This window comes from Rhinoderma darwinii, chromosome 6 (genome assembly GCF_050947455.1).
Source record: "Rhinoderma darwinii isolate aRhiDar2 chromosome 6, aRhiDar2.hap1, whole genome shotgun sequence".
Classification (NCBI taxonomy): Eukaryota; Metazoa; Chordata; class Amphibia; order Anura; family Rhinodermatidae; genus Rhinoderma; species Rhinoderma darwinii.
The window spans coordinates 17850196-17994374 of record NC_134692.1 but is presented as its reverse complement, the minus strand read 5'-3'; the positions used below and the strand labels follow the sequence as shown (position 1 = coordinate 17994374).

The 144179-nt window shown below is 41.7% G+C and overlaps 1 protein-coding gene across 3 annotated transcripts; it reads right to left on the bottom strand.

The window, feature by feature from the left end:
* Window positions 1-29451: 29451 nt before the first annotated feature.
* Window positions 29452-112138, bottom strand: KYNU (kynureninase). Of its 3 annotated transcripts, none has more exons than XM_075829242.1 (14): window positions 112034-112138; window positions 102092-102285; window positions 98277-98418; window positions 91041-91123; window positions 83013-83074; window positions 80711-80782; window positions 76016-76090; window positions 70573-70719; window positions 55392-55490; window positions 54665-54738; window positions 51256-51308; window positions 41831-41916; window positions 31992-32222; window positions 29452-29703 (listed from the first exon to the last, which is right to left on the bottom strand). In XM_075829242.1, exons 2-14 carry the CDS (start codon window positions 102258-102260, stop codon window positions 29557-29559), a joined length of 1440 nt encoding a protein of 479 aa, XP_075685357.1. In that variant the 5' UTR covers window positions 102261-102285; window positions 112034-112138; the 3' UTR covers window positions 29452-29556. The 3 variants fall into 3 exon arrangements, with proteins under 3 accessions (XP_075685357.1, XP_075685358.1, XP_075685359.1); XM_075829243.1 differs by having other exon boundaries at window positions 98277-98397; XM_075829244.1 differs by having other exon boundaries at window positions 98277-98394.
* Between the last annotated feature and the right edge of the window lie 32041 nt (window positions 112139-144179).

Genomic DNA, 144179 nt, shown 5'->3' with positions numbered 1-144179 from the left:
CCATGATAGGAGTTGTACTTCTTTCACAGCTGGAGAGCCACGGGTTGAGACCACTGGCTTATATGATATCGTAAAGTTGGTAAGTTTCTGGCCATGCTTAGGCTCAGCTGGCCTTTTTTCTCGCATATCAAGCAAGCCTTAGGGTATGTTCACACAGCAACGCCAAATACGTCTGAAATTACGGAGCTGTTTTCAGGCGAAAACAGTTCCTGAATTTCAGACGGAATTGCATGTACTCACGTTTTTCGTGGAGTCTTTTACGGCCGTAATTGGAGCTGGTTTTCATTGGAGTCAATGAAAAACGACTCCAATTACGTCCCAAGAAGTGTCCTGCACTTCTTTAACGCGGCCGTAATTTTACACGCCGTCTTTTGACAGCGACGTGTAAAATGACAGCTCGTCTGCACAGAACATCGTAAGACCCATTGCAAGCAATGGGCAGATGTTTGCCAACGTATTGGAGCCGTCTTTTCAGGCGTAATTCGAGGCGTAAAACGCCTCCATTACTTCTGAAAAGAGGTCATGTGCACATACCCTTACAAGCAATACAAACTTTTGTAATTGCACCTCAAAAATCGTGGGATCAATTGTCTAAACCAGGGGTCAGCAACCTACAGCACTCCGGCTGTTGAGAAACTACAACTCCCAGCATGCCCTGACAGCCAAATGCTTAATTATTCCACCCAAATTATGTCTGGGCATGCTGGGAATTGTAGTTTTACAACAGCTGGAGTGCGGAAGATTGCGGACTCTGAGCTAAAATGTCCTCCGTGCTCTTTTTGAATCAGAAGTAATTTTGATAAACTTTTTGTCTACAAAAACAAAATTATGGCTTTCAACCAATCAAACGGTGTTCCATTGGTTAAGAAAGTTACCAGACATTTAGAAAAACATATCTCAAAGATTATCTATATTTGTGGAATTATACTTGTAGCAGGATAAAGAGGATAAAGCTTCAGAATAGATAAAAATGTCCCATCAGCATTGATTAGACCCTTAGTGGGAGTTCCTGATGTTCGTTAATATATAATTGATCACTAATGGCATCCGATTGATTCTTTCATGTGCTCCAAGAAGAAATGCATTGAACTTCAATGCTTTATTAACATTAAGGCATACGTAGTTTTTAATGAAGAACATAAGGAAGCCACCATTACGGATATCAATAGACCCTTACAGAATTTATCCGAGTTCATCCAATCATTGATTTGTAGGCTATTTCTATAAATGAATCTGTACAATATTACCACCATGACCGCAGTATAGTAGAGCATAGCCACACAACTTCAACCAAGGCAATCTAGACGTACCCTAAATCATATGCACAATAGAGCCGCAGCTTCTAATGAGTCCATGGACGGTGAGAGCTTTTAGGAACCCACGGACACTGCAAAGTTATCAGATAGGGATAGCGAAACCTGCCCCATGTAAAAGGTATAGGGAGGGAGGCTGGGTGATGTGAATAGATACCATGAGGGCGAATTTCACTGTTGCAACTTTAAAATAGTTTTAATAAAAAAATAAAAAATAAAGAATCCAAGGTTTTTTGTCTACAGCTCCTATGCTGACCTATGTGTCTCCATGGCTACAGACTATAAACAAATCCCTTGTAGTCTGATCCTGCGGTAACCTACTTCTTACTAACATACATTCGGTAGGTTATAATGGTTGTCAAAAAGCAATCAGCCCCTGACGTCAACCATCAGCTCGGGTAAGAGTTTGAGTGGATTTTCAGTGATTAGAGTAAAAAGAAATAAAATGTGTTTTAAGGACTCTTGTTTTAGGCTGCAGACAAAGTAACAGGAAATAACTAGGTGGAGCCCTGCCAGAACCTTTCTCCTCAATTACATTACCATAGAACTACAATTTCCTGCATTTCTTAGTGCGGGGGCAAGACTATGACTGGAAAGTGTGTACACAATAAGACACAGAAGGGATGAGACAATGGGAGGGCACTAAAAGAATGACAAGGACAGAAGAGGTGGGAAAAGGGTGGAGTCCAGGGAACATGCCGATGTATTGAAACATGTTTCTAATTTGAGAAAGCAAACTGGGCTGCAGCTAATTGTAATATTAAAGAGGACCTATCAGCCCTTCCTTTTATAGAACTCTGGTTTCTGATGTTCCTCTGTTACTCCTCCTAGAAATGTATGAATTAATTGACAACTCGGCGTTACCATGCCTCCTGCCAATAGGATGTGTCCCTACACAATCTGACACTATCCACTCAATGCTGACAGTGTCAGGGTAAGGCCACGGGGAGTGGCCCTGACATGGTCGCGACGCGGCCAACAACTGCGCTGGCACTATGTTAGGCGCGGCTGTCAAATACCTTGTTAAGGGGTATTCTGGTTACAACAAGTTACCCCCTATCCGTAGGGTAAGGGGTAACATGCAGATCGGTAGGTGTCTGACAGCTCGGACCTCCACCGTTTACGAGAACGGGGAGCCCAAAGTTGCCCAAACCCCAAGTTTGAACCGAGCGGCAGGTCGATCATGCACACTGCCGCTCCATTCATTCTCTATGTCAGCGCCAGAAAAAGCCGAACACTGCAATCGGCTATCTTCGGCACTCCAATAGAGAATGAATGGAGCGGCAGTGCGCATTATCGACCTGCCGCTCGGTTCAAACTTGAGATTCGAGCAACTTCAGGCTCCCTGTTTTTGTAAACAGTGGGGGTCCGAGCTGTTGGACACCCACCGATCAGCAAGATACCCCTTACGCTACGGATAGGGGGTAACTTGTTGTAACCTGAAAAATCGTGCGGCCGTAAGGGTGTATTAATTCATGGCCGCACGATTTTGCAAATAAAGGGACGTTTTACCCGCATTAATGAGAACCTTTCACCTCCCCATACATGTGTAGCTGAGTGCAGCATGTAATGGGGAGGGCTGCACAAACCCTGGGGCACTTTACATTTTTTTCTACCTCCCTTCGTTAATTAGATATTGGTGCCGTTATATTTGGCGCCCGATATTTAAATAACCCCCTGAACTATCAATGGGCGTGTACTGGCAAGGGGGCATGTTACTATGGCTGTGACACTATCCAATCAGATATGGACAGTGTTACAGCAAGAGTGAGGATAGAGGAGAGAGTGTGCGCGAGCGCGCGCGCACACTCTCACTCACTCTTCAGCTTTCAAAATCAGTCTTCTGCCAAACTGGCAAGGGAGCGTGTCACTGCTACGGACTGCTTTAAGTTTTGACACACTTTCTGCTTCTTGAACAGATAGACATTGCCAAGTCTGGAGGAAAAATATCTAAACTTTAGAGAAAATTCCTGCACATACTTTATACATATTTGGACATGTGAAACTTTTTTTGTGATGAAGGGACATTTTTTTGTAAGCTGCTGCCGGACACCTCTTGTGTGAGACAATAAGGTCAGAGGGAAATCCAACCTTTCGAGTTTATGTTGGGGGACAATCCAAATAGACATTAGATGTCATTGGATGCAGGCAAAGTTATTTTGACTAGTTAAATTTCAAACTCTATGTTGAAATTTTTTTAAATGCTACCACCATTGTTGCCATTCTCGTCTTCCAGATTTTTTTTAAGGTTTTTATTTATACATTCCAAGAGCTCTAACTTTGTTATTTTTCCGTAGACAAAGCTCTGAGGTCTTGTTTTTTTTTTTTAGATAAGTTGGAGTTTTTATTGGTACCATTTTAGGGTACATATTATTTATTGCTTAACTTTTATTAGTCTATTTTTAGGGAAATGGAAAAAACAGCAATTTCACAATTTTTTTGCATTTATTTTTTTACGTCAACAAGTTAACTTTATTCTATGAGTCAATACGATTATGGTGATACCAAGTTTAGTTTTTTGTTCTGTTTTACTACTTTTGCTAAATAAAACCATGTTTTATGGAAAAAATGTTTTTGGGGTGCCACTTTCTACGACCTATAACGTTAAAATTTTTCTATCAACGTAGCAGTATGGGATGGGGACTGTCTTTGTGGGACGAGTTTTTTTTTTGTTTCTTTTGCTACCATTTTGGGGTACATACAGTTCATTGTTTGATTTTTATAATTATTTTTTCGAGGAATGGGGAAAAAACAACAATTACACCATTTCTATGGTGTTTTTTGTGTGGTTTAAGTAATAGCTTTACTTTTATATATAGATCGTTACGATTGTCATGACACTATATATATACATTTTTTTAAACTAAAATTTTTAAAAGTAAAATATAATTTTTTTTGGGGGGGGGGATTTATTTATTAAATCTTATTGCACTTAATTTTTATTTTATTTATTTTTTACATTTGTCCCACTAGGGAATTAGAAGCTTCGATCAATTGATCGATTACATAACGCTTTGGAATACTTAGTAATTCAAAGCATTATTGCCTGTCAGTGTAAAACGTACAGGCAAACATCACCTTATAGGCGTATGCCTCTGGCAGAACTGGGATCCTTTATCAGGCCCCATTAAAAGTCATCGGTACCCCGCGATCATGTTGCTTGGTGCCGATAGACTGACAGTGGGAGCCCTCTACCCTTGTCAAACTAGTTAGATGCCACGGTCGCTATTGACCACATCATCTAAGGGGTTAACCGAGCCGATCGGTTAGGCCCACCCTGCCCACTACCCACCGCTGAGTTCTTGCGGTGGAGAGTGAGCGGGGTTAGCCCTATAACCGCTTCCTGTGGGGGCACCAACAGACGCCGATGCACGTCCTTATGGAAAGTGGTACTTTCCATAGGACGTGAAAAGGCCTTGCTATGACGGGATGCAGTTAAATTCATTTGGCAGATCAGGCGGTACACATGCCGAGGCAACCATACAACAGCCAAATCCACTCCGGCATAGGTCACCAGCAAAGTCGCAAGTACTTTTTAACTGTGATTCTAATGACATTTTCTATTCCAGATTTTAGGCTTATCCTTTTTTTGAACTTTGATTACTTAAACCCCCCCCCCCCCCAAAAAAAACAAAAAATAAATTGTGTGAATGAGCTTTGTCAAATTGAACCCTGTTTAGTGATGTATCTCCTCTATGCCGCAATGCAGAAAATGGCTCTTATAAATAATTATGACAGCAATCCTAATACTCATTTAGAATTACTATATGACATTTATGCCATACTGTTGACGGCCATAAACTGTCCTAGTCCTGTTCTCCGTAATGGCTGTGACAGCTCTGCCAACACCAGGGGGTTCTCCTAAAACCGGAGCAGCCGCCCATCAATCCTTGATCTATGCTAGGAATCAGCATGGCATCATATTAATGCTTGTTGCTGCAAACCACCTCAGACTATTTGTATAGAAAAATACATTGCGCATTTGCCAAAAATAATTAAACAGTGTATGCATTACATCTGCCATCCAATATAGCAATATCATGTCAAGTTTCCTTCCTAATAGAATATTCAGCTCTTGCAATGCAACTGGCAGAACTCCATAGCCGTCCCATCTCCTATAATGTCGCAGGTATCGCGGGTCCGCAGACAACCTTTTTGCCCTACTCCTTAGTTGCAAATAACTTTTTTTGTAGCCCAAAACTCATTTGTCGCTAATTGTCCTGAATATTTTGCCAAAACAACCTGAACTTATATAACAAGGTAATGTCAACAATGAAAAACTGCATGATAAAATCCTATCCAAAAGTGAAAAATGCTAATTTTGTCTCATTTAGCAGCTGGATACAGAAATGCTCATTAGTTTTAAGAGGGTTAATCTTTTTAACTTTTGCATATTGATATGCCAATTATGCCTAATTGTACAAGAGGCATCCGTCAAGGTAATAGTGCAGAAACACATGAAAGTTATTAAGTATATCCCAACATGTAATAAAGTAGGTGTTAATTGGTAGCTGAGTTCTGCAGGCTATTGAGGTGGATAATTCATTGCGAAATGGATCACTTGTAATTTCTCGACATAATTCCTTTTGCAGTCTCACGCTGTGATGTTTTCATGCTTGTCAAAAAACAACTGCAGCCGGGTGCCTTTTGTTAAACACAGGCAATAAAATATGTTTGGCTTCATTAAATATACTTAACTTTTAAACTTTTTTTTTTATAAAGGTATTTGTCCTGGACAACTAATGCTGTCAATAGACGACCTTCCACCAATGAGATGGTTACGCAGACTTAGGCCTCATTTACACGAGCGTATTATACGCGCGTGCGACGCGCGTGCTTTTCACGCGTGTCGTACGCACCTATAATAGTCTATGGGGCTGTTTAGACGATGCGTGAATTTTGCGCTGCGTGAGTGCGTTGCGTAAAACTCACGACATGTTCTATATTCTTGCGTTTTTCACGCAACACGCACCCATTGACTTCAATGGGTGCGTGAAAACAACGCATGCCACACTGACGGTCCTGCGTTGCATGCGCGAAAATCACGCAAGAGCTGTCAAACTCCTGAATGTAAACAGAAAAGCACCACGTGCTTTTCTGGTTACAAACATCCAAACGGAGTGTCAAATTCGAGATGAGCGCACCGAACTTCACCGGGTTCGGCCAAACTCGTTTTGACCGAAACCGGTAAAAAATGTTCGGGTACGCGACGTCAGGAGACAGTCACTGTCCACGGTGCTGAAAGCGTTAAACTGGTTCAGCACCATGGACAGTGACTTCCGCTCCGAAAATCCATGAACCTGTAAAAAAAAAAAAAAGTTCTGACTTACCGATAACTCCGGTCCGACCTCCCGGGATGACAGTTAAGTCCAAGTGACACCGCAGAAGAAATGCCTCCCGATCTGTCACCCTTAGACTTTTATCTTTGGGGTCATCTGAAGGCAATTGTCTATGCTGTGAAGATACGAGATGTGCAGCAACTGAAACTACGGATACTGGAAGCCTGTGCTAGCATTTCTTCTGCGGTGTTGCTATCAGTGTGTGAAGAGTGGGAGAAGAGGGTTGCATTGACAATCCAACACAATGGGCAGCACTTTGAACACATTTTATAAGTGGTCAGAAGCTTCTAAATAACTCATGAAAGAATAAAGTAACGTTAAAACCAAGCGCACCATTGTTTTTCTTGTGAAATTCTCGATAAGTTTGATGTGTCACATGACCCTCTTCCCATTGAAAAAACTAAAGTTGGATACAAAATGGCCGACTTCAAAATGGCCGCCATGTATCAACACCCAGCTTGAAAAGTTTCCCCCCTCCCATATACTAATGTGCCACAAACAGGAAGTTAATATCACCAACCATTCCCATTTTATTTAGGTGTATCCATATAAATGGCCCAACCTGTATATCTTCCATTTTTATTACCATTGATTTCAATGGTAATGCTTCCATTTCAGTGTGTTTCCGTTCCTGACATTTCCGTTTATTTCACGGAAACAAAAAGTACTTTCAAATGGATTTTTTTTGTTTTGTTAATAAATCAGTGTGTTTTGAGTTTTTACTTTTTACGATACATCTTCTATGTATGTTGTATACATAGAAGCGGTATCATTTTCTCTTAGCTAATTCCGTCAGTTCCACTGAACTGACAGCTCGGCTGAGAGTGGGTGCTTTGTGTCTATAACACACAGGATCCAGCTAATATCAATCACATCTAAGTTCATAACTTTGATGTGATCGGTATTAGCTGGATCCTGTGTGTCAGAGACACGCAGGATCCGCTCTCAGCCGAGTTGTCAGTTCAGCTGAACTGACGGAATCGGCAGGGAGAAAACGATACAGCTTCTACTGTATGTATACAGCATACATATCGTAAAAAGTTACATTTATTTTAAAAAAAACAACTATTAGAAAAGTGATTAAAAGCACAAAACACATTGATTTAATGAAAAAAAAAATTCCATTCAAAGGTCGGACATTAATATTTTTCTGGATAGCCAATAAAGATATTAAGATCACATAGATGAGTCATAGGGATTACATGTGAGTCCTTGAGGTGCTGCTGAATAGATAAAAGAGGTCATTAAGGTAATAAAAGTGCTGCATAGGAAAAAGGGGGCCTAACTATAGGAGTGCAGAGGTTGTGGTTGCAGCTGGACTCTAGAGTCTGCCACAACAGGAACTATGGCCACCAGTAGCCATTGAGAAGCTGAATTTACAGTGTAATTACGGTAAGCAAATCCATGAATATGATAAGAACTACTATAGGGCGGGCCCTCAGAATAATTTCCTGTGTTGGGCCCAAGGTGCTAAGCCCAAGACAGTAAATATCAAATAAATAGAGATGAGCGAATCGGTTCTACACTAATCAAATTTGCTACGAGTTTCCCAAAAGTTTCGGTTGTTAGCAAATCCCAAACTTTTGGGATTAGTCCTGGACAAATTATTCATAATTAGGGCTGCAATTTTACAGCTCAGAAGAAGACAAGAAAACAAAGAAAAAGGATCACATGATCTCAGTCAATGGCCGACGGCTTCCCCATAAAAGTCTTGCAGGAAGCCCTCCCTCTAGCACAGCCAATAATGAGGTGTATAGGTGTGGGTCCCTGATGACTCAGTGGATAACAGTCATGTGATTTATAGACTATAAACACCCCAACCAGGAAATGCTGCTGCTTTGTGGGGATACAGAGAGGAGAGAGAGGATGTCAGACAGAGAGTGAGAGACAGAAAAAAACAGAATACAGATAGATAGTGGATTAGTGTCCGGGAGTGTGTTTCATAGTGAACTGAAGAGAAGAGATAGTTTGATTTGCAATAATTTTATAGAGACAGAGATTTTAGAGAGAGATAGGAGTCAGTCAGTGTCAGTGTGTTAGTTAGGCAGGCACAGGCAGCCATTGCTGTGAGTAAGTGCTGCTGCAGCTATACAATTCTTACAATAATTTATGAATCACCAATCTTTATTACATCAGTCACAAATCTTCTTCAATAATATAATAAGAGGTTGAAAATTTTTGGACACAGACCTAGAAGACCTCAGAGTGTCATACACGACTTTTAAGGGCAATCGGGCACTTTCAATCAATAAAAACTACATTTGATCACTTACCGGCTTTGTCGCTTCAGTAGGATCAATAATGATCATAGATTTGCTCTGGCTCAGTCGATCATGTTGTAAATTAGTACTTTTGATCCTCATCTGTACAGCACCTGACTTTTGTATAGTTGGTGACTTTTCTTGAGGAGACTGGGGTGGTGCCTTGAGACAAAAAACACATTGGATACAGTGATAGCAAACATATGCGGTACTCCAACTCTCTCATATCAATAATTGCAATATATTTGGCTTATTACAGCAAGCTAATGCACATATAATGTAATGAGGGTTTGAGGGACGACTGCTGGTGGGGGTAATTGTGTGGTGGTAGAGTGATGGAAAATGTCCTGATACTACCTGAAGGACTTCCAAAAAGTACATACCGGTGGACTCAGCGTGACTATATATTACATGGTCGTCCATTTTTTGCTGCAAAGAAGGGAATACGCTTTAAAGGGGTTATCTCAAGAATACAATTCTGCCCAAATCCCTTATTAGGGCATGTGGACATCAAAAAGTGGGTCCCCTTCTTGGGAAAACCCTCTATGAGCCAGATATAAGAGTATCTCCTACTCTGGGGGACTGGAGCAGTCATGGATGACCTTTCATCTGAATGGCCACCATGTAATACTACATTGTTTGGCTGATCGCGTCTTCTCCCGACAAAATTGGTTGGTTGCCGGCTGATTGCATAAATAGCAATGTAGCAGACTGTGTTTCTTAATATAGTATAGATGACTTTAGCAAATGTCACACGCATGATGTTTTCACTGGGCTGCAAGTAAACCAACACTGATTTTCAACTGATAGAGATGTAGCAGAGCTGAATATGTCATTTAACTGTTTTGTGCATAATGGTAACTTAATGAGTCAAGAAGTTTTATCTTCATTCCTATGTACAACCACAGAGAACACATTTTGATATTACCATAGGTTATGCCACATGACAAATTCAGTTCTGCTATATCATTGCATATTTAAATATATAGCTTATTTCCCAAAAATCATTACATCTATCTCTTGATAATGTATTAAGGTCACAGAAGCTTTATTTTGTTATTTTATCTTGCTCTTCAAACTTCAGCAAGACTCATTTTGGTGGTTTAGGGTGGAGTTACCTTTATATCTGCCTCACTGCATGCAGAGTTTCACTTTTCGTCACAATACCTTTCACACCACAAATACCTTTAGATCTGTATTACTGCATTAATAGTTTCACTTTCTGTCATTAAACCATTTATGTCTCATATTTGATCTTGTCTTCTTTCTCTTATTATGGAACCAAATTAACGGCGACTTCAGTGAGAGTTCACGGTAAATTCCCATTTACTTCAACACACAACCCAAATTTGTATCAATAGGATTTGCTAGACAATAGAGTCATGGACTGCCACCTATGGCTTCCGGCTGTTGCTAAATTATGCTGAGTTGTTATTTTGCAACAGCTAGAAACGCACAGGGTAACTGCTACGTACCAGTTTGAAAGAGATTTATATATATATATGTGTGTGTGTGTGTGTGTGTGTGTGTGTGTGTGTGTGTGTGTGTGTGTGTGTGTGTGTGTGTAATGGTCAATTAGTGTGATTGGTGCAACTTTATGAATAGTTTTTATTAAAAATTATTTTTACTTTTTGAGATACAGCTGTTCTGTATTCTGCATACAGAGCAGCTGTATCGTTCGCTAAATCCTGTTTCCAGATCCACCTGTTATACATTACATCTAAGTTCACAACTTAGATGTGATAGATAACAGGTGGGACCCACTGATACTGAACCCGTCAAATCCGCGCGACTGACGGATTCAGGTCTTAGCGAAAGATACAGCTGCTCTGTATAAAGAATACAAAGCAGCTGTATCTCAAAAAGTAAAAATATTTTTTTAATAAAAACTAATTATAAAGTTTCACCAAACACACCGATTGACATTTTTATATAAAGAAAATTATTTTCAAAGTTTTACATAGCCTTTAAAGAGCACTGCTTTAGAATGTAGGGCAAATATGGCAATATGGTAAAAACAATATGGGATCATTAATTAATCGGGAAGGGGGGCAAGGAATGCAATGCAAAAGTTAGTACACTTTATGGCAACTTTGTCTGGCATTGTTCCATGTTCACTGTTTTGTGGCTGGCACTGATCTGAAAACACTATAGCTGGCATTGTAACAGAGACACTGGTCCTGTGGTACTGTTGCTAGCACTCTTCTGGGTTTACTGTGGCTGGTATTTCAATGTAGTAAACTGTGGCTTTCCCTGTTATGGGCGCTCTTCAGACTGGTACTTTAATAAGGGCTCTTAGGCTGGCTTAGTAGCGGCGGCATAGCACAATGGCTGGCTCTGTAAAGCCAATAGTTCTGGTAAAGACCTGTGTTATCAAACTTGGCACAGGGGCTTTGACTGAGACTTGTGCCTTTGCTTTCCTCATATTGAGCTTCTGCTAGAGCAGGAGAGAATTTGTAGACAAAAGAGGTAGCAATGATTGGCTGTTGTGGGGGCACTGTGGGTGGCACTAATCTCGGAGCGCTTTTAAGGGGTCGTCCCATGTGGACAACTGCTTCTCTAAGTGTCTAGTAGATGAAACCCTGGCAATGAGCTGCTACCAAAGGGGGGAAGCTGCAGGTAGCTGCACAAATGTGATATTACTTGGCACTCATCCAACAGGCGTTGCACTTTGCATCAATTCTCCGCTCTGGATAATATTGATGAGCGCTCCCTCCATGGTGTCCATAATAGGGCATAATATAGTAAGAATTTTTTTTTTCGGGCTTCTCCATGGTAAAAATGTTGGGAATCATGGACTAATAAGTTCCATTGTTACAACAATAAGTTAAAGGCTATGTAAACCTGTGAAGACGTTTTTTTTTTAATTTATTTTTTTATTTACTAAAACAATATTATAGTGTTTACTGTAACTTTGTAATTGTTTTTTTATTTATCTTTTACTTTTTGAGATAGAGTTCCCATGTATCCTGAATGCATAGAATCTGTATCTTGCGCTGAAACCCGAATCCATCATGTCAGCGGGACTGACGGCTTCAGTGACTGCGGGATGAACTTAGATATGATCGATTACAGGTGGATCCTGCGTGTCAGAGACATGCAGGACCTGCTATCACCGAAGCCGTCAGTCCCACTGACCTAATGGATTTGGGTTTCAGTGCAAGATACAACATCTATGTATCCAGGATAAATACAAGCTGCATCTGAAAAAGCACATTTTAAAAAAAATAAAAAACAATTATAAAGTTAGAGTGAACACTATAATACATGGTTTTAGTTAAAAAAAAAAAAAAAAGTCTTCAAAGGTTTACATAGCCTCTAACTTATTGATGTAAAGATGCAACTTATTATTCCGTGATTCCCAACCTTTTTACCATGGAGAAGCACTTTTTTTTCCTTACTATATTATGCCCTATTATGGATGCTATGGAGGGAGGGCTCCTGCTTGGTACTCATCTATATTATCCAAAATTAGTTTTGGGTTATATGCAATCAAATCGGCCATCCGACTTAATTCAGTGCCCCGATTGCCCTGAAAACTTGTGTGTTACTCCCTTATGTATTCTAGGACTATATCCAACCCCTTTCAAGCTCTTTAAAGCCCCATGTACACGGGCGTAAAAAATTTCCGTATTTGCGGACCGTAATACGGTCCGCAATTATGGACCCGCCCGTTTCTATTGGCCGTGGGCACCTTTCGGTATCCCTATGGCACGGTGTCCGTGTCCGTTCCGTAGAACCGTGACGGGAATTATGGATCATGTCCTACTTTTCATTTTTTACGGCCCGTGCTCCCATACTTTCTATGGCAGCAAGGCCCGAAAATGCGGACGTCGGCGGACGGCCGTGCCCGCAATAGCGGGCCTTGATTACAGGCATGGCCGTGTGCATGAGGCCTAACACCAAGCCAGCATTAGTAATGTCTAAGTGACAGAAACAAATATGGGTAGAGAGAGGGATAACCGCAGTGAATTATGGGGAAGCCCGCCCAAGGGGATATGATCCTTTTTCTAATCTGTAAAAAGGTGGCCAACGCTCGCTGGCGGCCGTCATTTTGCTGCAGATTGAACCGAAACGTTTAGAATTTTGCTGAGCCTACAACTTTTGGAAAATTCAGACCCAATTTGATTTGTGTAGAATCCTTTTGCTCAACTCTATTGCGATGCATGTTACTATGATGGGAATATTTATACTACAGTGCAAATGCCAACAGCAGCATTGCCCATATCAACCAATTTGTATGTGTTTATATAACCCGATGGAATTATATTGTATAATAGACCAGTACATGGAATAATGTTTGTGAGTTGCTAAAAAAATTGTCCCTCGTATCTCATAGCCCAAATTTTGTGTTTCCCCCCCCCCCCAAAAATAGAAATATTATTCTGGGGCTGCCTGGCATATTTACACAGCTCCATCTGTTCACATAACAATGCGATTACAAAACCCAACATACCCTGCTGAACATACTTCCTTACATGCATGAGTAAACTTTGTTAATTTTCTTCCTGAATTATTAATAAGTGTCATTCTGCCTTGTAGCATTCAGAGTGAGATACAAAAAAGTATCACTCAGGGTCACTGAGCCCAGATGCCAAGCAGTTCCCAAGCCCATAATGCAGCGGTGCCATCTGCAGAAGTGCCAACTTTTTATGTAAACACTATTTATGCAACATATTAATGTATTATTAGACATCTATAGACTTTATATTTTTTAAACCCATAAATCATTATTACTTAATGTTAGAAAATTTACTGAGGGTTGAAAATGATGGAGGTGACAACCTGGGGGATTTAAAGGGGTTGTCTAATATAGAGCTATTAAAAAACCTGCTGTATATATTGGGACCCTCAACTATTAGCCAGAGCAAAGATCGGCTACATGGAGGGTCTGTTGCTTTGGAGGACCTGCATGGACAGCCCATTGATTTCAATGAGAACTGTGTAATTCTTCATTTGTCCTGTGGTGGTGCTGCAGGGAAATTGAACACTTGCTCAGCAGAGAGCGATCCTGTGATTAGCTTATTGTCAGAAGACGGATTACCATTAATATAATATCCAACTGCATAAGGGAGCGGTCGTACCCTCTATGAAATAAACATGTGTACTTTAAATATTCTTTAGGTACTTTAGATACTCAAGATATTGCTGGGGGTCACCTCTTTATTCGCCATGGAGGAAATAAGATTTCTCAAATCGTTCCTGCTGTTACAAAGTCCCTTACTCCCTGTCCTGGCAGCAGAGGCACAAATTGAAATGCGTTGTTTTTACAGGTATAAGAAAAAGTATTGAAGATATTTAATTTTGGGATACTTGGAGGATGCCTGGCAGGAGCTGATCTCCAGACACTAAGCCATAAATGGTAGTTGTGCCAGTTTTTTGTTGTATTAAAGTGTAATTTATGGTGGTGCCCTATGAAGCGCTATTTTGTGGGTATTTTTAGGCAATTCTGTTACTTTTATATATTTTGTAACTGGATTTTATCTGCAATGTTCATTCATTGCTAACCAGGAGAATCTATTATATTAAAGGGTTGTTCCCATTATAGACATTTATGGCATATCCATGGAATATGCCATAAATGTCTTTTGGATGCGGGTCCCAGTTCTGTCACCTGACTCCCCTCCTGCCTGATGAGATCGGCCACTGGCCGCCAAATTCGAGTGCAGAAGGAACAGAAAGGTGTGTGGACATCTTTCCATGCATTGTCTGCCTGGATTCGCCCGGTAGGGTGACCCCTGCTCTAGAGATAGGTGACATCTGTCAGACATTAATTGCATATCCCGTGGAATATGCCATAAATGTCTAAGATGAGTATCGGTAAGACTGAGAGCCTTTTGTGGCAAGTGATGACAGTAAGCCCACGTGATGACAACAGTCCTTTTACTGAAAGGTCGCATACAGAAACATCCACAAAGGGGGGATCCACTTCTCACAGATGAGAGGCACAGTCTCCTGGAACGTTACATAATATAATGGTAGCAATGGTGTCTCACCCCTACTTCCGAACAGAGCTATCAACTCCTCCCTGACACAGGGGTAGCGTCCTCTTTATATCCAGGCCATTTCTCTGACCCTTTTCTCTCTCTTGCTGGCAGGCTCCCTGGCAACTCCACCCGCGATTACTGGACCCACTCTATCTCCAGGGTCTTCCTTTCGTCACGTACCAGTCATCACTACAACACCCTACTGCTCTCATGGCTGTAACCTGTGCACTGAACCCGATTGGCGGGATCCACTGCCTTTCTTTACCTTTAGATGCTGATCGTGGCATATTAGTGGCTTTAGAGGGCAGGGGGTTCCCCTCTATCAACCCATCTCCCCCCCTCCCACAACATTACTATTCCTTTATTATCCCAGTACCTTGGCGTCAGTCTTCAGTGGGATTGACCTTGGGGGCTTCCAAGATTTCTCCTTGCTAATGATATTCACAAAAAATTTTCTTCCAGATATGTCTTCATATACTTCCCACTGGTCCAGAACCTGGACTGGGGGGCTCGTGGGACTCGGAGGCTCCAGGATGGTGTCTTTTAGCTTTTTCTTAAATATTCAGTTAGTCTATGAACTCTGTAAAACAAATATTGAATCTTAAATTTCATGTCTCGACCAAGCGTGAAGGCTATTGTGCGACAATTGTGAGAACTACAACATGTGCGGATTAACACATGTTGCCGACGACTTCTTCCTGATAGAGAAACATTGTATTTATGCACAAGTCATTGCAATCATTTTTTTTACCCCAATTGCGGGGTCACTTTGAGTTGCTGTGGAGCCCTAGCCTAACAGTTTGATGCGAAATTCAAATTTACTGCATGTATAGAGCTGCAGAAGACACTGATCCTCGAAATATTAATATTTCTATAGGACGTCGTTTTAATATGACACTTTTTATACGGTAAATGTATCAAATGAAGGTTTTGGTGATAATATCAGAGACCTCGAGAGTGACTCTATCAGAGTGTCTCAGGAACCTTGTAACATGCTTGAAGCATTCGAATTAATTTATACTTATTCAGTGTCGTCGGTATGAGATTGTAGTTATGCTTAACCAAAATTAGAAAATAACATACTAAAAACATAGTTACATAGTTACTAAGGTTGGAAAAAGACACAGGTCCATCAAGTCCAACCTATAATCCTACTGTGTTGATTCAGAGGAAGGCAAACAACCCCAATGAGGTTGATGCCAATTGCCTCATTAGGGGAGAAATTCCTCCCTAACTCCAAGCATGGCAATCAGAATAAATGCCTGGATCAAGGTCCCATCTCCAGAATGTAGTACTTATAAATTGTAATATTATATTTTTCTAGAAAGGCATCAAGGCCCTTCTTGAACTTGTTAAAAAAATCAACCATCACTACATCCTGTGGCAGAGTTCACAGTCTCACTGCTCTTACAGTAAAGAATATCCATCTGTGACGATGGTGAAACCTTCTTCTCTCTAGACGTGGAGGATGCCCTCTTGTCCTTGTTACAGGCCAAGGTTTAAAAAGATCATTAGAAAGATCTCTGTACTGACCAATTATGTATCTGTACCGCCCCTAAGCCGTCTTTTTTCTAAATTGAATAGCCCCAAAATTTGATAACCTTTCTTGATACTGCAATTCGTCCATTTTCCTAATTACCTTGGTCGCCCTCATTGCCCGTTCTAGTTCAGCCATGTCCTTCTTATACCCAGGTGCCCAAAATTGTACAAAATATTCCATGTGTGGTCTGACTAGTGATTTGTATAGAGGCAAAACTATGTTATAAGCATCTATGCCTCTTTTGATGAAAAAAAACACCCCATGAAAAATAAATGGAATATGATAATTATGTTTAATGAGAAATGGCAATCAAAATTTGGCAATATAACCTGGAGTTCACCACTATATTCTATAAAGAGTGATATCGTAATAGGATTTACTATAGGCACTATACTTACTGGTCCGCAAGAGAACAAGGGACCCAAGCAGAGGTGTACCGGCCCACCAGAGTATCGGAGGATCCTCCGGTGAGCCCAGACTCTGACACAATAAATGGCCCTAAAGGTCCAGCAGAAGACAACCCCATTTGGAGGTGACTTTGGAACCAATCACTTGCCACTAGGGCCTATTTCTTACGGGATTATCAGATTAGACCTTATGTATGATACGTCCTGTGTGTACAATGACAATAACAAAGATTACAATACAATAAAAAGATGACGTGCACATGTTCTGTATAGAACGAGGGTGGTCCTCAGAATCATTTCCTCTGGTGGGCCCAAGGAACCCAAGTCTGATATTGACGACAGCAATGAGGGTCTCATGATTGTCTCTTACCATAGAGTGCTTCCGATCAATGAGATGTTCATGACTGTGGGCACATCTGAGCTCAGGACCAGGTATGAGGGGATATATTAGAGTCTATGGCCCAGCGTACAGCATCAGGGACCAAGGGGCAGGTCTTACCCCCTTGGTTAAATACTAGTCTACATAACTATTTATTAACCGCAGGCATTAATAATAATATAAAATGTTGAGTCTAAGAACCAGTTGCTAATAGCGGAGATCTTCTGATCAGAATTACAGGAGCAAATGGCGCAATGAAGCTCTGAATAACTTATACAGGAAACATATACATATGAAATGTTTCACAATATTGTCAATAAAGTTCATAGCATGACTTTCCAAATGCAGCAGAGCTGAGTTTGTTATTTCACAGCTCCTCAGGCTATCACAATGCACGATCTGTCGATTTACATTGGACTGCAAGTATTCCTTATGACCTCGTTACTCAGGGATTAAGCAGCGGCAAATGTCCATGACTAATTCAACTCTGCTACATTTATACATAAAAGGAATTTCTAGAATCCACAGAGGTAGCAGTGGTTAATTTGTTATGAATTGTTTCTTTTGTACACGATGATAACTCAACAAGTTAAGATGATACAGTATGTAGGTCTACCTGCAGTCCTATGTAAAACGTTACATAATACATCACGAGTGCAGCAGGAGTAGAAGCAAATGAAAAACTCAGCACTGCTGCACTGACAAATTCAGCTCCACTACATGAGAAGTATTTCACAAAATAGTTTGTTGACCTAAAAGCCCTGTTGCTTCCCTTTTATAAAGAATTCTCCATATTCTGGGCAATATACAATACAATATTATACAACTCGCTGGCTGCTTATCTACTTACCCCGAGACGCTGATCAACGTAAAATATGTCCGTGAGTGAAAAATGAGCGGTTTTTAAGTGACTGAGGAAATTACACTCATCACATGTACAAAACAATCAAGAGGAATCTCTAACTGTTACTGATTGTAACGAACGCTTCTACTGTAACAGGGCGACATGCAAACACAACCACTTCCTGCTCTCTGTACTTTACGTATTTCACTTCCACTTTATCTTCTTTGGAAGATTAACAAATTTTACTCTGTGCTGCTGGTTGTAATATAAGGCCCTGTTCACACCTTCCAGATTTCATGTGCAGATTCTGCACTGAAATCCACAAACATCCCGCCTCCCATTGACTTCAATGGGAAATCTGCATCTCTGTGCAGACCATCTAGATTTAAAATCCACGTCCACATGTCATTTACTAACGCGGATTCCGTACAGAAAAGCCGGCAGATTTTCACATGTGGAGAGGCCCCGTAGAATGCGGCTCATCCTCCTGCGGAACTGCTGCACATCAAGCTGCTTATCTGTGGAAGAAATCTTTGATTAGCCTTGGATTTCTGCCGCGGATCCTGCAGTAAATACATGTCGGATCTGAGCCGTGTAAACACGGCCTTAGGGTTAGCTGACATTTTATACATTATGTTCACATTGCATAGGGTGTCATCATGTGCTCTGTGTGTTTCATGGGATATAATGACTTCAGACCCTTCATGTGAGCCATATTCTGATTGCTTTGGAAGAATGATGGATAGTTTATGCGGTGGCTGAAACACCTAGTAATAACCTATCATATCATACAGCATCGGACTGGGGTCCCTTGGGCCCACCAGAGGGAATGATATGGAGGGCCCATCCACCTTCTCTACAGAATATGTGCACATCCACTTGTTATCATTGTACACACATATCGTCAAGAAGGTCTAATAGGTTATCTGTGAATCACTCATAAGGCTATGTTCACACTCAGAAGTAAAAACTGTTGAAAATTACGGAGCTGTTTTCAAGGGCAAACAGACTCTGATTTTCTGCAGTTTTGAGGCTTTTTTTTTTTAGACATTTTTGGAGCTGTTTTTCAATTGACCCTATGAAAAACAGCTCCAAAAACAGCTTAGGAAGTGACATGCTTCTTTTTACGCAGCATTTTTTTACGCTCCGTTTTTTAAAACAGCGGCGTTAAAAAAACACCCGCTTTTTCCCATTGATTTCAATGGGAAGGTGTTTGTCGGCGTTTCAGTACCGATTTTCATGGTGTATTTAGAGGCATTTACGGCCCGAAATAGGCCTGAAAATACTGCGTGCGAACATATCCTAAGAAATAGACCCTAGTGGCAAGTGCTTGGCTCCAAAGTCAGCTCCAAGTGGGGTTGTCTTGACCTTTTGGGACTCATTATTGGGTCAGAGTCTGGGCCCACTGACGGATCGTCTGGTACTCTGGTGGGCCAGACCGACCCGATGAAAAAAAATTCTTAAAAAAATAAATAAAAATATGTGTATATATATATATAATCTATGCTATCCAAGAGCTCTAACTTTTTAATTTTTCCGTTGATAAAGCTATATGAGGGCTTGTTTTCTGTGGGACGAGTTGTAGTAGTTATTTGAACCATATTTGGGGTACATAAACTTTATTGATCAATTTTTATACATTTTGTTTTGGGGGGAATAGAAAGACAACTGCTATTCTGCCACTGTTATTCTATGTGTCAGTATGATTACGGTGATAGCAAATATGTATAGTTTTTTTTATGTATTAATACTTTTGCTGAATAAAAGCATGTTTTATGGGGAAAAAAAAGTTGCTGCATTCCAAGACCCATAAATTGACATTTTTTTTCTTCGACTTGTTGTTTGCGGGACAGGCTTTTGTTTTTTTGAAGGTTTTTTTTGCACCTTTTTGAGGTGCATAGAATTTATTGTTTGACTTGGATTTTTTTTCTTTGACCCCATACAGTAATAATAGCCACTTTGTGCCTCGCCATAGTAGTAAAACCCCTCTGTGCTTAAAAAGTAATAAGCCCCCTTTCTGCCCCATACAAGGTAATAATGAACACTTCAGGATAATTGTGCCCGCCAAAGCATGGACCCCCCCATCATGGACTTCTAAATCCGACCCCAAATGAGACATAAAGCATTGTATCACCTCCTTGGCTTCTTTTGCTCACACCAGGCAAGGTCTGTGGTGGGGCACCTAGAAGGTCCTGACTCTAGGGAACGTTAGCATGTCGTATGTGATGCCGCACACACCTTGCCTGATGTGGCAGCCTTTGGGGTTATGGGCCTGGTTTCACCACCTGTAACCGCAATGGAGCCCTCTAAGTGGCGTTATAGTAACACCACTGAGTGGGCCCCGCCATGACCTCAGTGGGCCTGAGGTCATCGTCCCCCCTGCTCCCCCTAACGCAAACGCTCGATCATCTGCTGATCGTATAGTTTTAAAAAAGTAAAATATTATCATTGTGTAAACAGGGAGATGTGCTGCCGACATGATGATAATGTATGGGGACGAGCGATCGGAGTAGCGACCACTCGTCCACATCCATAGCTCTGTGTGACAGGAGCAAATGAGTGCCGATCAACGATCTCGTTGATCGGCGCTCGGCTGCACCAGCCACTTATCGGCATAAAAGGCCCTTTACTGCTGTGTGGCCAGCTAACAAAAAGGTAAAGAGATTATAATGAACACTGAGATGTCATCTCTGAGAACTTTTTGCGTTCCTAGATAATATCTCAGTACAGTGAGATAATAAGACATATGTACAGTATATTATCATTTTAGATTCTTGTTATTTAAAATAAAAAATAACCGAACAAATTATTTACTAGTCGGTCCCACAATTCTTCCTTGTTTTTGGGATAATTTTATACATTTTCCAGATTTACAGTACTATTCAAAAAATTTTCTTTTTTCTACATGACTTTTTGGGGCTTCCACTTGATATATTAGTCCACGACAAAGGGGTTGTCCACAACCGGACAACGGATGACGTATCTACAGGATAGGTCATTAGTATATGATTGGTCGGGGTCCAACACACGGACCTCTCACTGATTAGCTGCTCCGGCTGCCTCTGGGCAGCAGATGTCTATGCCGGAAGCAGCTGGCTCCGGTCACGGAATAGCGGCCGAGCTGCAGTACTGCAGCATTCAAGTGAATAGGACCATCCGCTGTACAGTGTACGGAGCCATCTATTTCCGGCGCTATCTACGCTGGTTTATAGGCTAGCAGTAGTGGTCAGCACATATCGCCTAGCCCTCGTGATAAAGTGAGACATCACCTGCCTGTATACAACCAGATAACCAGAGAGAGATACTGGCCACCATAGTAGTTGTCAGCCAAACTAGTGCAGACATTTTTGCTTGTTTATTTGTATGCAGAAATTCTGGGAAGAAAGCCATGTCCCATTAGCCACACAAACCAGAAAAAAACACACCCACATAAGTCACATCCACCACATAAGCTACACCCTAAGGGTATGTGCACACACACTAATTACGTCCGTAATTGACGGACGTATTTCGGCGGCAAGTCCCGGACCGAACACAGTGCAGGGAGCCGGGCTCCTAGCATCATACTTATGTACGATGCTAGGAGTCTCTGCCTCGCTGCAGGACAACTGTCCCGTACTGTAATCATGTTTTCAGTTCGGGACAGTAGTTCCACGGAGAGGCAGGGACTCCTAGCGTCGTACATAACTATGATGCTAGGAGCCCGGCTCCCTGCACTGTGTTCGGTCCGGGACTTGCGGCCGAAATACGTCCGTCAATTACGGACGTAATTAGTGTGTGTGCACATACCCTAAGTGTCCCTGGGAAAAAAAATAAATGTTGGCAACTATGCGCTGGTAAGGAAAACTTTATATATATATAGTGGATATACAAATTCCACACACCCCTGTTAAAATGCCAGTTTTTATCATGCTACAAAGTCAGTACAATATGAATAATTTCTAACTTTTTCCACCTTTAATGTGACCCATAATCTGTACAATTCCATAATGTGGTTGCATAAGTGTGAACACCCTCTTATAATTGGGGATGTTGTTGTGTTCAGAATTAGCCAATCACATTTAAACACATGTTAAATAGTAGTCAGTACACAGCTGCCAATTTTTAAAGTGACTCTGAGTAACACCATATAAAGTTCAGCTGTTCTATTAGGATTTTCCTAACATTTTCTTTGTTGCATGTGACAGGAAAAGCCATGGTCCGTAAAGAGCTTACAACACGTCAAAGGGATCTGATTGTTGAAAGGCATCAGTCAGGAGAAGGGTACCAAAGAATTTCCAAGGCATTAGATATACCATGGAACACAGTGAAGACGGACATCAAAAAGTGGATTCAATTTGGCACAACAGTGAACATTACCAAGCACCGGAGGTCCCTAAAAACTTGGGGAAAAGACAAGACAAAAATTGGTCCGGGAGCCTACCAAGAGGCCTACAGTAACATTAAAGGAGCTGCAGGACTTTCCGGCGGGTACTGGTTGTGTAGAGCATGTGACAACAATCTCCCGTATACTTCATATGTCTGGGCTGTGGGGTAGGGTGGCAAGACAGAAGCCTTCTCTAACAAAGAAAAACATCCAAGCCCGGCTATGTTTTGCAAAGACCTACATCAAGTCTGCCAAAAGCATGTGGGAAAACGTGTTATGGTCTGATGAGACGGAGGTTGAACTTTTTGGCCATAATTCCAAAAGGTATGTTTGGCACAGAGCCAACACTGCACATCACCAAAAGAACCCCATACCCACAGTGAAGCATGGTGGGGGCAGCATTATGGCATTACGGCATACAGCCCCCTCTGTAGAGAACGCCATACAGTCCCCCCTGTAGATAACGCCATACAGCCCCCCTGTAGATAACGCCATACAGCCCCCCCTGTAGATAACGCCATACAGCCCCCCCTGTAGATAGCGCCATACATCCCTACTGTAGATAACGCCATACAGCCCCCCTGTAGATAACGCCATACATTCCCCCCTGTAGATAACGCCATACAGTCCCCCCTGTAGGTAACGCCATACAGCCCCCTCTGTAGATAACGCCATACAGCCCCCCTGTAGATAACGCCATACAGACCCCCTGTAGATAACGCCATACAGACCTCCCTGTAGGTAACGCCATACAGACCCCCCTGTAGATAACGGCATACAGACCCCCCTGTAGATAACGCCATACAGTCCCCCTTGTAGAAAACGCCATACAGCCCCCCCTCTAGATAACGCCATACAGCCCTCCCTGTAGATAACGCCATACAGTCCCCCTGTAGATAACGCCATACAGTCCCCCTGTAGATAACGCCATACAGCCCCCCTGTAGATAACGCTATACAGCCAACCTGTAGATAACGCCATACAGTCCCCCCTGTAGGTAATGCCATACAGCCCCCTCTGTAGATAACGCCATACAGTCCCCCCTGTAGATAACACCATACAGCCCCCTCTGTAGATAATGCCATACAGTTCCCACTGTAGATAACGCCATACAGCCCCCCCTGTAGATAACACCATACAGCCCCCTCTGTAGATAACGCAATACAGTCCCCCCAGTAGATAACGCCATACAGTCCCCCCTGTAGATAGCGCCATACAGTCCCCCCTGTAGATAACGCCATACAGCCCCCTCTGTAGATAACGCCATACAGTCCCCCCTGTAGATAACGCCATATTCCCCCCTGTAGATAACGCCATACAGCCCCCTCTGTAGATATCTACAAAGGGGGCTGTATGGCGCTATATACAGAGGGGGCTGTATGGCGTTATCTACAAGGGGGATGTATGGTGCTATCTACAGGGGGGCTGTATGGCGTTATCTACAGGGGGGGCTGTATGGCGTTATCTACAGGGGGTCTGTATGGCGTTATCTACAGGGGGCTGTATGGCGTTATCTACAGGGGGGGCTGTAAAAAAGGCACTATCTACAAGGGGGGGTTGTGTGACTCCCAGGGGAGGGGGGGCCCCAGTCAAAAGTATGCTATGGGGCCCAGTCTTTCCTAGTTACGCCCCTGCATTACGGAGCATGGTGGAGGCAGCATTATCGAGCATGGTGGAGGCTGCATTATGGAGCATGGTGGAGGCAGCATTATGGCATTATGGAGCATGGTGGGGGCGGCATTATGAAGCATGGTGGAGGCAGCATTATGGCATTATGAAGCATGGTGGAGGCAGCATTATGGAGCATGGTGGGGGCAGCATTATGGAGCACGGTGGAGGCAGCATTATGGAAAACGGTGGAGGCAGCATTATGGAGCATGGTGGAGGCAGCATTATGCTTTGGGGCTGTTTTTCTGCAGCTGGAACTGGGGCTTTAGTCAAGGTGGAGAGTATTATGAACGGTTCCAAATATCAGTCAATATTAGCACAAAACCTCTAAGTTACTGCTAAAAAGCTGAAGATGAAGAGGAATTTCACCTTTCAGCACGACAACGACCAAAAAGCAAAACCTCCGAATCAACAAAAGAATGGCTTCACCGGAAGAAGATCAACATTTTGGAATGGCCCAGCCAGAGCCCAGACCTGAATACCATTGACAATCTGTGGGGTGACCTGGAGGGGGCTGTACACAGGAGATGCCCTCGTAATCTGACAGATTTTGAGCTTTTGCAAGGAAGAGTGGACAACAATTGCCAAGTCAAGATGTGCCATGCTGATAGTCTTCTACCCAAAAAGACTGAATTCGATCATAAAGTCAAAGGGTAATTCAACAAAGTATTAGTTTAAGGGTGTGCAGATTAATGCAACCACAATATTTTTGTTTTTTATTTTTATTTTTCCATCCTAAAAGATTTCAGTTTGTTTTTCAATGGAATTGTACAGATTATAGGTGACAATAAAGGTCGAAAAAGTTCTGAAATTATTCATCTTGGACTGACTTTGTTACATGACAAAAACCTGGCATTTTAACATGGGTGTGCTGAAGTTTTATAAACACACACACACACACACACACACACACACACACGCGCGCACGCGCACACACACACACACACACACACACACACACACTCACTCTTTGGGGGGCAAAGCATATGTATTGGGGCAATTGTCCCTGACGTTTTAAGTCCTTAGCAATGCCCTTGGCAGAGAAGTTGGGGGGACCCAAGAAGGACTTTTGCACCGGGGGCCCTGAATCTGAGGAAAGTCGTTTTTTTAAAATTTTTACTTAGTTTAAGAAGCAATGTAATCTAATAACCATTTCACCATGAAAAAAACATAATTGACGCTTTTGCTACTCAATTGATTTAAAAAAATTAAATTTAATAATTTAACTAAGCTAGTTGAATTTAGCCAAATTTAGTGGCTAGTGTTACTAAACTTTTAAAACACTTTTGACATGTCATAGTGACATGTCAGAACTTTTGATCAGTGGGGGTCCGAGCACTAAGACCCCTACCGATCACTAAAATGAAGCATCAGAAGTGCTCGGGTAAGCGCTATGCTGCTCTGTTTTTGACCGGCTTTCCTTAGAAAGCCGAGCGAGCGGTGAACAGACTCATAGACTTTCTATTGAGCCCATACACCGCTCTGAGGAAAGCCGATCAGAAACAAAGCAGAACAGCGCTCACCCGAGCAATTCTGATGCTTAATATTAGCGATTGGTGGAGGTCTCAATGCTCGGACCCCCACCGATCAAAACTTCTCACATGTCACTATGACATGTCCTTTCATTTCAGACAAGCTTGATCTCAGCTGGTCATATTACCTCTAAGGCCTTATGCACACCGCTGTATTAAAACCCTGCTTTGTACCCACAAGGCTATGTTCACACCCACAATTAAAAGTGGCAGAAAATTACAGAGCTGTTTTTAAGGGAAAACAGCCTCTGATTTTAAAAAGTTTTTGAAGCAGAAAAAGTTTTTGGACATTACAAAAATGGCACAGGATGTGACCTACTCCTTCTTTTTACGCACCGTTTTTTAAATCAGCGGCGTAAAAAAGTACCCCGTCTGAACTAAACACCAGTTTTCCACTTGGTTTCAATGGGAAGCTGTTTGTGGGCATTTCACCAGTGTTTTTCATGCGTATGTTGAAGTGTTTGCGCCCCAAAATACGCCTGAAAACACTGCGTTTGAACATACCCTTAGTGTGAACAAGGCCTTTACTGATACCATGCAAGCCGACAAAAATTAATTATGGCACGTCGAATCAGGTGACATATGCACAGAGCTTTACTGTGCTAAAAGTGTCGCTTCTAGATGGAATAGCTACTTTTATATGGCACCTGATAAAACATTGTACGGCAACAAACAAAATCCGTGAGGGTCTGAAGAACGGAGCTGACTGAGAGTCCATGTGCCACTGTACAGCCTCATGCCATGTCTGTGGCATTAATTTCACCCAGGAGAGAAGTAGTCACCACAAAGTTTGTACAAGAACACTGTGTTACCATCGGAAAAAAAAATCCTGAAGAGATAGATTACCTTTCTCTACGGTACTGGACACCATAGAATAACAGTGGGAGTCATTATCTTGTAATAGTCAAGACTAGAAACAGTGGTTACTCTTCGCAGGTCTCCCAAAATGTCTCCAATGGCTCAGCAACAACTTATCCAAAAGTTCATAACTCAGAAGAGCGGTCAAAGAAGCCCATGAACATATGGGAAAACCCCTGAGTTAAGAGAACGTGAACTGTGCTTTGTCCTAAAACACGATTCGGGGGAAACAAAGAAAATTTGCAAAACCTCAAAATAGGATTGCCCATTATATGATTGATGATGCTTTTTCTTTCTAGTTTCCGTGATTAAAATGAAATTATTGTTTTATAAAATGTATATTGTATTCAAGTAACTTTAGCAAAATGAAGGGGGATAGTGTAAGAGTACGCTGGATACGCTTCAAACCCAATATAGTCTCAACTAAACAGCTGAAGATTTTTTGCAACTTTTCTCTTCTTCCTTGTTTTATTTTTATTCCATCCCCTTTAGAGCTTCATTGTATTTTGAGTATCAAGTTTAGCATAGAAGCCTTCCTCTCAGTGTGATTCCTCCTACATGGTTATGTCTGTAAGGAAGTTGTTCAATAAATGTAAAGTCACTGTGAGGGCACAAATGCAATAAAGAACCAGCGACATCTGTCAGATTGTATCATGTAAACAGTTGTTCCTGGCACTGTATGTGGCAACTGCCGTATATATATATATATATATATATATATATATATATATATATATATATATATATATATATATATATATATATATATATATATATATATATATATATATATATATATATATATATATGTCCATCAGTGTGTTTGGTGCAAGTTTCTATTTACATTGTATTAAAAATTATTTTTACTTTTTGAGATAAAGCTGCTTTGCATCCTGTATAAAGAGCAACTGTAATTAGCGTTGAAACCTGTATCTGTCAGGTCAGCGGACCTGACGGGTTTAGTGACAGCGGGTCCTGCATGTCTCTGACACGCGGGATCGAGCTGTTACCGATCACGAGTTCATATCTTTGATGTGGATCCTGCCTGTGACCCGCTGACGTTGAACCCGTTAGTCCCACGGATCTGACGGATTCAGTTCTTAGCGCATGATAAAACTGCTCTGTATAAACAGGATACAAAGCAGCTGTATAAAAGAAAGTAGAAATAATTTTTAATAAAAAGTAATTCGAAAGTTGCACGGAACACACTGATAGACATTTTTATTTTAAAAATTTATCACTTTTGAAGGTGAAGCCTTTTAAGATTACATGGCACTCACAACTACATATTTGCATATTGCGCTCCCATTTGGCGCTCACATATTATATGTAAACTAGTTGTATAACTTAAATACTGTCAAGGTGTTCGAAATTATGTAAGATCCACATTTACATAGAATTTTTACATGAAGTTTTCCTTTCACAGTCATATTTTAATACATTTGTTTCTTCCTGCAAACATCACTGGGGGAGCATAGGAGCTGAAGTAATTGTATTATTTAAAGAGATATTACAACCATCATCATTTATTAACTATCCACAGAATCTCTGACCATCTGAATGTTGTGCCCCTCACTAATCACTAGAATGGGGATCCCAGTTTCCTTTCATTCCTCACCAGCACAGGACTGGTAGGTAGGACTTATATGAAGTTGATGATCGAACTTATCTGCTACCACTTCATGTAACTCTATGGGAGGTACTGTACAGAATGTTAAAACTATTTAAAATAAACAAACAGTGGTAAATGGATGAAATGAATGAGTGGTAAATGAAAGTGAATGTCTACTTTTTTACAACATGTAATTTTAAGGTCCAACATTCTGCACAACTACCACTAGGGGGAGCTTAGGAGCTCTCTGCATACTTATTTATTGTTGAGTTCAATGCATTAAAAGTATGCAGTAAGCTCCAAAGCTCCCTCTAGTGGGGGCTGTCAGAAGCCAGACATATAATTTACTCCTAGAAATATGCAGTAAATGAAATGGGAAATAGTTGCTTCATGTAAATGGTTTTTATGGTGGAAAACCTCTGAGTACTTCTATAGTACAAATATGCAATTATTGCATTTACCGGTTGTATTATGCCTGTGTATTGCTAGCCTCAACCAGATCAATTGATTATTCATCAGTCCAAAATATTGAATTTTCAGTGTTCAGTCCCTTGTGTCGGGTAGTTTTGTACTCTAGTACTTGGTGTACAATTGTTTTTCATTGCTTACTACTGGTTTAGAGTCAGTCCCAGTTAATGGTGTTCATTGTGTTTGAGACTCTATTGATTAGTGGTTTAATTTTCCGTTTTGGAACATACAGTGGTTTTATTTAATAGTTTTTCATTTCAGATCATGCAAAAATAATGTCTTTCATGTAAAGTAACATTTAAGTATATTTTTGGTAGTATGTTGGAAAGATACAGTACCCTTGATAGATTTATGATACTGATTGACCATTGGGTATGGGCCATTTATGTTTTTTATACTTTCTAGTCAACCAGACACATTTAAGGAAAGGATAGCCAGAGGCATATATGGCATGGAGACAGGCAGAGCTCAATGAATGATTGGTGGGAACCCTAACCCCATCTAACCCAGTATCGAGGAGATAGTGGCCAGGCATGCATTTGTCCTTCTACATTGAGGTCTATAGTACTTATAGACTTAAGAGAGAACCATGTGAATGTGTGACCACCTCTCTACAGGGTGAATGATGGGGGCACTAAGAGAGCCCCTGGGTACATGCACCATGTGCCTTCCCTATAGTTCAGCCCTGGGGACATGTGGCACAACTATGGGATGGGGGGCTAATACCACTTAGACTTGACTCCTGACTTGGGGCAAGGAGGGGCATGCTTGTATGTATTGGGTGACGGCTTGCATGAATAGTAAGTTGTATTTCATTTTTACTTTTAGTGTCACCCTGAGTAGTACAATATAAAAAAAACATGACGTAAAATAAGGACACATATGAAAAACATGATTTTTTTTCTCTTTTTTTACACCATATATTAAAAAATCTGAAATGAATATGTAAAACAACGGACAGTAAGTGAACGGCTCCTGATCTTTACTCCTCTGTCCCCTCTCTTTTAGTTGTGTTTCTAACAGAGGCCAATGCTTCTTCCAAAACTTTAATAAATTTGAAAACATCGTGGAAAGTATTGTAGAGAGGTATTGGTGCGATTCGTAGACTATTGGGCTCACGCAAATCACACTGCAAGAGAAAACAAATTACATGGATTTTAGATTGATCTCGAAGGGTTAAGTTGAATCGTATAACTATTGGGATTGAGTCCTGACACCTTCTAGGCTCTAATTTATTAGTCTTAAAAAAAAACTGTACAACCACACGAAGGCCCATAACTAGTCTATACAACCACACCAAGACCCATAACTAGTCTATACAACCACACCAAGATCCATAACAAGTCTACACAACCACACCGAGTCCCATAACTAGTCTATACAGCCACACCAAGACCCATAACTAGTCTATGCAACCACACCAAGACCCATAACTAGTCTATACAACCACACCAAGACCCATAACTAGTCTATGCAACCACACCGAGACCCATAACTAGTCTATACAACCACACCGAGACCCATAACTAGTCTATACAACCACACCGAGACCCATAACTAGTCTATGCAACCACACAGAGACCCATAACTAGTCTATACAGCCACACCAAAACCCATAACTAGTCTATACAACCACACGATGACCCATAACTAGTTTATACAACCACACCATGACCCATAACTAGTTTATACTTTTTTTTTTTTTTTTTTTACTTTTATGGCCAGATGTTACAGTGTAAGGAGTGAAAATGTAACATTTTAAAACATTAATTATTAATAAAATATATATTTTTAAATATGTTGATTGCTTATTTAACATATTACAACATTTATTATTTTTCAATATGAGGGCACTTCAGAGGGTTTTCCTAATCTCTTAATGAGCTAAATAATTTTGAAGAAGAAATTAAATTGCCATTGACTTCCTTGAAGGCTCATTGGCAGAAGCAGGCTATTTTATGTCAGACTGTGTATGGCTGCTGTCCTGCTGAATGTAGACTGCAGCGTGAGTTGAGCTGATTGATTTGGGAGGGCTGACACTAGTAAAAATAAATGTCCCATGTAATGTGAGGAATTCACAATAATAAATAGGATGCTTAGAAATTGCTGATACACAATTCTCTAATATATTAGCGTAGATCTACCGAACCCCAAACTACAGTTTTAAGGATATATATATATATATATATATATAAAAAAAATTACATGTTAAAAACATTATTTCTAATAGTCCAATTTTTACACTGACCACTACAGCAGTCACAATAGGCTGACATTTCCTGTTTTCTGCAGCTTTTTAGCTTTGCTGTTTAGACTGGCACAGAATCAGAAGAGTCATCTCATTATGATAAGGTTTCGGTGGATTTAGCTGGATAGCAACATTATACGCTATATACATAGATAAGGATCTGTATGCAGCTTCCAAGCCACCCTATAACCTCTAGGGGCACGGCTGTAGTCCATCTCTTTCTGGAGAGTGTATTTTTCTCTCTATTAACTTCCATTTATTCAGCTATCATAAAGCACGGACACCCTGCTGCACGATCCATATAGATAACGCAGAAAAGAGGTGTGTATGTCTCCAATTTAGCCACCACAGGGATGTTTAAAAAAAAAATTACAAATTGTTACAACATAAAAAAAATACATTATTTCTTTTCCACAGTCTTAGGCTCTGTTGACATCTGCGTTGGGGTCCCATTCTGACGTTCCATCTGAGGTTTCTGTCAGAAAGGGACCCCGAGCAGACACAAACTGACACCGACAGAAACCAGAGGGTTCCGTCTCCATCACCATTGATTTCAATAGTGCCGGACCTGATGCCCCTGGTTTCCGTTTGCCTCTTTTGTACACCAGATCCGTCGTTTTGCAGGAAGCAATAGCGAAGTCGACTACGCTATTGCTTCCGGCAAAACTACTGATCCGGTGCACAAAAGAGACAAACTGAAACCACAGGCACCGGCTCGGTCACCATTGAAATCAATAGTGATGGAGACGGAACCATCTGGTTTCCGTCGGTGTCAGTGTGTGTCTGCTCGGGGTCCCGTTCTGACGGAAACCTCAGACGGAATGTCAGAACGGGAACCCAACGCAGATGTGAACAGAGCCTTACATCTAATGAATAAAACAAAAAAATACATCAGACATTCCCTTTAAATATATGAAACATTCCCTTTAAGGAATGCTGTTTTTAAAAAAGAAACAATATTAATTTCTTTGAAAGTGAAAAATTCAGACAAAGCAATGACATCCTACAAAAAAAAGAACAAGGGAGTCAACACTCATGAAGTGGAATGATGGGTAAACTTTGTAATATCTTAATGTGATTACTGGGACAAGTGCAATTTTATTAAATAAAACGCTTGTTGACATTGTTAATTTGCAATCCCGTCTATGACAAAGGACAATATCACGCACCGCAACGCCTCTCTTTTCAAGTTCTTTGTAAACAGCTTTTATGGGCAGAGAAAAAGCCACGGAGAGCTGACATCCCCGGTCTTCAAAGTGGGAGGGCGTGATTATTTTTGCATAAGGTTTCTTGGGTTCAGCCACATTTTCACTGTAATAATGATTAATTAAATACTCCAAATAGCCAGTCAGTAAAATCGACTTTTTCCGTAAAGCCTTCATGCTAGTTTGATTGAAAACCTGTGAAGAAAAAAATGAGACATTTAAAATGTAAATGTATAAACAGAATAATCACCTAGAAAAGCTCCAATTACAGTTTATAGATTTGCGAATAATAGAACAACACAAAGGACAGCAATGTAAGGCCAGGTAGGTGAGAGATATCATCCTGTCTAATAATAATAATAATAATATATTTACATTATTTTAAAATGTAGCAGAGATGAGTTTGTCAGTTTGCTCTTAAAATATGTTTTACATAAGACTGTAGTCAATCTTTGTGCATTATATTTACACACTAAGTTATCATGATTCACAAAATTTATAGTTAAATGATCAATACAGCTCTGCTACATCTTTAACATTCATGAACAAAACGTTAATCAAACTAATATAGCAAAGAGAAATTTGTCCTTTAAAGGGGTATTCCCATAGCTACAGGATATGCCACTCGAACCCTCACCTATCGGGGGAACGTGTTACTCCCTTGTTTGCCAATTCACATTATCAACTATCCCATAGACCTCAATGGAGAGGGTCATGTAAAAGTGCATCCACCTTCCAATTGAATTCTGTGGGGACAGCGGTCAGAAGTCATAGTGCGCTCATTCTCTCAATAGAAGAGGGTCCTAGAGGTGGGATCCACACCTATCCCGCATTTATGGCATACCCTGTGGATATGCCATATATGTTTAAGATGAGACTATCCCTCTAACCCCTTGTACATGAACTGTGAACAGTCTGTGAGCAAATACAATGTGGTAGGTTAAAATTCCAAACCAGCTCTGCTACATCAGTACAAATAACTTTCCTTAGTAACCATGAATGCTTTTTAGTGGAAAAAAAAACATAGATGCAGAAATATGTTTCTATTCTTATTTACTTTGAATCTGTATTTATATTATAAAATAACGTTTCATTTTCTGTACTTTATATAGGAGCCGTTTCCCATCATACATATACAAGAGATTAAAGGTTAACTCTCAGTGTACTTAAATCTGCTCAGCACAAGTGCCCCAATTTTCCAATACTTTCTATATAGTCTCAATGTACATTTGGTCCCAGAGTGTTGATCTTTGTGACCTCAATTACTGAAAGGGGGCAAACTTGATGGTGAGGGGTCGAAGTACCCAGAAACCCTGCATCCACAGCCATGGTAAAATTCTGTCTGCTTCCATCACTAGGGGGAGCTCTAGCTAATATTAAGTTAAATAAAAGCTGTACAAATCCATCTTCAGTAACCGCCCCCTAGTGGTGATTGCAGGGATCCAGGATTTTATCATTTAACTCTATGGTTGTACGTATGTAATCATTAGAAAGATATATAATAAAATTAATTAGCAATGACTGTTAGACTCAAATAGAATACAATTATATGTACACTTTAACCCTTTACTGTTCTGGACCATGGCAGATAATACCATTAACTCTTTCATCATTGGATATTAGGCAATAAGCCCTGAACCACTCTATGTAAAAATATGTGATGTAGTTCAGTACAAGTAGAAAGTTGGCAAACTGAATATTTTTTGGGGAGGGGGTATTTTGCCTTTTTTACGGTGAGCACCAATTAATTTGGAACCCCCCCTAAAAATATTCTGCCCTTGCTCTTGGTATATGGCCAGCATAATTAGAATTGATTTTAATGGAGAGCACTACGGCATTTTTTTTTTCAGCCCCCCTACCCTGGTTGCATATTTGATGTAGTGCAATGTAGTGATGTATATCGGTTTACCTGGTGCGGTATTTCACCGGCAGGCGCTCATGCCGGCCACGCCGTTGGGTCACATGCTCTTCAGGCTCGCCCTGTATCCTACAGCGTCTACTGTAAGGACCGGAATTCAGTGAGTCTCATAGACTTGTATTGAGAGACTGACCTCCGGTTTCTGGTTTCTACAGTAGACGCTGTAGGTGTGAGGGAGTTAGACTGAAGATCATGTGACCCAACAGCGGCCTGGACGTTTTCTTAGGTTAAATTCTCATGTTGCGTTTTCGTTTAAACGTGAACTTATTTTTCATGTAGCCAATTCATTGATACATTCTACATAGATGGTAATATAACGAAAGGACATTTTATTATCACAATATACTTGGGTAAAAACTGTGATAAAGTTATTTTATATTAAATGATTCTTTATAAAAGACACTGAGTTCCAATACATTAGATGTTTCAATCTTGAACTATATGAACATTCAACATCTTTTATATCATATCCTCTAGAATTAAATGTAGTTTACTATCCTATAAAAAAAATGTTACAGTCAGGCTTTGTTCACATCTGCGTCAGGGCTCTGTTCTGCCGTTCCGTCGGAACGGGACCCTGACTGAAACAAACGGAACCCATAGGTTTCCGTTTTCATCACCGTTGATTTCAATGGTGACGGATCCAGTGCAAATCGTTTACCTTTGTCCCCGTTGTGCAAGGGTTCCGTCATTTTGACGTAATGAATAGCGCAGTCGACTTTGGTATTGATTACGTCAAAACGACGGAACCCTTAAACAACAATGACAAATGGAAACCTTTGGCACCGGATCCGTCACCATTCAAATCAATGGTGATGCAAACAGGGTCCCGTTCTGACGGGAAGCTGCGACAGAACCAATGAACGACGCAGATGTGAACGAAGCCTTACATGTTTCATTGAGACCTGTTGGACTAATACTGGTCAGTGTGAATATCCGATATACTCTCTTTGGAGCAATTTAGTTCTAATGTGTTCTTCATCGTTCCCCTCTATTTCTTTAAGAACGCGCCATTTCAAGTCGTAGACTTTTGTTTTATTTCAAAGAAATGTTTGGCTACAGTAGTTTGGCCATGTTTTCTTTGTGGCTTCTCAGTTATCGTTATTGTTTGATCCTTAATTTTTTGTTCAAGTTTTAATTACTGATCGATGTTCGTTTATACGCGTCTTCACAAGAATGTAGAATGTATCAATGAATTGGCTAAACGAAAAAGAAGTTCGCGTTTAAACGAAAACACAACATGAGAATTTAGAATAAAAAAACTATAATATTTCGACATTTCTGATACATTTCCACCTCTCTCTAAGTCTGTTTTTATCGTTTTGAATTTTTATATGTGTTAAAAAGTAGTTTATTAATACTCACATTTTCTATTGAAGTCACTTGTATTACGTAAAACTATTTAAGCTGGTGTCGGGTGTAACCACGCATGCTTGAGGAAGGGGGCAGACCCCCTGAAACATCGCACCAGGCGGAGCCGACGCCGATTGAGCCTCCACGTGTAGTCTTACGATAGTCCAAGAGAGAAGTAACCCGGGAAAAAAAAAATCTCACCGGATCCTCAAACAGACTCCAGCACATCAGGTCATATACTCTATTTTTTATATGCACATAATCAAGAAATTGGGGTGTTTGATAAAAATCTTTTCTCAAATGTCATTCGTGCTTTGCCATACATTGTGTTTATCAGAGACATAGGAAGCGTCTCTCATAGCACGCTACACCCATGTGCTAGTCTGAACAAGGTCTATAAACTATTTAGCTTCTACATTGCACTACATCACAGGGGGGGGGGGGAATAAAATGGACTGAGTGCTTCTTTATTAGAGGGCACACACACAAAAAATAAAAATAATAGTAATACAAAAATAGAGCGGACTGCGTGGACTTTTTGTTGCCTTTTTCTGCAGTCTCCGGTTTATGTTTGACCTATATCTATGGTCACATTGATGCTTGCTGCTTGGACTGATTCATTCTCAGAAATATGGGGGCCCCCACAATCAGACTTTTTTGACCTGTCATTTAAAATACCCTGCTAGAGAAATTTGAATTGATAAATTGGGGCTCCCCAATTAAAGACCCTCATCTATTATCCAGAGAGGACAGCGACTACGAAGGTCCTCTCTTTCTAGACGACCTGGCATGTCCACGCTTTACACGGACAGCTGTAGGTATAACCACAGCACATTGATTTCAATGGCCACTGTGTGATACTTCATTCCACCTGTGGAGGTGCTGCAGGAAAATTGAACACTTGCTGTCAGCGTCCCCCATAGATTACACCTGATTTCTCTAGGACCCAGCAGCGGGACAACCTGTGATTACATCATCATCCAGGCATTTAAAGGGTTTGTCCATAGTGGGTATGCACTTTTTGGGACAACCCTTAAACTGTTGAATAATGTCCATCAGCAAGTAGGGATTGATTTTAATGTAATTTACACATGAAATAATTCCTGCAATAAATAAACAATAAGGGTATGTTCACACGGCCTATTTTCGGCCGTTTTCCGAAAAATCGGAAGCAGAACACCTCCAAACATCTGCCCATTGATTGCAATGGGAAAACCGGCGTTCTGTTCCGATGGCCCGTTTTTTACGCGGCCGTTTTGAAAAACGGCTGCGTAAAACAACTGCTGCGAAAAGGTAGTGCAGGTATGTTTTTGGAGCCGTTTTTCATAGACTCTATAGAAAATAGCTCCAAAAACGGCCGTAAAAAAACACAGCGAAAAAGTGGATTAAAAAACTTCTGAAAATCAGGAGCTGTTTTCCCTTGAAAACAGCTCCGTATTTTCAGACGTTTTTGACTCAGCGTGTGAACATACCCTAGTGAGAACAACATATTTTCACCTCAAATTCCTAAAAATACAGGTTAGCGAGTCTGTTCTGAAATCTTGAATATTTATTCTCACAGCATTAAAACATTGTAGATCCATTTCCTTGATTGCACCGGGAGCTGGGACTGAACTAGTAACGGTTACATCCATTTTGCTGCGGTTCTACAGCAGCAATTAGCATTCAGAAAGCCTAAGTCACCGTGCCAAAAAGGGTAAAATCAGCCATAAAAAGGAGAATCACTGAGCGCTCGACTCATTGCTGGAGACTCCCTGCAGCGGATGTAATGACATAGACACATAGCAGCTACGTGGTGACATAAGTTCATAAATGAAAAACCCTGTGGTCTCACATTGATGAACTAAAACCCCCCAAAAAAGGGAAATATGATTTTTATAGAGTCTTTACAGTGAGGTACTTTGTGCAAATGAGCCCCCGGTGTGAAATCTTCTATCTGTACTCAGATTCCCAGGTCAAATTTGCCTAATTTAGCAGCGAAAATTCATGCAAAAAGCTTTCAGGATTTGGCTTAACAGCTTCTGTTGTTACAGATGAAGCATTAAGTTACGATGTCGAAAATGATACAAACAATCAGCGTTCAGGAACGTTATAAATGACTCCGCTCTAAAACCATTTTACACTCAGCTCGTGGAGTACAGAAAGTTCATTTGTTTCACTCGTGTCCTTGAAATTTTTTAATGTGCCTCTGCCGGGACGTCCGTCTTAGAAATCACGGAGCAAATCCACGAGCTGCAGATCGGCAACTGTTCTATTAAATGTATAGGAACAGCAGACTTATCTTTTTTTTTAGGCTTATGTGCTATGTACATTTTTTGAAATCTAGTTGTTCTTTTAAAAAATATGTTTGGTGCAACTTTCTAAATACTTTTTATTAAAAAATGTTTTTGCTTTTTGAGATACAGCTGCTTTGTATCCTGTAGACAGAACAGCTAGATCTAGCGCTGAAACGTCTATCCGTCAGCTCTGTGGTACTGACGGGTTCAGTGTCAACGGGTCCTACTGACGGGTTCAGTGTCAACGGGTCCTACTGACAGGTTCAGTGTCAACGGGTCCTACTGATGGGTTCAGTGTCAGCGGGTCCTACTGACGGGTTCAGTGTCAACGGGTCCTACTGACGGGTTCAGTGTCAACGGGTCCTACTGAAGGGTTTAGTGTCAGCGGGTTCTGCATGTCTCTGACACATGAGGATCGAGCTGTTATAAACCTAGATGTGATCGATAACAGGTGGATGCCCGCTGTCACTGAACCAGACAGTGCTTATATTTGTAAACTTGCCTGAAGGAGCCAGTGTGGACTAGTTTGTCTATCGCCACCTGTTGACCACAGGTGGAATAGCGGGCGTCATATTACAATATTTATGGTATTATGTACCTTCTACTGTAAATGATAAAAATATTACATGTTATCGGGAAGTTCTGTGACCATATAAAACCCAAGGCCACTTTATTGAAAGTTATGGAATTACAATGTCAATTCTAGTTAATAATCGATGGTAGATTGACCCTTTCCTGCTTAAAATACCAATGACTGAAACGCAGCTTACCCTTTCTCTGCAAGAAGAGGTTCTGCAGCAGCTGAGTAGTTTTACAAGGTTCTGTGGCAGATTGGAGATAATACTGTACAAAACTTAGTCCAACAAAGAGTTTAATGTCAGTTAATAGGGTGGTCTGCCCCTGCGGCGATTGGCTGATTTCTGCGCTGACTTTCGGTCTCGATGGGACAAACCCTTTGGTCAGTGATCAATATGAAAATTCCTCTCCAATGAAAAAAACAAGTTCCTCCTGACTCCCAATGTTTTGTTTAAAATGAAATATATTGGAAAAACTAAATGCCCAAAATGTTTGAGAACTAATGGCGACTTCATTCCTCTTTTGTAGCGTTGTCGGAAACGTTATAGATTCTGTGATCAAGTAATCCGCCGCATCAACTTAGATTTTAACCTCGATCTTTTCCCTGAAATTATATTGTGTATTTTGGGAATCTCTGATATCTTTAATCTTCCTCAAATTGTCTTCTCCCTGTTCAGAAGATGCGCAAAATCATTGCAGGGAAATGGTCGACAAAATCTCCTCCCACACGAAACGAATGGAATAATTTTAAAAGTCAACATTTTTCTATATATAAAAATGTACTATGTAAGAATTGGTAAATCATCGCTATTTGGAAATGTGGATCAACACCTTAAAATGGGTGGAAAAAAATATTTATGTTTAGAAATTAAGAAATCCTTTTTTTTTTCTTCTCTCTCCTTCCCCAGATGTGATGGGGGATGGAATTGAGGGGGGTATAATGTAAAGATGTATGGATGAGAACAAAAAAAAAAAAATTGATTATTCTGCATCTGGGTTTGTATAACGCAAAGGCTATACGGAAACTTTGGGCATGACTGTGTTGCGATGCAGTAATGTAGGATGCCGCTACTGCCAAACCTCAGTCGAAAGAAGTCCAGTAGATTTGGATTTCTTTCAACTGTGGAGCCGTAGTCGTGGCAATTTGTGGGTTAGAAAGCGACCACATTGATTTATTACATGCCATGCAGACAGGGCAACAACAGCGATCTTTGGTCGTGTGACCTGTGTTGCAGCTGTGTAGCCCTAATATTATATAGCCCTTATACAGTGCCAAGTCCAAGTTCCTACTGGAAAAGCGGTGAAGAATTTTTTTTCCATGCTGTCATAGTGTCTCATTACAGTGCCCCATAACAGTGCTAACCATAGTGCCCCATATCAGTGGTCCCATACCAGTGCCAACCATAGTGCCCCATAACAGTGGTCCCATACCAGTGGCAACCATAGTGCTCCCACAAATGTATTATCAAGTGTCCTCTAACAATGCCAACAATTGTGCCCCCATTTAGATTTCCCAGTCAGCTCCATCCACAGCGTCCCCCAGTTACAGACACAATACCCTCATGATAAAAATACCTACCTCCCCCTCACTCCCTCTAGTAGTTATAGAGGTTGTGTGGGATCAGAAAAAAAGGACCTACTTTATTTTTTGTTTCTATCAGAAACAGCACCACTTTTGTCTATGGGCTATGTCTGGAATCACAGCTCAGATCCATTCAAGTGCATTGGCTTGAGCTGCAATACCAGACATAGCCCATCGAAAAGAGTGGCGCTGTTTCTTGGGGAAGAAAAATCAGATATTGTCTCCCTATTCCCGTACATCCCCTTTAAATTTGAGCGGCCAGTCCTCTTACTGTACCCCAAGTCATCTTAGGAGGAGAAACTTCCTCCAGAAATGCCCTGTGACATTGCTGGGATGGTTCCTATACCAAGTATTATGCAGATAAATCCTCTTCACTTAGATCAGGGGTCTCAAGCACGCGGCCCGCGGGCCGCATGTGGCCGCTGGGGCTGTCATCTGCGGCCTGAGGGACACAGAGCCGTTTGTACAGGCTCTGCTCTGGGACTTTGTGGAATTCCCTGACATCGCTGTCCATAGATGGACAGTTTTGTCAGGGTCTTCCCCAGAGCGGAGTCCCGGGCAGAGCGCTAGTATCGGCTCTGCTCCGGGACTCTGTGGAATTCCCTGACATCGCTGTCCACATACAGATAGTGTTGTCAGGGGCTTCCCCAGACCTGGAGTCCCGTGCAGAGCGCTAGTATAGGCTCTGCTCTGGGACTCTGGAATTCCCTGACATCGCTGTCCATATATGGACAGTGTTGTCAGGGTCCTCCCCAGAGCGGAGTCCCAGGCAGAGCGCTAGTATAGGCTCTGCTCCGGGACTCTGTGGAATCCCCTGACATCGCTGTCCATACATCGACAGTGATGTCAGGGGCTTCCCCAGAGCAGGAGTCCCAGTGATGTCAGGAGCACAGCTGGAGTCCCAGGAAGAGCCTACTAGCGCTCTGCCCGGGACTCCAGCTCTGGGGTTGCCCCTGACATCATGTCCATATATGGACAGTGATGTCAGGAGCAGAGTTGGAATCCCAGGCAGAGTGCTAGAAGCGGCTCTGCTCCAGGACTCCAGCTCTGGGCATGCCCCTGACATCAATGTCCATATATGGACACTGATTATCAGTGGCTTCTCCAAAGTTACGGCGCAGAGCCTATACTAGTGCTCTGCTCCGGGACACCGACTCTGGGGTTGCCCCTGACATTCCGGTCCAGGAGGATCCCCTGACGTCACTGTGTATGGACAGTGACGTCAGGGGCTCCGTCAGCAGAGTAGTCCCCAGCCAAAGTATCGGCAACGCTCTGGCTGGGGATTCCACTCCGAGAGGGAGCCCCAATGGAGCTATCTACAGAGGACTCCGCGGAATCATCTACAGAGGACTCCGCGGCATCATCTACAGAGGACTCCGCGGCATCATCTACAGAGGACTCCGCGGCATCATCTACAGAGGACTCCGCGGCATCATCTACAGAGGACTCCGCGGCATCATCTACAGAGGACTCCGCGGCATCATCTACAGAGGACTCCGCGGCATCATCTACAGAGGACTCCGCGGCATCATCTACAGAGGACTCCGCGGCATTATCTACAGAGGACTCCGCGGCATTATCTACAGAGGACTCCGCGGCATTATCTACAGAGGACTCCGCGGCATTATCTACAGAGGACTCCGCGGCATTATCTACAGAGGACTCTGCGGCATTATCTACAGAGGACTCTGTTGAACTATCTAAAAAGGAGCTGCCCAATCTTGACATGTGTGTCTGCCAAACGTTGCCAACTGCGTTTAGCGACACTTAAACTGGATTGTTGAAATAAGCACGTGGAGAATTCTCTCAAATTTTAAACCTAGCGCTATTATTATAGTAATGTAGTATTGTTATAGTAATATAGTATTATAGTAATATAGTGTTATAGTAGTTCAAATAACTAATTGACTAACAATAATTTTGTATTGTATCAAATTTGAGAGTAATGCGGCTCGTCAATTTCCCATTTTTTCTATATGCGGCCCACTTACCCGGTCGAGTTTGAGACCCCTGACTTAGATGCAGGTACCTGCGGTCATTATCACAAGATGTAGGGTCACATAAAAAACAATAATGTACATTTCACTTTGACATTTACCTCCAAACTTGCATGCAGGGAACACACCAATAAAATAGGGGGATTAGACAGACGGAAGCCGCTGACACCTTGGCTCAATTTCAATTCTGGGTAAAGAAAGGGAAAAGTATGATGTAAGTATTACAGTGTATATAGCTTTGTGCACCCAACCAATCTGTATTTTGGATTGTATACACATACATATCAGAGAACATTGAAGAGTTGCATTTATATTTTTTCCCGCTACTTATATAGCACCAACATATCCCGCAGCGCTGTACATAGATTGTCATCGCTCACATCCACGGGCAGACTGACAATGATCTGGGCTCCCGGGCATTAAAGATCATGGGCCCCTTAACAACTGCTGTAGCCATGATACACTTGTTTTGGGTTAATACATTAATTTTGAGGAGTACTTCCTTTTTGAAGTCCCTGCACCTAAACTTTAAAGGGATTGTCATACAGCCCATTAGGGAATTCTTAGTTAATAGAGAGGGGTCCTCTGTTCAGCATCCTCATGTCTTGGCTAGTGTGGAGTCGAGAGTGATTACAAAGAGCGTCTCTCCCTCTCTGGAGGACCTGTCCTGTATTACCCAGAGAACACATTGATGTGAATGGGCACTGTGTAATGCTTAGTTTCCCCTGTGGCGGCGCTGCAGGCAAATTGTAGAAACCTGGAAGTGTTCAAAGGTTACAGCTGATTGTTGGGGTCTCAGAAGAGGGAAGCTTTGTGATCACTTTACTTTCAAGGGACCTTCTAAATAGGGATTGTCCAAAGTGGAGAAGTTCATATGTATTGTTATAAATGAGTAAGGGGCCATTCTGGGCCTGGGCACTTGTATAGAAAAAGATAATGTCCAGCACTTGGTCCAATAAAATCCAAACCTTTTAATTTATCACTTTAAAACAAAGTAAAAACATTCCTGTGAATGTTTTGGTTCGAAACGCGTAATGGTGTGCGGATCAGCATTTTTCTTTTTTTCAACTGCCTTAAAATACCTAAATAGTCTGATCTCAGCTCACATCAGTCCCTGTCCCCAGCATGGCGGTCTGAGATCATAGACTTCACCAAATGTGATCTTAATTTATGGACTGTAAATATGGGTTGTTGAAGTCCTGGATGATTAAAGGGGTTATCTGGGAAACAAAAAGTATCAGCAGTGTAGTGACTGCAGTATCTGAGTACACTCGCTAATATACATTCCGGTACCCCGTCATGCTGGTTCTGAGATTTTCATCGATTTTTCTAGCACTTCCGGGGGATCGGAAGTCTAGTTGAACAGCTTTCATAGATGACAATACGACTCATCGTCATGTTACTGGCCCCACTGTAATCTATGTAATCGGTATACTACTGCTACTGCTTGTACATAGATTACAGCGGAGTCGTCACATGACGAAGAGTCGTATCGTCATCAAAGAAGGCTGTGCAACTAGACCTCCGATCCACTGGCAGTACTATAAAAATCTATTCAAATCTCATAATCATTGCGACCGGGGACCGGAATGTACCGTATTTATCAGATTGTAAGACGCACCTGACTATAAGGCGCACCCAGGTTTTAGACAACCGAAAATAGGAAAAAATGTCATATTTTACTACTTTAACAAAGAAAAAACTATTTATTAAAAAAAATAATTGTTCTGTTTCACCACATTCTGAGAGCCATAACTTTTATATTTTTTAATTGTTTGAGCAGCGCGAGGGCTTATTTTTTGTGGGACGAGCTGTCGTTTTTATTGGAACCATTTTTAAGGTACGTACGATTTTTTTTATCACTTTTTATTTCATACTTTTTAGCGCTAAGGTGACCAAAAAACCACGATTCTGAGGTTCTAATTTTTTTTGTTACACCGTTCACCATGCGAGTCAACTAGTACTATATTGTAATGTAAACCAATTTTTTTTTATTATTATTTCTTTTTTACATTGTGCTTGGGGAAAAATGGGAAAAGGTATTTTTTTAAAATTTGTAATATTTTTTTACCCTCCTGAAAATCGAACCTTTTTTTTTACCCATTTTAGCAGTTCCCCTAGGGGACTTGATGAACCAGCGATCGTTAGATGGATATTTACGGAAACAGCGTAATTCGCTGAGCTACGCTGTTTCCCTAACTCCCATAGTAGTGAATGGCAGTTACAGAAGCAGCATAGCATGCGAGCTACGCTGTTTCCGTAACTCCGCTCCAAGGATCATCCCCTCCCCGCTCCATGATGTGCCAGCACATCATGGAGCGGGAAGGGGTTAAGTAAGAAGCGTTCAGGGGGCCCGAAAAAGTACCAAAAAGTAAAACCACACAAAGCAACTAAATAAAATTGTATAACTGCTTCTAATAACCAGCATAATTAAATTAGGGAGATTTTACTTAAACCCCTTCTTTCATCTAAACCAAAGTTTACCTACCGCAGGGCACCTACCCTCAGAAACATCCTAGCACCAAGTCATGCCAAACACTGGGATAGCAAAAAAAAAACAAAAAACCTGTATTTTTTTACAATTAGGCAGCTTTTAAAACTTTGAGTCAGATTTTTTTTTGCCTGCAAAATACTATGTGTGAACAGGGCCTTGCACTGTAGTCTCAAAAAGGACCGTTCAAATGGGAATAAAAAAGTAATGGTACATATCATCTCAAGACACTGCACCTTAGAGCATGGCGGCAATTTTAGGTGCTGCACAATCATTCCCATTGACCACAACTCTATAGAGCAGACTAAGGGCTTATTGGCATGAACGGGTGCAAACTCGGACGTGAAAAAAGGCAGACTTGAGTCTATCAAGGGATCCGTTAAAAATGGAAGGAAATAGGAAATTTTCTATTTTTTAACGGAGCCTTCACACGGTCCGATAAAACAATGACCGTGTGAACGACCCCATTGAAATACATGCGTCCGTGTGAATAAGCCATAATAGATACGAAGTACTCTGCCGCAGAGAAGTCTATTGGAGTTACAGACTTAATACCTTGGTATTCAGATCACCGAAGCCATCATTTAACTGATATTTCTTCCCCCCTACCTACATGGTGCTTTGGCAGACACATCTCCACCTCCAAACTACCAATACATTACGGGGACACTCCACCCATCCCTAACTTCTATATCCCCCCCCCCCATATATATTATTTGCTATATATATATATATATATATAAATATATATATATATATATATATACACTACCGTATAAAAGTTTAGGGTCACTTAGAAATTTCCTTTTTGCAAGAAAAGCACAGTTTTTTTCAATGAAGATAACATTAAATTAATCAGAAATGCACTCTATACATTGTTAGGCTATGTTCACATGGGGTATTTTGCCGAGTTTTTTGACGCGGAAACCGCGTCGCAAAACTCGGCAGAAACGGCCCGAGAACGCCTCCCATTGATTTCAATGGGAGGCGTCGGCGTCTTTTTCCGCGAGCAGTAAAACTGCCTCGCGGGAAAAAGAAGCGACATGCCCTATCTTCGGACGCTTCCGCCTCCGACCTCCCATTGACATCAATGGGAGGCAGGAGAAAGCGTATATCTCGCTGTTTTATGCCCGCGGCGCTCAATGGCCGCGGGCGAAAAACGGCGCGATAATTGCCGCGAAAATTGGCGTGCAGGGAGAGGAATATCTGCCTCAAAGTTCCAAACGGAATTTTGAGGCAGATATTCCTCCCCCAAAATACTCTGTGTGAACATAGCCTTAATGTGCTAAATGACTGTTCTAGCTGCAAACGTCTGGTTTTTAATGCAATATCTACATAGGTGTATAGAGGCCCATTTCCAGCAACCATCACTCCAGTGTTCTAATGGTAAATTTTTTGCTAACTGTGTTAGAAGGCTAATGGATGATTAGAAAACACTTGAAAACCCTTGTGCAATTATGTTAGCACCGCTGTAAACAGTTTTGATGGTTAAGAGGAGCTATAAAACTGACCTTCCTTTGAGCTAGTTGAGAATCTGGAGCATTACATTTGTGGGTTCGATTAAACTCTCAAAATGGCTAGAAAAAGAGAGCTTTCATGTGAAGCTCGACAGTCTATTCTTGTTCTTAGAAATGAAGGCTATTCCATGCGAGAAATTGCCAAGAAACTGAAGATTTCCTACAACGGTGTGTACTACTCCCTTCAGAGGACAGCACAAACAGGCTCTAACCAGAGTAGAAAGAGAAGTGGGAGGCCCCGCTGCACAACTGAGCAACAAGACAAGTACATTAGAGTCTCTAGTTTGAGAAATAGACGACTCACAGGTCCTCAACTGGCAGCTTCATTAAATAGTACCCGCAAAACGCCAGTGTCAACGTCTACAGTGAAGAGGCGACTCCGGGATGCTGGCCTTCAGGGCAGAGTGGCAAAGAAAAAGCCATATCTGAGACTGGCTAATAAAAGGAAAAGATTAATATGGGCAAAAGCACACAGACATTGGACAGAGGAAGATTGGAAAAAAGTGTTATGGACAGACGAATCGAAGTTTGAGGTGTTTGGATCACACAGAAGAACATTTGTGAGACGCAGAACAACTGAAAAGATGCTGGAAGAGTGCCTGACGCAATCTGTCAAGCATGGTGGAGGTAATGTGATGGTCTGGGGTTGCTTTGGTGCTGGTAAAGTGGGAGATTTGTACAAGGTAAAAGGGATTTTGAATAAGGAAGGCTATCACTCCATTTTGCAACGCCATGCCATACCCTGTGGACAACGCTTGATTGGAGCCAATTTCATCCTACAACAGGACAATGACCCAAAGCACACCTCCAAATTATGCAAGAACTATTTAGGGAAGAAGCCGGCAGCTGGTATTCTATCTGTAATGGAGTGGCCAGCGCAGTCACCAGATCTCAACCCCATAGAGCTGTTGTGGGAGCAGCTTGACCGTATGGTACGCAAGAAGTGCCCATCAAGCCAACCCAACTTGTGGGAGGGGCTTCTGGAAGCATGGGGTGAAATTTCTCCCGATTACCTCAGCAAATTAACAGCTAGAATGCCAAAGGTCTGCAATGCTGGAATTGCTGCAAATGGAGCATTCCAAGACGAAAGCAAAGTTTGAAGGAGAAAATTATTATTTCAAATAAAAAATCATTATTTCTAACCTTGTCAATGTCTTGACTATATTTTCTAGTCATTTTGCAACTCATTTGATAAATATAAGTGTGAGTTTTCATGGAAAACACGAAGTACAGTAAAAAATAGTGTAGTACCGTGTTAGCCAGAGACAATATGAAATGTTAAATACTTTTGTGTCAAAAAAGACAAAAGTATAATAGGTATGATACCTTTATTGGCTAACCATAAAAGTTCTATATGCGGCTTTCAGAGCACAGAGGCTCCTTCTTCAGGCAGTTTACAAATGAATGACTTAGAAAAAAGCACAACATTTAGATGTTACACAAAGACAATTAGTACATGAGGTGATACATCATTAAGATAAGCCGGGGCAATAAAACTGAGGTTATAGGGGTGATGACTTAGGAGTTAAGGCATCTGGAGTCAGTCTGATGGGGGACGTGACGTGTGTCCATGTAGTGGCTCATAAATCCTGGTGTTAGGGGAGATTCACACGAGCGTTGCGTTTTTGCGCGCGCAAACAACGCGGCGTTTTGCGAGCGCAAAAACCATTTGACAGCTGCGTGTGTCATGCGTGTCTGATGCGCGGCTGCGTGATTTTCGCGCAGCCGGCATCATAGAGATGAGGCTTGTCGACGCCCGTCACTGTCCAAGGTGCTGAAAGAGCTAACTCTTTCAGCACCCTCGACAGTGAATGCCGAACACAACAGCGAAAAACCTGTAAAAAAAAAAGATAAAGTTCCTACTTACCGAGAACTTCCCGGCCGTTGCCTTGGTGACGCGTCCTTGGTGACGCGCCTCTCTTGACATCGGGCCCCACCTCCCTGGATGACGCGGCAGTCCAAGTGACCGCTGCAGCCTGTGATTGGCTGCAGCCTGTGCTTGGCCTGTGATTGGCTGGAGCTGTCACTTGAACTGAAGTGTCATCCCGGGAGGTCGGACTGCAGGAAGGAGACAGGAGTAATCGGTAAGTTAGAACTTCGTTTTTTTTTACAGGTTCATGTATTTTGGGATCGCAAGTCACTGTCCATGGTGCTGAAACTGTTTAACTCTTTCAGCACCATGCACAGTGAATCTCTCCCGACGTCGCGGACCGGAAATTTTTTTGCCGGGTTCGGCCAAAACGAGTTTGGCCGAACCCGGTGAAGTTTGCCTCGGTTGTCGGGGTTCGCTCCTCGCAAAGACACTCCGTTTGGATGCTTGGAAACAGAAAAGCACGTGGTGCTTTTCTGTTTTCATTCATCCTTTTCACTGCTGTTGCGCGAATCACGCTCGTCCCACGGAAGTGCTTCCGTGTGGTGCGCGTGATTTTCACGCACCCATTGACTTCAATGGGTGCGTGATGCGCGAAATACGCAGAGTTATTGAACCTGTCGCGCTTTTTGCGCAGCAGACAAACGCTGCGCAAAAAGCACGGACTGTCTGTACTGCCCCATAGACTTGTATTAGTCCATGCGTGCCGCGTGAAAACCACGCGGCCCGCACGGACCGAATACACGCTCGTGTGAATCCCCCCTTAGATTGAGGCCTTGTGTCAATGACTGTAATTTTATCATCATCTTGAATTCCCAAATTTTTCTTTCTCTGTTGTTTTTAAAATGACCCTTCAGAATGAGTACCTTTAGATCTGCCAAACTGTGGTCTGGTCCAGAGAAGTGTTTTCCCACCTGTGTATCCACCTCCTGTTTTATTGTATGTCTGTGAAGATTCATCCTGGTTTGTAGTTTTTGTATTGTTTCTCCAATGTAGATTCCTTTATTGATGCACCTCCAATGTAGTGTACATGATCCTGTGTACAAGGTGCATCAATAAAGGAATCTACATTGGAGAAACAATACAAAAACTACAAACCAGGATGAATCTTCACAGACATACAATAAAACAGGAGGTGGATACACCCGTGGGAAAACACTTCTCTGGACCAGACCACAGTTTGGCAGATCTAAAGGTACTCATTCTGAAGGGTCATTTTAAAAACAACAGAGAAAGAAAAATTTGGGAATTCAAGATGATGATAAAATTCCGGTCATTGACACAAGGCCTCAATCTAACACCAGGATTTATGAGCCACTACATGGACACACGTCACGTCCCCCATCAGACTGACTCCAGATGCCTTAACTCCTAAGTCATCACCCCATAACCTCAGTTTTATTGCCCCGGCTTATCTTAATGATGTATCACCTCATGTACTAATTGTCTTTGTGTAACATCTAAATGTTGTGCTTTTTTCTAAGTCATTCATTTGTAAACTGCCTGAAGAAGGGGCCTCTGTGCTCTGAAAGCCGCATATAGAACTTTTATGGTTAGCCAATAAAGGTATCATACCTATTATACTTTTGTCTTTTTTGACACAAAAGTATTTAACATTTCACATGGAAAACACAAAATTGTCTGGGTGACCCCAAACTTTTGAACGGTAGTGTATTTTTACAATTTAGATGGTTTTATATAGTGAATCGGCAGTTTTTATTTATTTATTCTTCAACATATATATATATATATTTTATTATTTTTTTTCTATTTATTATTATTTTCATTTTTTCTTATGTGCAACTATAGTAAATCCCCGAGCTTTCTAATTAGGATTCCACTAGTGACGTAACAGTTTCTACAGTAGCCACTATTGTGACCACTACTAGTTTTATGCAGCCAAATTGATAGAGATTCGCTACAAATACTCAGCATCAAAGTTATTTTTGTTGTTTTTTTTGTTATTTTTGGACAGCTGGTCACAATTGACCCCTGACTTTTGTAATCACTGCTTTCCCGTTTTTTTTATGCTTGTATAAGGCCATAGTGGCCACTGCTTTTGTATTATGTAAATCTGCCTGATGAAGAAGCCGGTCCGGCTTTGAAACGCGTCGCATGTTATGATATTGATAAAAGGTTAACATTTGCAGGACTCCAGAGGATCTTCCTTAATACCGCAAAGGGAACAGCACCTTCGTAAAGGGTCATTTTTTGCCGTCTTGCATTTAGAATTTCCCAGTGCGTCTCAGCACATACTGCAGTGAGTTCACCGCTAATAATTTTCGGTCCCCACAAAACCCCTTTAATTCTGTTTCCCATGTTCGCACTGGTCCACTACAGAACCAAATGACTCTCCAGTGGGCCCTGGCAAGATAAAATGGCCCAGCTACAAAAAGACTTCTAAATATCAGCGGCGGACAACCCCATCACACAGTGGAGAGGATCCAATTGTATAACTGTAAGGCCTGATTCACGCAAACGAGTGCAAACTCGGTCGTAAAAAACGGCCATTTTTCACATCCGAGTTGCCCCCTTGCGGGTCCCGTTTTCACAGAACCCCATAGACTTGAGTCTATCGAGGGATCCGTGAAAACGGAAGAAAATGGGACATGTTCTATTTTTCAACTGACCCTTCACACGGCCCATTGAAAAAACGGCCTTGTGAACAGCCCTATTGAAATACATGCGGCCTAAGTGGTGCAAAGTTTGCATTTGCACCTGTGTCCTGACGCCTGAAGGGGGCGCTATGACCCTCCTGACACGTAAGAAGCGGGCAGTAATATAAATGGCACATGATGGCTGGAGGGATTTGCATAGATATTGAAGAATCTTCAGTGTGTGGCTCTGAGCGGATCTCTTGTTGCTGAGATTTCATCTTGCATTAATGATATGACCCTAAAAATAATGTCCTCTGATGTGCCCAAGGTTCTCCAGCGTTTACTTTAACTTTAATACCCTATGTAGCAGAGCTGAATTTGTCATTTAACTGTTTGTTTTCTGCACTATGGTAAATCATTAAAGGGGTCATCCAGGATTCAAAAACATGGGTGCTCTCTTTCAAAAACAGTGCCACACCTGCGAATGGGCTGTGTCTGGTACTGCAGCTCGGTTGAATTTAATTGAATGGGGCTGAGCTGCAATATCACTCACAACCTATTGACAGGCATGTCGCTATTTTTAGAAGAAAATAGCCATGTTTTTATAGTCATGAAAAACGCTTTCAAAATACTGGCATAGGTCTACCTGCCTCGCAATGAATAGCAACACCGCACATCGTAATAGCAAAAAGACTTATGAGACATGACAAACTCATCTCTGCTACATCTGTACATGTAGGACTCAATTTGACACTTCTGCCCGGATTTATGTTAGTCTTAGAGGCCTTGAACTAGACAAATCTGTGTCTGAGGTCTTAATAACGGCGATGTTTCTTCTATACTGGAATGACAGGTCCATTTAAAGATCAAGGAGGAAAACATAACTGTAAAGTCTGCGCTGCTCGTCCGGGACATCATGAAAGATTAGTTGAGTGCCCGTCTTTCTCGCCCTCGCTGTGCGCTGAATGAAATGATCTGCCGAGCGCGTTGTTTTATGGAGACGCTGCCACATGAAAGGCAATGGATGTTTTATCACAACACAAGTACGTACCGTTATCCATGTCGAATCTGGATTTGAACTCGTGACCCCACCAGCCGACCAACCTGGAAAGAAAAGGAAATAAAAATCATTATAGTCAATTACAGCAGCCGCGAAATGAGCTCATTCCAGGCAAACACAAAGTACTGTATGTAGAAAACAGCTCGACAGCCCAGCAGGCGACACACGCAATGTTCTGACACTGCAGCTACGATATAGCAGAGCTCAGATCACACATCACAGTGGGAGATATTTGGGCACGTGAATTTACAATTGCTGACCAGAGGGATGGGAAATATATTATAGTGAAGGTCGCGATCTTGTGTATTTTGGCCAAAATATCAACTTATAATAATACTTTGTGTTTCTCATGGATATTTTTGCAGGATACAGCCGGGCCCTGTGATGTTGGGGAAGAATGGGGGGTCTGCGCTTGGTGTGGTCCACCTAGAAGGTGCTGGGCAGCCCATCTGATCTAATAGTATGGGCATAAGTAATAGGCTGTATGCCAGCGTGGTGCGCTACAGGTAATCGTGTGACTGGCACCTAATGGAAGCCTTAGGGTATGTTCACACGCAGTGAGCAAAAACGTCTGAAAATACGGAGCTGTTTTCAGGCGAAAACAGCTCCTGATTTTCAGACGTTTTTTTAACAACTCGCGTTTTTGCTGCGTTTTTTGGAGCTGTTTTTCAATGGAGTCAATGAAAAATGCCTCCAAAAACGTCCCAAGAAGTGTCCTGCACTTCGTTTGACGAGCCGTCATTTTACGCGTCGTATTTTGACAGCGACGCGTTAAATAAAGGCTCGTGGGAACAGGACATCGTAATTCCCATTGAAAGCAATGGGCAGATGTTTGCAGGCGTATTAGGGGCGTTTTTTCAGGCGTAAAACGCCAAAATTACGTCTGAAAACACTGCGTGTGAACATACCCTTATGTGTGTGCAATGATAATACTAAGCAGCCCCCTCCTCATAAATGATAGGTGTGGTAGTGGCTGTTCAACAGTATTTTGCACCTGTGTAATCTCCCTCTATGTAGCATTGCGGCTTGTCTGCACCCTGCTGGGAACTGGTGATTGAACCTGCACTTGTATCAGTAAGGCCAGATTCACACGAGCGCAGGGAAACTCGGACCGGAAAAACGTGAAGTTTTTCACGTCCGAGGTGCCCCTGTGCAAGTCCCGTTTTCATGGATCCCCATAGAATTGAGCCTATGGAGGGATCTGTGAAAACGGAAGATAATTGGACATGTTCAATTTTTCAATGAACACTTCACACGGTCCGTTGAAACAACGGCCATGTGAACAGTCCCATTGAAAAACATGCGTTCGTGTGAATAAGGTCTATGTATGGAGTTTTTCAGTGATTTTTTTAAGTAAATATAATTCCTTTTTCTTTGAGTTGTTACAGTGAAGGTCGGCAGGAGGGGGGCCAACACAGAATTTGTGAACTACGCAGCAATAATAGAGGACGTATCTCAACTGGGCCCGACACCTTGAGAGCCCACAGGCTGCCCAGCCACATAAGGAGGTGGGATTATAAGGCCGGGTTCCCACGTAGCGTAAAGGCTGTAGAATTTCCACAACGGAATTCTGTGTGGAAATTCCGCAGCATTTACATTAGCAGCAAAGTGGATGAGATTTAGTAAATCTCATGCCCACGCTGCAGAAAAAATCGCAGCGTAAACGTTAATAAATTGACCTGCGGTGCAGAATTTAATTCTGCACCATGTCAATTTACACTGCGTTTTCATTGATTTTACGTTGCGGGATTTCCCCATTGAATTCAATGGGGATGCAAAACCCACAACAGAAGGCCAAGTGTTGCGACTTTTGCACAACAGATACCGCCGGTTGCCGACGGCACCCATTGACTTTAATGGGTTCCTTCGGCTTTCCGTCGGATCGTCTGTGACTTCACCGTACACAATAGCACAGCATGCTGCCCTATTGTCTCCGGTAAACTCTAGCAAAACCTGCCGGAACTGCGACAGAGGCCCCTAATGAAGCCTCCGACATAGATGTGAATATAGCCTAAGCCAAAAACTGCATCAAACCTGTGTGTGATCCTGGCCTTAAGGTATGGCAATGCCGCAATGATTCCTGAATGCACGATAATATAAGGCTGGATTCACACGAGCATGTTACGTCCGTAAAGGACCGAACACACTGCAGGGAGCCGGGCTCCTAGCATCATAGTTATGTACGATGCTAGGAGTCCCTGCCTCGCTGTCGGAAAAGGGTCCCGTACTGTAATCATGTTTTCAGTACGGGACAGTAGTTCCACAGAGAGGCAGGGACTCCTAGCGTCGTACATAACTATGATGCTAGGAGCCCGGCGCCCTGCAGTGTGTTCGGTCCGGAACTTGCGGCCGAAATATGTTCCGTCCATTACGGACCGAACCTGCTTGTGTGAATCCAGCCTAATTCTGTTCGATGGAGATATCCCGCTATAGAACATGCTCTCCTGCGCACGCCACAGCAATGTTATGCAATTTTTTATTTATAAGTTCTTGACAGTTCACCACTAAACTTCCCTTACTAGTGTGTGGCAGACCCAGATGCCCCCATAAGTGCTTACTCAGCCTAAGGGAACATTTTGAGTTCTTGCCACAGTGATGCCCCCAATGGAAAACGGCTCCAATTACGTCTGAAGAAGTGACATGCACTTCTTTGACGCGGGCGTCTTTTTTACGCGCCGCCTTTTGACAGCGGCGCGTAAAAAAAATGACCGTCGGCACAGAACATCGTAAGACCCATTCAAATGAATGGACAGCTGTTTGCCAACGCTATCGAGGCGCATTTTCGGATGTAAATCGAGGCGTAAAACGCCTGAATTACGTCCGTAAATAAGCCATGTGAACATACCCTAAGGGTATGTTCACTATGTTCACACGGCAGCGTCCATTACGGCTGAAATTGCGGTGCTGTTTTCAGGAGAAAACAGCTCCGTAATTTCAGCCGTAATGGCATGTGCAGGCGTCTTTCGCTGCGTCCATTACGGACGTAATTGGAGCTGTTTTTCTATGGAGTCCATGGAAAACGGCTCCATTTACGTCGGAAGTAGTGACAGGCACTTCTTTGACGCGGGCGTCTTTTTTACGCGCCTCCTTTTGACAGCGGCGCGTAAAAAAAATGACCGTCGGCACAGAACATCGTAAGACACATTCAAATGAATGGGCAGATGTGTGCCGACGCTTTTGAGCCACATTTTCGGACGTAATTCGGGGCTAAAACGCCCGGATTACGTCCGTAAATAGTGTGTGTGAACCCAGCCTGAAGCTCCTGCAGAGAAGACATTGAATCCTGGGCCAGTTGAATGTGACCCAGCGGCATGGATCAGGTCAATGCCACATAAAACAATTCACCTCATATCCAAATGTAAAACACTAATGAACACTGAAAAAAGAGAATGTTACGTACGAAGGTTTAATGGTGCGGGAATGTTTCTCATGGATGAAAGCGCCAGCTAATCCCCCAGCCCCGGAGTTCAGATACTGGAATCAAATGGAAGAATTGCATTTATTACTAAAACAGAATAAGTAAAGGTCCAGATCTCAGGTTACGCATTGTCTAATGGGAATCTGAGGTAGTCTGAATACCCCACCTGTCTCCTCAGAGGCTCAGTCTGCTGTACTATTCCTCCACCATGCTTTACACTGCATCTCTGTTTGTTCAGATTGGCTGCTGTCTATAAGCCTAAACTAATCAAGGCAGTGCAGTGCATGGAGGACTGATTTATCCATGGATGATTATAAACTACAAGTAAAAATGGAGAAAGAATATTATCATGAGCGGGAACGCATTCCTATTGGGGCGAATGTCACATAAATGCAAAAATAATGCGATGTCTGACATCCCGGCGGGTCTAAGCGCCGCTTTAATGTACGAATTATAAAAATGTTTACTCCACTTATATTATTTATATAAGAATATGTTACAATGTTTCACTTTATTTGGTTAAATTAGGATAGGGCTCAACGTCATCAGAGCTCTTTGCGGTAAAACTGCGACGACTCACGTGTAAATGTGAGTCGTGGGGTCTTATAGCAGCAGGACCCCCACAATCAGATTCACTATGTCCTCTAATGTACCCTAAACAGGAGACCTCCGTTAACTAAGTAAAAATACAGTTAATAAGAACAGTCACCTTATAGGAACACCAGCAGGCGAAGTCCACCCCCCAGTCATGTAAGAGAAGTTCAACGTTACCGACCGCATGGGCCAAATCAAATCCAACATAGCAACCCTAGAAGAAAAATAAATATTGATCATTGATAAGAGTTAAATAATTTGAATAAATCAGTCGACGCTTTGATTACAGAAAGTTTACACTTTTTCTGATAGCGCAGTTCTAAAAAGTAACACAAGAGGGCAGTAGTGACATGAATGTAACTTTTCTGAATGAAGGAGAACACAAGAATGCGGAATCCTGTTTTCATCTTTGTTTTTTTGGCTTTTCGGTTTCTTTTATTCTATAGGTCCTGCAATGTTCTCATTTTTGTATTGTTCAGATAAGTACAAAATAATTGGCGTATATGAAAATATATCTGGACATAAAATGTGTACCATATACTTCTAAGGCACACTGTACCCTACGGAGAATGTTGGCGCTATATAAAGATTATTATTAATTAAAGATAATTTTGAGGTCACTGTCCCTTTTACTGCTATGGTTTTCTGGCATTTATAAAGAGTTAATTAAGCCTTAACCCATGTTGTGCTGGTAGAGAAAGAAGTCTATTTCCCGTTTCTACCATGTCCCTGGCATCTTGCGTTACAACATCAGATCCTCTCAGGAAATCATCCAGTAATGTGTCGATTTGTTACGCATTGGGGGAGATTTATCAACAGGGGCGTAAGATTCATGCATCTAGGAGCGAAAACGGCGCAAATTACGCCAAATGTATCAAAATGGCAAACGCGGCGTTATAAGTTTGGTGCCACTTGCTAGGAATGTCAAACTTTTTCTTAAAGCGCCTCATGGCTCGCATACAGATACACCAGTATACCGCGCCAAAAAAAGGTGCATGCCTTTAATAAATTTGGCCATATTACGTCTCCTCTAAGCCACGCCACTTTACTAAACATTCGTGAAAACTGTTCAGGTCCTACCACGCATAATATTTGGCACACTGCATGCACTTCACTGTTTTGGCGCAATTGGCAACAGAATTCTAGCGCGTTTCGCTTAGTAAATCTCCGATATCGGATCTTGATTTATGGTCCGTCAGAACCGCTTATCCTCCTTGTAACACAGGACACCCATGGCGGGTACGGTCTCGTGCACATGGTCGTATTATAGGTCCGTGCATACTTACCATCATTTAAATACCAAATTGTAGGACATTTAGGTCCCACCCCTGACCAGTCCAGGACCGCACCAAAAACGATCATCACAAACGCTTCCTTTCGCAGCAATTGATCACAAACCCCACCTTTTTTGTTTATTAATTCTGCGTCGTACTGATCTGAAATACGGCGCCCATAACAAACTATGATATCTCCAAATTTTATTCTGTACTACAACCCGCAGGGACCCCGTACACCACTGTACAGGACCGTGCACACTACTGAAATCTTGTAAGAAAATTGCAAGCTCTTGCAATGAGGGTTGCGATACAGGGAGGCACAGGGCAGGGATGGGTACGTGAGAGGGCATTGGGGAGAAAGTAAATGAAATAACTGAATATTAATGTTATTATTTTCCCTAAAGCAACACTCCGGGCAACAGCTTGAAAAAAAAAAATGCCTCAGGGACTCCGTGTGCCGCTGCACAGGCTCCATGTACTGGGTTCTGCCATTAAAGGAACAGTCCAGGCATACAATGTGTTATACCTAGTGCAGGGCCTGGTGTTCTTCGAAGCTTGGTGTCATGCCCCGCCCCCTCAGGCCCGCTAAACATAATGTATCAGTTATACCTGGAGTTCTCCTTTAAGCATCAATATATTGTAAAGTGTCTCCCCTGCCATAAAAATTACCCAGAAAATGTCGCCCTCTTCTGTCATGTTTAGCCGTCTCTTACAAATATTGTTTTCTTGGAGAGCTGGATGATAATATGGATGATATCACAGCTTTTCCAGACTCTGTAATGGCAATATACCTAGTACTGCAGTGATACATTCTCTGTCACGCTGTATAACTAGGCTGGTTCACCGTTCAGGAGTCTGGGAAAGCTGGGAGAGAAATACTGTGGAAGCTGAAGAGAAGACAGAGGCGAGATTGGAGAAAAAACGGAGTTGGAGTAAGATGCAGCAAAGTTATTTCGATGCCACGCTTCCCAATAAATGTGTCGCATCTTCTGACTGTGTGACGCTAATGAAATCTACGCCCACCCCCCAGGAGCCACAGATTTCCGCTATCATTTCTGCCAGTTTCTGGTAACTTTTTCCACTTTTAGGCCATTTGCAACATTTCTACACCAGAACTCGGGCATAGAATCATTTTGTTACATTTCCCCCATTTACACTCTTTCACTTTTGCTTATCACAGATTTGTAAAATAAATTTCTGAATATAATTTATTGTAACACAACAAGACAATTTAAAGGTGATTCTCACTATACACATGGATGTCCTATATTGAGTGGATCTGTTATGATCAGTCCCGTAAGATCATTAGGGTCAGTTCACACATAGTGTAAATACTGCAGATTTTCCGCAACTAATTTTGTTGCGGATAACCCGCAGCATTATGCAGTAGCAGTGGATGAGATCAAAGAAATGTCATCCACACGCCGCATAAATGATAAGTGGGAAAAAACGCTCAGGAATTGACCTGTGGTGCAGCATTACAACTGAATTTGCGTAATCGCTGCTTATTTGTTGCAGGTTTTCACCATTAAATTTATTGGGGAGGAATAACCCGCAACAAATAGCAGATGTTGCCACATTTGCGGCGGAAAAGCTGCGATTCCGCTGCAAAAATCTAAACTAAAAAATAAATAATCTTACCCAGAATTCTGTGTTTCTTCCTCCAGGGTGGCCTGTTGGGATGACGTTTCATCCCATGTGACCGCTGCAGCCAATCACAGGCTACAGCGGTCACATGGGCTGAAACGTCATCCCAGGAGGCCGGTCTGCAGGACACATCTCCATGGCTACGTATGAAACGTTTTTTTTTTTTTTCATGTGCAGTTTTCCGCAGGAGACATTCCAGCCGAAAAACGGCATCACAATTTGGTGCGGTTTTTCAGTCGGAATTCCATGCGGCGGCCAGCGCGGATACGCTGTGTACTTTTACGCAGCGTATCCGCCCCGTGTGAACATAGACTAAGAGTAATCACATTATCAGTCATACTTGACTTAAAGGCGTTGAACAGGATGAATATCATGTCTGCTTTCTGCCCTAAATAACTATGAATCATTGGGGTCCTATATCGAAAATTCAAGTGACCCTCTACTCTTGAGCATCATTTTTTTTTTATCCAATTAAGTACAACATTCTGTTCTGATATTCTTCATATACCTTTATACAGTAGCAGCTGGAGCTCTCTTTTTCCGATACAGAGCGACAAATCCTTAAAAAACTAAATGTTGACTTCCTGCAGCCACCACTAGGAGGAGCCTAGGAGCTTACGACTACTCTTTTAAAGGCTGTGTACACCTTTATAAACATTTTTCTTCTTAAGGCTGGGTTCACAAGACCATGTTACGTCCGTAATGTACGGAACGTATTTCGGCCGCAAGTCCCGGACCGAACACACTGCAGGGGGCCGGGCTCCTAGCATCATAGTTATGTACGATGCTAGGAGTCCCTGCCTCGCTGCAGGACAACTGTCCCGTGCTGTAATCATGATTACAGTACGGGACAATAGTTCCACGCAGAGGCAGGGACTCCTAGCATCGTACATAACTATGATGCTAGGAGCCCGGCCCCCTGCAGTGTGTTCGGTCCGGGTCTTCCGGCCGAAATACGTTCCGTACATTACGGACGTAACATGGTCGTGTGAACCCAGCCTTACTAAGAAAATCAGTGTGATTGGTGAAACTTTGTAATTGCTTTTTATTAAAAATTTTACTTTTTGAGATACAGCTACTTTGTATTCTGTATATATAGAGCAGCTGTATCTAGCACTGAAACCTGTATCCTACTTACATGTGATTGATTACAAGTGGATCCTGCGTGTCGACCCACTGTCACTGAACCCGTCAGTCCCGCTGACCTGACGGATTCAGGTCTCAGCACTAGATACATCTGCTCTGTCTACAGGATACAAAGCAGATGTATCTCAAAAAGTTAAAATAATTTTTAATAAAAAGTAATTACAAAGTTGAACCAATCACACTGATAGACATTTTTATTAAAACATTTTTTTTTTCATAGCCTTTAACCCCTTCCCACATTTTCACATGTACGTGGGGGAATACAGACTGTTTGCGCATTCCCACGTGCATGTACGTGTTGGTGATCACGTTGGCACAGAAGCTGTCCCCGCACGATCACCGCTGGAGTCCGACTGTGACTGACAGCCGGGCTCCCGCTGCAACGGCTGAGCTTGAAGAGACCTTCAATCTCAGCTGTTTAACCCATTAAACAGTCACGGTCAATAGCGAACGCGACATTTAAATCTTTTGACAGAGGGAGGGAGCTCCCTCTGTCATTCATCGTCTAATTGCGTGTTTTACACTGACAGGCACTAATGCTTAGGTATACTAAGTATAACAAAGCATTATATCTGCGATCAGAAGATTGCGTGGTGAAGTCCCCTAGTGGGAGAAGAAAAAAAATTAAAAACAGCGAAATAAAGTTTTAAAAAATAAAAAAAATGCGAACAGTAAAAATAAAATGAAACCATTTTTTTTTCCATAAAAAGAGGTTTTGTTTTGTTTGATAAAAGTGTAAAAAACCCATGAGAAGTACACATATATGGTATCGCCATGATCGTAACGACACAAAGAATAAAGTCAACACATAATTCAACTGTATCGTGAATGCCGTACAAAAAAACGCAAAACATAATGACAAAATCTCTTTGTTCCTTATTCCCCCACCAAAAAAATCTAAAAGTTAATCAATAAGTGCCAAGCAACTCAAAATAGCAGCGATGAAAACTACACCTTGTCCCACAAAAAAAAACCCTCGTATGGCGATATCAACGGAAAAATAATAAAGCTACGGCTCTTGCGGTTATGCAAAAATTTATTATTTTTGTTTAAAAGGTTTCTTATTGTGCAAACGCAGTAAAACATAAAAAAACGAGGCTACAGATGATTCTGCAGCAGCATCGGCGTTTGCAGGTAAGTAGCTACATCGACTTACCTGCAAACGCCGATGCTGCTGCAGAATCATCTGTAGCCTCTGGTGCCGACACGATGCAGGACCTGTGAGTGACGTCACAGTGCTGCACTGCCAGAAGCTGGGCGTTGTGAAGAGAAGTGGATGACACTTCTATACACAACGCCCAGCTAGTAAAAGTAGTAAACACGCCCCGATGTACGCACATAATACACGCCCAGTTGTACTTTTACTTTTCAACACGCCCAGTTGTACTTTTGCAAGCCTCATTTGCATAAATACGAAAATGGTCATAACTTGGCCAAAAATGCTCGTTTTTTAAAAATAAAAACGTTACTGTAATCTACATTGCAGCGCCGATCACAGGCAATAGCAGATAGGGGTTGCAAAATCTGGTGACAGAGCCTCTTTAAGGCTAAAATAGGCCTGGTCGTTAAGGGGTTAAGTTTAATGTATAAATCGTATGAAGGAAGCTACTTAGCTCCCCCTAGTGGTGGCTGCAGGCAGTCAAAATTATTTTATCTAAGGCCCCTTTGGCATATAAGCAGACACTAGTATTATAATAGTATATGGTAGGTGGGGGGCCTGTTACAGATTTTACTGGGGCCCAAAATATTAAATTTACGCCTCTGTGTTCTATTAAGCGTTCGGACTTTTGCTGATTGGAAATTGACGCCATATCATATTGACATTTCATACTTATTTGCGCTCAGACAACCCCTTTAACATAACTACAGTAATTATATTCTACTTCTATTTTCGGTGGTGTGTGCACTCGCCATAACCTTGCATTGAATGCCTTGAAATAATAAATTGAGATTATGGCCACTAGATGGCAGTATCCTTCCAAGAAATAGATTTCCAATCCGGAGACCGATTACTGCTTTTAAAAGCAAAATAATGACTAATTTCTTAAGGGCCAAACATACTGTTCTTTTCTGAGACATTGTACGTAGCAGCAAATTAATATATCAGACAAAGTAGAATCATTTAGAGATACCGGCAGTCAAAAACCTGGGAAATAATGACAAACTGCCTTGGATTCTGCTTAACTGCTGATTCATACGTCCTGAGTGCCTAATGTTAGATTTATACTATTTATCCAGCAGCAGATTATGGGGGCGAATATTCGGTATTATCGGCAATTATTTCTATTTACAGCAATTTATTCCATTTTAGTAACCGAATTGCAGTAAAATTCCTTTAATCCAGAATTAAGAGACCGGACAGGTGCCGGATTATCAGACGTACGGAATGGGCATGGAAAAGCATCATTGGTTATCTCTACTCAGTCTTCTAAATTTTAGTTCTAGATTCACTTCCTGCAGTTCTGTTTCAGAAGCACTTTCCGGATTATTGGAATTTCTGCAAAAATCTGATTCCTGATTTCAGGAATTTTAATTTGCATATTTTTCTGTTTTTTTTAATTACATTTTTTAGCAGCTTTTGATTATAATGACATAATATCATGATATGCTCTAAACTTCCACTTCTCATTGACACTACCTTCCCTGACATAAAGTAAAAGGGGCAGGTCTTTCAATTAGGGGGTGGAGCCACACTATTGCCCCTCCCCTTCTTTTATAACTTGAGATCTACAGATGCATCAGCGCTGAGTTTGTTTCGTTTGGCCCCTAATATCCCAGTGATTTGCCATACTGCTATTCCAGGGGTGCAGACACAACATTCGCCATCGGACCCTGATGCCTTAGTATGCCCAAATGCTATTTTCTGCAGTCCTATGTAAAACTACAGATCATTGTGATATAAATGTTTCGGAACTTTGACAAACTCAGCACTGCTACATCGAGCTGTAGGGATTTAACCCTTTGATGTCTGACAGTAATTAGATACAGACTCATACCTGCAATGCAAAGAGTTACAAGTTCCTCATACATTTCTACCGTCGTGGCCGCCATCCAGGCTTCTTACCCCCGCGCACGGACCGATTCGTAGTTAAACTCAGAGCAGCGGGGAAATAAGCATTCCTCCTTATACATTAGCATCAAGATCTCTCTTCGGAATGAAATATAGACTTGCAAAATAAGGCAAACAACTTGAATGTCTGCCATTTATGATAATTCCGATTTTTCCATAAATTACACTCTGTAAAATGTCAGGAGCTTTATATTTACTACCCAGACCCCTGTCCCCCCAGGAGGGTTTGATAAAGCACAGAGTGAACTCACAGCAATGACTATTTTTTCATGTAAGGGCTCGTCCACACGTAACAGAATTGATGCAGAAAATTTCTGCAGCAATTCCGTTGAAAGTATTAGACCTTCTGCTGCGGCAAAAACGCGCTTTTCACTGCAGAAAATGGTGCGGATTTTGCTGCGTTTTTCTCAATGTTGGGAGATGGTGACGTCTCCTCTGAAAAAAGCAGCAATTCAGTCCACTTTCCACAGCAGGAATTGACACGCTGCGGTACGAAAAATACTCACCGCAGGACAATTTCTGATCGGAATATTTATGCAGCGTGTGGAGATTTAGGCTGAGTTCACACGTCGCAGATTTGACGCAGATTTTCAGCGCAGATTTTACACTTTGCAATGCAAAAGGGTGAGATCTGCGTCAAAACCGCAACAAAATCTGCGACAAATCCGCAACGTGTGACCTCAGCCTTATTAGATCTCACCCACTTTGCTGCTACTGTATTCAGCTGCGTATTTCCCGTCCGAAATTCCGCTACGTGTGGACGAAGCCTAAAGCAGTAAGAGCGGCACAAAACATCATCAGGAATTGTTAGGGTATGTGCACACGACAAACAGCCGAAAAATCTGAGCCAGAACGCCTCCAAACATCTGTCCATTCATTTCAATGGGAAATACGCCATTCTGTTCCGACCGGGCGTTTTTTACGGTTCGTTTTCCAAAAACGGCACGTAAAAAGATGCTTGCGAAAAAGAAGTGCATGGCACTTCTTGGGACGTTTTTGGAGCCGTTTTTCATTGACTCTATAGAAAAACAGCTCCAAAAACGGCAGTAAAAAACGCTGCAAAAACGCTTGATACTTAAAAAACGGCTGAAAATCAGCTGTATTTTCCGCCGTTTTTTGTTAGCCCGTGTGAACATCGCCTTACAATCTATCCTGGTCATACGACGATCACACAGATGCACGGCAGGCAAAGATCTTGAAAATGGTGAGGAATTTAATAGCAAAGTACAGTAGAAAGTTGCAGCAGTTTTTCCTATAAAAAAAATTAAAGTTTTATTTATATTAAACAGAATAAAAAAACACATTTCCATTCATTGCCATTCTTTACCGCTGACGTTTTCCGTCATTTTTAAGTTCTGTTTACATCTGTGTCCCGGTGTATAATGGAAGCCACAACGCAGCGCCAGAACCATCGAATCCTAATGGCATCCGACAGACCCCATCGACTTGCAATGTTCCATGGTGGTGTCCGTCATTTAGATGGCAAGAGAAGTGCTGCATGCTGCGGTTTTTCTGCAGTCAATTGCGATAAAACTGCAAATAGAGATTCCGATAGGAACCTCTGATAACAGTGTGAACGCAGCCTTAGTGATGTGGTTTTGGAAGTCGCCTCGTGCTGTAGTTCTGCCTTTTTTATGCCTCTTTCACACCCACTTTTATTCAGTGTTTTATAACTTATTTAAAAAAAAACGTCATGAGTTTCAAGTGTTTTTTTATGGCATTTTTTTGTGCCTTTTTTTATTAGGGTATGTTCACACGGCCTATTTACGGACGTAAATCGGGCGTTTTTGCCCCGAATTACGGCCGAAAATAGCGCCTCAATAGCGCTGACAAACATCTGCCCATTGAAAGCAATGGGCAGACGTTTGTCTGTTCACACGAGGCGTATATTTACGCGCCGCTGTCAAATGACGGCGCGTAAATAGACGCCCGCGTCAAAGAAGTGACCTGTCACTTCTTTGGCCGTAATTGGAGCCGCTATTCATTGACTCCAATGAATAGCAGCGCTAATTACGGCCGTAATTGACGCGGCGTTCAAGAGCCTGCACATGCCGGTACGGCTGAAATTACGGGGATGTTTTCAGGCTGAAACATCCCCGTAATTTCAGCCGTTACGGACCCCCGCCGTGTGAACATACCCTTACTGTCATTTTGGACAGAGAAGATAATAGAAAAAAACACCCAAAAAACACCACAACTAGAACTTGCTGCGTTAGGCTGGGTTCACACGTGGCGGAATTTCACTTGAATTTCGCTGCGGACACTCCGCAGTGTTAATCCGCAGCGGAGCCGTTTCTCCATTGACTTCCACTTCTATTTAGAAGTGTTCGTTTAGACGATGCGTAAAATTCCGCTGCGGAGCATAGGCTGCGGTGCGGAATTTGGTGTCCGCAGCATGCTAGGGCTGTTGCGGAGTTGTGGCGGACTGGTTGCGGACTCATGGCGGAATTTCTCCATTGACTTCAATGGAGATTCTAAATTCCGCAATGAAGTCTGCAGCTGTCATGCACATGTTATGTGTGCTGCGGATGCGTCTTGCTTTTTTGACATGACATTTCTTCATTCTGGCTGGACCTATGTATTTCTAGGTCTACAGCCAGACTGAGGAAGTCAATGGGGCTCCCGTAATTACGGGTGACTACGTGTGTGCACCCGTAATTACGGGAGCGTTGCTAGGAGACGTCAGTAAATAGTCACTGTCCAGGGTGCTGAAAGAGTTAAGCGATCGGCAGTAACTGTTTCTGCACCCTGGACAGTGACTACCGATCCCAATATACAGCAACCTGTCAAAAAATAGAAGTTCATACTTACCGAGAACTCCCTGCTTCTGTCTCCAGTCCGGCCTCCCAGGATGACGTTTCAGTCTAAGTGACGGCTGCAGCCAATCACAGGCCAATCACAGGCTGCAGCGGTCACATGGACTGCCGCGTCATCCAGGGAGGTCGGGCTGGATGCCGAAAGAGGGACGCGTCACCAAGACAACGGCCGGTAAGTATGAAATTCGTTTACTTTCACTAGGGAAAGTGCTGTCCCTTCTCTCTATCCTGCACTGATAGGGAGAAGGGAAGCACTTTTCCCGCAGTCCGCAGCAGCTAGTCTGCATCAATTTACTGCACATTTTGGGCAGATCCGCAGCCGTAATCCGCAACGCAGATTCTGTGCGGCATTGATGCGGACAGTTGCGGAGGAAATCCGCCACGTGTGGCCATGCCCTTAAAAAAAAAAAAGCCACTGACCCCCAAAACGTTACAAATATGCCACAAACCAAAACGTTCTTTATGTAAGCTCTCATAGTTCACTATAGGCGTTAAATTAACATCTGACCACAGCAGGATTCTTTTTGTGTTTTTTTTTTTTGTGGGGGCAGGAAGCTGTAAAAAATATTGCCCCATGTATTTAAAAGGAAAAATGCGCCATTGTGAAGACCAAATTAAAATGCTGCCCTATAGGGGTGGGCTCATGAAGAAAACCCCTTTCTTTTAAACAGAAGTCCCCCGTTGATAAGCTGAATGCCGCAGGTCCGGCTTCTCTAGCCCCCCAGTGTTTGGCCGTTAACAGGTCTAGAAAACATTACATAAAATTGCAACTCGGGCATCACAGCAAAAATAGAATATACACCATTGCAGGTAGAGCTGCACCGGTATCACTACTTCAGCGTAACTCCAGCCCTATACAATGCAAACCCTTGTGCCGAATTCAGAAGACCGTAGTATGAGTCTATGTGACGGCAGTTAAAACAACGGCCGGCGCACGGACGCATGTATGTCAATGCGGCCGTTCACGCGGCCGTTGTTTTATTGGAGCATGTGAAGGGTCCGTTGAAAAATAGAACGTGTCCTATTTTCTTCCGTTTTCACGGATCCCTCGATAGACTCAAGTCTATGGGGATCCGTGAAAACGGGTCCCGCTCAGGTGCAAATTGGACGTGAAAAACGGCTCTTTTTCACATCTGATTTTGCACTCGTTCGTGTGAATCTGGCCTCACTCTATGTTTTATGTTGCAGCAAAAAGAGCCGGCATTCTACCTAGAAAATAATTTTTTGTGGCTTAGCCCATAACCGTCTTATCTTGTCTACGGGAGGAGGACTCTTGAAGCGCATTTGTAATTAACCTTGTAAAATCCACCCTGATAATCCGTTAATCACTCAGATCATGTTGAGAGTTTGTAAGAAAATGTACCGTGACTTTAATCCATTGATAAGGCCCAGCTGCAGCTTCATCTGCTGTAACAAAAAACTCAATTTATTCCTAGCAAAGAAAACATAAAAAAAAATGTCTAAAGCATTAAGAAAATGTCCTTACATGGAGACATTTAACTCTCTGTATTTCTCATGTAGCACATATACAAAAGAGGAGCAGTTTAACTAGAATATTAGGGAATTGCATTGTAAGCAGTTCCCTAATGGACATCCAGTGGCATATGCAGGATTTAGTTAAGCAAGGGTGAGGGTTTCACTACGGTATGAAAACATACAAATAGATGCCCACACACTTGATAGACAGTCAGTGCCATCATTATGAGGTGAATCAATAAAGTCACTATTCAATGTATCAGGATAATGTTCCCATATTGTACACAAAATGAATGCCCCATACTGTATACGTATATAACATTGTGAAATAACTAATGCCACCATACAGTACACATGAAAAACGCTGCTATACTGTAATGACGGGGTAGGGAGACAGACAGGTGAGTCCTAATCTACCCGCCACTCAGTCCCTGCCTACTTGCAACGACCCGTCCTAAGCGATGGGGTACAACTGGCGACGGTCCCTACACTCAGTAAGTGCAAGACAGACAAAACAGACAGGGGTACACAGAAGCTAGGGAAACGGGGCAGCTGCCCACGGAACACCGTGAGCAACAAGAGTGGTGAACGAGCCGAGTCAAACCAGGAGAGACCGAAGTACAAAACGCTGAGCAGGAGAGTGGTCAGAAAGCCAAGGTCAATAACAAGCAGAGGATCAGTAGTACAAGCAGCAGCAGCAAACCAGGAAACAAGCATAGAAGAATCACAGGCAAAGGAGGAACAGGAAAGGCAGGTATAAATAGACAGTGGGCGGGAACTAGCTCCGTCTGGCCAGGCTGTGATAGGCTCTCCCACTCCTAAGCCTGCCATCCTGAGTGGTGGAAGATGGAGTCAGTCTCACAGACATAGGAGCAGGTGCAGACTGATTGCCCACGGGCGTCGACACAGAACCTGTGTCTGGCAAATCCTTTACATATACCATATGTAAAACTAATGCCATCATACTTTACAAATAAATAAATAACATTGTCATACTGTACATGTAACTAATGAAACCAAGCTGTACATATAAATAATGCTGCCATAGTAAATACACAACTAATGCCACCATAAAGTACACATACATAGCATTGTTATACTGTACATATAACTAATGCTGCCATACAGTACACATAAATAATGCTGCCATACTAAATATTCAACTAATACCACCATACAGTACACATAAATAACATTGTCATACTGTACATATAACTAATGCTATACATTACACAAAATAATTCTGTCCCTCTGTGCACATAACTAATGCCACCATACAGTACACATAAATAACATTATTTTCACAGAATTAATGCCACGATACAGTGCATATAAATACTGCCATACTTTACACATAACTACTGTAGTACCACCATAGATAATGCATAAATAGCAATGCCATACTATAAACATGGTTAATGCCACCATACGGTAAGCATAAATAACATTCTATACACAGAATAATGCCATCATACAGTGCACGTAATTAACAATGCCATACTGTACACAAACAATACCACTATACAATATACATTATTTTTGCTGCCATACTGTACACATAACTAATGCCACCAGACAGAACTAATCAATAATGCTGCATAGCATATACATAACTAATACCACCGTACAGTACTAATCAACAATACTGAATAGCGTATACATAACTAATACCACCATACAGTACATGCCAATGATGCTGCCAAAGTGAATACACAACTAATACCACCATACACTACACAAAATACCATTGTCATACTGTACATATAACTAATGCATTTATACAACACATAATATTGTTGCCATAAGTACGCATCACTAATACCACCATACAGTACACATCAATAATGCTGCATATACATAACTAATGTCACCATAGAGTATACATAATATACATAAATAACATTACCATACTGTACATATAACTAAAGCTGTCATACAATACATAATAATATTGCTGCCATACAGTACACATCACTAATACCACCATACAGTACACATCAATGCTTCTGCATAACCTATACATAACTAATACCACCATACAGTACACATCAATAATGCTGCATATACATAACTAATGTCACCATAGAGTATACATAATATACATAAATAACATTACCATACTGTACATATAACTAAAGCTGTCATACAATACATAATAATATTGCTGCCATACAGTACACATCACTAATACCACCATACAGTACACATCAATGCTTCTGCATAACCTATACATAACTAATACCACCATACAGTACACATCAATAATGCTGCATATACATAACTAATGCCACCATACAGTACACATCAGAGTATACATAATATACATAATATACATAATATACATAATATACATAAATAACATTACCATACTGTACATATAACTAATGCTGTCATACAATACATAATAATATTGCTGCCATACTGTACACACAACTAATACCACCATACAGTACACATCAATAATGCTGCAGTACACATCAGAGTATACATAATATACATAATATACATAATATACATAAATAACATTACCATACTGTACATATAACTAATGCTGTCATACAATACATAATAATATTGCTGCCATACAGCACACATCACTAATACCACCATACTGTACACACAACTAATACCACCATACAGTATACATCAATAATGCTGCATAGCGTATACAGAACTAATGCCACCATAAGTACACATAAATAACATTGCCATAATGTACACCTTACTAATACCACCATACAGTACACATCAACAATGCTTCCATACTGTATACATAACTAATAGATCAACAGAGATTTCAAACCAGATGTAGCAGAGCTGAGTTTGGTAAAGCAGGACTACTGATTTTGCCTTTTGCCAACATCACATTCAGTCATCGTCTCTGATTTTACATGGGACTGCAATCAGACCTACCGCTTAAGTTATGTCAGTCCAGAAAATAAACTGTTTAATGACAAACTCATCTTTGCTGCAAACAGAATATCTGCTTGTTTCCCACTTTTTATTCTCCTATTAAATATAAGGATCTAATATAATACAATAAGAACACTTTTTTTTGTTTACTTTTGTTGCTCATCCCTATAACCAACATAGATTTATAAACATATGTAGCAGGCCTGAATATGGCAGAGCAGCACTGCTGCGGATAGGACTGCAGATAAACCTGCTGCACTGGTTATGATGACGATCGAGAAAAGAAACAGTTTAATGTCAAATTCAGCTCTGCTTCATTTGATCAAATATTTGCTGGGGAATATCACTGTGCTACTATTTTCTGATTGAGACAATATGGCACAGAATCCCGAAATACAATCTATCCTTAAAATCTTTTTAGTTGTATTGCTTATCCCTTTAAATCGACATAGGTTTACAATCAGATGTAGCAGAGCTAACTTTATCAGTTGGCACAACTCTTGGCAAAATGACCATGGATCAACACTAGTTTAAAATAAGACTGCCGGCTGCACAAGTTATGACAATTCATAAAAGAAACAGTTAACTGACCTATTCAGCTCTGCTACATATAACTGCTAGCGCTCACTGTTCTTCAAAAGAACTTTTTTTTTTCTTCTATTTCAATCCAGGTCAATAAACTGTAGTTATCTTCAGCTCTAGAGCATTGAGGTCAAGTCACCAAAGGCTAATCATAAGAAGTAAGTCAGAATTTTTGTAGAGACATAGTCTAGTGCAGGTTGATTAGCTGAGAAAACCTAGTGTCAGCACCGCAGGGATCTACCTGCTGACTGACAAAAAAGTGTCAGTGGAAGCGGCCGACTTCACCCGGTGCAGGTTATTACAGTATGTCATAGAAAATACATATGGTCTCCGCTCCAATTCCCTGATATGTGGCTGTACATCGCTTACCGTTCTGTGCCCCGCTTCTGTTATTTTGGGGATGTCAAATAATTGTCCTGTGTAATATTGTACTCCGCTAAATAAGACGACCGCTATAGAATCTCCTTCTCTGTCAATAACTGATAAAATATCTTCAGTCCTCAGAGTGTCTTCACCCTGTTTGTAAAGTAGAAAAAATAAAAATATAATAAAAAGATTGAGAGATAAATATGATAGATCAATATGAGATAGATAGATAGATAGATAGATAGATAGATAGATAGATAGATAGATAGATAGATAGATAGATAGATGATAGATAGAGAGATAGAGAGAGAGAGATAGATAGATAGAGAGAGAGAGAGAGAGAGAGAGATAGATAGATAGATAGATAGATAGATAGATAGATAGATAGATAGATAGATAGATAGATAGATAGATAGATCAATATGAGATAGATAGATAGATAGATAGATAGATAGATAGATAGATAGAAGCACTTGGTGGCCAGATCAAATAAACACAGCTATTAATTCCAATCAAGCTTGTATTTTCTACCACCATTGTCATGATAACAATAGAGTTGACACAAAACATAGGCACGTTAGTAAGGGTATGTTCACACGCAGTGACAAAAAACGTCTGAAAATACGGAGCTGTTTTCAGGCGAAAACAGCTCCTGATTTTCAGACGTTTTTGTAGCAACTCGCGTTTTTCGCTGCGTTTTTTACGGCCGTTTTTGGTGATTTTCAATGTAGTCAATGAAAAACGCCTCCAAACGCCTTGGTCACTGCGTGTGAACATACTATAACTTTGAGCCCTGATAACACTGATAGAAAGTAAACTATGGAAATACTAGAGAGAACGTCTCCAATAAGGCAATCAGGGTATGTGCACATGACTTCTTTTCAGATGTAATTTGGGAGTTTTACGCCTCAACTTACGCCTGAAAAGACGGCTCCAATACGTCGGCAAACATCTGCCCATTGCTTGCAATGGGTCTTTCGATGTTCTGTGTAGACGAGCTGTCATTTTACAAAAGATGGCACGTAAAATTACGGCCGCGTCAAAGAAGTGCAGGACACTTCTTGGGTCGTTTTTGGAGCCGTTTTTCATTGACTCCAATGAAAACCAGCTCCAATTACGTCCATAAAAGACGCCGCGAAAAACTCGTGCACTTGTAAAAACGTCTGAAATTCAGGAGCTGTTTTCTCCTGAAAACAACTCTGGAATTTCAGACGTATTTGGCGTTGTCGTGTGAACATACCCTCATAGTTACACTTGCAGTACCACTTTTCACCACTGCTCCCAGCAAATAGACACCAATGCATTAGCGCCCCCAGCAATAATTTACAACAACATAAAGCGACAGATTTCAGCGAAAAATACTAATGTTTAAAAATCAATAACAAAGTACTCCACAGAAATGTAAGACAAATTGTTCTAATAATCAAGAATAGTCTAGAACATTCATATCCTCTAAAAATAATTCTTATATCCCCTTTAAATGTGAAGACTATGTTTTTTTAATGTTAAAATGTAATAAGGGTCATTCACACTTCACTCACTGTGACTTCAAGTGAGTCCAGAGGCTTCAACTTCCAGCTATCTTGACCACTGGCCCCCTCTACAGACCCATATAATGAGGGGGAGGGGAGCAAACTGTGTTCATACAGAGTAATGCACTGACCAAGGGATTTCCACTTATTTGATACTGCGGCGTCGTCTGCTAAAATTTGCTCCTAGAGGATCTGTGCTCTTTACCTGAGATACACTGCAGGGTTTCATTTGCTTAAAAATAGTAAATCTGCTTTAATCAGAAAGAGAGTAAAATGTTTATGTGCCGGGAGACTAATTAGCCGGTCTGTATATGGTTATTTATACTAGTTTAATGCAATCGTTAAAGGTTTACGGAACGTAGCCTTTAAAGAAATGTAGAAGCATAAAATGGCACGGATCCTGCCGTATGTTCTGGCAAGTATTTTGTAACCTTCTCAAATGTTAATGAGGACGCCAATGAGAAATTGTTGCTTTTTATTAGAAAAATGTTCCTACAAAGCTTCTATGTGAGAATCCTCGACTATGCTTCTTTTTTAATCTGATTTAAAGAAGACCTTTCCACTCTTCTTACATGTCTGTTGCGGGAGTATTTTTTTATTTTATTTATTTTTTTTAATTCTGCATTGTGTCGTTCCTCTGTTATTCCTCCTGGAAATGTATGCATAAATAGGCAACTGGGCATTGCCATTCCCCTTGTTAATATAAAGGCTGATATTATCAGCACTAATTAGCCAGTGTCAGACTGTGCAGGGACACACCTCATTAACAAGTGAAATGGTAACGTCCAATTTATTTATACATTTCCCGGAAGACTAACAAAGTGACGTTACAATGCAGAGTTGCTTCAGAATTTTTACTTTATGGGGAATTTACTGACACAGGCATGTCAGTAGAGCTTACAGGTGCTCGTTGAAATGAAAAATTTGACATGCCGACAGTCTACAAAGTCATTATGGGCCCCCTCTGGGATATACTAAGAGATAGTAGGGCCAAAAAAAGAAAAAAAATATATACTCACCTCTCTTCTGGCTCCCAGCTCAGATTTAAGCAGGCGGGCAGACACTGGTGAGCGACGTCACCAGCTGTGCCCACTCCACTCCATTCCATTGTAACAATTGCATAACTAGGTATATTTGCCATTTTTGACTCTTTGAGAGTTTGGTGACATCCCCTATGGTAGCTTTATGGGCTGTTATTTTTGGGGCCGTCCACTCTAAAACAGACATAACTAGGAAACATCCAAGTTTTTAAATTAGCTCCAAATCCCTTATATAGACATAGGGTTAAATGATAACATTCAGACTGCCTGCAGCCACCACTAGAGGGAGCAAAAGAGCTTACTGCTTTATTATTGAAAAACACTTGAGAACAGGGAGTCATTACGCCATAGGTCATAGAAAAATATCCATCTTTATTACATACAATAATATACATATACAATATATAAAAAACACAACGAGGTTCTAAAAAATTGAGGTCTATTTGTGGATCAATCACAAAAAAAACATACAAAATGGGTAAAGTAACTGCTATGCAATACAAGTTTCAATACTATTCAACACAGGATAATTTGACAACCACAGTCTATATAAGTTGGTAATAAGTAACAAACTATCATACACTGTAACCATCCATAGCCTTATGATGTTAAGTGCATATTCAACCTTTTTAGTCCTCTGCATAATCCTGGACACAGATCAAAAGAAAAGGAAATAACCTGAAGTGATAAGAAGTAAACAACTATGTCCACCTGGTAACACCCGGGGAACCAGTATAGGCAGTCTTACCCATGAAGTTGGGGATGAGAGTGATCCACACAGTAATTTAGGCACCCCTTTATTATTGAATGATTGTATTAACAGTATGCTCCTAAGCTCCACCTAGTGGTGACTGCAGGTAGCCAGAATTTTTATCATTTAACTTTTTGTCTATGCAAGGGATTTATAGCTATGTATCAGAAATAGGACCTCCGACCACTATAAAGAAATATTAAGAAATCAATCAGCACATAATTTTAACATGTTTAGATTCTAAAACAAAATGAGTGTTCCAGACTGCACATTCCCATTAAGAGGACATGCTCTCCATGATGGAAGAACAGATAAAGTAAAGGCTTATCTTAAATGAAGGATTGCCCTAATGTAAGAGGAGGCCGCACTTGTAATGACTCCTTGACATTTGCCAACATCCTTATTTTATATGATTGCTAATTACGGGACATTGAGAAGTGTTATTATTAACCATAAAGTGCTGCTGTCCCTTAGGCCTTATTTACACGAGCGTAGTTCACGTCCGTGATACGCGCGTGAAAATCATGCACGTCGCACGGACCTATGTTAGTCAATGGGGCCGTTCAGACATTCTGTGTTTTTCACGCAGGGTGTGTCCGCTGCGTGAAACTCACAGCATGTCCTATACTATATATATAGCGTTTTTCGCGCATCACGTACCCATTGAAGTCAATGCACATGGACGCTCTTCCGTGTGCCGCGCGTGATTCGCGCTATAGTTGTTGAAGAAATGAAGGGAATAATAAAAAAAACCTTCTTCATTTCTGTTTCTAAACATCAAAACCACGTGTCATAAGGATGCGTTACGCGCAAGAAAATCGCACACGTTCGTGTAAATAAGGCCTTAGTGTGAGGTTTTCATTTTCCCCGGAGTGTTGGAACCCTGTATAATAATTATAGCATTTTTATTTCCCAAGAGCCTTGTGTCTGTGTACTACACTCATCCGGACCCTGACTATTAGGGCTTATTCAGACGAACGCGGCGTTTTGCGCGCGCAAAAACCACTTGACAGCTCTGTGTGTCATCCGTGTATGATGCGCGGCTGCGTGATTTTCGCGCAGCCGCCATCATAGAGATGAGTCTAGTCGACGTCAGTCACTGTCCAGGGTGCTGAAAGAGTTAACTGATCGGCAGTTAACTCTTTCAGCCCCCTCGACAGTGAATGCCGATCACAATATCGAGAAACCTGTTAAAAAAAAAGAAAAAGTTTGTACTTACCGAGAACTTCCCTCCCGGCCGTTGCCTTGGTGACGTGTCCTTGGTGACGCGCCTCTCTTGACATCGGGCCCCACCTCCCTGGATGACGCCGCAGTCCATGTGACCGCTGCAGCCTGTGCTTGGCCTGTGATTGGCTGGAGCTGTCACTTGGACTGAATTGTCATCCCGGGAGGTCAGACTGGAGGAAGAAGCCAGGAGTTATCGGTAAGTCAGAACTTCTTTTTCTTTTTACACGTTCATGTATATTGGGATCGGAAGTCACTGTCCAGGGTGCTGAACCAGTTTAACTCTTTCAGCACCCTGGACAGTGACTATCTCCTGACGTCGCGTACCGGAAATTTTTTTGCCGGGTTCGGCCGAAACGAGTTCGGCCGAACCCGGTGAAGTTCGGTTCCGTTGTCCGGGTTTGCTCATCTCAAAGACACTCCGTTTGGATGTTTGTAAACAGAAAAGCACGTGGTGCTTTTCTGTTTACATTCATCCTTTTGACAGCTGGTGCGCGAAACAGGCAGTTCGCACGGAAGTGCTTCCGTGCGACCTGCGTGGTTTTCACGCACCCATTGACTTCAATGGGTGCGTGATGCGCGAAATACGCGGAGATATTGAACATGTCGCGCTTTTTGCGCAGCGGGCAAACGCTGCGCAAAAAGCACGGACTGTCTGTACTGCCCCATAGACTTGTATTGGTCTGTGCGTGGCGCGTGAAAACCACGCGGCCCGCACGGACCCAATACACGTTCGTGTGAATCTCCCCTTAAACCGCTGCATAGTTGGTTTGTTCTCTTGATCTCACACACACCTTTTGAAATAAAAAAAAAAGACAAAACGAAATGAATGGAAAAAAAAAATACAGATTAAGATCTTGGAATAGAAATACAGAAATGAAGTGCAGAGTGACACAAACCTTGCGGGGATGGACTAGAAGCATGCTTGTACCCACGTCTAACCCATGCAACCGAATTTGGGATTCTACAGCGTACTGCAAGACAGAATTTTATGTTTAGAGCCGGAGCAGCACTTTAATAAAAAAAACATTGCCTAATATACGGCACAACTTCCAGGCACATTGTATAATATAAGGCACAACATCCAGACACATTGTATAATATAAGGCACAACTTCCAGACACATTGTATAATATACGGCACAACTTCCAGGCACATTGTATAATATAAGGCACAACATCCAGACACATTGTATAATATAAGGCACAACTTCCAGACACATTGTATAATATACGGCACAACTTCCAGGCACATTGTATAATATAAGGCACAACATCCAGACACATTGTATAATATAAGGCACAACTTCCAGACACATTGTATAATATACGGCACAACTTCCAGGCACATTGTATAATATAAGGCACAACATCCAGACACATTGTATAATATAAGGCACAACTTCCAGGCACATTGTATAATATAAGGCACAACTTCCAGACACATTGTATAATATACGGCACAACTTCCAGGCACATTGTATAATATAAGGCACAACATCCAGACACATTGTATAATATAAGGCACAACTTCCAGGCTCATTGTATAATATAAGGCACAACTTCCAGGCACATTGTATAATATAAGGCACAACTTCCAGGCACATTGTATAATATAAGGCACAACTTCCAGGCACATTGTATAATATAAGGCACAACTTCCAGGCACATTGTATAATATAAGGCACAACTTCCAGGCACATTGTATAATATAAGGCACAACTTCCAGGCACATTGTATAATATAAGGCACAACTTCCAGACACATTGTATAATATAAGGCACAACTTCCAGGCACATTGTATAATATAAGGCACAACTTCCAGACACATTGTATAATATAAGGCACAACTTCCAGGCTCATTGTATAATATAAGGCACAACATCCAGACATATTGTATAATATAAGGCACAACTTCCAGGCACATTGTATAATATAAGGCACAGTTTTGAGATGTACACAGTTGTAGCCAAGTTTATCTTGACTCTGATAACTTGCTAATTGCTGATAACAGCGTGATATCACACAACAAAAGCCATTAAAAAAGTATCCATTATAAGGATCTTGCCACTATATATATATATATATATATATATATATATATATATATATATATATATATATATATATATAATTTTATTTTTATATATTATTGATCATCTAGAGAGATTTGTGATCCTGATCCTGTCAGGATCACACTGATGCGGTGTAACAAACAATCAGCCGTGAGCAGAAACTGTTGTTTTGGGGAAAGACAGCACCTGACATACTGCTACCCCCCTCTGTAAAGGTCTGTTCAGTCTTATGTATATATAATACAAAGTAACATAACTTTACTTGTTTTTTTAAATTTTCTTCAACATGTCTGCTTGCTGTCAGTGAATGGTAATATTATTGTTTTCATTCACAAGATGAAAACCTGCCTTGATCATGTTCAATTGACACTGATGTAAACATAGATCTGATACTGAAATCGAAACACAAAATACATTTAGGGAATGTTCACACGCAGTGATCAAAAACGTCTCAAAATACAGAGCTGTTTTCAAGAGGAAACAGCTCCTGATTTTCAGACTTTTTTTGGCACTCGCGATTTTCGCTGCGTTTTTTACGGTCGTTTTTGGAGCTTTTTTCTATAGAGTCTATGGAAAACGGCTCCAAAAATGTCCCAAGAAGTGTCCTGCACTTCTTTTTCACGGCCGTTTTTTTACGCGTAAAAAAAACGCTGCGAAAAAAGCTCAGTCGGAACAGAACGCCGTTTTCCCATTAAAATCAATGGGCAGATGTTCGGCCGTTTCTCGGGCGTTTACGGCCCGAAGAACAACCAAAAATAGGTTGTGTGCACATACCCTAAGGGTATGTGCACACGACAACGCCAAATACGTCTGAAATTACTGAGCTGTTTTCAGGAGAAAACAGCTCCTGAATTTCAGACATTTTTACAAGTGCACGCGTTTTTCGCGGCGTCTTTTACGGAAGTAATTGGAGCTGTTCTTCATTGGAGTCAATGAAAAACGGCTCCAATTACGTCCCAAGAAGTGTCCTGCACTTCTTTGATTCGGCTGTAATTTTACGCGCCGTCTTTTGACAGCGACGTGTAAAATGACAGCTCGTCTACACAGAACATCGTAAGACCCATTGCAAGCAATGGGCAGATATTTGCCGACGTATTGGAGCCATCTTTTCAGGCGTAATTCGATGCGCAAAACACCTCCATTACGTCTGAAAAGAGGTCGTGTGCACATACCCTGACTATGCACTGTGCACTGAATTTACACAAAATAAGACCACATAAACACGACCGTAAAAAAATATTCAGCATTGCGGACTGTAATACGGTCCTCAATTACAGACCCATTCAGTTCTATTGGCCGCGGACACCTTTCCGTATCGTGACAGATGGGTGTCCGTGCAGTAGAAATGTTCTGAAAATTATGGAACATGTGCGTTCTTTAGCATTTTACAGGCCGTGCTCCCATACTTTGTATTGGAGCATGGCCCAAAAATGCGGGCGGCCGTCATGCAGCAATGGCGGGCCGTGATTATGGGCACAGCCGTGTGAATGGGTCCTCAGGCAATGTAAAGGTATATGGATGCTTGGGACCCCCTCTACAAACCAGAGAGGAGAGCGGTCCCTTCCAAGTCTTTGACAGGCATTCATTTGAATATGTACAGATGCAGACATCTTTATCTTGACTCTGATAACTTGCTAATTGCTGATAACAGCGTGATATCACACAACAAAAGCCATTGAAAAAGTATCCATTAAAAGGATCTTGCCACTGTGTATTTAATGCATTAAAAGTCAAGATAAAGATGGCTACATCTGTATGGCTAGCTGGAACTTATAGCCAAGGTTTTTTTTTAAAAGCTGATCAGCTGATCGCCAGGACAACCCCTTTAAATAGAGATTTCAGGTGCTGTCACTCCCCATTACAACACTCTCAGCAAGTAGTCGATTCACAGAATACAAGCTGCTATAAACAGCAGTTGTATTCTGCTGCAGGCACATGCAGCAGATGCCTTGATTTCTCTGCTGCTGTTCAGACTTCTTATCACCTGTCAAAAGAGCAGATCCTGAAATAGCATTCTATTTATTTATATCGAATTTAACGGGCATGTATTATGTAATAATTAGATGTAAATCTGTAGCAGAGAAATAATGTGTTTATTATTTTTGAAATGTAGTCATTTATTTTGAAAATCTTCCCTAGTAGCGGCCATACATGAGGCACACACATCCACCCTGTCTACCTAATGCATCAGGGTACAGTATGTGTTCTTTATGGCAATGGCAATGAATGGAAGTCAATGGTCAGTAACATGTTAACAGACTAAGGGCACATTCAGACGTGGCGGAATTGCTGTTGAATTCTGCTGAGGACAGTCCGTAGTGGAATTCTGCAGCAGCCGGTTTTTTCATTTCTTTCTATACATTTTTTAGGAAACTTAGTTTAGACGTTGCAGAAAATAACTGTGTGGAAATTAGGCAGATTTCTCCCTCCGCAGCAGCTCATTACATTGCGGAGAAGAAGCGGAATTTCACTGCGTATTTCAGCCTTTGCAATGCAAAAACTGAAATCTGTGGCAAGTCCGCTGTGATATCTGCAACGTCTGAATTACCTGTCAAATATGCAAATGTTGCTGCAGATTCGTTGCGTAATTGCCCCGAATCTGCACCAACATTTGCAGCGGAAAAATTCTGCCACATCTGAACATGCCCTAATACAGACCGAGGAGGAAAGGATTACAGTCGTCCCCCCCGAACAGACTACAGATTGTCCGGGGAGCGACATAGAGAACCTTATCTGTGTGTACAGTGTATGGTATTGTGATTTTGCCTTTATATATGCCTCCAGATGTACAATGATCATGAGAACACTCTGCTGATCTTTTACCAGTCTGCACAGCAAAGCTGAAAGTGAGCTGCAGAAAACAGGAAATGTCAGCCTATTGTGTGTGTACTCCAGTGTGTATAGTGATAAAAAAATAAAAAAATAAAGAAAAAATACCACCAAAAATGTTTTTTTTTTATTTAATATATATATATATATATATATATATATATATATATATATTAGTCTGATTTCACGTTTTTTTTAATTAATATTTAAGCTAGTCCCAAACCTGAGCTTCATTTTATTTTCAGACATCCAGTAAACATGCATTATGGACTTGAGCTAGCTAGAGACAGTAATCCCAATATAGCACAGGACTCCTATTGACGGAGCTAGGAGAGCTTTCACCTGTGAGCCTGGTAATTGTTTTGCTCCTGTATAAATAAATGACATTTTGAACCCTCATGCACGCTATCGATTTCACATTGTGCATTAAAAGCATCATGAGGAATTGACAGGAATGTACGACTTGTGCGGGTCTCAGGGACAGGCTACCAATGGCCCGAAGAAATAGCCTGAAATCAATGAGTAAATCGAATTCTGCCTTGTAATGTGAGCTTCTCTATTCAGCTGGAATAAATGGAGCCCTATAGAATCCTAGGAGGTGGATTTGCTATGGAAAGATGATTATCACTATGGAAAATATACAAATATGTCCATTAACCACAAATTAGTAAATTAGGAGGTGGCTCCTTACGTGGTCCGAAGGAAAGGCTTTAGCTTCAAGGAGAATCTTATGACGAGCTTTTGTAGGTTTGTAAAAGGATAGCTGCAAAAGACGAACAAGAGGAAAGAGCTGAATGTGTCATTATACGAGAGCCGGCTGTATCCTGGAACCATAGTGATGCTTTCATTAAAGAATACCTGGAAAAGTCTTACATTGGACATGTCACATACTCTGCGCAGAATTTCAATGGAAGATGTTGGGTATTTTTTAAGAGAAATTCCACTTATAATAATAATAATTATTATTATTATTTTTAAACTCACCATTATACTTTATATTTAAGGGCCTGTTCACATCAGCGTACCTTTCCATCAGACGAACTGATGAACAGAATCCGAACGGAAACCATCTCTTCCGTTTGATTTCAATGGTAATGCTTCCATTTCAGTGTGTTTCCATTCTGTAAAGTTTCCGTTTTTTTTCCGACAACATTAGCGCAGTCGACAGTACTTTTGTTTCCGTGAAAAAAAACAAAAGCTTTACGGAACAGAAGCACACTGAACGGTAGAATTACCATTGAAATCAATGGTAATGCAAACGGAAGCGTTCGGGTTTCCGTTCATCAGTTCCTCTGATGGAAATGTTGAACGGAATCGATAAATGGAACCCGAACGCTGATGTGAACGGGCCCTAAGGTCTAATGCATGTCCCTCAAGAAACACCTGAAGCAAAACTGATACACTGTGTTATGCCTAATGAAGGGCCTAAGGGGGTGGAGCACGACACACTGATTTAACCCTTTCCTGACGCTTCACCGGCGTGTCAGATGTGACCACCGGCATCTGAGGGGTTTTACTACCCCTTCCACTAAGGGGCTGGTGACCGGCTCCCGCGCGGCGAGATCGCGGGAGCCGATGTGTTCCTATAGCAGCTGGGAGCCTTGTGATCACTCCCTGCCTTGCTATAGGAAGATTGCTATTGAAACAGGTCTCAATAGCAATGCACTGATTTTGCCATAGACTGCAAGACTGTGATATTGCAGTCTACGGCATAAGCGATCTAATGATTGCAGGTTCAAGCCCCCTAGGGGGCTAAATAAAAGTGAAAAAAATGTAAAAAAAAATATAAAAAATCTAAAAATTAAAATCACCCTCCTTTCTCTAGATCACATATAAAAAAAAATGAATAAACAATAATAAACATATTAGGTATCCCCATGTACAAAAATGCCCGAACTATTAAAATATAAAAATATTTATCCCGTACCGTGAACATTGTAGCGGGAAAAAAGGTCAAAATGGCCGAATCACAGTTTTTTTTGCCACTTCAACCCCCAAAAAAATGTAATAAAAAGTGATCAAAATTCCCAACATTCCCCAAAATGGTATGAAAAAAACTACATCTTTCCACTTACAAAAAGATGCCTTACACAGCTCTGTACACAGAAACATAAAAAAGTTAAGGGGGTCACAAAATGGCGATGCAAAAAAACGTTAGTTTCATTCAAACGTTAACATTTTTGGTAAGGTACTAAAACATAACAAAAAGTACATAAATTTGGTATCACCGTGACCCGCAGAATAAAGATAATGTGACCATTTCACCGTACAGTGAACACTGTAAAAACAAAACCCGTAAGAAAAAGTAAAAGAGTTATTACCTTTTGAAGGCGAGGAGGAAAAACAAAAGCATAAAAACGAAAATTAGTCTGGTCCTTAAAAGGGTTAAAGAATCAAATAGTCATTCTCCACCCACGAGCCCTGCACTTGGCATATCACTTTGTATCAATTTTGCCCAGAGTGTTCATTAAACTTATTTTTTAGGGCCGGGATGTCAGTGGTGACGACCACTTTTCAAATCGAGAAAGTGCTCACAGCATTTGTCAATTCCCTCCCTTTACTCCTCTTGGCAGCTCATACATAGTGCATTACCCAGCAGGGGGCGACAATGAGCACAAAATAAATTCCTCACAAAACAAATCTTTGTGAATGGATTTGCTTTTTTCAGCTGTTTGGAGGAGAAGTTATGGATTTACAGTTTGCAAAATTGAAAGGTATGGTTCAGTACACAAAATGCATAATTTTGTAGAAACTATAAGAAACCTGGATTGTATGCTAAATGCCTTCAGTATCAGAACAAGCTGGCTGGGGTATTGAAAATTTAAAACGCAGAAGCTTCTTGGCTGGAGATGATTATTGTTCCACATCTGCTTCATGATTTGCAAGAAAACAATTTCTTGAATGGGAAGTAATGTTGTTTCTTGTGTGAACATGCGTAAGAGATAAGGGGAATCTGCAATGGAAGGAAGGCGAACCCGGGAGAAAGGACTCACCATTTGAAGATGCAAATTAACGGTTAGTCCATTCATTAACGCCACTTCTCCGGCTTTGGCACCTGCAAAATAATATTAACGAAATCTCAACAATTTCTTTTTGTCAGATTTAATTTCTGTTTTAATATGGAAAACATTCCACTGTGGCCGAGAAGATGATTTCCCATAATATGGAAAAGTAAACACAATTTGATTGCTCCACTGGAATAAAAGCGAGAGTCTATTTCTTTCTCTCATTTGGCGATCAGAATGATAAGATAATAAAGCAGTCGCGTTTTGCGGTGAACGAGAGGCTGATTTATGGCCATCGTTATTTTCCAGCTGAATTCATACAAATTGCATTTTAACACCGAACACGTGAAAATATGAATTTCAAACTAAACCGATGGCACGATGAAGGCCTGTATTATAACAACGATATTGATTATATTACAATATATCACGGTCTTACAGAAGTGTAGTGATAGACTCTAGAAATGTGTTGGCATCTGGTCATTTATTACAATTGGTAAAAAGAACAACAATTTATAATGAAAATGGCAACTCATTGCCCCCCTTTCTTTGCCTCCTATTGACATTGTGCTAAGCATTGTTCAACCCTAAAAGATGTGGATAAGGTAATAAGGGCTAAAGTGTATGTCTGCCTTTTATTGATCCAATGCATTTAAAATTAAAAAATGAAGCAACTTTGCAAGTAGTCTGTAACATTCACTGGGAGAGTAGACCCACTGGGCTACTCCAGCAGGAACTGAAGATGGCCAGACAAGTATAGGACAGTCACTGGTTAATGGGACCTTGATGTCAGGCTGTTGCTGGACTATCGGAAGCAGAACTGGTCACGGACACAGGACTCGTCACGGACACAGGACTCGTCACGGACACAGGACTCGTCACGGACACAGGACTCGTCACGGACACAGGACTCATCACGGTCACTGGTCACCGATACTGGACTCGTCATGGACACTGAACACGTATAATGGACTCGACACGGATACTAGACTCATCACTGACACTGGACCCAGGATACAGGACTAAATACGGATACTGGATAGTCACGGACACAGGACTCGTCACAGACACTGTTCACTGATACTGGACTCATCACGGACACAGGACTCGTCACGGACACAGGACTTGTCACGGACACAGGATTCGTCATGGACAGAGGACTCGTCACGGTCACTGGTCACCGATACTGGACTCGTCACGGACACTGAACACGTATAATGGACTCGACACGGATACTAGACTCATCACTGACACTGGACTCAACACGGACACTGGACCCAGGATACAGGACTAAATACGGATACTGGATAGTCACAGACACAGGACTCGTCACAGACACTGTTCACCGATACTGGACTCGTCACGGACACTGGACACGATACTGGACTCGACACAGATACTAGACTTATCACTGACACTGGATTCAACACAGACACTGGACCCAGGATACAGGACTGAATACGGATACTGGATAGTCACGGAACTGGATACGGAACCTTCACAGATTAACTCTGGGTTAGAACTAAGGGTATGCTAACACACAAACCTAAAAATGGCTGAAAATGATGGAGCTGTTTTCAAAGAAAAACAGTCTCTGATTTTCAGCCGTTTTTGTAGCCGAAAACGTTTATTGAGGCATTTTTTAAACCGTTTTTTTAAGCTGTTTTTCCATTGACACAATTTAGAAACAGCTCCAAAAACGGCTCAAGAAGTGACATGCTCCTTTTTACGGGGCGTCTTTTTACACACAGTGTTTTAAAACAGCGGCTTAAAAAAACGCACCATCTGAACTAAACGCAGTTTTTCCCATTGTATTCAATGGGCAGATGTTTGTAGGTGTTTAGCTTGCGTTTTTCAAGGCGTTTGAAAACTCTGCGTGTGAACATACCCTTACATAGCTCAGGCACTGGGGAAAGGGGCAGGGTCACTTATATGGGCCAGTGTGTGCAGGGATAAGCTGGGGACAACTTTACTGGTGTGCGCGCTGGCCCTTTAAGTATTGGCACTGGTGCGCACGTGCACCCTACAGGTTAGACAGGGGGAGAAGGCACAAAGCAGAGTGCACCAGCATCCCTGGGAATGAAGATGCCGGCAGGGAGACATAGTCCTGAGATTGCGGGGGCCAGTAAGAGGGGGATTACAGCAGTCCGCAGCCATGGTCATTACAAAGTCTTAATTAAAAATCTCCTACCGGTTTGTGTCTACTGCTCCATTGCAGACCCATGTGTCTCCATGGTTATAGCATACATACAATCAGTAGTACTTCCTTCCATCCATCTGTCCTCTACTTCTTGTAACCTACTGAATGTAGGCAAGAAGTAAGGGACAGATGGAAGGAATGCAGGATCAGAATACCCAGAGTTTGTTTGTAGACTGTTACCTTGGAGACACACAGGTCTACATAGGAACACTAGACACAAAATGTCAGGAAGTTTGCAAAGTTGCCTTAATTTTAATTTCATATGCACTGGAGCAGTAATAAAAAGAAAATGATTTCTAGGTGGACCTAGCGTATCTGTCAGGTCAATATGTATGGGCAGCATATTATACGGACAGTTCCATTCAACTATTAGCCAAAATGGCACATAAACAATATTGTGCAATTTGGCTAATAAGAGCGATCAATATTTTTGCCTAATAGACGAATAAACCAGACTCTGTAATATGCTGCCCTTACCTATGGCAGCAAATGGCGGTGACAGATCTGCTTTAATAAGTTCACATGAAAGTACCGTCTATAGTCCAGTGGCCTCCAACCTGCGGCTTTTCATCTGTTGAACAACTAGAATTCCCAAGATGCCCAGACAACCTCCAGAGAGAGCATTGTATATAGCACATCTGGATTATGTGACCGGCTCCATGGCAAGGATGAAAGGACTAATGGAAAGTCACATGATCCCTTTTTAACCAACTAATTTATAGATATATAATTGAAAGAGATCTGTCTGGTTACTGATTCTTCGTAAAAAAATGAAAAACTCGATGATTCCCAGGAAGAATTTATTTAGTCTCCGCCTCCTTCTTTCCCCTCTAGCCTTAGTGTTATTAAAACAATAAAAAGGGACAAGACTGCTTTGTCTGAGAGGAAGCTTGCTGCAGCAGAAATCTCCCCCTCGTGTTTAAATCTACTGGTCCAATGGTGAAGACAATGGATGGAGGAGAGCACGATTTTCTCTGAAAAATTTCTACAAGATTATTTTAGAATCTTATAGAAAATTCTGCTGACTGGCCAAATATGTAGTAGGGACCTGAAGGGACTCCATTTGTTGCTATATAGGGCCTGTGCATATGGCCATGCTGTGTGCATGAACCCTAGGAGTTAATGACAAATTTTTTTCTGTTTACAATTAAAATCATAAATTAGGGGACAACAGATATTTTTGTGGGGACACGGCAGAGACTCACTTTATCTATAAGTTTCTACATTGCAAGAGTATATCAGGTAGAACTTTAGCTATTAAATCCAAAGTCATTGTAGAAGATATTCTGTTCGTGCTCTGATCTTTCCTTGTGTTGTTTTTGTGTTATACTGGAAGCCCTGTTAATATATTCAGAACTCAGGCATTTTTAATGCTCTCACAATACTGGAAAGGGCACGCTAGAACTCCGACAGGAGATTAATACCCCTTCATAATAAGGGCAGATGGATTGGGAAATTCAAGTACATTATTAAAGCAAAGAAAGTTAAAACATTTCATAGGGGTTCCTAAAGTTTAGAAAGATGGATTAACATGGAACAGAGTGCACAATAATACACAATATGTACTAAGGGTGCTAACAATCAGTTTATAGACTATGTAAGAGCGAGCAGATAATGTAACAACTCATATATACAGGTATTATCACACACGAGCTCAGGAAGCTCCCAATAAACCAGGATTTTATTTTATGGTCTTGTATACAGTAGTATATTAGCTGTATAGTATTTCTACATTATTGCAACCAGACATTGCTTAATTTAAAGGACACTATTATTTTACATGAATTGTTATCAGAGGCTGGTTGGTTTTTATGAGAGGTTGTCCAGTTTAAAAAAAAAACATAGACCATGTTAGGGAATCCGCAGCATAAAATCTGCACCTATTTCCGCATCGAAATATAAAATCAGCACCTAAAAACTCATAAAAAAGGTAACATTACAGTGCAACTAAACTTTAAAAAAGAACTTTTGACACGTCATAATAAAATGTCAGAGGTTTTGCGTGGAGGGGGTCCGAGCACTGAGACCCCCACCCAAGGTCTAAAATGAAGCGGCAGAAGCACTCGGGTGAGCGTTGTGCCGCTTAATTTCCTCGGAGCAACGTACGGACTCAGTAGAAAGTCTGAGTCTGTACACTGCTCACTTGGCTTTCGGAAAATAAGCAGTACAACGTTCTCCTGAGCTATTCTACCGCTTTGTTTTAGCAATCGGTGGGGGTCTTAGTGCTCGGACCCCCACTGATCAAAACTTCTGACATGCCACTATGACATGACAAAAGTTTTTTAAAAGTTTAGTTACCCTTTTAGGGCCAGTTCACACATTGTGTAAATACTGCGGATTTTCCGCAACGGAATTTGTGTAAATACTGAGCGGAAAAAACGTTCAGATATTGACCTGCGGTGCAGAATTTTATTCCGCAGCATGTCAATTGTCTTTACCTAAACGCTGCTTATATGTTGCGGGATTTTCTATTGAATTTGAATTCTGTAAATCCTGCATCAAATAGCAGTTGTTGCGCTTTTTGCGACGGATTCCAGCGACCCCGCCGCAAAAAACGGAACTCAGAAAAAAATAAAATTGTAAAGGATCTGCCAGACACAACTTCTGTATCGACGCCCATAGGTAATCAGTCTGCACCTGCTTCTATGTCTGTGAGACTGACTCCATCTTCCACCACCCAGGATGGCAGGCTTAGGAGTGGGAGAGCCTATCACAGCCTTGCCAGACGGAGCTAGCTCCCGCCCTCTGTCTATTTATACCTGCCTTTCCTGTTCCTCCTTTGCTTGTGATTCTTCTCTGTTTGTTTCCTGGCCCTGCTGCAGCTTCTTGAACTACTGATCCTCTGCTTGTGTTTGACCTTGGCTTTCTGACCACTCTTCTGCTCTGCGTTTTTGTACCTCGCTCATCTCCTGGTTTGACTCGGCTCGTTCACCTCGCTTGTTGCTCACGGTGTTCCCGTGGGCAACTTCCCCATTTCCCTGGCTTCTTTGTACCCTTGTCTGTTTGTCTGTCGTGCACCTATTGAGTGTAGGGACCGTCGCCCAGTTGTACCCCGTCGCCTAGGGCGGGTCGTTGCAAGTAGGCAGGGACTGAGTGGCGGGTAGATTAGGGCTCACTTGTCTGTTTCCCTACCCCGACATTACAAAAATACGAAATTTACCTAGGAGTCTGTGGTTCATCCTCCTGGAATGACGCTTCATCCCATGTGACTGTCACTGCAGCCAATCACAAGCTGCAGCGGTCTGCTAGCATGCCGGTTAAGCACTGCAGTTTTTTGTAGTGGACATTCCGGGCGAAAAACTGCACCACAGTTTGGTACGCTTTTCTGCCTGGAATTCCCTGCGGCGCACAGGGCTTATGCGTTGCATGCTATTACGCAGTGTATTCGCCCCGTGTGAACTCAGCCTTAAGTGCGGAATTGCCTGCGTTTATCGGCAGTTTTGATGCCGATTTTCTGCATCAAATTCCGTAACATGTGCATGTAGGCAAAAAGTTTCTTGACACAGGGTATTTAATGCATTAAGAGTCAAGTTAAAGAGTGCTACATCTGTATGGATATGTACAACTAAGGATCCGTACACATCAGTGTCGGAGGCAATGTTCAGAGTCTGTCACAGGTGCTGTCAGATTTGATGGAAAGAATAGCACCATTCTTCCTATCAAAACTAGAGACCCCAAGGCAGAACCTGATGGACCCTATGATAAGTCAGCAGTGTCCATCTGGTGTCGGTGGTATCCGCCATCGGATGGATCCGGCACTGTCCTGGTTTCCATTATAAACGGAAAACATAACCCAGATGTGAGCAGAGCCGAATAGCAAACCCTGAAATGTGGAATTCCTGCGGAAAAATATAATAATCCACTTTTCAAGGTGTTTCCTGTCCTCTTCGTTCACAATTATTTTTTACATTTGTTTAAATGTAGTCAAAGTCCTAACTTATTTTAAAGTTGATGGTTATAGGAGTTAAGATTATTTAATTTCTATAGAACGATTAATAGAAGACGAGAGTTACAGAACTAATAATGGTTGGAACTGGGAGCAGGCTTTGCATAGTGCTATATAAATCAGCCACCAACATGTTAATGAATAGTGGTCCAATCCTTCTAATTTAAATGCACTTTGCCTTTTGCATATATACTTCATCACTTCAACTCTTTCTGTCGTAAGCGCGTTTTGCTGAATCAGCTCGTTGCAGCAGTGAGTTCTGAGATGCCTAATTCACAAAGTTAAAATCAGCACTCCACCCGTTCTTCCTAACTCTTGGCTTTAAGAATCAGGTTCTAAATTAGAAAATGGATTGGAGGGTTATTGTAAAAACATATTAGGTCTATACATCTTAAAGTGATAGTCCATTTTGGACAATCCCTTTTTGTTAGAAGGATCACAGGCTGTCCTCCTGCTAGGGCCTCCACTAATCAGCTGTTAACTTCCGGAGGAACCAGGCAGCAAGTGTTCAATTTTCCAGCAGTGCCTCCACAGGTGAAAGGAAGCATCATGCAGTTTCCATTAAAGGGGTTATGTGGGAACCGAAAATTCTTAGCAGTGTAGTCAATTCAGCATGTGACTACATTCGCTAATATACATTCCGGTCCCCCGTCGAGTTGGTTAAGATTTTAATAGATTTTAATAGTGTTGCCGGGGGACCAGAAGTCTAGTTGTACAGTCTTCCTTGATGACAACACAACTCTTTGTCATGTGACTGGCACCGCTGTACTATATGTACAAGCAAGAGTATAGCGAGGCCGGTCACATGATGAAGAGACATGTTGTCATCAAATAAAACTATGCAACTAGAAAACATCAGAGTCAAACACAAGTTTTCAGGGCAGGTGCGTTTCGCTGCAAATGTATTCGGATTGAACTGAATTTCATTTCTGAGCTTCCTGTTATCAGCTTCCAATCACAGACAGTAAATAGATGTGTAAAACATAAACATTCATCCTAACCATCCAGGATCCAGTGGGACAGTTGAATACAATTGTCCTGATCCTGAAGATGCAGATACAGTTGAATACAATGGTGGAGCAGGCAGTCGTCAGCTCCTTGCTCCATCATTTCCTCTCTGTCCCCTGCCGTCAGCAGCTCGGCACAGGTCAGTGTGATGGCATCATCACACCTGGCTGCGCTCAGCTGCAGACTGCTGCATGATCTCCTCGTCGTGGGAATGGGTCTAGGAGAGTAATAATTTTATTATTTTAAGGGGCACTATTTCTGTCTTGGGAGGCACAAAGGAGGCATTAAGAGGGCACCATTACTGTGTGAGGGCACCCTTACTATGTCAAGGCACTAACACTGCATCCTTACTGTGTGTGAGGCACTAAACAAGCATAACTACTGTGTGGGGGCTCTAAGGAGCATTGTCACTATCTGTTAGCACTAAGGGGGCATCCTTACTGTGAGAGGGTACTAAAGGGGAATCATTACTGTGGGAGGGCCATAAGGGGGAATCAATACTGTAAGGGCACCTCATTACTGGGTGGGGGCACTAAAGAGGCACCATCACTGGATGTGGGTACTATTTCTGTGTGCCACACAAGGAGGGCACAAAGAGATACTATTGCTCTGGGGCACTAATGGGCACCATTACTTTGAGGGGGTATTAAAGTGGCATCCTCCTTGTGTGCGTGGGGCTCTAAGGAGGAATCCCTTCTGTGTGGGTGTCACTAGGGAGGAATCCTTACTGTGTTAGGGGGGCACTATCACTGTGTGATATCTTGTCCATCTTCACATTCTTTAAATTGGGTGGTATCCATTCATCTGGCCATAACAAATTTCTAGCACTGCATAAAAGTTAAAAATAAAGTATTCTACATACCGACAAGTTTAGCCATAAGGTCCACAATACATTCATCACCAAGTGCCCAGGGACGTTTTCCCATGAAATGACCATGAACTCCCCTAAAAAGAGAAAATAAGCCTATTAAAGCTACACAACAATAACAATTGCACTGGTGCTAAACATATATTGATTAATAATGACTAATAATAAGAAAATAAAAATATGTTTTTAAAGATCGATCATTACGTTTGGTGGGACCATTTGAAACAGTTCTATAAACATATGCCAAAGGCGAATGCAACTGTATGCTTATAAAGTTTAATACATCGGCCTTTCACTGCATGGTGTGCATTTTTTTTGTACAGTTGTATTGAAAGCGTGGTTGACTGCACTTTTTTAATTGTTGAGGAAATGGTATACCAACACTATGACAGTCTATAAGCACATGAGACTAATATGTCCAGAGAAACTGCAGGAGGTATGAAACATGCAGCTGTAATGCAGGAGTTAAAGATCGGCCACGTTGCAGCCGTCTGACACCAGCCTAATGCCTCATGCACACGATTGTGTGTGCCGTCCGAGTCCCGTCAGTGATCCGAGGAAAGATAGCACATGTTCTATCTTTCCTCGGATAGGAGACTTGGACCATTTTTCACGAACCCGATTCACTCGCTATCGGGTGCCATTCGGATGCCATCAAAAACGGCCCGAGTGGCACAACGGTCGTGTGCATGAGGCATAACTCTAGATTCACAGGAATTTAAAAATTTATTAATGGTGGGGGCAATTTTTTGGGCACAAAATATTGATGTAAAATATGCTTGGCAAGAGGTATTATACAGAAGAGAAAAGCATTTTAAAATGTTTACAAAGTTTCGTCATTGCGTTAAAATTAGTGCAGTTTCAGGGTATCTGGTCTAGTTTTACCCTGTCTACAGTACATTTAGGACAGAATTAATAAATATACTCCAGTATTTCTCCTCCACATACCTAAATTTAATTAATTAAACTAAAACAAAATACCTGATAAAATTAGAATTTTTTTAACATTTTGTCAAATTAGGGAAAATTTCTTCTAGATATACTTGGCCATACTTCTTAACTAAGATAAAGAGATATATAAAGAAAAGTAAACATTCTTTCTGCGTTGTGATTTTCCTTTATAATAATAATAATATTATTCCAAAGTAAATAAAGTGCACTCAAGACAATTGTTGGAGAAAGCTTTCGGAATCTGATCTCAAAAACGAGGTGAATACTTTATTCTAATCAGCTGAGATAATGGTGTTTTTGCTGCTGGCATCGGGATATCGGTGTCGTATCACATTTACTTTTTTGCTGTAAAATGCTATGCAGATATTTTATAATCCCTCTTCTTCCCGTACTTTTTAGGTATTGAAATAATTAACTTTGACGTTGCTGAAGAAACTTTGAGGGTTAAAGGTTTTGCCGCATGTCACATCTTTCAAAATAGCTGCTGTTTCCCCGGCCCACGGTCTGGAGCGTAACATTTCCATAAGGAGAAAATAGATTTTTAAAAGGGGGGAATAGAATATGACACCTTAAACAATGGCAGGAATTGCTGAGGTAGTTAGAAAACGAAACGTCTAAAAAGTAAAAATGTGTCTTTTTCAAGTTAAGCAAATTGTGATGTTGTGAATGTGCACTGGGCTGACCTAAGCATGATCTATCGCTACGCAAAGGGGAATGAGAATTAATAGTGCAGTATAAATAGAGTAATCGAGAGCCATGAGGCATCATGTGCCTCCCATACTGGGCAGAAGTTATATAAGATTTAAGAAAAACATGGTTGATCTTTACCAAACACTGTGCCACGTTTGTCCATGGGCTGTGTACAATATTGCAACACTGTCCCATCCCCTTATGGAAAAACATTTTTGGGACAAAAGAACAAATTTTTTCATCTTTCGTTAAAATAAAAGCCTTATGACCTTTATGTGAAGTCTTTCCTGTCAAAGCACAGCTGTATGGGCTACAGACCTCTTCTTCTTCCTTATTTACTAACAGGGAGCAAATATTATTGTCCGCCATGTTATAGATACAGTGGAACTGCAGCCCGGTCACCGGTCACTCTGTCTGCAAGTCTGCTAGCTCACATTACTCTTCATCCTCCTCCCCCTTTCCCCTCTAAAATTGCGGAAAGAGCATGAGACTGCCTGCATGAATCAGTGCCGATGCTGCTGTGATCACACCACCTGCTTTACAGATACAAAGACAGCTTGTAATTACGTCTTTCGGGTAAAATATTTAAGCTATATCTCTATCTATCTGTACACTTAGCAGGAAGTAAATAGTTATGGAAATTTAGGTCTCCTGCTACTTTGCCTCATGCAGCCTGCAGGTGAAATGAACTACGATCTTTGAAACGGCATAAAGTATTACTTTTTAATTTTACAATAGCAACTTTGAATTGTTTAAGTTTTTAAGGAGTTCACTGGAAGTACGCTTAAAGGGGAAAACCTTCCAACTTTTTGACTGGACATTGACAGGTGCAATTAAATTTCATCTTCCAATAGGCACATTTTGCATTTTATTTCATATTATTAGCAAAAACATAAATATCAGCAAAGCAACTGCTTTGGGACCCAGAAGTCAAGTGGGTAGGGAATTAAATGCAAATCACTGGGAAGGAGGAAAAGACACAAATCTTTATAACCTTTTCAAGTTCTGAACTCTCTTGCTGGGGAAGGTCGTTATCGTGGAGAAGGTTGATATTCCAAAATTTGCTATGGTGCCCCATGGTTACTTATTATACCCCTGATTATTAGGACAACTTATAAATTTCGGATTGTTCTCGTAGAGTAGGGGGAAAAAAAAGAGAGACACAGGCGCTCCTCTAAGGTGATATCGTAGGAGTATATGGACAGGTAGACGAGTGTATAAATGAGAGGTTCTATACACACTCACCCTCTGTGGTTGTGCAAGGTAGTCGGCACAACTCAATTTTGGAACGTGTTGAGTCTATAGACCCAGATGTCTGATGTAGACCTAGGTACTTGGTCGAAACGCGTAGCATTGTGTCTGCATGGCGTTTCATACACATGTATGTCATATTGAATAATTAAATTAATTTATATAGTTAACTGCGGAGTTGCTCTTTCATCACGAGCCCCTCTGGAAACCAGACTTTGCGCAGGAGCGCATTCACAAAGGAGTGACCCTTCTTGTACCTTTTTTGCAGTAATTTTCTGGTGACAGATTTCTATTGAGTTTCTTTTCAGTTTATGCAATTGTTGGGTATAGGTATCATTTAACTTTTTTTCTCTTGGTTTGAGTGTTTGTTTGTTTGTTTCCTATTACTCTTATTAGCAATAATTCTGTAATTATTTGCTTTCATTCCCTAATAACATCCTTAATAAATTATATTTTTATAGATGATCTTTTTCCTATTTAAACATCTATTCAGATTTACCCAGTAATGGAATATTACAAATGATAATGTGATTTCTAATAAAGAAATCTATTAATGAGCGTTGTCTTTCACCTCTGCTTTTCCTGTTACTACTCTCAATATTAGACATTTAATTACTATGTAGTGCAGTGATTTGCTATTGCTGGAGGGGGTTGGATCTCTAAGTGCTGGTAATGGGTTTAGGCACTTCAGGATTCTGATGGCTTGAATCATCCTCATACCCTTTGTACGTAAATTCTGCCTTTAGTTCCTGGAATCCATTTGATCATCTGTTGTGACCTTGTCATTGGGAAGGATTTTAGAGAAATGCCAGATATTTGTGATGTTGAAGGTTAATACATAGGATTTGTAACAACGTAGCTTTACAACATTTAGTCCCATAAACATAATGGCGACATTAACATGAAGTATGTTACAGAAATCAAAATTAGTTGTTCAGATCCGTAATACAATATTTATAAAAATCTATGGGTTCCTCTGTGTGCCTCTGCTTATATATTGGGGCATATTCCATCAGGTGCCGTATTATGGAGGTATACTTATATAGTGACAGCATTTGGCGGCACACAATTGCCTATAAGCAGGGCTGGTGGTAAGGGGTGCAAACTGGTCAATTACCCACAGCCCTTAGTTACCCTTGGCCTCTCGAGGGCACAAATACCAGTAGAAACTAAAATCCCCCAGTATTATTTAATAGTGTATGGTAGTTGTGGTAAATGACAGTATTATATAGGAACTATATGGCCAGGGCAGCCTTCAGGGCAGTACTGGCGGTACTGCCGCCAGGGGCCCGGCCATAAATTTGAATAAAGGGGGGCCCGCTCTCCACTGCTGAAATTCATTTGCTCACAGGAGTGGGACTCTTATGATTTCACTTTGGTAAAAGGAAAAGGTCCAATTACGGAGCCGGGGCCCATTCTTTACACCAAAGTAAAACCATAAGGGCCCGCTGTTCATATAGTGCCCGCCCCCTTCTCCTCCTCCACAGCAGTGTGACAGCGTGTGTGGAGTAGACAAGGAGGGGAGACTTCATGAAGGCTGCGGTAGTCTTGAGTCCAGTGGAGGCGTCAAGCAGCAGCAACAGCAGCAGACTTCTGACACAGTGAGCAAGGCTTGAAATCAATGGTGATGGAAACGGAAACCTTTGGTTTCCGTTTGTGTTAGTCAGGGTCCCGTTTGGACGGAAAGCTCAGACGGAACGTTGGAACGGGACCCTGGCACATATGTGAACGAAGCCTTAGTAATGTCTGTGTCAGGCTGCTACTGCCCAGAGCCTCTTCCACATCATATACCCCCCAACAAAAAGCAACGTGTTACCCATGTCTGTACTATATCCTCTCAGCACTGCTTCATAGTCTTGTATCACTATCAGCAGTTCTTACCTCCTGCACTGTGTAACCAGAGGGAGAAGACAGGTTTATTGTCCCGTTACACATCACAGGGGATAAGAGCCGTGTTAGAGCTGTGGCTAGTGATACAATGCGGTGCTTCAGTGTCAAGAGGATACCATACAGCAGACGTGGGTGAGACACTTTGTTTATATGGGTGGTTTAGATGACATTGGGGGAGGGAGATGTTATTGGGTGGGAAGAGAATAGATGGTGTAGTAGGTAGGAGATAATCATGGCGGGTGGATGACACTGAAGGAGGCATTATACTAGGGAGATGATAACCGGGGGAAAAGAGAGGATACCTGAAGGAGGGGAGAAATTATACCTGGGGAGCGGTAGAGGAAGGAGAGAGGATACCTGGGGAGAGATCATAATGGCTATCTATACCTCTGAAAAGTGTTTTTTTTAAATAAAGTTTATTAGTGTGTGTTATGAAACGTTGTAAATACTTTTTATAAAAAAATATTTTAACTTTTTGAGATATAGCAGCTTTGTATCCTGTATACAGAGCAGCTGTATCGTGTGCTGAAACCCGTATCTGTCAGGTCCGGGGGACTGACGGGTTCAGTGTCGGCGGGTCAGGATCCACCTCTAAATTATGTCAGGATCCCATCTAAATTATGAACAGAGACACGCAGGACCCGCTGACACTGAACCCTTCAGTCCCGTGGCAGCAGGTAGGGGTCTGGTGGAAAAGAGTCTGAATTACTTAAGAGGTCTGATCTGGGGTCTGAATTTTTTTCTGGTTTGGGTTCTGAAATTATTTAAAGGTCTGGTGTCAGAATTAATTTTGTCGTGTGGTGTCTACACAGATGACGTGTGTGCTGCGTGAGAAGAGAAGGCGAAAAAAATCATCAAGGTGTGCTGCAGCAGCCAGAACTACACCTTGGTGAGTGACTGTGCTGTGTACAGGCAGCAGCTTCAGTGCCATCATTTTTGTTTATGTTGTCCCCCTGCAACCAGATTCTCTTCACATACACTGTTTCCATTTTTGCCCACCCCCCACAGAGTCCCTGTCTCTTCCCTGTCCCTCCAGAGTCCCTGTCAGGTTGCGTCTCCTCCTGGCCACCCTCCCACCCATGCCACTTTCTGTTCTCCCAGAAATCCCCTCCTCCTTCCCACACCAAGCCCTGGCACTGAGTCTCTCTGCCTTGCCCCCTGATACCCACCAGCTGTCTCTGCCCTGCCCCTCTAAAGAAACCCTACTAGTTTACTTACCCCCCACCCCTTTACTTTGTGCCCGCCCCAATAGTGACGGGGACCCAGACTCCTTGGCTGTATGGGGCCCAGAGATTTATGATAGCGGCCCTGTATATGGCAGTATTATGTGGGCATTTAAACGAGTATTCGTTGGATACTGCATATTATTTGGGCACTATATAGTTGTATTATGTAGACTGTATATAGAAGCATTATCTTGGCACTTTATGGTGGTATTATGTTGGCTGAAATTGTGAGAAAAATTGTCTAGAAATGCTTATTGTCCAGAGCCCCAATTTCTCTAAAAACATCCCTGTCTATGGGTTTATAACATGGAGCCCTATCGACTCTGTTTGATGCCATTCATGCTCCATGCACGTGATTCTGCCATATGCATGGGGCCGTACATTGAGTAGAGTAAGTAGAACATGAATATACAATATATACTGTATATAGATATAATATACTTTAAAAATATTCAAATAATAGTTTCCATAAGGGGAAGGAAATTTTTGGGAAAAATATGTACAAACAGATACCAGCTTTTCTGGGGACAACTGAAAAGTCATGTGGTAGTAATTCAATAACAAAGTTATTCCTACAAAAACATTTTTTTTTCTTTTGTGGCCACTTGGTAGTGCAGCGTTTCAATTTACAGCACCATCAAGAGGACTGTTAACATGTTTCCGAATATTGGCACTTACTATACTACACCTGTGACTGATATCCATTCAAAAGATCAAAGTGGAAGGCATGTTTTATGGCTGTACGTGTAATATATAGATGGAGCCAAAATAAATTAACCCTTTGAGGTTGCATCATACGTGCATCATGTTCACTATATGTTAGGATAATGTAGTACGTTCACATTCTGACCTATGTAAAAGCAATGTCAACGTATCATCCAAATGTCAAACTCTGCTCTGCTATATCTGTACATGGTGTGATTTTTTTAGTTCATATACAGTAGGCCATAAATATCCAGAGTATACGGCTTAAAAATCAGGGTCTCAAGGGGCTAACTTGAGGACTCCCTGGAGGTCCGAGGTTCTGACACAATAAATCGTAAATGCAATCCATACATCACATAAATAAATAAACTGCAACATTCACCCCAAATTTTTACTCCATGGTGCCTAAATTCAAGAGACTGCGATCCTATAAATATGGCCATTTTTTTGTAAAAGGGTTTACAGTAATCTTTGCTTTACTTAAAAATAATAACAATAAAAAATAATCCATACATACACTTTTGCCCACTTGTCCAGCTCTTCATCCAGATAGATTTTAACATTTTTTGGTAAAAGTCCAAGAGAATTCCCGCAAAAATATACACATTCCTCTTCTTCATTAACAAGAGATTTATCTGCTGGAATAAATGTATATAGACCTAAAATAAACACACAGTAATAACGGCTCAAACTGTATTATCGTAATGTATCTTTACCTATGGCTTACATTAGCCCATTAGTCATCAAATGATAAATCTACTATCTCTTTTTGTATCTATTTTTTTACCTCTACTGCTACTTGAATTGTTTTCAGCCTATTTTTTACTTTGTGCTGTGGAGACAACACTCTGTTGCTACAAGGAAACCATCAGCAAGAAGATTAGCTAATGCTGGTGTATCTTTTTAAGACTTAATTGTTCATTTATAATTCTGGCATGACCCTACCTTATTAGGGCATGTTCACATGTTGCGGAATTGCTGTGGAATTCCGCTGCGGACAGTCCGCACTGGAAATCCGCAGCAGACAGTCTGTCCATTGGTTTCCAAACCTTTTTATTTATCTTCGTGCAGACGTTGAGGACAACTCCGCTGCGAACCATGGGCTGCAGTGCGGAATTTGGTGTCTGCAGCATACACTGTTGCGTACTTGTGGCGTAATTTCTCCTTTGACTTCAATGGAGTTGCAAAATTACGCAATGAAATCCGCAGATGTTATGAGTGTTGCGTTGCGGATTGCTTTTACGAACAGGATATTTCATCATTCTGGCTGGACCTATGTGTTTCGAGGTCTATAGCCAGACTGAGATGGAATGTTTTAAAAGAGAGCAGGATGTACTCTTTACCTGAATCCGCAACGACTAATCCGCAGCAATTTACTGCACATTTTAGGCAAAGGCGCAAAGGAATCTGCAACGCGGATTATGTGCGGCATTGATGCGGATAGTGTCTGCAGACATACGCCACGTGTGACCATGCCCTTAGGGTCTATTTACAGGAGTCATTTTTTGTTGCAGTTTTTGTAATTTTCTGAATCGCAGCAAAACCATTTTTGTAAAAAACACAACCGTTTTGCTATGATTGAGGCAAAAACCACAACAAAAACACGAGTGGATGCACATGAGGAGATTTGTTGTAAAAATTTCAGTGACAGTCCCATTTATATAAGTCGGGCTTGTAGAAATCCATGTGCATGTTGCAGAAACAACACCATTCAGATGTATGGAATGGATGTTTCAGTTGCAGAAATTTCTGCAACAAATCTGCTGTATGTGAACATAGCCTTAAGGCCCTATTACATGGGCCAATGATCGGGCAACCGAGCGTTCATCAGAACGCTTGTTCATGATCATTGCCCTGTGTAATCAGGGCAACGATCAGCCGATGAACGAGCAAACGCTCGATCATCGGCTGATCTGTTTTTTTATGCAGAATTAAAAATCATCGTTGTCGGCAGCACATCTCGCTGTGTAGTCAGGGAGATGTGGTACCGACATGATGAAAATGTATACGATCGCTCGTCTCTATAAATTTCCAGTCATTGCTCAGTGTGAAAGGAGCAAAGGAGCGACAATCAACGAGCTCTCTCGTTGATCGGTGCTCGTTTACACGGCCCATGTCGGGCCATGTAATAGTACACTAAGGGTATGTTCACACGGCAGCGTCCGTTACGGCTGAAATTACGGGGCTGTTTTCAGGAGAAAACAGCTCCGTAATTTCAGGCGTAATGGCATGTTGAGACGCTTTTTCGCTGCGTCAATTATGGACGTAAATGGAGCTATTTTTCCATGGAGTCAATGGAAAACTGCTCCATTTACATCTGAAGAAGTGACAGGCACTTCTTTGACGCGGGCGTCTATTTATGCGCCGTCTTTTGACAGCGACGCGTAAATTTACATCTCGTGGGAACAGACCAACGTAAAACCCATTGCTTTCAATGGGCAGATGTTTGCCGACGCTATCGAGCAGCATTTTCGGACGTAAATCGAGTCGGAAAACGCCCGAATTACGTCCGTAAATAAGCCGTGTGAACATACCCTTACACTTAGAAAAGGATAATAATCACATTAAAGCAGTATTCATCACATATGAATTTTATACTCAGCAAACTCCAAAAATGTAATCAAATGCCTATATTAATGGCCTGCACCCTACACAACTTTATCTTTATTGTATCTTCTTACAACTGTAGATTATAAATAAGAATTGAACCCATGTGTGGAACACCAAAAGTGGAACCTAGTCACAACCCAGATATAACCTCTTCTACTGTCTAAGGCCTCATGCACACGAACATGCTTTTGCGGCCGCAATTCCCCCGAAAATCCACGGGAGAATTGCAGCCCCATTCATTTCTATGGGGCCATGCACACAACCGTAGTTTTTACGGTCCGTGCATAGCCCGGGAGCCCACACAGCAGAAAGAACGGACATGTCTTATTACGGCCGTGTTCTGCGGTCCGGGCTCATTGAAAATAATGGCAGCGGCCATGTGCACGGCCCGTGATTTGCAGGCGGCTCGCGGCTGACAGTCCGCTGCCGGCCGACCCGAAAATCACGGCCGTGCACATGGCTACGGTCGTGTGCATGAGGCCTAAGGGTTATCAAGAAAAGAGGGTCGATAGATCAGACCACACAGAGTTCGTTTGTAGTCTGTAACTTCAGAGACACATAGGATCTACACACATAAAACAGTAGGATATTTTTGCTTAATTTTCTTATTTAAACGCATTGGAGCAATACAAAACAAGTTTCTATAGCATATAAAGGTTCACATAGCCTTTAAGTTGGTACCTGGCTCATCCTTACTTCCAGGGCCCTGGAAGTAAGGATGAGCCAGGTACCACCCAGCGAACCTAGGCAAGTGCTGGGGCCCACTACACTTGGGGGGACCAACTCGGCCGCAGGATGCTTTACACTGCCGTCTATGAGTGGAATCCCCTCAGAGCGTTGCCGACCCTCTAGCCGAAGATTCCACTCCTAGAAGGAGCCCCTGATGTCACTGTCCATATATGGACAGGGATGTCGGGGGCTCCTCTGGGACCGGAGTCTCCGGCTAGAGTGTTGCCGGGGATTCCGTTCCTGGAGGTGCCCCTGCCGTCACTATCCATATATTGACAGTGACGTCAGAGGCTCCTCCTGGAGCAGAATCCCTGGCTAAAGCGTTACCGACACTCTGACCGGGGATTCCGCTCCTAGAGGGAGCCCCTGACATCACTGTCCATATATGGACAGTGAAGTCAGAGGCTCCTCCAGGAGAGAATCCCCAGGCCAGAGCGTCCGCAACGCTCTGGCTGAGGATTCCACTTCTAGAGGAAGCCCCAATGGTGCTATCTACAGGGGGTTGTGTGTGGCACGATCTGCAGAGGGCACTGTGGCACGATCTGCAGAGGGTGTGTGGCACTATCTATAGAGCGAACTGTCCCTATCTACAGAGGGCACTGTGGCACTATCTTCTAAGGGTGCTGTATATATGGAGGCAAAAACTGGGGGCTTAACTTCTCTATGGGGGCATAAACAGGGACTAACTTCTATATGGGAGCACAAACTTCCATTTTCCTGCCGCCGTGAGTTCCCCCGCAAAGGGGCCCACTAAGTCTGTGTTGCCCAAGGGCCCACATAAACCTGGAGCCGGCCCTGCTTACTTCATTATATTGACCCCTGTCTTGGTGGTCAAGGAACGTTTGCCCTTTTTACCTCTTGGCCTAGCTCCACTCCGTTTAGCTAAAATATATTTTTGTCTGGAGGTTTCTATTTCTGATTACATTTTACTCTGTTAATAAAAATATGCAGAATCAAAGCCAAAAGCTCCAATAACTTAATAATGTGTCTTACTTGTTGGCAAATCCTTAATCTTTGGAACGTGAAAACATTGTCTGAGATGCCTCAATTCATCTTCATTGTCTAAGTAGAGAGCGAGGTCCTCATCCAGCACACTGCATCCCAGCTGAGACGCTATGCTTTCTAAACTTGTTACAGGTGACATATGATTCGACATATTCATTATGATGGAAGGGACAAGTCTGAACCTGAAATACAGAAATACCCACATTGCACTCAATATATCATATACAACTAACGTACTCTCTCAGCATAATAAACATGTATATATAACAAATTTATTTAAAAGGGTTGTCATATGCCCTACTTGGGAAAATGGGGTTCATAGAGGGTTTTTTTTTTCACTAGGGACACGCCTCTATGTGCCAAAATGCACGTGTCACTCTGGCGAACCTCACTCGTCCACGCATTACATAAACGTACATTTATTTGAATGGCCGCCATGCGATGCTACGTTTTCTAAAGGAAATATCTTTTTTTTTTTAAATCAATCCAATTTTATTAACAAGAACAATAAGACATTGACAGTCATACAACATTTGTAGCAGCATCATATACAACAGTTCCCGCATGACATAAAAAACCCCAACATTGCTTCCCCCCCACCCCTGCACAGCCCCCATCAGTATCTCTAACAGTTACACTTGATACAGAAAAGAAAAACAATTCCATGAGCATGATCCCTCACTACCTCCCCTCCATCTGCTCCTAAAGTGACTACAATTGGTCCCTTAGAGGACTTGCGTCCGTATTCTGCTCAGTTCAGAAGACACCACCCCAGGACAGGCCAACCATCTTCCCCACTGCTTATCAAATTTCTTCTCAAGAAGAGTTGTGATCTCCTCTGCGCCAGACTGAGAGAAAGATGGCATGATGACGCTAATATCTCCTCCCACTCCTCTTTGGGCAAGGAACCAATATCCCGTTCCCATTTCACTCTCACCAGCTCCATCGGATCTCCCAGGTGTTTGGATAACAAGCTCTTATAAGCCATCGAGATCAGACCTTTAGACGTGTCCGCCCTAACTACATAGTCTAGGACCCATAGAGCACATACCGTCAGGTCCACCACAGTCGCCTGCGCCTGTAGGGCATGACGTATCTGTAAATATTGATAGAACATACTGTGTTCCAGTTGGAATTGGTCTTTCAACTGCTGGAAGGACCGTAGTACGGTATCATCATACAGGTGATGTAGACGCATAACCCCTGCCATTTCCCATTTTTGCATGCCCTCCAATTGACACATTTCCCATAGAACCGGATTATGCCATATGGGTGTATATTTAGTGCACATTCCTATGTTTAAAATCTGTTTGCATTGCCACCAGACTTTATGTATCAGGAGCAATGCTGGTTTAGTACTCGCCAATCTCTTATAGGTATGCGCTTCCAGGCCCTCCAGCGGGTTAAGTCCTCTCCCCATGTACGACAATAAACGTGCACTAGATCCCCAGTTCTCTGTGTCCTCCCATCCTTTAAAATGTTGGCTCTGAGCAGCCAGGTAGTATATCCAGGCATTCGGCAGAGCAACACCCCCTTCATCTTTTGGCAATTGTAATTTCTCCAATTTTATTCTTGGAACCCCTTTTTTCCAGACCACATCCCGAAAGAGATTATGCATTAGTCTAAACCAATGTTTGGGTATCCACAGGGCCGCCATCAGGGGGGTATTAGGGGTAGTGGTGTGAGGGGCCCGGCCAAACCTAATTGAAAGGGGGGCCCGGCCACTGCTGCGACTTGTCTTTGGTAGAAAAAAAACATTTTTTTCACCAAATGAATGTCGTGAGCTGTGGGCCCCCCCTCTCATGGGGGTCGTCAAACACCGCCGACCCGCACCCGCAAACTCGCGACCGTCCGAGCACGCACCCGGCAAAAGCGCGCAACCGCGACAGCACGGGCGCCCGCAGAAGCAACAGCACGCACGCTCGCAGCCTCGACAGCACGCGCGCGCACTTGCGATCGACCGAGCGCGCACCCGTGAACGCAGCGTGCGCGCACCCGCGAACGAAGCGCGCGCACCCGCGGACACACATGGACCCAACTTACCTGGAGCCTGGCTGGAGGTGAAGGACTGGACGTCTGGACCGAAGACCTCGCCTGGAAGACCTCGCCTGAAGGACCTCGCCTGAAGAGGACTGGAGTGGGAGCAGCAGCTCTTCTGACACGGTGAGTAAAGTGTGTCAAAGTGCTGTTTATGTATGGCCCTGTTCACACAAAGTATTTTGCAGGCAGAAAAAAAATCTGCCTCAAAATTCCTTAAAGAATTTTGAGGCAGATTTTGACCTGCCCACACTATCTTGCCGCGTTTTTTTGCTGCGTTTTTTGCCCGCTGCGATTGAGGACAGCAGGCAAAAAACGCCGCGAAAAATGCATTTTCTGCCTCCCATTGATTTCGATGGGAGGTCAGAGGCGGAACCGCGGCGAGAAAGGACGTGCTGATTTTTCTTTTTTCCGCAACGCGCGTGATTTTCACGCGCCTCGCACGGACCTATGTTACTCTATGGGGCCGTGCAGACTGTCAGTGATTTTCACGCGCCTCGCACGGACCTATGTTACTCTATGGGGCCGTTCAGACTGTCAGTGATTTTCACGCAGCGTGTGTCCGTGTGTCCGCTGCGTAAAACTCACGACATGTCCTATATTTGTGCATTGTTCGCGCATCACGCACCCATTGAAGTCAATGGGTGCGTGAAAATCACGCCCAACACTTCCGCAGCAGTATAAACTATGAATGAATACAGAAAAGCACCACGTGCTACAAACATACAAACAGAGTGTCATAATGATGGCGGCTGCGCGAAAATCACGCAACCGCGCATCATACGCTGCTGACACACGGAGCGGTTATGGACCTTTTGCATGCGCAAAATGCCACGTTTTTTGCGCGCGCAAAAAGCACACGCTTGTGTGAATCCGGCCTTAGGGTAGGAACACACTCGGCATGAACGCTGCGGATTTTATGCAACACATTTTATTGTGGAAAATCCGCAGCGTATTACAGACGCAGCAGAGTGGATGAGATTTGAACAAATCTCATCCACACGCTGCAAAAAAAAATGGACCTGCCGTGTGGCTTTTGGCTTTTTAAGCAGCAGCATGTCAATGTATTCTGTGGAATCGCTGCTCCTCTGTTGCGGAAATGCTGCGGTTCTGCCGCAAAAATCACAAATGAGAAAAAAAAAGAAGGTACTTTTTTAAATTGATAAAGTTTAGACTTACCCCGGCCGTAGCCCTGGTGACGCGATCCTCTATTCTTAGCGCAGCCCCGCCACCTGTCATGACGTTTCATCCCATGTGACTGCTGCAGCGGTCACATGGTCTACAGCGTCATCCCAGGAGGCGGGGCTACGTTCAGGAGAGATGCGTCGCCAGGACTACGGCCGGGGCAAGTCTAAACTTTTTTTTCCCTGCAGGATTCCCGCAGCGGACACGCCTCACGAAACCTGCGCCACTATTTGGTGCGGTTTTGCTGGCAGAATTCCCTGCGGCTGCCTGGGCGGATAAGCTGTGTAGTTTTACTCAGCATATCCGCCTAGTGTGTCCCTTATGATGTCGCTCCTGGAGCTGCTGCCGGTCTTTAAATAGGCAGTTGGTCCAGTAGAATTTGGAATTATTTTTTTTTGTGAACCAGCTTAAAAAAATACAAAACTTTTGTGTTAGGGCCTGTTCACATCACCGTTTGCTTCCATTCCGGGGTTCCGTCTGAGGTTTCCGTCGGGTGAACCCCGCAACGGAAAGTGACAGCACAGCTTCCGTTTCAGTCACCATTGATCTCAATGGTGACGGAAACATCGCTAATGGTTTCCGTTCGTCACCATTCTGGCTGGTTTTCGGACGGAATCAATAGCGTAGTCGACTGCGCTAATGGTGATGGAAACGGAAGCTGTGCTGTCACTTTCACTTTCCGTTGCGGGGTTCACCTGACAGAAACCTCAGACGGAACCCCGGAACGGAAGCGAACGGTTATGTGAATAGGCCCGAACACAAAAGTTTTGTATTTTTTTAAGCTGGTTCACAAAAAAAAATAATTCCAAATTCTACTGGACCAACTGCCTATTTAGAGACCGGCAGCAGCTCCAGGAGCGAAAACATAAGGGACACACTAGGCGGATATGCTGAGTAAAACTACACAGCTTATCCGCCCCGGTAGCCGCAGGGAATTCTGCCAGCAAAACCGCACCAAATAGTGGCGCAGGTTTCGGGAGGCGTGTCCGCTGCGGGAATCCTGCAGGGAAAAAAAAGTTTAGACTTGCCCCGGCCGTAGTCCTGGCGACGCATCTCTCCTGAACGTAGCCCCGCCTCCTGGGATGACGCTGTAGACCATGTGACCGCTGCAGCGGTCACATGGGATGAAACGTCATGACAGGAGGCCGAGCTGCACTAAGAATAGAGGATCGCGTCACCAGGACTACTGCCGGGGCAAGTCTAAACTTTTTTATAAATTTAAAAAAGTGCCTTTTTATTTTTTCTCATTTGTGATTTTTGCGGCAGAACCGCAGGATTTCCGCAACAGAGGAGCGGCGATTCCACAGAATACATTGACATGCTGCGGCTTAAAAAGCCAAAAGCCACACGGCAGGTCCATTTTTTTTGCAGCGTGTGGATGAGATTTGTTCACATCTCATCCACTCTGCTGCGACTAATACGCTGCGGATTATCCACAATAAAATCTGCTGCATAAAATCCGCAGCGTTCATGCCTAGTGTGTTCCTACCCTAAGGCCGGATTCACACAAGCGTGTGCTATTTGCGCGCGCAAAAACGTGGCCTTTTGCGCATGCAAAAGGTCCATAACAGCTCCGTGTGTCAGCAGCGTATGATGCGCGGCTGCGTGATTTTCGCGCAGCCGCCATCATTATGACACTCTGTTTGTATGTTTGTAGCACGTGGTGCATTTCTGTTTTCATTCATAGTTTATACGGCTGTGGAAGTGCTGGGCGTGATTTTCACGCACCCATTGACTTGAATGGGTGCGTGATGCTCGAACAATGCACAAATATAGGACATGTCGTGAGTTTTACGCAGCGGACACACGGACACACGCTGCGTGAAAATCACTGACAGTCTGCACGACCCCATAGAGTAACATAGGTCCGTGCGAGGCGCGTGAAAATCACGCACGTTGCACGGATGTATTACACGTTCATCTGAATAAGCCCTAACAATAAGGCCCAGTTCACAGAGTTTTTGGCCCTTGATATTGACTCGGACACTGCGTCAGAATCAGCACCAAACAACTTCCAAAACCGCCTCCCATTGATTTAATCTTAAATCAATGGGAGCCAGTCGCGGAAAAAAGAAAAAGCAGCACGTCCTTTCTTGCCGCGGTTCCGCCTCTGACCTGCCATCGAAATCAATGGGAGGCAGAAAATGCATTTTTCCCTGCGTTTTTTGTCTGCTGTCCTCAATCGCCGTGGGCAAGAAACGCGGCAAGATAGTGTGGGCAGGTCAAAATCTGCCTCAAAATTCGGTGCGCGGTTCCAGGCGGTCGCGGGTGCGCATGCGCGGGAGTTTGCGGGTGCACGCGATCGGTCGCACGAGCGGCGGTCTTTGACGGCCCCCATGACGACCCCCATGCTACCCAGGGCCGCCATCAGGGGGGGTATTAGGGGTACTGATGTGAGAGGCCCGGCCAAACCTAATTGAAAGGGGGGCCCGCAGCTCACGACATTCTTTTGGTGAAAAAAATGGGCCCCATTGCAGGGGCCTGTTTTTTTTCTACCAAAGGCAAGTCGCGGCAGTTTGCCGGGCCCCCCTTTCAATTAGGTTTGGCCGGGCCTCTCACATCAGTACCCCTAATACCCCCCCTGATGGCGGCCCTGGGTACCATGATATAGTTCTGGACGGAGTACCGTTAACAGGCGGTGCCACGGTAGGGGGGCCCAGAAAATTTAGCTGTAGGGGGCCCTGAAATTCCTGATGGCGGCCCTGGGTATCCATACCGGGGAATTATGGAGAATGTACAGTACCTGGGGCATAAGAATCATCTTGATTAAGTTGGTCCTCCCCAAAACAGAGAGAGGGAGCCTATTCCAGGTCTCCACCTTATCTTTAACCTTGGACAACAGTGGCAAAACATTTAAGGTCATATAGTCGTTAACCCGAGACGTCACCTTAACCCCCAAGTATGTAAACTCTGATACTACTGGAACACGGGGTCCCACTCCATTGTCCACAATATTGACCGGGTCAAGTGGCATAAGAGCTGACTTGTTCCAGTTAATATTTAATCCTGAAAATACGCCAAATCTAGTGATTGTGTCCAGTACCACCGCCAGAGTGTTCTCAGTGTCTGTCAGGTATATCAAAATATCATCCGCATATAGAGAGATCTTTTCCTCCAATTCCCCATATTGCAGGGCTCGTATGCACTCCTCTTGTCGTATGAGACAAGCTAACGGTTCCACCGCCAGAGCAAACAGCAAAGGTGACAGTGGGCACCCCTGGCGCGTTCCCCTAGCCAGCGAAAACTTTCCAGACAGTGCTCCATTCACCCGGATTCGGGCTGTAGGGGCCACATACAGCAACTGCACCCATTTCACAAAGTTAGGGCCCAATCCCACTAAGGGAAATATCTAGTCAAAATTGGTTTCCCACCGTATCCTCCTGATAGTTAGGGGTTATAGAACCAGAGACAGCTTCCATTCAAAAAGGGGTTGTCACATTAGGACAACCCCTTTAATCACACCAACCAATCAGCTGTTAGAATTGAACTATTTAATGCTAATTAAGAAAATAAATAATAATGATGTAATATTGAATCAATTAGTTGGTTAGTAACTATACAACTATAAGTTTTTATGTGTGTCAAGCTGGTGTGCTCCTTTTTTTCATTGTTAGGCCAGATTCAAACGAACGAGTGCAAACTCGAATGTGAAAAACGGCTGTTTTTCACATACCCGTTGCGACCGTGCGAGTCTTGTTTTCAGGGATCCTCATAGACTTGAGTCTATCAAGAGATCCGTGAAAACGGAAGAAAATAGCACATATATTTTTCAACGGACCCTTCACACAGTCCGTTGAAACAACGGCCGTGTGAACGGCCCCATTGAAATACCTGCGTCCGTGTGACGGCCGTTGTTTTAACGCCCGTCACAGGGACGTATACTATGGTGGTCTGAATTAGGCCTTACAGTATGGTTTCAACATTGTTGCAGCTAGGTATTGTTGTGTCTATGACAAACATATTCCCACACCAGCAAATTTGTGTCAGACTCTTTTTTTTTTTTTTTCCTGACTTGTAAGTGCCAATTAATTTGACTACCCTCTATTACCTGATCTTCCCTGGTCAAAGAAGGGGCAATTCTATTTGTGTCTATGTATATATATATATATATATTTTTTTTTTATGTGTGTGCGCGTGGGTGTGTATACGGATGTAGCCATCTTGACTCTGAGAACTTGCTGCAGCGTGATATCACACAACAAAAGCCATTGAAAAAGTCGAGATAAGGCTTTGTTCACATCTGCGTTGTGGTCCCGTTCTGACGTTCCATCTGAGGTTTCCGTCAGAACGGGACCCTGAAAAGACACAAACTCACACCGACGGAAATCAGAGGTTCCCGTTTACATCCCCATTCATTTCAATGGTGACGGAGCCGGTGCCTGTGGTTTCCGTTTGTGTCTGTTGTGCTCCGCACCCGTCGTTTTGCCGGAAGCAATAGAGAAGCAATAGCGTAGTCGACTACGCTATTGCTTCCGGCAAAACGACGGGTCTGGTGCACAACAGAGACAAACGGAAACCACAGGCGGCTCCGTCACCATTGAAATCAATGGTGATGGAAACGGAAACCTCTGGTTTCCGTCGGTGTGAGTTTGAGTCTGCTCAGGGTCCCGTTCTGACGGAAACCTCCGATGGAACGTCAGAAAGGGACCCCAAAGCAGATGTGAACGAAGCCTAAGGGATCTTTCAACTGTGTATTTAATGCATTAAAAGTCAAGATAAAGACGGCTACATGTGTATAAATATATATATGTTTGTGTGTGTGTGTGTGTGTGTGTATATATATATATATATATATATATATATATATATATATTTATATTTACATAGTACGGTTGAAAAAAGACATATGTCCATCAAGCTCAACCAAGGGATGGGAAAAAGAGGAGGGATGAAACAAAAAATCAACACATTCACACACACACACACACACACACACACACACACACACACACACACACACACACACACACACACACATACTAGTCCTGCTCAATGAATTAGAATATCATCAAAAAGTTTATTTATTTCAGTAATTCAATTCAAAAAGTGTCTCTCATATATTCTATAGATTCATTACACACAGAGTGATCTATTTCCAGCATTTTTTTCTTTTAATGTTGATGATTATGGTAATAGTTACGCCTCATGCACACGACCAAGTGCGCCGTCCGAGTCCCGTCAGTGATCCGAGGAAAGATAGGACATGTTCTATCTTTCCTCGGATCTGAGACTCGGACCATTTTTCACGGACCCGATTCACCCGTCAAAGTGAAATGGGTCTATGAAGATGATCGGGTGCCACTCGGATGCCGTTAAAAACGGCCAGAGTGGCACAACGGTCGTGTGCAAGAGGCGTTAATGAAAACCCAAAATTTAGTATCTCAGAAAATTAGAATATTATTTAAGCCCAATTTCAAAAATTTTTAATACTGAAATGTTGGCCTACTGAAAAGTATGTACAGTATATGCGCTCAATACTTGGTCGGGGCTCCTTCTGCATGAATTACTACATCAATGCTTCGTGGCATGGAGGTGATCAGCCTGTGGCACTGCTGAGGTGTTATCAATGCGGCGTGGCATGGAGGCGATCAGCCTGTGGCACTGCTGAGGTGTTATCAATGCGGCGTGGCATGGAGGTGATCAGCCTGTGGCACTGCTGAGGTGTTATCAATGCGGCGTGGCATAGAGGTGATCAGCCTGTGGCACTGCTGAGGTATTATCAATGCGGTGTGGCATGGAGGCGATCAGCATGTGGCACTGCTGAGGTGTTATCAATGCGGCGTGGCATAGAGGTGATCATCCTGTGGCACTGCTGAGGTGTTATCAATGCGGCGTGGCATGGAGGTGATCAGCCTGTGGCACTGCTGAGGTGTTATCAATGCGGCGTGGCATAGAGGTGATCAGCCTGTGGCACTGCTGAGGTGTTATCAATGCGGCGTGGCATAGAGGTGATCAGCCTGTGACACTGCTGAGGTGTTATGGAGGCCCAGGTTGCTTTGATAGCAGCCTTCAGCTTGTCTGCATTGTTGGGTCTGGTCTCTCATCTTCCTCTTGACAATACCCGGTAGATTCTCTATGGGATTTAGGTCAGACGAGTTTGCTGGCCAATCAGGCGCAGCGATACTGTGGTTATTACACCAGGTGTTGGTACGTTTGGCAGTGTGGGCAGGTGCCAAGTCCTGCTGGAAAATGACATCAGCATCTCCATAAAGCTTGTCAGCAGAGGGAACTGTGTGTGTGTGTGTGTGTGTGTGTGTGTGTGTGTGTGTGTGTGTGTGTGTGTGTGTGTGTGTGTATGTATGTATATACATATTGTGTATATATAGAAATAGCAATGTATGCAATACCTTAATACATATGTGTAGGATCATCAAATGTAAATCATCACTATAAAAGTAAAAAAAAAGTTGCAGCACGGTGCAAGAAACCAGCGACACAAGGTCCAACTTTTGACTTCTGTAATGAAATCCTACACAAGATCTCTGATACATAATTATAAATACCTTGATATTAGTATCGAGCTTAACATAAGCTTTCTACCTGGTCCTCAGTTACATTAATGTCCTACATAATAAGGTAGAAATCTGTTTAGAAGAACTCTCTACCCTGACACTGGATACATACCATACATACATATATACTTACAATGAAGTGTGTATATAGTTAGCTTATTCATACATACAGTGGATAATGTCATTCTGGACGTACCTCACTATTGGTGTATCAAAAGCTGAAGAGTAACAAAGATCACAATGTATTTCTTCCTGTCCTGATGATTTGCACTGGTACAATCTTTGCAGCTATGACTCTGAAAATCACACCCTCTGGTCAGCAAATATCTGCATGGTATCAAAGGTTATTTTACTCAGGCTGCAAATAGAGGAACATGAAAAGCTGAGCGTTTGTAAACACTTTTTTGCAGAGTAATCATTTTATGGGAATAACACACAGATATGTGTCTTACTATTAAAACTCCAGGAGGCGTCATACAATAATGTCACTATTAAAGGGACTGTCTCATTCAGACAAGCCCTGTCCATTTACCCTATTTATCTGAGTCACCGCCATGTAAGAAAACATAACCCCCGCAGGAGTCTCTGTAGGGGAAATGACTGGATGGTGGCTGTTTTCCCTGGGAAAAACAAAAAGTTATTTGCTAAGGGATGGCGAGGGCTGGACAGGTGGCGATTAACTGATCGCCACACCGGCTCCATTCTCAAAGGGGGTGAGGCAACCTCTTTAATCTGAACCCTGACGATGCATTAGCTGTATATCGCCACATGGCTGGATATTAATAAAAACCTCAAACTTCTGCTGTTATAATTTACCCCTTCTAGAGTAATTTTGCCTCCATTGCATGATCACTTTTTGTAAGAATATGCTGCATACCATTTAACAGTAAGTTGACAAGCATCTCTTTGCCAAGGTTTTAATGCAATAAGATGGTGCTAAGGGAAGCACTTTTGCTTAGATAATGATATAGACTGAGATAACACTACATTCCTGCAGAGCCGCCCTTGGGGGTTTGCAACCTGTGCTGTTGCAAAGGGTGCATCACCTGTCACTACTAAAAGGGGCGCCACAGGTCCTAATTAACTGTACTTCCGGAGTTTGCACCCATCTCACACAAGGTGGCCAAATCTATAGAGAAAGAGATGCACATTCTCTCCCTGTAAACAATGTAGGCACAGGAAGTACTCTTACCTTGCACTGCCACCTTGCTACTCCCTGTAATTGATGTTGCTTCAGATGGTACTGCCTCCCTGTCTCTCCATGTAAATGATGTAGGTACAGATAGCACTGCCTCCTTGTCTCTCCATGTAAATGATGTAGGTGCAGATAGTACTACCTCACTGTCTCTCCATGTATATTATTTAGATACAGATAGTACTATCACCCTGTCTCTCCATGTAAATGATGTAGGTACAGATAGTACTGCCTCCCTGTTTCTCCATGTAAATTATGTAGATACAGATAGTACTACCTCTCTGTCTCTCTCTATAAATTATGTAGGTTCAGATAGAACTGCCCCTTCATCTCTCCCTGCAAATGTTGAATGTATAGGTAGTATTACCTACATATCTTTTCCTGTAAATGATGTAGGCATAGGTAGCATAACCTCCTTATCTTGCCCGGTAAATTACGCAGGTATAGGTAGCATTATATCTTTATCTCCCCCTGTAAATGATGTAGTTACAGATACAGAAGCACTGCCACCCTGTCTCTCTTTGTAAATGATGTAGGTAAAGATTGCACTGTCTCCTTATCTCTTCCTGTAAATGATATAGGCATAGGTAGAACTGTCTCCCTGTCTATCCATGTAAATGATGTAGGTATAGGTAGCACTGTCTTGCTGTCTCTCCATGTAAATAATAGATAGTACTGCCTCACCGTCACTTCCTGTGAATGATGTAAGTATATATTATACTGCCTCCCTGTCACTACATGTAAATTATGTAGGCACAGATATTACTGCCTCCTTATGTCTTCCTGTAAATGATGTAGGCACAGATTGTACTGCTTCCCGTTCCACCCTGTACATTATGTAAATGCAGATAGTACTGTCTCCCTGTCTCTCATGTAAATGAAGATAGTACTGCTTCCCATCTCTCCCTGTAAATGATGTAGCTGCCAGTAGCACTGCCTTCCCGTCTTTCCCCCCTAGCCAAGCTGGCAGAGATAATAATGTTATAACGGAGCTGGACTGAAAGCTGGGTGAAGTACGGTTATGACATGGGTGGCAGGCATGGGTTAACTAGCTAGGTGGGAGGGAGTTAGTGAAGTTGTGCAGATAGGTTGGTTTGAATTAGTCAGGAAGGAGTTAGGGGATAGGCATATATATATATATATATATATATATATATAGATATATATATATATACAGTGAAGGAAATAAGTATTTGATCCCTTGCTGATTTTGTAAGTTTGCCCGCTGTCAAAGACCTGAACATTCTAGAATTTTTAGGCTAGGTTAATTTTACAGCAGTCAGACGTTTTTTGTAGTTGATGATGAGGTTTGCACACATGTTAGATGGAATTTTGGCCCGCTCCTCTTTGCAGATCATCTGTAAATCATTAAGATTTCGAGGCTGTCGCTTGGCAACTCGGATCTTCAGCTCCCTCCATAAGTTTTCAATGGGATTAAGGTCTGGAGACTGGCTAGGCCACTCCATGAGCTTAATGTGCTTCTTTTTGAGCCACTGCTTTGTTGCATTGGCTGTATGTTTCGGGTCATTGTCGTGCTGGGAGACCGAGCCACGAGCCATTTTTAATGTCCTGGTGGAGGGAAGGAGGTTGTCACTCAGGATTTGACGGTACATGGCTCCATCCATTCTCCCATTGATGCGGTGAAGTAAGTCCTGTGCCCTTAGCAGAGAAACACCCCCAAAACATAATGTTTCCACCTCCATGCTTGACAGTGGGGACAGTGTTCTTTGGGTCATAGGCAGCATTTCTCTTCCTCCAAACACGGCGAGTTGAGTTAATGCCAAAGAGCTCAATTTTAGTCTCATCTGACCACAGCACCTTCTCCCAATCACTCTCAGAATGATCCAGATGTTCATTTGCAAACTTCAAACGGGCCTGTACATGTGCCTTCTTGAGCAGGGGGACCTTGCGGGCACTGCAGGATTTTAATCCATTACGGCGTAATGTGTTACCAATGGTTTTCTTGGTGGCTGTGGTCCCAGCTGCCTTGAGATCATTAACATGTTCCCCCCGTGTAGTTTTCGGCTGAGCTCTCGCCTTCCTCAGGATCAAGGATACCCCACGAGGTGAGATTTTGCATGGAGCCCCAGATCGATGTCGATTGACAGTCATTTTGTATGTCTTCCATTTTCTTACTATTGCACCAACAGTTGTCTCCTTCTCACCCAGCATCTTACTTATGGTTTTGTAGCCCATTCCAGCCTTGTGCAGGTCTATGATCTTGTCCCTGACATCCTTAGAAAGCTCTTTGGTCTTGCCCATGTTGTAGAGGTTAGAGTCAGACTGATTAATTGAGTCTGTGGACAGGAGTCTTTTATACAGGTGACCATGTAAGAGCTGTCTATAATGCAGGCACCAAGTTGATTTGGAGCGTGTAACTGGTCTGGAGGAGGCTGAACTCTTAATGGTTGGTAGGGGATCAAATACTTATTTCTCTGTGCACAATGCAAATAAATATATATCATTTTGACAATGTGATTTTCTGTTTTTTTTAAATATAATCTATCTCTCACTGGTAAAGTGAACCTAGCCTAAATATTCTAGACTGTTCATGTCTTTGACAGTGGGCAAACTTACAAAATCAGCAGGGAATCAAATACTTATTTCCTTCACTGTATATATATATATATATATATATATATATATACTAGCGCAGGAAGGGTTCGAGAAAAATTGAGTCCCGGCAGCCCCTCCTTTAATTGTTTTCTATATCCGGGGTCATGTGTATGGGATATGGGGACGAGGGACACAATTAGTTACTTTTTTGCACTTGTATTGTTGAGTCAGTCATTGAGTGACCGAGATGCCAGGTACGCAAATACTGTAAAATAACTATGTTCAGCTCCTATAATAATGGCTTTCATACAAATGTCTCTGTTATATTAATTGTGAGAGTAAATATGTGATGTACATTATTGAGTGTTCAGAATGTCAGTAAAACTGTCAGTTGCACCATCAGAAAATTGAAATGAGAATATGGGAGCATATCTACAAATATTCTTTGTTCTCATCCATCTGGTGCAGCCAGACACTTTTCTAACACACTATGGCATTTTAAGCACATTAGTTTTGTATGGCATAGAAAGGGTCAATAGACCAATTGTAGGCGAAGATTGCCGCCGATGCCTGCTACGAATTTTTCAGTTAAATACCAAATTTCCTTCTGGCCTTACCTACAAAAATGACTAATATGTCATATGTTGTATGGATTTATTTGTTGCTTTACACTTGAACTAATGTTGGCTCATTCAATGCTAATTTGCCGTAGTTAGCCAACAAGGCGTAAACTACCCTCAAGTTGCCTGACACTGATTGGTCAGCATCAGATGCAGGAAAGCTAGCTCCACCCGTTGGCTACCTACAGCAAGTTAGCATGTAGGGAGGCAACACAACAGCCATATCTCTGGAACGGGGGTCCAGAAAAAAACAAAACAGTGCTGGAATCAGGGAGACAGCGCTATTCAGGCCAGTTAATCAGTTCAACTTATTTGACCTAGTGAGAGCTCCTCTTTAAAAAATGCCTCTAGGTCTTTTCCGGGTAGTTATAGACCAGAAAGCTTAACTTCCATCGTGGAAAAAAAAAATGTTTGAGGGGCTATTGAGGGACTATATACAGGAGTATGTGACAGAAAATAGTATTCAAAGTGTCAGTCAGCACAGATTTACTAAGGACAGAAGATGTCAAACCAACCTGACTTGTTTTTATGCGCCTCTTCATAAAAACAAATCAGGTTGGTTTGACAACTTCTGTCCTTAGAAGTCTGGACAGAGGGGTCGCTGTGGATATTGTGTTTTTGGATTTTGTAAAGGCATTTGACACTGTCCCTCATAGACGTCTGATGGGTAAATTAAGGACTATAGGTTTAGAAAGTAAAGTTTATAATTGGATTAAAAATTGGCTCAAGGACGGTATCCAGAGAGTTGTGGTCAATGATTCCTACTCTGAAAGGTCCCTGGTTATAAGTGGTGACCCCAAGGTTCAGTGCTGGGACCACTATTATTCAACTTATTTATTAATGATATAGAGGATGGGATTACTAGCACTATTTCTATTCTTAAATCACACCAAGCTATGTAGTAATGTTCAGTCTATGGAAGATGTTCATAAGTTACAAGCCGACTTGAACCTACTGAATGTTTGGGCATCCACTTGGCAAATGATGTGGATAAATGTGAAGTTATGCATCTGGGTATTAATAGTTTGCAGGCATCATATGTCCTATGAAGAGCTAAACCCTGATAGTCACTTGTTGAGAAGGATCTGGATGAACTTGTAGGTCATAGACTGAATAGCAGCACAATGTCAACCAGCTGCTTCTAAGGCCACAAGGATAGTGTTGTGTATTAAAAGAGGCATGGACTCGCGGGACAGGGATGTGATATTACCACTTTACAAAGCATTAGTGAGGCCTCATCTAAAATATGCAGTTCAGTGGAGTTGGAAAAAATACAAAGGAGAACAACTAAACTAATAAGGGGCATGGAGAATCTTCTTTATGAAGAGAGATAAAAGAACTAAACCTATTTACCCTTGAAAAGAGACGACTAAGGGGGGGACATGATTAACTTATATAAATATATAAATGGCCCGTACAAAAAAAAAAGTTGTTTCATGTTAAATCCCCTCAAAAGACAAGGGGGCGCTCCTTCCATTTAGAGAAAAAAAAAAAGGTCAATCTCCAGAGGCGACAAGTCTTCTTTACCATAAGAGCTGTAAATCTGTGTAATAACCTACTTCAGGAGCCGGTCACAGCAGGAACAGTAGATGTCTTCATAAAAGGCTAATGGGGCTAATCCTAATGCGTATTTTGTGGCACAACAAGCTGCACATCTGCATCAGTAATTTGAGTGTCGGCCTCGGATTTCGGCCATGGATCCTGTAGTAATTACAGTGTGAATGGCTCCTTACTGGCCAGGCAAAGAATGTACGGGCTTCTCTATGGGGCTAATTAAATTGTACTGTTAGCTATTTTCTTACTTTGCCTATATTATATGTACAGCCATATAAAGAAACTACAAATAGTGCAAAATAAAGTATGTATGGTCGGTAATGGTTTTAGGTTTGAAAATGTGACACGTACATGTATTCCCGAGAGAGAATATTCTTAGCAATTTTTCTCAAACATTATGTTAACCATTAGGAGTGCAAATATGCTCAATCCCAACAAAGGAGATTGCACAATTATTCCAGCGGAGTCAGGCAGAATTGTGGGAATGATGTGATTCCCCCAGCAATGGAAGAACTAACGGCCGTCTGAGGGATTGCTACAGCAAGTCTCATTTAGCATTAAGGCAAAAACGTGTGCAATTTTATTTTAATTGTAACACCGCGGGTGTAGTTCAGCTCTCCAGGCAATAATGCTATCAGAACATTTTAGACACTGAGCTGCCCAAAGTGTTTACCTGTCTCCCGTGATGAAGAGGTTCTGCATGATGCTGCATGAAGGGCTGTACGGTAATATAGGAACATGGGCCACTCAGGACAAAATGGAGGTTGTGTGTTAACCCTTCCCTTGACAGCCACCACATATTTCTTGCCAGATCCTGAAAGATAAATTAAAGGATATCTGTTACTTGTTACTTAAATGGTTACTAACTTTTTAACAAACTTTGCATAAATTAATAGTACAAGCAAATGTGAGAAACTTTGTACTATATCTTATTACAGAAAAATGACTTTTCTACACTTATCAGGTTCCTCTCCTCACTCCTCTCCTCACCCCCTCCAAACTGTTCACTCACTCTGAATTTACCAATTTTTCTTTCTCCTCAAGACCAGTTGGACTATCAGCTCACTGGGGAATCAGGTTAACAGTCTATGGGGAGGGGAGGAGGGAGCAGAGTGAGAGAGACCCAGAGAGACATTCCGGGACTCTGTTGCAGCTTCTAGTAAGTGTTATATCTCACTCTAGTGCTAGATTCTCAGCTACACTGCTCAATCTCCTCCATGCTACTGTTGCTTCTATATATGCGATAGTGCATGTGTGCTGTGTATGGCTGACATGATAGCATTTAGGCTCCACCCACTAGCTCAGCTGAGAAAGCTGAGAATTATAGATTTTTTTCTGCATAGTGCTTACTGTAAAAGATACACTTCCAATAATGCAATTCACCAGAGAAAGCTCTGTGTAGAGATATAGGCAGCAATAAAAATTTCAGATTTCAGCTCTGAAGCCATCAGAATTGTGAATGCAGTTCTATAAATATAACTCCAGATCAGGACATTCTTCTTTTAGCCAGGAGAGAGCAGCTCTTGCTCTGGGGGATACGGCCCATCAATGTGGCTCTCTGCTCTGATAAATAGAAGGGAGTCCTGAATGGGGGAACCCCTCCAAAAATTCTCTAATAAGGCATGTGGATGGGGGTTGTCTTCCTGAGACCACCCCTTTAAATTGAGAACAAGAATAAATAAATCAGTGTATTTTTTATTTTGAAATAAAAATAATTTCTCTCTAAAATTCACGAATTACAAGGCCATGCTGTAATCGTCTGTCCTGTTGTCAAAATGTCTCACCACAACAAACCTCTCACATTTATCAATAATCCTCCTCTACAGCTTTGACCTTCTTCATCCTTGGATGTCTTCTTCTTACTCCCAAGTCATTGGGATTTATTTTTGAGACAAATTTTTAAATCCTTTTTGGTGTTTATGACTTGGATATCCCAATAATCGCTGTGACACTACAGATACTGTTCCACAGATATATCTACGTTATAGCATTATAAGTTGTACCTAAATGGACTGCCTTGTGGTAACGATTGTGGTGACACACATGTTGGAACTTTTTTATGTGAGATATCAGTGTGAAACAAGAAATAATTAACCCCTTCCCTCTTTAGCCACTTTTGACCTTCCTGACAGAGCCTCATTTTTCAAATCTGACATGTTTCACTTTATGTGGTAATAACGTTGAAATGCTTTCACCTATCCGGGCGATTCTGAGATTGTTTTCTCGTGACACATTGGACTTTAAGATAGTGGTAAAATTTGGTCGATACATTCAGTATTTAATTGTGAAAAACACGAAAATATAGTGAAAAATTGCAAAAATTAGCATTTTTCTCAATTTAAATGTATCTGCTTGTAAGACAGGCAGTTATAACACACACAAGTGTTGCTAATTAACATCCCCCACATGTCTACTTTAGATTGGCATCGTTTTTTGAACATCCTTTTATTTTTCTATGACCTCACAAGGCTTAGAACTTTAGCAGCAATTTCTCACATTTTCAAGAAAATTTCAAAATGCTATTTTTACAGGGGCCAGTTCAGTTGTGAAGTGGTTTTGAGGGCCTTATATATTAGAAACCCCCAAAAAGTCACCCCATTTTAAAAACTTCACCCCTCAAAGTATTCAAAACAGCATTTAGAAAATGTCTTAACCCTTTACACATTTCACAGGAATTAAAGCAAAGTAGAGGTGAAATTTACAAATTTCATATTTTTTTGCAGAAATAAATTTTTAATACAATTTTTTTTATAACACAGAAGGTTTTACCAGAGAAATGCAACTCAATATTTGTTGCCCAGTTTCTGCAGTTTTAGGAAATATCCCACATGTGGCCGTAGCGTGCTACTGGACTGAAGCACCGGCCTCAGAAGCAAAGGAGCACCTAGTGGATTTTGGGGCCTTATTTTTGTTAGAATATATTTTAGGCACCATGTCAGGTTTGAAGGGCTCTTGCGGTGCCAAAACAGTGAAAATCCCCCAAAAGTGACCCCATCTGGGAAACTAGACACCTCAAGGAAATTATCTAGGGGTGTAGTGAGCATTTTGACCGCACAGGTTTTTTACAGAAATTATTGGAAGTAGGCCGTGAAAATTAAAATCAACATTTCTTCAAAGAAAATGTAGGTTTAGCAATTTTTTTTCTCATTTCCACAAGGACTAAAGGAGAAAAAGCATCGCAAAATTTGTAAAGCAATTTCTCCCGAGTAAAACACTACCCCACATGTGGTAATAAATGGATATTTGGACACACGGCAGGGCTTAGAAGGGAAAGAGCGCCGTTTGGCTTTTGGAGCTCAAATTTAGCAGGAATGGTTTGAGAGGCGATGTCACATTTACAAAGCCCCTGAGGGGACAAAACAGTGGAAACCCCCCACAAGTGACCCCATTTCGGAAACTACACCCATTGAGGAAATTATCTAGGGGTATAGTGAGCGTTTTGACCCCACAGGTTTTTTGCATAAATTATTGGAAGTAGGCTGTGAAAATGATAATCTAAATTTTTTCAAAGAAAATGTAGGTTTAGCTAATTTATTCTCATTTCCACAAGGACTGAAGGAGAAAAAGCACCGTAAAATTTGTAAAGCAATTTCTCCCGAGTAAAACAATACCCCACATGTGGTAATAAACGGTTGTTTGGACACACGGCAGGGCTTAGAAGGGAAAGAGCGCCATTTGGCTTTTGGAGTCCACATTTAGCAGGAATGGTTTGCGGAGGCCATGTCACATTTACGAAGCCCCTGAGGGGACAAAACAGTGGAAACCCCCAACAAGTGACCCCATTTTGGAGACTACACCCATTGAGGAAATTATCTAGGGGTATAGTGAGCGATTTGACCCCACAGTTTTTTTGCAGAAAATATTGGAAGTAGGCCCTGAAAATAATAATCTACATTTTTTCAAAAAAAATCTAGGTTTAGCTAATTTTTTCTCATTTCCAGAAGGACTGAAGGAGAAAAAGCACCACAAAATTTGTAAAGCAATTTCTCCCGAGTAAAACAATACCCCACATGTGGTAATAAACGGCTGTTTGGACACACGGCAGGGCTTAGAAGGGAAACAGCACTATTTGGCTTTTTGAGATCACATTTAGCAGGAATGGTTTGCGGAGGCCATGTCACATTTGCAAAGCCCCTGATGGGACAAAACAATGAAAACGCCCAAAAAGGGACTCCATTTAGGAAACTACACCTCTTGAGGAATTCATCTAGGGGTGTAGTAAGCATTTTGACCCCACAGACGTTTCATAGAATTTATTCGAATTAGGCAGTGAAAATAAAAACAGTCCTTTTTCTTCAATAAGACGTAGCTTTAGCGCAAATTTTTTCATTTTCTCAACAAATAAAGGAAAAAAAGAACCCAAAATTTGTAAACCAATTTCTCCCGAGTACGGCAATACCCCATATGTGGTCATAAACTGCTGTTTGGGCAAACGGCAGGGCTCAGAAGGAAAGGACCGCCATTTGGAGTGCAGATGTTGCTGGATTGGTTTCTGGGCGCCTGTGGGCCCAAAACAGTGGAAACCCCCCAGAAGTGACCCCATTTTGGAAACGACACCCCTCAATGCATTTACCAAGGGGTGTAGTAAGCATTTTAACCCTGCAGGTGTTTTGTAGAAATTAGTGTTCACTCGATGTTGCAGAGTGAAAATGGGATTTTCTTCCATAGATATGCCAATATGTGGTGCCCGGCTTGTGCCACCATAACAAGACAGCCCTCTAATTATTATGCAGTGTTTCCCGGTTTTAGAAACACCCTACATGTGGCCCTAATCTTTTGCCTGGACATATGACAGGGCTCAGGAGTGAAGAGTACCATGCGGAGTGGAGGCCTAATTTGGCGATTTACAAAGTATTGGTTCACAACTGCAGAGGCTCAGATGTGAAATAATAAAAAGAAACCCCTGAGAAGTGACCCCATTATGGAAACTGCACCCCTCAAGGCATTTATTAAGAGGTGTAGTGAGGATTTTCACCCAACAGGTCTTTTCCATAAATGAATGCACTGCGGATGGTGCAAATTAAAAATTTATATTTTTCCCTAGATATGCCATTCAGTGGCAAATATGTCATGCCAAGCTTATGACACTGGAGACACACACCCCAAAAATTGTTAAAAGGGTTCTCCCGGGTATGACGATGCCATATATGTTGAAGGAAACTGCTGTTTGGGCACGCTGTAGGGTTCAGAGCCGAGGGAGCACCATTTGGCTTTTGGAGAGCGGATTTTGCTTGGTACTAAATTTGTTTGAGTATTGCTGGTGTTTTATAATGTGGGGGTACATGTAAGCGGGGCGGAGTATATAAGGGGCATAGTCAGGTGGTATGAAAAAAAATTAATAATCCATAGATGTGTGTTACGCTGTGAAGCAATCCTTTCCGCACAGGCCAGTGTCGCACTGATAAATGGTGTAATTTCTTATCCCCCTTTTGGTCCACACTCCGCACCTTTGTAGTTTGGGGAATTTTGCTGGGAAGTGTTGTCCTGGTATAATACGGGCACCGTCGCTTCCAGCGGATATGTTTGGGCCCTCCCTTTCCTGGTTCCCTAATTTTAGGTCCTTGATAAATCACCTCTTCAAACAGAAGAAATGTTCCCCTCGGGCACAACTGCATATTTTTTTATTTCCTGACTTATTGGAGCCATAACTAATTTTATTTTTCATAGACGTAGCGGTATGAGGGCAGGTTTGTTGCGGGATGAGCTGTAGTTATTATTGGTACCATTTTGGGGTACATGTGACTTTTTGATCACCTTTTATCCTATTTTTTGGGATGCCAGGTAAACAAAAAAATGCAATTCTGGCACAGCTTTTTTCGGTTTTTTTATACAGCGTTCACCATGCGTTATAAACTACATGTTAACTTTATTCTGCAGGTCCGTACGATTCTGGCGATACCTAATTTATAGCATTTTTTTATGTTTTACAACTTTTTTCACAATAAAATTACTTTTGTAAAAAGAATGTATTTTTTTTCTGTCGCAAAGTTGTGAGAACCATAACGTTTTAATTTTTTTGTCGACGGAGGTGTATGAGGGCTTGTTTTTTGCGGGACGAGCTATAGTTTTTATAGGTACCATTTTTGGATACGTGCGACTTTTTGATCACTTTTTATTCTAATATTTGTAGGGCAAAGTGACTAAAAAACAGAAACTCTGGTAACGTTTTTTACGGTTTTTTTTACGCTGTTCACCGCGTGCAATAAATAATACAATATTTTGATACCTCCGGTCGTTACGGTCGTGGCGATACCAAATACATATGGTTTATTATTATTTTTCAATAATAAAGGACTTGATAAGAGTAAAAGGGGGATTGTGTTTTATTTGATTACTTGAAACTTTTATTGTTTTCAAACTTTTATTTTTTGCACTTTTTTTTACACTTTTTTATACTTTTTTTACACTTTTCTTCAAGTCCCACTAGGGGACTTGAAGGTCCAACGGTCAGATTTTTTTTTTTCTAATACATTGCACTACCTATGTAGTGCAATGTATTAGATCTGTCAGTCATTCACTGACAGCAAGCCGATTAGGCTTCGCCTCCCGGCGGGGCCTAATAGGCTTCCGTAATGGCAGAGCAGGAGACCATTGTGTCTCCTGTTGCCATAACAGCAGTCGCCAGTCCCGATTGCCTGTCAGGGCTGGCGATCTGCTAGTAACCGCTACGATGCAGCAATCGCTTTCGATTGCTGCATCGAAGGGGTTAATGGCAGGGATCGGAGCTAGCTCCGGTTCCTGCCGTTACAGGTGGATGTCAGCTGTACAGTACAGCTGACTTCCACCGCTGATGACGCCGGATCAGCTCCTGACCCGGCGCCATCTTGCCGGCAGCTACGGAAGCCGATCAGGCTCCGCCGCCGGGCGGATCTTGACCGGCTTCGGTGCTAGGCAGACCGGGAGGCCAGTATTAGGCCTCCGGTTGCCATTGCAGCCACTGGAACCCCCGCAATTTCATTGCTGGGGCTCCGATGAGCTGCAAACACCTTAAGTGCAGCGATCGCGTTTGAGCGCTGCACTTAAGGGGTTAATGGCGGGGATCGAAGCTAATTTCGGTCCCCGCCGTTACAGTCGGATGTCAGCTGTAAGATACAGCTGAGATCCGGTGATGATGGCACCGACTCAGTTTCTGAGCCGGTGCCAAACATTTGACGTACATGTACGGCATTTTGCGGGAAGTCAATGCTTTCCATGACGTACATGTACGTCAAATGTCGGGAAGGGGTTAATTGATCATATTTGAAGTATTATACGTGCTGTTCTTTACTCTATGTAAACTTTCTTGCATCCTTGGTAAGAGGTACCGATCAGAGTTTTTTGTGAGGAGGCCTCAGAGTGGAATCCCCTTTGTTATATGCCCCTCCAGTAGGGAAATAATAGGGTGCAAACAGGAGGCTCCAGGTAGTGGGATCGCCCCTATCAGGGGAGTAGTTCCGCTGCAGGCAGGGTCCGTTAAAAGAAGGGATATATGTAGGGTTAGATTTCCCTTTCTACCATACATACCATCCCCTTGCTGTATTTCCCTGCTTGTTTATCAAGTGTCTATTTTGTGTGACCCGGCTATACAAGTTCCCTCTTACGTGTATTTTTTTTAAATTACAAGTTACGTTTTTATTATTGATAGGTCTTGCTGTGACTACTTGTTTAAACTGACCTCAATAGGGTTAACGTTCTAGCTCCTGACGGCTTATTAGCTAGTTCTGTATCCATCAGTACGAATGACTAATTAACATTAAAATACTATACCATACGTTCACACTGTCCTGTTTTTTCATAGGTTGGCCATTCCGGGGCGGATTGGGGGCAGGGCTTAAAATGACCCACGAAAGGGGGCTTCACATGTTGGAAGGTATACAATACCCATAGTTTACATATGAATATATACTGTTCAGCGTATTCATACATTATATAAATTGTCCCTTTAGCAAGCAGCCTTCCCCCGGTGCTGCCTATAGGTGCTGTATCTATAGGTACAGTATATCCGACCCTCATTGTCACTCAGCTTCCCCAGGAGCAGATATACTGAAATTAATAGAATGTATAAAAACAGAGAAAAGGATTGGAATATTTATCTTTTTTTTTTTTATATATTTGTAGGTAGAAATGCTCTGTAAATTGCTTGCATAAAAGTAATTTCTAACATAGAGGCTTTCTCACAGTAAGACCGAGCCCCATACCGGGTGATGTTTACTTTGATATGAATCCCTGTTTTCTTTGTGCATAGTACATTGCCAAAATCATCAGGTTCGATGTTCCAAACTGTTGATTATTTGTTCTTGAGATTGTTTGCAGCAGAGTCAATGAGCAGTAAAGGATAATAATAATTGCAATAAATGATGCCTTTATCACCTGACTTGTTAGCTTTCCCTCAGGATCCAGAAGACATTGCAAAATGTTTCTTTTATACACAATTACATATAATTACACAAGTTAATTAGGCAAAATTGTTTACTCCCTCCCCAAAGCTAAGTGGGGTTGCGCTCCTTTAATAGATGCATCACATTGGGCTTCTCTGTAAGGAACTTTTATAACATCTCAGAACAAGCCTGGAAAATGGAAGTCATAAGAAGTGAGTTCATATTTTATCTAATCAGGTCCCACCGGAAAGCAATCATGAAAAAATATTCATGCAAGTCCGCGCTGATTACCTGTGTGGCTCATTATAGCAAATCCCCCCTGACTGACATACAATAACCATTGACTTATTCTAAGTTATTACTGAGGCTGTTTGTAAAATAATTAAACTTGTGTTCCTTTTCACTTGGCCCATTAGCAGTACATGCAGTTGTCTAATTAGCCCGAAAATGGATACAATTTCGGAATCTTTGAATGTTTTTGTATTATAAAAGGAGAGGTGCTGCTGGTTTCTGGGCTCATTGTTACTTGTGATGAAACGTGTCAGTCAATCACAAAATTTTTTTGGCAGAATCTGTTTGACAATGAAATATCTATGGGGTAGAGGCATAACTTGAAACTTCTTGACAACAAAGCAAAATCTGTGACAGGGCCCCATATCCACCATGTGCCAATAATAATCTTACTATATATTATGATGTGGGAACATTTTCTGGAACCATTACCTGGAAGGAGGTCTACACTTTATTAAGGAACTGAAAAGAAACTGCAGCACAGGTGACATTATTGTCTCCCCTGCTTTTCTTTATAGTTCCACATCATGCCTGTAGCTCTTCTTCTAAATTTTTTTTTTTTTACTTGAGTCAATTATAGGACAGCCCTGACTGTTACTTAAAGGGTTGGTCTTAATTTGGGTAGATAGGGTGGAGCTTGGCCTTATGCCTTTGTAGTAGGAGGTATGAATTACGTTTACTGAATATGGGAAGATCTTGTTGATTGGCTCAAAAAAAAACGACCAAATATCAGAGTCAGTTTCCAGTAGTTTTGCCATGCCTTTGATTTTCTGAATGTAAAGTCACCACTTTTTCCACCCAAAAATACCATGCAGATTTTGGGTATATCTACACGTGCCAGTTTTGTAGCATTTTTGTTAAGGATCTGCCAGGCACAGCTTCTGTATCCACGCCCATAGGTAATCAGTCTGCACCTGCTTCTATGTCTGTGAGACTGACTCCATCTTCCACCACTCAGGATGGCAGGCTTAGGAGTGGGAGAGCCTATCACAGCCTGGCCAGACGGAGCTAGCTCCCGCCCTCTGTCTATTTATACCTGCCTTTCCTGTTCTTCTTGCTTGTGATTCTTCTCTGTTGGTTTCCTGGCCCTGCTGCAGCTTCTTGAACTACTTGTCCCTGCTTTGTATTGACCCTGGCTTACTGACTACTCTTCTGCTCTGCGTTTGGTACCTCGTACACTTCTGGTTTGACTCGGCTTGTTCACTACTCTCCTGCTCTGCGTTTGGCACCTCGTACTCTCCTGGTTTGACTCGGCTCGTTTACTACTCTTGTTGCTCACGGTGTTGCCGTGGGCAACTGCCCCGTTTCCCTTTGTTCTGTGTTTCCTTGTCTGGTTGTCTGTCGTGCACTTACTGAGTGTAGGGACCGTCGCCCAGTTATACCCCGTCGTCTAGGGCGGGTCGTTGCAAGTAGGCAGGGACTGAGTGGCGGGTAGATTAGGGCTCACTTGTCTGTTTCCCTATCCCTGTCATTACAATTTTATTTGCAAATCATGGCAAAAAAAACAATGTAAATACACTCCAACATGGGTATAAGTGGATGGGGTGTGGGGGGCAAGACTTTACTCTGCTGCTCAGGTCTCCCTCTTCAGAAAAACAATGACTCCCAGTAACTCAGTCAGTCTCCCTTTCCTCCAACCTCCGCTCTTGAATCTTGGGGCTACTCAGTCACTGTGCACATGTCCGGCTGCTGAATGTGAGGGACTCTCTGCTGCCTTGCCCACAGCAATCTCCGACCAGCGCCAATCTCACACTTCACATAGCCCTGATAATGCTAGCTTCTAGGGCTGGGTAGCCTGGCAAAAGACAAGTATCCAATCCAAATAGGAAGTAAGGCCCCATGCACACAACCGTAAAAAATCTCCGTAATACGGTCCGCAATTACGGACCCACTCAGTTCTATTGGCCTCAGACACTTTTCCGTATTGCTACAACCGTCCTGGAATTATGGAGCATGTCCTACTTTTCGTATTTTACGGGCCGTGCTCCCTTTGTATGGGAGCACGGCCTGAAAATGCGGTGCACGGCCGTGCCCAGAATCGCGGGCCGGGATTACGGGCATGGCCGTGTGCATGAGGCCTAATTATGTAAAAATACAGGCAATAGCTATTGCCTTCCAGTGTAAATACCGGCTGGGCCAGTGGTTTACTAGCCTGATGGCAACCTTAGCTGGATGGCTCAATAAATAGTGGGGTGGTCTATGTGAAGGTTACTTAGGTCTGCAGTATTTTACAGTGTTTGGCCCAATCAATGGACATTTTTGGTAAAATAGAGTAGCTTCAGCCAATGTTGAGCTATTTCAGACACCTCTTTGTGTTGCTGTTTTCATGGTTATATTCATTTTCAGATCTAAGTGGTAGTGAGTGACTTTGTAGGCATTTCCATAAAACTTTAAACTAATGAGGCTTACTTCTATTTTTCTGTACCTTTCACAAGGAACATTTGGTAATTGAACAAATGAGCAAATCCAGCCAGGGTTATTCTCGGGTTCAGAGATTGTTCTATTGACTTTAGTCAACAATTAACATGACTCCCAACAGTTCTAACTCCTGAATCTCCTCTAGATCTGTAAATAATAAACTTTGTCCTGTAAGCTGAAGAGACAGAAGAATGACACATATTTTAAAGGGGTTCTCTGGGACTATAACATTAATAGCCTAACCTTAAGATCGGCCATCAATGTTTTATTTTTTAGGGGTCTACTTAATTAGTAACCTTGAGATGCCCGCTGATCAGCACAATAAATGGAACGGGGCAAGTTGCAGTACCAGTCATAGCTGCTCATCCAGACGAACAGCTGTGCCTTTGTAAATATTGAAGGGGAAGCAGTCCCGAGGTAGGACCCCAAATTATCAAATATTGATGGTCTATCTTAAGCATAAGCCATCAATGTTATAGTTGCAGAGAACCCCTTTAACTTAATGCAGCCACTGCTACGTCAGCCTAAACTGCCCATAGGCATACAGATTATTTAGTTTATATACACTATATTCTCCCCTAGTAGTATCACTTCTAGAGGAAAATGCTGTGGCACACGGAGTACATAGGGCTCCATAATATGGTTATAGCTTAAAAAAAAACACACAAAAAAACGGTGGAAAACACAACAAAAAATTATGTAATATTACAACGTTAAAATAAAACATAGCATAACAATAAACAAACAAAACATTAACTGTGTCTAGAGGAAGGTAAAATCTGATGTGTACTTGGTTATGCATTTCTGTAAATTTTTAAATTTGTGAATTTGTAAATATTATGTTTATATTCTTTTAGGCTGTGTTCACATCCGGTTTGGAGTCTCACATTCCGTCATATTTGATGGGAGAAATAACCTTACATGCAGGGGTGTAGCTAGGGGGGGGGGCATGCGGTCCCTGACATGTCTACATGTGTGATCATGTTGGATCATGGACACCCGACCGATGATCTCGGGGTTAGATGGAGAACATTTCAGTATGTCACAAATAAAGTAATGAGCTTCTCATCCAGCTCTTTGGTTAGAATTGACTACTGGATGCACCTTGCCTTGATTGTAAGAAACTTGACCTCAATTGACCAAGAGCACTCGGCCTATTCTTTACTTTCCTGCATACAGTTTATCTGTGGCGACATCTTGTTAGGTGCGATTGGTAGACATTCGAGTTCAGCTTCCTCAAGGTTTTTTCAAGTTGCCCTTCACTAATTCCACTTCTGCTCTACAGATGGCTTTCAGTTTCAGAGTTGAGCATTATTCAAAGAGAGAAATGAATTGCTCCTCTTGGTAGGTGTCACGATCTGTGGGCATGTGGACCCACTAGGCCACACCGTCGTAGCGGGGCAGCAGCTGGCCAAACAACAGAGTGACAAGACATTGTAAAGTCCGAGCACAAGGGTACCTGTAATAGTCCAGACAGTAGCCACGGCACAGATGGGACCTTGGCAGCAGGTTATGCAAAATGTGGCAGATGACACCAGACATGGTGTAAGTCAGCAGGCGTAGTAGACGGCACAAGACGACTCTAACAATAGAGATGGCACAGGAACAAATACAGCACAGGATACAGGTAGCAGGGCACGGGCACACAGGGAACAGGATATGGCTAAGGGACCATTTGCAAGACTAATAGAGGAATACAAACAACGCTTAGGCAATGAGTCAAGGAGCAGGGCCCTTTTTATAGTCCAGGGTGATCTGGGAGTAATTAGTTAATTCTTAACATGTGTGCACGCTGGCCCTTTAAGGCCGAGAATGAGCTGCTGCGCGCCCCCTAGTGGTCACTGCAGGACAGGACGGCCACATGTGCATCTTCGGGGAGGAAGACGTCGGCAGGATGAAAGGGGTCTGCGGTCTGTGACCGCGGCCGTTACAGTATGAGGTATTGAGGTGAGTACAGGACAACATTGTTGTACAAGGATTGAATACCTTACCTGCAAATCCAGATAAATCTCAAATGGGTGCTGGAAAACAGGTGGCATAGAGGAAGTTTAGAATGACTAAGCTAAAGCAACTTATGGCTGATGGTGATTTTCCTGGGCATCTGCCCAATGCAAGTGGGTTGACTAGCTAGTGATGGCTTCCCTTGGTGAGTCGGTTGGGTTGATCTAGGGCCTTCACGAACCTATATAGATTTTTCCAGCTCTGATAACCTGCAGGAACATTTACAAACCAAAGTGTGACCGACATTAGTAGCTCGTCTTACAAATCCCACTTTTACAAGCATTGACTTTAAGATCCTGCTCCTTTAAGAGATCAAAACTCCTCACGATGCCTTGTTAAAATCCAGATGGACCAGCCTAAAAAACGGCATCTGTTCTTTATGTGTTACTTTTCTGCTCCATTTCCTAATATCCCTTTAATTTCGAGTGTATTTACGAGACATTAAGGTGATCGGACACACTCGAAGCCTTGGAACATATGTCCTTGACACAGTTTCCTCCTTTTTAAAATAGGTTCAAAACCAACGTGCTGCAGAAAACGTCTGTTTAATTGTCGACTAATTAGTAAGGTATTTAAACAGATACCCTTGAAGCACTGAAGGCAGGATATATATGGCCAGTGTGGACGGAGAGCTGAGAGGCAAATGACTATATGTATGTGCTATGTAGGGCACAGAAGCTAAGTAAGTAAAGATTAATACAGGTCATCTCACCTCTTGCCTGTGGAAATGCTGATTAGGAAGAAAGCGACTCATTGCCACTTATCCGGAGTGATGATACAGTAACTGGAAGCTTTGCAGATGTTGGCAATTGTGCTGTTCTTGCTAATAGTGCATTTTAAACTACTTGGATATGTTTATGTAAACCTTAATACGACCTTTGTATTATTTATAATGTCCCATTTTTGTGCAGATCTAATAAATCTTACGGGAGACCTCGTCGTCCTTATGCACACATTTATTTTAAGGGTTTCATTCGTTTAATAAAGGGACATCTATTGTTTGCTTGGGAATTTCTCGCCACTGGGTTTCAGTGTGCAGTTGTGGCTTTGTCAGATTAAACTGCAAGCTATTAGATTTAAGTGCATTTTCCATCTAAAAAACAGACCCAAAAGTAACAAACAGTAAATATAAGCCCTTGAGTCGTCCTTAAGTTGTATAAAATACTATTCAGCTATTTCCTAGTTATATCTGTTTAAAGGGAATCAATATGGCTGCCAAGGCGGTTGTCTATCTTCTTATCCATTCTAATGTAGCAAATCTTCCTACCGGTGCAGTGATATATCCCAGCTGCGGGTATCGCTGTATACTGCTGTAAATCTAGGCAGAGCTGCCATTCAGGGCTCTAGTATAAGTGGCGTATGTGAGTGCTGGGCTGGTATCTAAACTAGTAATTGTCTGTGTAGTGGTTTTTTTGGGTTGGTTATAACCCCTTTCCCCCAGTGCCAGTTACATAAAAAAAAAATAGGGCGTTGGTGAAAACGCAAGATAGGGTCCCCGGCTTACCATTTTAGACAGATTTTCTCATATTTTTAGCCCACTTAATACTGTCATATTGTGTCAAGATAATACTGCCATACACAGCCCAGATAATGCCAAAATATAGTGCTAAAGTAATTTGTAGTATCCAAATTCTCCATTAAAGAGCCCATACCATACTGAAATATAGTTCCCACATAGGGATGACCAGATGTAGTCCATGAGTGGCACTGTTTCTGCAAAAAAAGACAAACCTTTATCCCAATTCCGGACAACCCTTTTAATAATAATGATTAGTTTTAGTTTGCTCCTAGGGTTCCTAGGCCATCCCCTAAAACTTGCCCTGTTCTTACTACTCTCGGCTATAATTTCTTCTCAGTCCTTAATTTCTCCCAATTGCTTCTGAGATGGTTCTTCCCAGTCACTGCAGGATATTGCTGCAGGATCAATCCATAGAGAGAACAGTCTGTTTGCTGGGAGTCTAAGGGCTGATAGAACCTGACTACAGAGTAGACTATTTGTAGTCAGAATCCATTCTAGTTTCCACAGAATTCTGCACACCAGCAGGAAATACACCCAGGAGTCAAAAGGGACTAGGGAGGCAAAATAGGTAACATAAAGTATAGCATAAAGTTTTGTATTATTATAATATATTGCTATTGAACCTAAATTGTCTTAAGGTGGATTTGCACTTTAAGTATTTTGTAATGAATTAAGAATGAAGGAGGGAAGGCGGTAAGGTCCAATTTTATGCACATCCTAGGGCAAGGTTATGTAAAGTGTGGGGGAGAAATTCCCATGTTTGGAGGGGACGTAATGCTTACATGCTCTTGTATTTTGGGCCCTTTGTGGCATTGTATGTGTGTTTGTGTGTGTGTGTGTGTGTGTGTGTGTGTGTGTGTGTGTGTGTGTGTATAGATAGCCTTTGACTGCGTTTCTCCAGTAGGTGATATGGATATGCTCAAAATTGAATGCCGTTTTGACAGTGTAGATGTGAAGAGGCAATGTTTACTTTTATTATTGCCTTGTCATGTTATGTTGCGACTTTATTTTAGGTGGCATGGGATTGGCTGACTTGCAATCTAAATTATTGGTGCCGAGACGACAGGAGGTAATAGGGGAGGAGCTTTATTTTGAAAGGAAACCATATTAAAATCCCATTGTGGTATCACATAAAATCAAGTAATATTGCAATGTGATTAAAAATCTAAATTTACTTATTGAATATAATTTTGAGAGATTCCCAGTGGAGCCTCAGCTTTGCAGTATATGTAAAGTTTATATAGGTAGGTTTACACCAGGGAGAGAATGCGTAGACTCAGATAATAAGGCAGCGCTCAGAAGCAGGGCAGCTGAGCGCGGCCCGAAGATGATGGGTCCCAGTGGCAAAGTCCTGTCTGATATTTATTTCTGATGGATAAACCCCATTGCCACATGTTCTAGAAACGCTACCAAAGTAATATGAAGACAAATAAAATAATGTACTACTATATATATCCCATTGTAGCCATTACTTTGATAATATTCTTAGATTTTTCCATCTCAACCTTCTTAAATCAACTTATTTTTTTAGAGAATATTTTCTTTTTTGATGATTTTTTTTCCCATAATGACTATAATTCAGAATACAACTTTGCTCTTGACTTTGACTTTATATACTGTATACTCTAGCTAGGTTAGTACTACCGCACTATTTTTTTTTTGTACAGCAATTTTCATCTCGGGCAAATGTGTGTTGCCTCATTATTATAGTAGACATTTAAATTAATCCCCACGCTAATGGTTTGGTTGGCAAATCTACTGGAGCAGATAACAAATAGAGATCAGCAGTTATGAGTTATAGTGCTTAGGACTTATAGATTATCTTTTAATGTTAATTTATAACTTGGCTGCCGATGGCGACGGCACATTCCAGACCTAAGATTCTAGTTTCCTGAGTAATTGTTGAGGGGGTTCTAACCACGGAATCTTACTTGTTACTATTAATTCAGAGAATGTTTAATGTATATATATATATATATATATATATATATATATAGATATATACATATATATATATATATATATATATATCTCGCTATATCTATATCTCTCTCTCTCTCTCTATATATATATATATCTCTATATATATATTTCTATATATCAGTGTGATTATACAAGCAGAATGTCATCATTAAATAATTAAATTGTGCGTGAATTATTGATCCAGTAAATAAATGATTGTGCTGCTTCTTCTTTTGCACCTAGAAATGGTTTTCTGTAATCATTTGCATTGAACAGGATGTTTTGTACTTATCATCTGACAACAGAAAATGGAACAAAATAGGAACTTTTAACCATTTATTAATATTAGAGAGGAGTGAATTTCCCTAAAATAGTTTTGGTTCCGATTCGGTCGAACAAATTTTTTTGTGAATTGAAAGTTCCCCGATTACGATGAAAACTTATGTCTGACTCTCTGATGTCTTCTAGGACTATAAATAAGTTAAATTCAACCTCTTTCAAGCTCATTAACGCCCAGCCAGCCCAGTTCATATCACGGTAAATGGCCTCTGTTTGACGAAGCTCCCAACTTACATGTTAAGCGTAGCCTTTGACGGATGCCCTAACAGTGCCATCCACCACCATAGACTACAATGGTATCCATTAAAAAGATATGCCATGAACTGGAGTCATAAGAGTACATGACATACTTGATAAACAGATACCAAAATAGTCTATGGGTGATGGATACGTTAAATGAATGCCTAATAGTGGCACCCGTTACCCATAGACTATAACGGTATTCATTTAACAGATGTGTCATGAACCCTCAGGACAGCAGTTCTTGACGTATCCGTTAAAAGGTTAACATTAATGTCTATGGGTGATGCATGTTACTATCTGTCACCCAAAGACCAGTTATAGCAAAATACTGTATATGGTTAGAGGGAGGGATAATCGCAGTGTATTTTGGGAAAGCTGCCTGCTAGGCATTATGGGAAAGCCCATACAAGGTCATGAGATCCTTTTTCTAATCTGCAAAATGCGTCCGGCGCCTGCCTACGGCCGTAATTTTACTACGATTTGTGAGACACAAACCCCAAAAGTTTAGGTATTCGCTAAATCCAAAACTTTTGAAAAATTTGGACCGAATTTCATTCATGTAAAATCAATTCGCTCTTCTGTGGTTAATCTATTCTGCAATATGAAGTGTAGGTGGAGAAGTTACCAATGCATATTATATTGATAATGTGTATTGTATGTTTACAATAAATAGATAGATAGATAGATAGATAGATAGATAGATAGATAGATAGATAGATAGATAGATAGATATGAGATAGATAGATATGAGATAGATAGATATGAGATAGATAGATAGATAGATAGATAGATAGATAGATAGATAGATAGATAGATAGATAGATAGATAGATAGATAGATAGATAGATAGATAGATAGATAGATATGAGATAGATAGATAGATAGATAGATAGATAGATAGATAGATAGATAGATAGATAGATAGATAGATAGATAGATAGATAGATATGAGATAGATAGATATGAGATAGATAGATATGAGATAGATAGATAGATAGATAGATAGATAGATAGATAGATAGATAGATAGATAGATAGATAGATAGATAGATAGATAGATAGATAGATAGATATTAGAGAGATATATATGAGATAGATATATAGATAGATAGATAGATGATAGATAGATAGATAGATAGATAGATAGATAGATAGATAGATAGATAGATAGATAGATAGATAGATAGATAGATAGATAGATAGATAGATAGATAGATAGATAGATAGATATGAGATAGATAGATAGATAGATAGATAGATAGATAGATAGATAGATAGATAGATAGATATGAGATAGATAGATAGATAGATAGATAGATAGATAGATAGATAGATAGATAGATAGATAGATAGATAGATAGATAGATATGAGATAGATATGAGATAGATAGATAGATAGATATGAGATAGATAGATAGATAGATAGATAGACAAAATACCTAAATACCAAAAAGATTGGGATCAATTATCTCGATTTACGGGGTTAATCCCAAACACATCATCAGTGCACTGAAACAATACTGTGTCTTTCAGTGATGATCCCTTACGACGCACCCTAAAATAACTTTATTTTTCTTGCTTAGCTCTTTTTCCTTATTGAGCTCATTAAAAAGCCAAGTCTTTCATCAGCCTCAAATCAATTTAATTTCAATTAGACTTAAAAACTAAGCACCTAAGCTAAAACTTTCCTTCTGACGTTTGTCAGCACGCTCCCAACTTTTTCTTGTTATTCCAAAGATTCGTTAATTATCTGAAATTCATGGAGATTAACACACCGACAATGACTTTATTCTACTGCAACAATGTATCTAACGTCCAAACATTTTTATTCAAAAACTATAAAAAGCTTTATCCTCTGTTTTTTCTGACACATTACGGAATGAATGACAACAATAAATCTGTTCGGCTAGACCATAAACATTGATAAGTAATAATGGGCTTTGCACAGTCGGCTGTCAAACATCATTATCCTGACATTAGGTTTTGTTACTGTGAAAAACTTATTATTAACTTTTGGAGATATAATTGACTGAAATGACTTCTGGTTTCCAAGGCTGATCTTTATCCTGTAACTATGTACTAATGCTTTATTAAAATGTGACTCACAGGCAAGGGCTCGCCATTGGTTCTTAGAAACCAATTTAAAACTACTTAGGTTAGTAGAAGAATATACACGAATATATTTCTTTGCTGCGCTCTTTCTTCGGAGTGTTTGTCTAGAACAGGCAGAACTAGTCAGCGTAATATTTAGACAAGACCAAGTGAGAATCAGGTACGAGAAGGGTTAGCCAGCCAAAGGCCGGGCAAATGGTACATTTGGCTATTCATATTTTCAGTTGTGAATGACACAATTTAGGGAAGATGTCGCTGGCTGCAGGAGGAAGGTTTATCTCCTCTTTAATAGTGATGGCACAGTGTTATTCTTATTCTTTTTTATGTTATTTGCTTGTCGCCCCCTATCTGACAATAATGCAGACCGGATGGTCTCTGCAGTCTTAACCCCCATTACCCCCTATGTGCATGCTATGGTACCCCCAGTTGGGGAAAACCTATCGACCCATTTGTGCCACCCTCTCTGTGGACAGCGTGGAGTGGCGGAAGGAATCTGGTTTCGGCAGCGTGTCACTTGTGTCTGTGAAAATGTTTTGGTAGATAGATAGATAATAGATAGATTAGATAGATAGATAGATAGATAGATAGATAGATAGATAGATAGATAGATAGATAGATAGATAGATAGATAGATAGACAGACAGATAGATGATAGATAGATAGATAGATAGATAGATAGATAGATAGATAGATAGATAGATAGATAGATAGATATGAGATAGATAGATATGAGATAGATAGATATGAGATAGATAGATATGAGATAAATAGATAGATAGATAGATAGATATGAGATAGATAGATAGATATGAGATAGATAGATATGAGATAGATAGATATGAGATAGATAGATAGATAGATGATAGATAGATAGATAGATAGATAGATAGATAGATAGATAGATAGATAGATAGATAGATAGATAGATAGATAGATATGAGATAGATAGATAGATAGATATGAGAGAGATAGATAGATATGAAATAGAAAGCAAAAAATCAGCAGCACTCCAAACAGATAAAGTGAAGAAGAGTTGCATGTTCCACGTATGAGTGAATAAAGTTTCCATCTCCGTTTATATTGCCCACTTACCTCCTCCTCCGGGTTCCCACGATAATTGAATACTCCTGCACTGTGCCCTCTGCTAGGAACTGCCGGTAAACATAGTGTTATATATATATATATATATATATATATATATATATATATATATATATATAGTGTCTTGTTAATGTCTTATATTTTACTGTATAACTGAGTTTCTTAGGTCCGATATGTTGTCAGACTCTGCAAGATGAGAGAGGGGACACAGGAGATATCAAGGGGTTCAGGTTTTGCCCAATAACTCCTCTCTTCCATAAGATGTCTCTAAAGTCATATTCTAATAAGACAATAAACATTACACCACTTAGAAATGTAGCAAAGTTTACCTTGACTTTGATAACTTGCTGCCACATGATATCACACAACAAAAGCCATTGAAAAAGTCAAGTTAAAGTTTCTTGCCAAAATTTATTTAATGCATTAAAGGGGTATTCCGGTTAGAACAAGTTACCCTCTAACCGATCGGTGGATGTCCGACAGCTGGGACCCCCAACGATCACGAGAACGGGTGTCCCATTTCTCCTGTTTGAACGGAACAGCAGGCTGCTCAGGTGCACTGCCGCTCCATTCATGGTCCATGGGAGCGCCGGAAATAGCCGAACGCTGTACTCGGCTGTATCCGGCGCTCCCATAGAGAATGAATAGAGCCGCAGTGCACCTGAGCAGCCTGCTGTTCCGTTCAAACGGGGGGGGGGGGAATGGGACACCCGTTCTCGTAATCGGTGGGGGTCCCAGTTGTCGAAAAACCCACCAATCAGCAAGTTACCCCCTGTTTAGGGGGTAACTTGTTCTATAACTTGTTCTAACCGGAATACCCTTTTTAAGATTCAAATTAGAGATTGCAACTAGAGAGGAAAAAAAGGGGTACACAATGGTGCAAAACATAGGCCATTATTGCATGTTGGTGATGCCATGCTATGAGCACGACATCCCTGAGGGCGAAGTCGTTGAGAAGACTCAAGGAACTGCAAGCCGCAGGTTACTCTGGATAAAAAATGCTTGTCCGGTATAGTTCAGCAGTGGTGTAGTGATGGAGTAACTGAGAGCAGGTGCACCTATAAGAAGCAGTCCTTTGTTGGGCGCTGTACCCCTCTTGCCAGATTGTTTGGCTAGATTATGGTGTTTGCATATCCAAAACAAACACGAGAAAGTTCAAAATACAAAGTCCTTTATTGGTGATGATGTACAGACACATTGTAACACTCCCGCCTGTAATAGGTGTAATTCTGATAATAGCTACACAGATGTAGCCATCTTTAACTTGACTCTGATAACTTGCTGCAGCTTGATATCACACAACAAAAGCCATTGAAAAAGTCAAGATAAGGGATCTAGCCACTGGCTACATCTGTATATTAAATAATTGCAATTAATGTAATTCCCCAATATATGAATGTACTTTTGATTCACCATTGTTAAAAATCTCTTCTGTCCCATTCTCTTGTCCACTTCTTTTTTTTTTCCTAAATAATTAGCTTTTTCTGTCTTGCAGCCATTTCTTTGTATTGCTCTGGGATACAACAAGGTTCTCGTATATTCTCAGTAAATATAATCAATTGTATATAGACTAAATATATATCTATTCTACTTCATGGCAACTGCATGCCAGCTCCTGCAGAGATATGTGAAGAATGGAAAGAAATGTATGAATGACAATTCTAACTAAAGTTGCAGAAGGGTTTCTAAAAGTCGTTTGAAGGTTAAACCCGCTTAGTAATGCGTTCTCTGGGTTTCAATGTAACCATCAGACTGATATTAAAGGTATATGTATCTTAGAGTTTTGTGAGAAGATTTTATCAATGGTGGTCCATAAGACGAGACTTTACTGTACCATAAATCAAAGTGGTGCAGTGTTCGAGCAAGTACAATTTCCCAGCAGGTTCCTTTTTCCGAAGTGAAATGTGTGAAACTGTAATTCATTATAAGCTTCACTCACAAAAATAGCCGAAAAAGGCGATAGAAGCCGGAAGGGTATTGGGCTCGCTAGAAGGCTGCATTCTCTCATTTTAGCAATGGGTGTCTTCTTGGTTCACAGACCCCAATTGATAACATCTTCTGACGTGTCTCAATGTTTAAGGGAGTATGACAACTACTGTTCATATGTCCTCTTATGGAAAATGGTTGTCATGGAGGGCGATCCACCACTCGCGACCCCTTCTTTAACCCAAAGAGCTGCTGCAAAAGAGTAAATCTCGCTCTTGTGGACTCCATAGGACCACGTATTGCATGGTTGACTATTGATTTGATCGGGCGCCAAATATGACATTTTGCAGCATGGGAAATCTGGTATTAATAGCTGATCTACTAGCAATCAGCTCACCAACATTGGAGCTATCCTACAAAAGGATATTATTCTGGGTGTACGACCCCTTTAGATCTATGCATGCCCTTGAAATTAGCCAATTGAGAAAAAAACTATAGAAATAAAATCTTCCAAGAATTCTCAATCCTCTTGCGGGTCAAATCACACTTTTTCCTGCTCCCCAGAGAGCGTCAACCCAAAATTCCTACCACTTTTATTGTATCTATAAAATTCTACGACATTCACTGTATTGGATAAATATTTTTTTACTTTGAGCATTTTCGGATACCGGGATACCTAATGTTGTTTATGTATTTTTATATGTGATCTAAAGAAAGGGGGGGGGGTGGCCTTTTCCTTAGATCACATATAAAAATATATTAGGTATCCCTGTATCCGAAAATGCCCGAACTATAAAAATATTTATCCAATACAGCGAATAGCAAGAGAAAAGGTCAAAATGGCTGAATCTCAGGTTTTTTGCCACTTCAACCCCCAAAAAAGTGATCAAAATGCCCGACTTTCCTCAAAATGGTATTAATAAAAACTATATATTTTCCACGCCTTACACAGCTATTTACACAGGAATATAAAAAAGTTACGGGGTCACAATATGGCGTTTGTTTCTTTCCAAGATTAATTTTTTTTTAAAGGTACTAATACGTAACAAAAACGATATAAGTTTGGTATCACTGTGATCGTACTGACCCGCAGAATAAAAATAACATTAATCATTTTCACCGTACATTCAACACCATAGAAAAGAAACCCATAAGAAAATGTTGGAACAGCTGTTTTTTTTTTCAATTCCACCCCATTCTGTTTTTTTTTTTCCGGCTTCCCATTACATGGCACATAATATTAAATAGTACCATTAGAAAGTACAACTTGTTCCGTAAAAATTAAGCTCCCATATGATTGTGCCAATGAAAAAAATAAAAAACAAAAGCATAAAAAACGAAAATGTGTCTGGTCCTGAAAAGGTTAATTAACACCTTTAACTCTAGCGGACCGCCAACAAACTTTTTGACCTGATGTATGAAATTATTCTTAATGGAAATAGTGCACATAGCATTCAACTGAGATTCTTCAAGAGCGAAACACTTCATAAAGTACGGCCGGCTATATTCGCTATATAGAGTAATGTTATTTTCGTATATGTTACAGCGCTGGCATTAAGAGGACAGAGTTTCCTGTTCATCGCTTGACATACAGTATGGATAGTCTGCAAAAAAATACATCAAAACATACGAACAACAGATACATGAGATAAATGCACCAAGTGTATTCTAATCGTGGTGTTTTTTTTTTTAGTGGCCCATGATTATTATTACCCGGGGTCCAGACCATTCACGTAACTTTCCTAGAGCCCTTCACGCCCTTATTATTTTAAAACAAATTACTCAAATTTACCATTCAGGACTTTGGGAAAGATGAATGATAACCCCCTATATAATCTGATCATAAATCTACTTACTACTTTTTAGTCAATTACACATTGATAATAAAGTTTTGAACTCTAAATCTAAACGAGATAAATCCAAATTGAATATACCCAGGGCAGGGCATAGATATAGGTGAAGCAGAGGTAGCAGTCTTACCCAGACCCCTCTAACATATAAGAAGACCCCAGTTTTATAACTTGAACATGGTAGGTGGAGGTCCTGTACTAGTATACAAGTCCAGACCCCAGACCAGAAAACCCAAATTAATTCAACCCCAGACTATACCCCAAAATAATTTCAGACTCCAGACCAACTCCTAAATAAATTCAGACACCAAACCCCTAAAGTAGTTTAACTCCAGACCCCTAAATTACTTCAGACCCCAGACAAGACCTCAAAATTAATTCAGACCCCTAAATATTTTCAAACTGCAGATCAAACCCCTAAAGTAATTCAGACATCAGAGACCTTAATGCAGACCCCAGATGACCCCAAAATTAATTCAGACACCAGACCAAACCCCTAAATAATTTCAGACCCCAGGCCAGACCCCTAAATTACTTCAGACCCCAAAAAAGACCCCTTAATTTCTCCAGACCCCAGACAAGGCCCCAAATTGTATTCAGACACCAGACCGCTGAACTAATTCAGATAGCAGACCCTTAAATTAATTCAAACCAGACCCCTTAAATAAAGCAAACGCCAGACCTCTCTATATACTCACCCTCATCGCTCCCGGACACCTCTTCAGCTCCACAAGGTTCTAACCTCAGGACATTGTATGCGCCACCGCACACTACATCCTGGCACTGGATGGCATCAGGACCCAGTGAGCTGAAGAGTAGCCCAGCAGCGGTAAGTATTATCTGCTTAATCCAATTGATAGCAAGCAATTAAAAAACGAAAAAAACAAAAACAAAACAGCAAAGTAGATAATCTGTCTCTGGCTTTGTTACAAATTCCACATTGGGGGTCAAAAGTTTCAAGACAAACCTCCGATAAAGCGCAATGAAATAAGTTCCGGACATCTTATAGTACTGTGAGTATCTTCCGTCCCAGCCTATAAAGCTTGTACTTTTGTGCACATATGCAATGCATTTTGGGTGTTAACCACACGGAGGAGCTAATAGACTGATATAAAATTTACATTGCAAATATCCTAAGGTCACATTTGTTCCTTCGTCTTCGCTCTTTTGTGAATCCAGATACATAATTAGCGCCACTTTGTAAAATTAAACTTTGACTTTGGCCTTATGTATTTCATTGTGATTTCTGGAATAAACAGTACTGGTAATTGTTAGGAGTGCGCCTTTAAATTAGCCCAAGAATGACAAGCACAAATTATTTTAGAGTCTAAATGGTTTGAGGATAGAACTCAATTGATATGAGCGCGCTAATAATCTTACTTATTTATAAAGTTGTAGAAATAGAGGAGCTATGAAGACAGAAGAAAAATGAAATTACAGGGCATTGTGGTTAGTCGGGAGGAAATGCTCTTTTTTTTTCGGAATGATAAAATATAAAAGGTTTTATGCTTCGGCTGCTAACATTTCTCTCTTGGACACATAGCGGGAATGATTTACTAAGTCTGGCATTTCATACACAAGTTTTAAATAGAAGGCCACTGGAATAAGACGCAATTAATAAATAAATATTAAAAATCCTCTTATTAAATTTGGCGCATCTTGGGATGCCATAAATTGAAATTCCACTATAATTTATACCAATTTCTGGTGTAAATGATAGTGAATTTGACCACTAAACTCCATCCACTTTTTAGAAAATAAGAAAAATCCGCGTAAAGTTGAAAAATGTTAAAAAAAAGTCGTGCAAAACATGTGTGAGCCAAAATGTGCCACTTTATTTCTGGCAGAAAACTGGCGCAAATCGAATATTAAATCCCTCCTATATTGCACAGCTACTTCATAGTGAGCATGGCAGCATCTTCCCCAAATCTCTGTTGAATTACCTATAAACATTATATATATATATATATATATATATATATATATATATATACACATACAGATGTAGCCATCTTTATCTTGACTGATGGCTTTCTGCAGCATGATGTCGCAACAAAAGCCATTGAAACCCCATTAAAGTCAAGCTAAAGTTTATTTTCACTTTGTACTTAATGTGTCAAGATAATGATGGCTACATCTGTATGTGTGCATATGCAGTGTGTGAATATGTATTTATAGTGTTTCGGTGGCATTAGTGTTCACAGAGTGTTGTCAACATCTTTGCATATTGTATTGTTTGCAGTCTTAGGTGTTCTTGCACCTGTATACACGTTTTGTTTCATTTTGTTGTAATGGGCT

What these genes read in the sequence shown, in the direction of transcription:
- KYNU (XM_075829242.1), bottom strand. Translation starts at nt 102,260, where the DNA reads ATGAATATGTCGAATCATATGTCACCTGTAACAAGTTTAGAAAGCATA. An exon ending in TCCCGCACCATTAAACCTTC is followed by an intron (nt 51,309 to 54,664) that starts GTACGTAACATT and finishes TTTTCTTTCCAG; the next exon opens with GTTGGTCGGCTGGTGGGGTC. An exon ending in CCCTGCATGCAAGTTTGGAG is followed by an intron (nt 32,223 to 41,830) that starts GTAAATGTCAAA and finishes TTTTCTTCACAG; the next exon opens with GTTTTCAATCAAACTAGCAT.